We start from the raw sequence: 144,179 nt of genomic DNA on the forward strand, positions 1-144,179 counted from the left end.
TAAGCGTGCCGAAGGTGTCATCCTTCAGTCACGGTGTGTGACGGAACAGCAATTTCTTTTCCTGGAGCTCTAGGGCACATTGTGTGGAAGAAGAAAATTTCACACCAGGCCAAATGTAAAGTGCAGACGAAAGTCGTCTGTATTGGAAATGTGTACCGGCCAGAGCATTTGCCTTTAAGAGCGGATTTCGTGCTGATGGATATAAGTCGTCTAAAGAACGCATTACAATTTTGTACATCGCTAACACATACGCAAAGTAAAAAGTGAATCTACTACTTATTGGGAAAATAAAAAAAATGCCGAGTATTCAAGGATATTGCAACTAAGGATCTCCCTTCCCATTATGACAACCAAAAAGGAGCACAAAAGGATAGCGAAATTTTCAAAAACTGATGCTACACACATTTTGTTCCACAAGTTCGGTCTTTTCTAGAATAGGAAGGATTACCACAGAAGGCTCTTCTTTTGCTCGATAACGTCCCTTCATATCCCGATGAGAGGATTACCGTATCTGATGATGGTCTGATCGCACCGAAATATTTACCTCCTAACGTGACCAACATTACACAGTCAATGGATCGGTGCCTAACTGCATCGGTAAAACAGCGCTACCGAGCTGGTCAACTGAGAATGCTACTTGATGGGGCTGATTTGGTGGCGTTCCGGAAGAAGTTGACGATTCTAGGTGGCAAGTACGGGATTACTGATGCCTCACAAGTCAGGTCATACACACTAGTTCGATCATGGGGGAAAATTCTTCCACATAACAAAAGAAAGTGAGTTTCAAGATTTCAGTGACGAAGAAATAACAACTGCACAAATAATGAATCTAGCAGCGGGTTTTAATTGTACTGATGGCGATGGAGAAAACTTGAATGAGTAGCCGAACTTCGAAGCATACGAACCCGGCTTCCAATATAATAAATGAGTGACGCAGAAATTTTGACTGCTGGTCAGCAACAAAACAAAGACGAGGACAGTGAATGTGAAAGTGCGTAAGAACACAGTGACTGAAATCTGGTTTCGCAGGACAGGGCGGATCAGATTGTGGAAAGAGGCCAACATCAGATACCGTTAGTTGCACAAGAACAAACAACATCTTAATTCCTTGAAAACCAGTGCACAGTTTTCTCTGTAAAACAAGGATCAATTCACGGCTGAGGGCCCAAGTAACTTCTCAATAGTAAGATCTAAATAATTCCTTTTAAAACACAAGGGTTTAGAGAAACGGCTCAAGGCCTTACTTAAGTAAAATTAAAATATCTTCTCTGTTAAAGGCCCAAATAATACTTCAGATCAGCAAAGGGAATTCTTTAAAAGTCAAGCATTTACAAATTTCGGCTAAAAGCCATATTACGAGGTGCATTCAAGTTCTAAGGCCTCCGATTTTTTTTCTCCGGACTGGAAAGAGATAGAAACATGCGCATTGCTTTAAAAGCAGGCCGTGTTCATTGTCTATACGTCCCAGAGATGGCAGCACCGTACGGCAGATGGAATTTTACCGCCAGCGGCGAGAATGAGAACTGTTTTAAATACTTAAAATGGTGACGTTTTCCTTACTTGAACAGTGTGCAATCATTCGTTTTCTGCATTTGCGTGGTATGAAACCAATTGAAATTCATCGACAGTTGAAGGAGACATGTGGTGATGGAGTTACGGATGTGTCGAAAGTGTGTTCACGGGTGCGACAGTTTAATGAAGGCAGAATATCGTGTGTCGACAAACCGAAACAACCTCGGGCTCACACAAGCCGGTCTGACAACACGATCGAGAAAGTGGAGAGAATTGTTTTGGGGGATCGGCGAATGACTGTTGAACAGATCGCGTCCAGAGTTGGCATTTCTGTGGGTTCTGTGCACACAATCCTGCATGACGACCTGAAAAAGCGAAAAGTTTCATCCAGGTGGGTGCCACGAATGCTGACGGATGACCACACGGCTGCCCATGTGGCATGTTGCCAAGCAATGTTGACGCGCAACAACAGCACGAATGGGACTTTCTTTACGTCGGTTGTGACAGTGGATGAGATGTGGATGCCATTTTTCAATCCAGAAACAAAGCGCCAGTCAGCTCAATGGAAGCACACGATTCACCGCCACCAAAAAAATTTCGGGTAACCGCCAGTGCTGAAAAAATGATGGTGTCCATGTTCTGGGACAGCGAGGGCGTAATCCTTACCCATTGAGTTCCAAAGGGCACTACGGTAACAGGTGCATCCTACGACAATGTTTTGCAGAACAAATTGCTTCCTGCACTGCAACAAAAATGTCCGGGAAGGGCTGCGCGTGTGGTGTTTCACCAAGACAACGCACCCGCACATCGAGCTAACGTTACGCAACAGTTTCTTCGTGATAACAACTTTGAAGTGATTCCTCATGCTCCCTACTCACCTGAGCTGGCTCCTAGTGACTTTTGGCTTTTTCTAACAATGAAAGACACTCTCTGTGGCCGCACATTCACCAGTCGTGCTGCTATTGCCTCATCGATTTTGCAGGTCAAAACAGACTCCTAAAGAAGCCTTCGCCGCTGCCATGGAATCATGGCGTCAGCGTTGTGAAAAATGTGTACGTCTGCAGGGCGATTACGTCGAGAAGTAACGCCAGTTTCATCGATTTCGGGTGAGTAGTTAATTAGAAAAAAATCGGAGGCCTTAGAACTTGAATGCACCTCGTAAGGAAAATTTAAATTAATTCCTCGGCTGAAAAAAATTGTTCAAATGGCTCTGAGCACTATGGGACTTAACGTCTGAAGTCATCAGTCCCCTAGAACTAACCTAAGGCCACCACACTCATACATACCCCAGGCAGGATTCGAAACTGCGACCGTAGTGGTTGTTCAAACTGACGCGCCTAGAACCGCTCGGCCACCTCGGTCAGCCCTCGGATGAAAACCCAGTAAGATTTCAACATAATATAAGGCCACCTTTAAAGACAGGCATTTACACAGTGCAGCAGAAAACCATCTTATGAAAACTTGAAATATTTTGATGGCTGAAGGCCCAAACAACTATTCAAAATGATTAAAGACAAACCTTAAGATAAGCATTTACATAGTACGGCTGAAGGCCATTTTAAGAATTCAAGATAATTAAAGAGAAACCTAACAGACAGGAGTTTACAAATTACGGCTGAAACACAATTTTAAAACAAACGCGGCTGAAGGTCTAAATACAGAGCATGTTTAATACAAGGGCCATGGAAACTTGTATAGGCATGCGTATTCAAATAAAGAGAATATGTAAACAGGCAGGAGATGGCAGATTACGGCAACGCCTATATAAGACAACAAGTGTTTGCGCATTTGTTAGATCGGTTACTGCTGCTAGAATGGCAGGTTATCAAGATTTAAGAGAGTTTCAACGAGGTGTTATAGGCGGTGCCCCAGTGATGTGACACAACATTCCCGAGGTAGCGATGAAGTGGGGGCTTTCCAGTACGACCATTTCACGAGTGTACTGTGAATATCAGGAATCCGGTAAAACATCAAATCTCCGACATCACTGCGGCCGGAGAAAGTTCCTGCAAGAACGGGACCATTCACGACAGAAGAGAATCGTTCAACGTGGCAGAAGTACATCCTTCCGCAAATTGCTGCAGATTACAGTACTGGGCCATCAACAAGTGTCAGCGTGCGAGCCATTGAACAAAATATCATCGATACGGGCTTTCGGAGCTGAAGGACCACTCATGTACACTTGATGCCTGCACGATACAAATCTTTACGACTCATCTGGGCCCGTCAACACCGACATCGGACTGTTGATATTGCATGGGGGCTTAATAAAATGAAAAATTAAAATGCCAATAATTTTTGTAGCTGTATGTCCGATTACGCTGTTTCGTAAACGGCTGGCCCTGACAACTAATTGTTACGCTATCTGACTGCATAGAATGACAACAAGGAATGTAAGAAAATTTTCTGTTAACACGATTAATTAATTAAGTCCCCAGCAACTATAAAACCTACGAAACCAAAGCACAAGTATAACTGTTCTGTGTGTGGGAGTGTGACTCAACGTACACATCTGGCATGGTTCTTCTTCAACAAGACAAGAAATGTTAAATACCAATTATACTGACGTGATAAAAGAAAATTAGAAATACTATAATGGCGCAAGAAAATCAGAATTACACTCTAATACAAGAACACAAGCCAGATGCTTTGTTGACTGAACCTGTAATGACACATTATTCAGGACACACAAATAATAAGAAAATAAAGAACAGTAGTTAGTTACCTTAATTTATATTGACGAAAAGCACTCTAATCATTACAATATCTCCATTAGAATAACATCTGCTATCTCTCCCATCACATAGCTGCATAACATGGAACAACACTCACTACTACCGCATATCACTCTGACTTCAGCTACAATCAGTGTCCACCACAACTTCTCGGCAAGAACTCTCGGCAAGAACTGCTTGTCGCTGCGTCTCAATGAGCACTGCCAGTGGAGGCGGCGGAACAATACTCTCTCTGGCGCGATTTTTGGCGCTGTGGCTCAGTGTAGCCACCTTTCATATGCCCTTCCTCCACGGGCTAGAATTTGATGGTATTTTTGCCAGCATTGGTGGTGAAAATAACACCAAATTCGTCAAAAAAAAATACAGACAAAAATAAAAGATCATATTAATACGTAAATATCATATAACTAGATAAAATTTTGGCTTTGCACTGACCTTACAATAGCCTAATATATAAAATACACTAAGCAATACAAATTCTTTCATACATGTGACTTTACATAATAGTTTACAGAAATATCATATGGTTACAATTCAATCGATAACGTCAGCAATGACGAATATGAGCAGGTAAGAGTCTTATAATTTTTCACAAACAGTAATACACAAAAAATCAGTTTATACAAATATTCACAACAAGTAGTTCACAGTTCCAGCAGTAGCACCCAGCACTGTTGAATAGGTGCTGACAGCAACAAGTGACATCATCTCAGTAGAAGCAGTTCATCAGTGGCACCCAGCATTGTGGAACAGGTGCAGAATCCAACATGTGACATCATTTTAGTAGAAGCAGTCCATCAATGGCACCCAGCAATGTTGAACAGGTGCTACAGCAACAAGTGACACCATTTCAGTAGAAGCAGTCCATCAGTGGCACCCAGCATTGTGGAACAGGTGCAGACAGCAAGAAGTAACATCATTTCAGTAGAAGCAGTCCATCAATGGCACCCAGGAATGTTGAGTAGGTGCAGACACCATCAAGTGACATTAAACAACTATCACTGATTACACTGTTCCTAAGCACAAATTAAACATGTCCTAGTGGCACCAATCATGTAGAAACAGTACAAGTAACAGTCCATAATATCATCCCTACTCAGACAGTTCAAGCATGAACAATAGTTTGAATACACTTACAAATGCTTTTACAATGCTTTTACACTAAACATACAAATCATAGCAACACACAAATGATATCAGATAATTGTTATATTACTATTACAAATACACAAACATCAGTTAATAATTATGGGTGTCAGTGCAAGCCACTACAAACAAATAAAATAATATTTAGGAGATAGGTGGGTAGGATTAGGAAAGGAAAACACACAAAACACACTCACTCATCTTTCATCCACATTAAGTACTACTGTGTAATTGTATAGTGTTAACTGTCTGAATCCACTTCTGTCAAATTTCATGTTCATCATGTGTATCAAGTAGTAGTGACAGCAATGTATAACAGTCAATAATAGTTAAGTCAACGTCATAGTCATCATGTCAAGACCAATGTTTGCCAAGCCAAATAAAAATGTACGTTTGCTGAACAACTGTCAGTGTGCCAAGATATGCAACTTCCTCTCTCCAAAAAAAAAAGTACATACTGCTTAGTGATTTAACAAATTGTGTGTAGACAATCTTCCTTCCATTTTAGTGTTCTAGTCTGCTATCTTCATCCTCCTTGTTCCTTATAGACCAACAACAAAAAAAAATATGCACCTCACTTACTTTACTTCTTATTCACTAAAATTCAAATCAACTTCATATAATCTCAATACCTCTATAATACCTCTTCAATACGTCGCTACATATAAACCTTCATATAATCTCAATACCTCTATAATACCTCTTCAATACGTCACTACATATAAACCTTATTGCCAGTTTCATTTCACTTCCATAATAACTCTTTCCTCAAGTCAGTCTCCTCGAATAAGTACAGATAAAATCCTAATGCAAACCTCCTCATCCCATACAATCCGAAGACACACTGTCAACACACAACCTCTGTGTAATCCATCTGACCAAATTCTTCTACTCATTTTGAATTATAAACAAAGAATGCATACATGACCTCTAACAGACTTAGTTCGAATAACTCTCAGTAAGTAAGTACGATTACGGAGTGTGAATGATCCTAATATTCACAGTGTGTACACCACTTCAAGAATTATGGCAAACAGAAGCAAACATGTGGAGTATTTCTTGTATCAAGTGTCACTTCCTATTTCAATTGCTCACGAAAAATGCAGTGTAATAACTGTGTTGGTATGTCATGTCGTTAGCTTCCTTCCTATTGGCATACATTTATACAGCTTTCATAAAACCTCCAGCTCATGTGACTTCTATGATGTTTCTTGTACTAAAGTCGCTCGTCGAATTACTGCAGTTCATTTTCTTATGTTAAAATATAAAGCACTGAGCGTAAGCAAAATAAGCAACAGCGAGTAAATATACCAGTAGTGAACAGAATGTCAACAAGTGGATGCAGCACAATTTCTATAACGAGGCTTCACCAAGCGAACAATCCGTAACTAGTACTATAGTGTAACCTAAACTCTATGTTCGTACACTGTACATCAGCATTGCTATATACCAAATTAAAGTATAGTTATGACAACAAGCAGAAATGTATAAATATGCAATCCATACGCATAGCAGCAAACATATCTTACGTAATAAACAGGTCATCAGCATCGTATAACCGTAAGCAAATAAATGTTCTTATGTAATCTTAATAAATAAACATGAAGGCGCAAGCAAATAAGTAAACATGAAGGCGCAAGCACTTAAATCACAAAGTATAACTTACATACCTAACCACATCAGCACAATTTATCAGGTGACAATTATAATTTAAATAAATAGGCACAGCAGGCACATAATTAAAAATATGACATCAGTGAAAAAGCAGTGCAGCCAAGCGATGCATAATATACACAAGTTACAACTCAATTCATGGATAATCATTGTCAAAATCAGTTAACGTACGCAAGCACGTCGCTTCACCAGCAAATTCATAGAACATGTAATTAGCACAAAGTATGAATCACGTAATCGCGAGCAGCAAATTACGTCTAAAGTACGTACCTAAGTGGAAATATGTTACCTGAAAAATAAACTCAATTAATAATTACCTTTTTAGTTTATTACTTTCTTCTTCGAAATGACATTTTTCCTGAAATTTTCCCGATAGCAAGTCGTCTTAACGTCGGACATGCAACAGAATTTACCTGAAGTTCTTAAATATTTTATAGAACCGTATCCTGAAAAATACTGAATGTTAATAACAGAATTCATCAAGTCACTATAGCTTTGTACTGAATTTAGTCGGAGAAATTAGACTGTGTATTTATTTACGGCTGGCAGTGCATTCGCACTGAGCCCTCGATCAGCTGTAGGCGCGTGACGTAGAAAGCAATTGTTTGCGGTCAACGACTGCCTTGTGAGGCGCGCAGACTTCACTGTTGCTTTGAGTATATGCCGCCGCCAAAACACAGCGCGGTATCCTTGTACTCTCCGTGTGTTTACATACAACTGTTAGTTTCTCACAAGTATGTCATTCTACAAAAATTTTGACGTTTGATATATGATGTATTCCCTTAGAGCGTCGAGATTTAAGAGTTTCTACTTCAACAGTGTTATCATGTATAATTTTGCGAACTCTATATGGACCGTTATAAAGCAGAAAAAATTTCCGACACAAGCCTTTTCCTTTGTGAGACAATCGATGAGACTTAATTAACACCTTCTGACCAACTGACAAGATTTTTAAACGACCAGGACGCTTCGCTGATTTCTCTCTTCTAGCAGCCGCAGACGCAATATTTTGCAGAGCCAGGTTGACAACTTTAGAATGCCGCAGTTTCCGTGTAGGCGGAAAAGGAACGATTTCAGAAATGCGATTTGTCGGTGCTTTGTTTTTTAATATCAGTATAGGCGGTAAAGAAGTTGAGTCATTAGGAAGTTCATTCAGAATGTTTTGAAAAATATGAAGATACTGATCCCAAGTTCTGTGATTCTGATGACAATAAAGACGACACAATTTATTGATTTCCTTCATCCATCTCTCTGAAGCGTTAGATTGAGGGTGAAAAAGTGAAATGAAAATTGGTTTAATTTTACGACGCTGTAGAGTACGAAGCCAAATTTTAGAACGAAACTGTGATCCATTATCTGATATAACCTTATCAACATGACCCACTTCTTTAAGAAAATGTTTGATGAAAGCATTAGATACTGAACGAGCTATTGCTTTGCGTAACGGTGTAAAACACACATATTTTGATGTCAACTCCACTGCTACGAAAATGTACGCAAAACCATTAGTAGATCGAACCACTGGACCGAACAAATCAACTGCTGTCATGTCCTTTAATTTTGCTGGAATGATAGGAAACAACGGTGCTCTGTGAGATACTGTCGGCGGTTTAGCCTTTTGACATAATTTGCATTTGGCAAGAACAAATCGAATACGTTTTTCCATGTTATTGAAGTAGCAATTTTCTCGTAATTTATGAAAGCATTTTCTGGGACCAAAGTGTGCATAACTGAAATGCGTATCCAAATCAGCTTATTAACCCACTCATCAGGAATACAAACTAACCAAACAGAGTTGTCGACCGATTTTCGTTTGAAAAGAATGTCATTGCGAACTAAATAATGCTGTCTAATCGCTACGCTTTCCTTTCTCCTCCACTTATCCTTAATGTCCTTCCAGATTGGATCCTTATTTTGCTCCTTAGCGATGTCCTGGAGCGAAGACGAAATAAAGTTCTCAAACGCAACACCTTGAATATACATCAAACAATGATTGTTTTCCTTGCAGTCCTCTTCAGCACTTTGTTTCAAACCCATAGGTGCACGTGATAAAGCATCAGCAACAATATTTGAAGAACCCTGTATGTAAACAATACTAAAATCAAATTCCTGTAGGTACAACGCCCATCGTGACAATCTGCCGTGAGTTAATTTTGTTGACATAAGAAATTCCAGAGCTCGATGATCGGTGTAAACCTTAGTATGTCTGCCAAACAAGAAAGTCCGAAATTTTGTAAAAGCCCAAACAACAGCCAAAGCTTCAAGTTCCGTAATCGAATAATTTTTTTCTGATTTCGAGAGAACACGACTTCCAAATGCAATCGTCTTTTGTACTACAACGCCGTTTTCTTCTATCTCTTGAAATAAATGTGCACCTAGCCCTTTGTATGATGAGTCCGTCGCCAAACAAAAATCTTTAGATAAATCCGGGTGTGAAAGAAGTGGAGCAGCAACTAAGGCATCACGAAGTTGTTCAAATTCTGACTGAGCTTCCTCATCCCAACACCAATTAGATTTCTTTCCGGATAGTTCACATAAACGAGGTGTGGCCAAATTGTCCAATCTAACAAAACGTCTAAGAAAATTACAGACGCCAAGGAAACTACGAACATCACGTTTTGTGGTAGGAACAGCATAATTACGAATAGCGTCTAATTTTTTTTTGCATCAGGAAGAATACCTTCTGCAGAAATAATGTGACCGAGAAATTTCACCTGAGAACGACCAAATTCAGATTTTTCCAAGTTCACTGTAATGCCAACTCGTGCAAAACTACGTAATAATGAATCCAAAATTTTGTTGTGCTCACTCCAATTATGTTTAGCAATAAGAATGTCGTAAACATATGAAGTAATGATGTCACGAAGATGAACAGGTAAAATTTCATTTAAGCTACGAATGAATGCTGCTGAAATATAGTAAGTCCAAATGGTAATTTACGAAATCACATTTAGGTAAATAGTCATATCTGGTTATTGTTTATCTACTCTCTAGATAGATTGATAGTCGAAGAGTTGTTTCGATAGATGCAAAGAATAGTAAAAGAGTAGGCAGCGGTACAGAAAACTAAAAGAGAAATAGCACCACTACAGCTCGGGGCCCTATGCTCGCTACGGCACATATTCACTTAAGAGTAGTGAATCCCCTGAGGATTTTAATAGCTGCACATTAATTTCAGTTTGTGACTTAGTGGCACATCTGGCGGAAGTGCGTATAGAAATTGAGCTAACCAAGAACATGGACGTATGTCATTCTTAGATTTCCGAAAGATCTTAAATTTCCAAACAGTTAAAAAGTGTTTATTGTCAAAGTTTTCGCCTCGTGGCGACAAAGACCTACCGCGTCTGTCCCAGTACGAATGTCGATTATTGTCAAGCTCGCGCGCCTGGCGCTCTCTTGTTGCGTCCCGTAAATGAAATAAATTACTTTCTTCAAAACCCGCTGCTATCAGTGATTCCAAATTTCCTCTACCGTCCTTTCCTACGATTTTGCTTACAATTTGTTTGACTTGCTTTTCTAATGCCTCAGATTCCTTTTTAACGCGTTCATTAAATTTTCCCTGATTTTCAACATGTTTATTTATGCTCTGGTACTCTTCGGTTTCTAAAAATGGCAATGGAGCTGTGTCATCTGAAACTCTGTCCCCATTTAAACTAAGATTTGTCAATTTATCTGAAATCTCCTCCACTCTTTCCGATAAGTTTACGTCTTCCGTAAGTGTCGCGACTCGGTCCTCGGTATTGTCACATTTAGTAGTTAACTGTTCACACTGTTGCGACAAGTTACCCATTCCGTCATTTGGTACGGATTCCTCGATTCCCTCAAGCATTTCTTCCTTATCGATTGCACGTTTTGAATTTAACTCTGAAAAATTTTGTACTATCACGCGATCTTCCTCTTCCTGTTCTCTGTCCTGTTCCTCTTGTCCGATTTCTGTTGAAATTAAACTATTATTGTGAGAATTCAAAATCGGTTGTACTTCTTCTCTAATTTCTTTCTTTGATTCATCATTCTTGTTTTTGAAACACGTCCCTGTTCGTGAGTCTAACTGTGTTTGCATTGTTTCCATCTCGGTTTTACTTGTTCCTATTTGTGAGCCTAACCGTATTGTCATAGTTTCCATCTTCGAGTTAATTCTTCCTATTTTTGAGCTTAACTGTGTTGTCATTGCTCTTAATTCCGATCCCATTTTTTTAAATTCAGATCTTAACTCTGATCCCACTGTTTTTAATTTAGATTCCAACTGTGATCCGACATTTAATATTGCACTCATTAACTGCTCCGTGTTAAGTTGTTCGAAATTCTTTTCGCCCCTAACATTTCCCACAAAACTAACTTCCTTCTGCCTTGCCATAAAGTTATCTGTGTTCGCTACTATTTCAGAATCTTCTATCGTTAATCTCATATCCTGTGAATTTTCTGATTGAGAAAAATTTTGAAATGGTTCCGGACTATTTTCCCGACTTATTACATTGTTTTCCACTTCATTATCCATCATACTGTTTTCCTCTGTTGGCGAGTTCGCCATGTTAACAATTTCGTCATTCTCACTATCCATCATTTTTGCCTTTTTCATCGATCGCGTAATCATTTACAAAATATACAAAACTCGTCACTATATGAAAATTGCACACAATGACACTTTTTCTCCAACAATACCATTCACACGAAATGTTTCCTTCATACACGATTGACGAACAATTGAAATAATTGCACTAAATTGTCAAACGCGTATACAAGACAACAAACAAAAAAAAAATTTTGAAAAACACCATTAGAACAATACCAATTACCAAATCTACACATGCAAAATGGACTACAATTACCAAACTACAAATTACTACAATACTACTGTCTACTATTTTTACAATCAGAAGATTCCAAGGGACGATCCGAAGCAGCGGTCGCCACGTGCATGGGGGCTTAATAAAATGAAAAATTAAAATGCCAATAATTTTTGTAGCTGTATGTCCGATTACGCTGTTTCGTAAACGGCTGGCCCTGACAACTAATTGTTACGCTATCTGACTGCATAGAATGACAACAAGGAATGTAAGAAAATTTTCTGTTAACACGATTAATTAATTAAGTCCCCAGCAACTATAAAACCTACGAAACCAAAGCACAAGTATAACTGTTCTGTGTGTGGGAGTGTGACTCAACGTACACATCTGGCATGGTTCTTCTTCAACAAGACAAGAAATGTTAAATACCAATTATACTGACGTGATAAAAGAAAATTAGAAATACTATAATGGCGCAAGAAAATCAGAATTACACTCTAATACAAGAACACAAGCCAGATGCTTTGTTGACTGAACCTGTAATGACACATTATTCAGGACACACAAATAATAAGAAAATAAAGAACAGTAGTTAGTTACCTTAATTTATATTGACGAAAAGCACTCTAATCATTACAATATCTCCATTAGAATAACATCTGCTATCTCTCCCATCACATAGCTGCATAACATGGAACAACACTCACTACTACCGCATATCACTCTGACTTCAGCTACAATCAGTGTCCACCACAACTTCTCGGCAAGAACTCTCGGCAAGAACTGCTTGTCGCTGCGTCTCAATGAGCACTGCCAGTGGAGGCGGCGGAACAATACTCTCTCTGGCGCGATTTTTGGCGCTGTGGCTCAGTGTAGCCACCTTTCAATATTTCAGATTGTATCGAGTTGATGGACGTCTACAGGTATGAAGACTATCTCGCGAATCCATGGATCCTGCTTGTCAGAAGAGGACTGTCCAAGCTGGTGGTGGCTCTGTAATCATATGAAGCGTGTGCAGTTGGAATGATACGTCTAGATACGACTCTGATATTTGACACATACGTAAGCATCGTGTCTGATCACCTGCAACCATTCATGTCCACAGTGCATTGCGACGAATTCAGGCAATTCCAGCAGGACAATGCGACACGTCCAGAATTAATACAGTCTGGCTCCAGCAACACTTTTTTCTGAATTTAAATACTCCTGCTGACCACCAAACTCCCCAGACATGAACATCATTGAGCATGAAACTTCCTGGCAGATTAAAACTGTGCGCCGGACCGAGACTCGAACTCGGGACATTTGCCTTTCGCGGGCAACTGCTCTAGCAACTGAGCTACCCAAGCACGACTCACGCTCCGTCCTCACAGCATTACTTCTGCCAGTATCTCGTCTCCTACCTTCCAAACTTTACAGAAGCTCTCCTGCGAACCTTGCAGAACTGGCACTCCTGAAAGAAAGGATACTGCGGAGACATGGCGTAGCCGCAGCCTGGGGGATGTTTCCAAAATGAGATTTTCACTCTGCAGCGGCGTGTGCGCTGATATGAAACTTCCTGGCAGATTAAAACTGTGTCCCCTACCGAGACTCGAACTCGGGACCTTTGCCTTTCGTGGGCAAGTGCTCTACCATCTGAGCTACCGAAGCACGACTCACGCCCGGTCCTCACAGCTTTACTTCTGCCAGTATCTCGTCTCCTACCTTCCAAACTTCACAGAAGTTCTCGATTTTACACAGTTATCGAAGGAACTTGCCCCCCTTCTTGCAGCGGTGTACCGTAGGTCTCTAGACGAGCGTAGCGTTCCGAAAGATTGGAAAAGGGCACAGGTCATCCCCGTTTTCAAGGAGGGACGTCGAACAGATGTGCAGAACTATAGACCTGTATCTCCAACGTCGATCAGTTGTAGAATTTTGGAACACGTATTATGTTCGAGTATAATGACTTTTCTGGAGACTAGAAATCTACTCTGTAGGAATCAGCATGGGTTTCTAAAAAGACGATCGTGTGAAACCAGCTCGCGCTATTCGTCCACGACACTCAGAGGGCCAGAGACACGGGTTCGCAGGTAGATGCCGTGTTTCTTGATTTCCTCAAGGCGTTCGATGCAGTTCCCCACAGTCGTTTAATGAACAAAGTAAGAGCATAAGTTCTATCAGACCAATTGTGTGATTGGATTGAAGAGTTCCTAGATGACAGAATGCAGCTTGTCATTCTCAATGGAGAGAAGTCTTCCGAATTAAGAGTGATTTCAGGTGTGCCGCAGGGAAGTGTCGTAGGACCTTTGCTATTCACAGTATACATAAATGACCTTGTGGATGATATCGGAAGTTCACTGAGGCTTTTTGCGGATGATGCTGTGGTACATCGACAGGTTATAACAATGGAAAATTGTACTGAAATGCAGGAGGATCTGCAACAAATGGTGCAGGAATGGCAATTGAATCTCAATGTAGACAAGTGTAATGTGCTGTGGATACATAGGAAGAAAAAACCTTTATCATTTAGCTACAATATAGCAGGTCAGCAACTGGAAGCAGTTAATTTCATAAATTATCTGGGAGTAGGTATTAGGAGTGATTTAAAATGGAATGATCATATAAACTTGATCGTCGGTAAAGCAGATGCCAGACTGAGATTCATTGGAAGAATCCTAAGGAAGTGCAATCCGGGAACAAAGGAAGTAGGTTACGGTACACTTGTTCGCCCACTGCCTGAATACTGCTCAGCAGTATGGGATCCGTCCAGACAGGGTTGATAGAAGAGATAGAGAAGATCCAACGGAGAGCAGTGCACTTCGTTACGGGATAGTTTGGTAATCGCGAAAGCGTTACGGATGTGATAGATAAACTCCAGTGGAAGACTCTGCAGTAGCTCGGTACGCGCTTTTGTATAAGTGTCGAGAACATACCTTCACCGAGAAGTCAAGCTGTATATTGCTCCCTCCTACGAATATCTCGCGAAGAGACCATGAGGATAAAATCAGAGAGATTAGATCCCACACAGAGGCATACCGACAATGTTTCTTTCCACGAACAATACGAGACTGGAATAGAAGGGAGAACCGATAGAGGTACTCAAGGTACCCTCCGCCACACACCGTCAGGTGGCTTGCGGTGTATGGATGTAGATGTAGACTGCTAGAGAGTTGTGCACTTATCGCAGCTGGGAGATACTGGGTGCAGCGCGATCGGACAACGCGCTTGTCTAGCGCGTGAAACACCCTGCAATGGACTGCGCGAGTTCAGAAGTGCCGGCTGTCGAAAGAGCGACGCGAATTTCTTGAGAAACGAGGCAGTGCGGGAAGTGAAAGGCGAGGAACTGTAGCCAGTGAGGCAGGAGTTGAGGCTGCCTCTCCTTTGGTGGCGCGCCGACACTGACGTACGGCCGGCATTCTGCTCACTTCATTAGCGGCGGGGCGGTGCGCGGCAGGGGGTGCTTTATCCTGCCCTGCCCCCCCGCTAATGAGGCGTCCGTCTCCTCTGGCAACTTTTCGAGCGCCGGCCAGAGGCGAGATACGCATTCAGCGGCCGCGCGCGCCTATACAGGGACGGACTGCGCTTTTCAGTCGCGACAGAAAGCGGGGAAAAAGGACCGGTGGGTGGGGGGGGGGGAGAAGGGGGGAGTTTCTCGCAAACCCTAGGAGACCAAACTCCCGAGCCCGCCCGCGTTCGCTTTCCCCTCGGCTGATTCGCGATTTTCCGATGCTCAGCCGAGTAAGGAATATTGCTGCCGAGTTCGAGATGGAAAAAAAGGGGGGGGGTGAAGGGGGTGGATTGGGTTGACGGAGGGAGGGGGGGGGGTTGAGGGGAGTGAAACGCCACGACTCGCACAGAAACACTGCTACAGTCAAACGGCACGAAAGAAACTTGACGGAGCGACATTGCTCCCTGCTGCAAGAGACATTTAAAACACCTGTCGCTAGTTACCAGCCAAAGCTATCTGAAGTTCGGGCAGAACTGTATGCGACGAGACAGCACATTTCCGTCACACGAAATTAACCTAGCGCAATGTCTAGACCTCTTGCTGTGCTGTCGTAATTTGCGTATGATATTGCGCCTATAATTATGACGTTAGGTCCGTCAAATTTCAACTGAGTAAACTGCACGTTTTCTTTACATACACGTTTCCCCTTTATTTTTTGAAGGGCATGATTATTGGCCTGAAAGACATAGATTCCTTTTTTGAAAGAAATTTCTGAATTATTCATTAATTTTACGCAATAATGATTTCGCATTTGTAGCCATTGTCTAGTGATGGAGAAAAAAGAACCACTTGCATGAATATCAAGAGCTCAGATGGAAACCCAGTACTAAGCTAAGAAGGGAAAGCAGAAAGGTGGAAGGAGTATACAGGGTGCGTCACCTAACGTTACTGCTGGGTATATTTCGTAAACCTCATCAAATACTGACGAACCGATTCCACAGACCGAACGTGAGGAGAGGGGCTAGTGTAATTGGTTAATACAAACCATACAAAAATGCACGGAAGTATGTTTTTTTAACACAAACCTCCGATACACACGATCGAACAGCGGAGGAGTGGTACTCAAGCGTCAACTTTAGGTTACAATATCTTCGGATGTAATTAACATTTTACAATGCAACAAACGGCACTGATTACGTATTTGTCTATATCTTCAGATATGCTAACAAAACTAACGTGATTCCATTTAAATAGAGGTAGGTTTGTGTTAAAAAACATACTTCCGTGCATTTATGTGTGGTTTGTATTAAACAATTACATTAGCCCCTCTCCTCACGTTCGGTCTGTGGAATCGGTTCGTAAGTATTTGACATGGTTTACGAAATATATCCAGCGGTAACGTTAGGTGACTCACCCTGTATAGAGGGTCTATACAAGGGCGACGTACTTCAGGACAATATTCTGGAAATGGAAGAGAATGTAGATGAAGACGAAATGGGAGATACAATACTGCGTGAAGAGTTTGTCAGAACACTGAAAGACCTGAGTCGAAACAAGGCCCTGGGAGTAGACAACATTCCATTACAACTACTGACGGCCTTGGGAGAGCCAGTCCTGACAAAACTCTACCATCTGGTGAGCAAGATGTATGAGACAGGCGAAATACCCTCAGACTCCAAGAAGAATATAATTCCAATCCCAAAGAAAGCAGGCGTTGACAGATCTGAAAATTACCGAACAATCAGTTTAATAATCCACAGCTGCAAAATACTAACGCGAATTCTTTACAGACGAATGGAAAAACTGGTAGAAGCCGACCTCGGGGAAAATCAGTTTGCATTCCGTAGAAATATTGGAAGACGTGATGCAATACTGACCATACAACTTATCTTAGAAAAAAGATTAAGGAAAGGCAAACCTGGGTTTCTAGCATTTGTAGACGTATAGAAAGCTTTTGACAATGTTGATTGAAATAGCCTCTTTCATATTCTGAAGGTGGCAGGGGTAAAATACAGGGAGCGAAAGGCTATTTACAATTTGCACAGAAACCAGATGGCAGTTATAAGAGTTGAGGGATATGAAAGGGAAGCAGTGGTCGGGAAGGGAGTGAGACAGGGTTGTAGCCTATCCCAGATGTTATTCAATCTGTATATTGAGCAAGCAGTAAAAGAAACATTCGGAGTAGGAATTACAAACCATGGAGAACAAATAAAAAATTTGAGGTTTGCCGATGAGACTGTGATTCTGTCAGAGACAGAAAAGGACCTGGAAGAGCAGCTGAACGGAATGGACAGTGTCTTGAAAGGAGGATATAAGATGAACATCAACAAAAGCAAAACGAGGATAATGGAATGTAGTCGAATAAAATCGGGTGATGCTGCGGGAGTTAGATTAGGAAATGAGACGCTTGAAGTAGTAAACGAGTTTTGCTATTTGGGGAGCAAAATAACTCACGATGGTCGAAGTAGAGAGGATATAAAATGTAGACTGGCTATGGCAAGGAAAGCGTATCTGAAGAAGAGGACTTTGTTAACCTCGAGTATAGATTTAAGTGTCAGGAAGTCGTTTCTGAAAGTATTTGTATGGAGCGTAGCCATGTACGGAAGTGAAACGTGGACAATAAATAGTTTGGACAAGAACAGAATAGAAGCTTTCGAAATGTGGTGCTATAGAAGAATGCTGAAGATTAGATGGGTAGATCACATAACTAATGAGGAGGTATTGAATAGAATTGGGGAGAAGAGGAGTTTGTGGCACAACTTGACTAGAAGAAGGGATGGTTTGGTATGACATATTCTGAGGCATCAAGGGGTCACTAATTTAGTACTGGAGGGCAGTGTGGAGGTAAAAATGACAGAGGGAGACCAAGAGATTAATACACTAAAGAGATTCAGAAGGATGTAGTTTGCAGTAGGTACTGAGAGTTGAAGAAGCTTGCACAGGATAGAGTATTATGGAGAGCTGCATCAAACCAGTCTCAGGACGGAAGACCACAACATCAAAAACTCCAGTGATGTCGAACTGAAATTAAAGAACCGTACGTATCATATTGTGCCACGAAACAAGCATCTGTATTTGAAAACATTACTTATGTGTTCGAAAATACATACGTCCCTCCCTTGCCACCCATCACCTCCCTTCCTTATCCTCTACCAAATCGCCGTCTTCCAATGTGGGGCCTTCCGTACTTTAAGATTGTTTAGAGAATGTCACTGAGCAGTTCTGGCTCAGGATCTTTCATTTTCTAAGTTTTGTGCCAGTCCAGCCACTTCACGTGGATGGTGGAAGTTGTTGCACAGCTGTGACGTCTTTTTTGGGAGTCTCTGCGAATCAGTCAATTACGATTCTGTACACTACTGGCCATTAAAAATGCTACACCACGAAGACGACGTCCTACAGACGCGAAATTTAACCGACAGGAAGAACATGCTGTGAAATGCAAATGATTAGCTTTTCAGAGCATTCACACGAGGTTGGCGCCGGTGGCGACACCTTCAACGTGCTGACATGAGGAAAGTTTCCAACCGATTTCTCATACACAAACAGCAGTTGAACGGCGTTGCCTGGTGAAACGTTGTTGTGATGCCTCGTGTAAGGAGGAGAAATGTGTACCATCACGTTTCCGACTTTGATAAGGTCGGATTGTAGCCTATCGCGATTGCGCTTTATCGTATCGCGACATTGCTGTTCACGTTGGTCGAGATCCAATTGTTAGCAGAATATGGAATCGGTGGTTCAGGAGGGTAATACGGAACGCCGTGCTGGATCCCAACTAGCAGTCGAGATGACAGGCATCTTATCCGCATGGCTGTAACGCATCGTGCAGCCACGTCTCGATCCATGAGTCAACATATGGGGACGTTTGCAAGACAACAACCATCTGCACGAACAGTTCGACGACGTTTGCAGCAGCACTGACTATCAGCTCGGTGACCGTGGCTGCGGTTACCCTTGACGCTGTATCACAGACAGGAGCGCCTGCGATGGTGTACTCGACGACGAACCTGGGTGCACGAATAGCAAAACGTCATTTTTTGGGATGAATCCAGTTTCTGTTTACAGCATCATGATGGTCGCATCCGTGTTTGTTCACATCGCGGTGAACGCACATTAGAAGCGTATATTCGTCATCGCCGTACTGGCGTATCACCCGACGGGATGGTATGGGGTACCATTGGTTACACGTCTCGGTCACCTCTTGTTCGCATTGACGGCACTTCGAACAGTGGACGTTACATTTCAGATGTGTTACGACCCGTGGCTCTGCTCTTCATTCGATCCCTGCGAAATCCTACATTTCAGCAGGATAATGCACGACCGCATGTTGCAGGTCCTGCCTTCCTGGATACAGAAAATATTCGACTGCTGCCCTGGCCAGCACATTCTCCATATCTTTCAGCAATTGAAAACGTCTGGTAAATGGTGGCCGAGCAACTGGCTCGTCACAATACGCCAGTCACTACTCTTGATGAACTGTGGTATCGTGTTGAATCTGCATGGGCAGCTGTACCTGTACACGCCATCCCAGCTCGACTTAATGCCAAGGCGTATCAAGGCCGTTATTACGGCCAGAGGTGATTATCCTGGGTGCTGATTTCTCAGGGTCTATGCACCTAAACTGCGTGAAAATGTAACCACATGTCAGTTCTAGTATAATATATTTGTCCAATGAATACCCGTTCATCATCTGCGTTTCTTCTTGGTGGAGCCAGTAGTGTACATGCCACCAGAGCTGTGTCATAAACGTACAGTGTAAGACTAGAAGTTTAAAAGATACTTTTTGCAACCACGCAGATTCTCACAAACTTACCTGGTAAAAACCATATCGCATCGTCCTACATTACAGTAAATCGTCAAAATCGTTGCAGGCAGTACAATATGGCACAAGGTAGAGAACTTTCTCAGTACGTGGAGTTTGAGACAGGCTAAACTGTTATATGACAATGGTTGTTGAAACTTAGATTATTTAACTGGGATGTCCCTTAAATTTTTGTTACTAAAAAAATATTTCTTATTATATACTGAAGATCCAAAGAAACTGGTCGAGTTGACAAATATTGTGTAGGGCTCCCTGGAGCACGCAGAAGTGCAGCAGCATGGCGTGGCATGGGGTCGAATAATGTCTGAAGTACGAAGTGCATTCAAGTTCTAACGCCTCCGATTTTTTTTCACCGGACTGGAAAGAGATAGAAACATGCGCACTGTTTTAAAATGAGGCGAGTTCATTGTCAATACGTCCCAGAGATGGCAGTACCGTACGGCAGATGGAATTTTACCGCCAGTGGCGAGAATGAGAACTGTTTTAAATACTTAAAATGGCGACGTTTTCCTTACTTGAACAGCGTGCAATCATTCGTTTTCTGAATTTGCGTGGTATGAAACCAATTGAAATTCATCGACAGCTGAAGGAGACATGTGGTGATGGAGTTATGGATGTGTCGAAAGTGCGTTCGTGGGTGCGACAGTTTAATGACGGCAGAACATCGTGTGACAACAAACCAAAACAACCTGGGGCTCGCACAAGCCGGTCTGACGACACGATCGAGAAAGTGGAGAGAATTGTTTGGGAGGATCGCCGAATGACTGTTGAACAGATCGCCTCCAGAGTTGGCACTTCTGTGGGTTCTGTGCACACAATCCTGCATGACGACCTGAAAATGCGAAAAGTGTCATCTAGGTGGGTGCCACGAATGCTGACGGACGACCACACGGCTGCCCGTGTGACATGTGCCGAGCAATGTTGACGCGCTACGACAGCACGAATGGGACTTTCTTTTCGTCGGTTGTGACAATGGATGAGACGTGGATGCCATTTTTCAATCCAGAAACAAAGCGCCAGTCAGCTCAATGGAAGCACACAGATTCACCGCCACCAAAAAAATTTCGGGTAACCGCCAGTGCCGAAAAATGGTGGTATCCATGTTCTGGGACAACGAGAGCGTTATCCTTACCCATTGCGTTCCAAAGGGCACTACGGTAACAGGTGCATCCTACGAAAATGTTTTGAAGAACAAATTCCTTCCTGTACTGCAACAAAAACGTCCGGGAAGGGCTGCGCGTGTGCTGTTTCACCAAGACAACGCACCCGCACATCGAGCTAACGTTACGCAACAGTTTCTTCGTGATAACAACTTTGAAGTGATTCCTCATGCTCCCTACTCACCTGACCCGGCTCCTAGTGACTTTTGGCTTTTTCCAACAATGAAAGACACTCTCCGTGGCCGCACATTCACCAGCCGTGCTGCTATTGCCTCAGCGATTTTCCGGTGGTCAAAACAGACTCCTAAAGAAGCCTTCGCCGATGCCGTGGAAGCATGGCGTCAGCGTTATGAAAAATGTGTACGTCTGCAGGGCGATTACGTCGAGAAGTAACGCCAGTTTCATCGATTTCGGGTGAGTAGTTAATTACAAAAAAAAATCGGAGGCCTTAGAACTTGAATGCACCTCGTAGCGCCGCAGAGAACTGAGACCATGGGTCCCGCAGGGCTCTCCATAAATCCCTAAGAGTATGAGGAGATAGGAGATCTCTTTCTGAGCAGTACGCTGAAAGACATTCCAGATATGTTTAATAACGTTCATGTCTGAGTTTGGTGGCCAGCGGAAGCGTTCAAACACAGAAGAATGTTCCTGGAGTCACTCTATAGCAATTCTGGACGTGTGGGTTGCCGCATCGGCCCGCTGGAATTGCCCACGTCCGTCGGAATGCACAATGGACATGAATGGATGCAGGTAATCCGACAGGATGCCTTACGTAGGTGTCACCTGTCAGACTCGTATCTAGCATCATGGGCCTCAAATCAATCCAACACCATTACAGAGCCTCTACCAGCTTGAACAGTCCTCTGCTGACATGCAGGATCCACAGATTCATGAGGTTGTCGCCATACCCGTTCACGTCCATACGCTCGATACAGTTTGAAACGAGAGTCATGAACAGTCAAATTTCGGTGTTGACCGGCCCAGATGATGTGTAAAGTTTAGTGCCCCGCAGTCATCAAGTGTACACGAGTAAGCCTTAGGCTGCAAAAACTCATATCGATGGTGTTTCGTTGAGTGGTTAGCACGCTGACATTTGTTGATGGCCCAGCACTGGAATCTGCAGCAATTTGCGAAACGTTTGGACTTTTCTCACGTTGAACAATTGTCTTCAATCGTCGTTGGTCCCGTTCTTGCACCATTTTTTTCCCACCACAGCGTCGTCGGAGTTTAATGTTTTACCAGATTCCTGATATGCACGGTACACCAAGGAAATGATCGTACGGGAAAATCCGCATCTCATCGCTACCACGGAGATTCTGTGTCCTATCGCCCGTGCACCGACTATAACACGACGTTCAAACTCACTTAAATCCTCACAACCTGCCATTGTCGGTCGCAGGTTCGAATCCTGCCTCTTGCATGGATGTGTGTGATGTCCTTAGGTTAGTTAGGTTTAAGGGGCTCCGGAAAGGCTCAAAATCATGAAAAGTTCAATTTTTACTTTTTTGTGTTTTCTGAATCTGCAGACTATTACCTTTTAATAGATATATAATTTATTCAATTCCGAAGACTACAACTATTTTTAAATTTTTTTGAAATGTGTTCTACATGGGCGTGACCCACTGTGGCGCTGTTAAACTGCTGTCAAATGGTGTTATTATTAACGTCCGTGTTCATCAGGTACATTTTAGTGATGTGAGATAAAGTATGTGTTGTGGCTAACCTGTGATGGTTCAATATATATCGCTGGTGTGATTGTCGATTGTTTCATGTTTATTTACTCTGTCGTTATCTCGAAAATATTCGTAATTAATTCTGTTTCTTGAGTCTCTGTTTTGTTGAAGTATAATAAAGAGTAAAAGTAAAGTTGCTGTTGCGACTTTCAATGATGGCAACATTGTAAGGTGCAAGGTATTTAGAAATATGGGAATGAAGATAGGTTCTAACATGGTACGAGCGATGCTTGCCTTAGACAAGGAACGCCTTCGGGCTGCAGACAGGGCTGTAAAGAGTCTAGAAATACAAGCAAGAGTAAACAGGAGGAGGAACAAGAGGAAGCTGGAGGAGGAGTTTGCAGAGCATGAAGACAATCCATCCTATGGATCTGGAATGCACTAAAACGTTAATCCAATCTATGTCGCTCGATTCCCAAAACTTTTATTTTCTCATACTAATTACATGTTTTCTAAGGATCTTCCAAACATATGTGTTTCAAACTTTACGTGAGAAGGTTAGGGTCGCCACCGACTGTAACTGTTGTGGATTGGCGAGACAGCCAATCCACTATCACAGGAAGCCGAAAGGCACGCGTTTGAGCTCACGCAGGCTGGCGTGAGGTCTGGAACAGGACAAGGTAATGATAACAGCAAATAACGTTCGTAGCTGCTGGAATACTTAACTTTAATCCATTTGGTGAACATCGCTCTTGACGGTACATGTTTTACAGCATCAATAGTAACTGGTAATGGCGCCTTGCTAGGTCGTAGCAAATGACGTAGCTGAAGGCTATTCCAACTATCGTCTCGGCAAATGAGAGCGTAATTTGTCAGTGAACCATCGCTAGCAAAGTCGGCTGTACAACTGGGGCGAGTGCTAGGAAGTGTCTCTAGACCTGGCGTGTGGCGGCGCTCGGTCTGCAATCACTGACAGTGACGACACGCGGGTCCGACGTATACTAACGGACCGCGGCCGATTTAAAGGCAACCACCTAGCAAGTGTGGTGTCTGGCGGTGACACCACACTAACCATACAACTAATCGAAGGTTTGGTCGAGTCGGAAAATAAATTAATTTGATCACAGACCAAAAACACACAAAAATACATACGTTGTGATGTCGCTCATAGCGGATACAATGTAATTAATAGTATTGCCCGTGCACTGTGCACTGTTCACGACAATCAAACATTTAAAATAAAAAAACACTGTGCAGAAGATCAGCTTCCAGCAACACACCTGAAAATAAGACTTAATCTAAAACACTTGTTTTAAAATAAAAGAGGAAACTAATCACTGGACCTGTGCGTAAGGAAACGCGTTGGATGTGCTAACGGGAAAGCTATGAGGTGAGTGGCTTAGGTGCAAAAACGTAACCTCGGAACACAAGAGAAAAATGTGGATAAAATCATATATTCCTAAGACATTAAAGAAAAGCATCGATACATTCACCGTTATAATCTAGACCTAAAATCATTGGTGTGAATCATTCATACCACTGCTGTTACCTGATCGCAATAACTCGTAAAGCGGTACACGTTTCGCAGTACACCCGCGTGCCCACGTGGTTTGTGGAGACGCACTTCGTAGGTATCGTGTCCAAGTTGCAACAATATCACACCACACAATCATGAGCGGTTAAAGTTCTTTAAAACAAACATGAGACCGGACTTAGTGATGACGGTAACCCAACAAAACTTTAATGTTCAACCACGTGGTCGGCTCCCCACGGACGAAAGATACATAAAGCAAGGAAAATTTACGAGAAGGCAAAGCTATTAATATTTAGAAAAATGAAAGCTTATACAGGCACAGCTGAAGGCAAACAGACATTCATACAGAAGCGAATGCTCACTTCTTATCGACACCTTTGTGTGGCGCTCTTCCGGCGGATCCAAGTCTGCTATAGAAATTTACTAAATGAAACATCTGCCAAAGTTTTGCATTCCTTGCTGCGACAAGGCAAAGCAATCTTCCAGATTTGAAAAGCGAGACCAAAAGCTAACAGCTCTCCCCTCGCCAAGTAACAGCGCGCCACGCGGTCAGTCTAACTCGCCCTTCTCCGACTGGAGCACAGCTGTGGACGCTTCCAGTACTGGCGGCAGACTGCCTCCCGCTTCTCCAGCCTCTTCCACGCTCCGCGTGGCCCGGAAAACCCAAAGATGCCATTTCCGCCACCAACCTAACGCAGGTGGATTTCTTACAAGTAGCGAATAACCTCTTTGCCGACTTGACCACTACGAGAGTTGGCTATTCTGTACCACTGCTGCTGAATCTGTACGACTATCGCAGACTTTCTGCAGCAGACTACGCCACCGTCTAGCAACGTGACACACAACCACATTCATTCAATCACACAACTATGATAATTATGGGAAAAGAGAAACAAGGAATTAAAGAGAAATACTAGTGAAAATGGGCTACCGGACTAATGAAAGGTGGCTACAGGACCCTTTCAAAGTACGTTCTGAATAAGGTCTTAATACACTCCTGGAAATGGAAAAAAGAACACATTGACACCGGTGTGTCAGACCCACCATACTTGCTCCGGACACTGCGAGAGGGCTGTACAAGCAATGATCACACGCACGGCACAGCGGACACACCAGGAACCGCGGTGTTGGCCGTCGAATGGCGCTAGCTGCGCAGCATTTGTGCACCGCCGCCGTCAGTGTCAGCCAGTTTGCCGTGGCATACGGAGCTCCATCGCAGTCTTTAACACTGGTAGCATGCCGCGACAGCGTGGACGTGAACCGTATGTGCAGTTGACGGACTTTGAGCGAGGGCGTATAGTGGGCATGCGGGAGGCCGGGTCGACGTACCGCCGAATTGCTCAACACGTGGGGCGTGAGGTCTCCACAGTACATCGATGTTGTCGCCAGTGGTCGGCGGAAGGTGCACGTGCCCGTCGACCTGGGACCGGACCGCAGCGACGCACGGATGCACGCCAAGACCGTAGGATCCTACGCAGTGCCGTAGGGGACCGCACCGCCACTCTTCCCAGCAAATTAGGGACACTGTGAATGCGACAGGCGTGAATGGAGGGACGAATGGAGACGTGTCGTCTTTAGCGATGAGAGTCGCTTCTGCCTTGGTGCCAATGATGGTCGTATGCGTGTTTGGCGCCGTGCAGGTGAGCGCCACAATCAGGACTGCATACGACCGAGGCACACAGGGCCAACACCCGGCATCATGGTGTGGGGAGCGATCTCCTACACTGGCCGTACACCACTGGTGATCGTCGAGGGGACACTGAATAGTGCACGGTACATCCAAACCGTCATCGAACCCATCGTTCTACCATTCCTAGACCGGCAAGGGAACTTGCTGTTCCAACAGGACAATGCACGTCCGCATGTATCCCGTGCCACCCAACGTGCTCTAGAAGGTGTAAGTCAACTACCGTGGCCAGCAAGATCTCCGGATCTGTCCCCCATTGAGCATGTTTGGGACTGGATGAAGCGTCGTCTCACGCGGTCTGCACGTCCAGCACGAACGCTGGTCCAACTGAGGCGCCAGGTGGAAATGGCATGGCAAGCCGTTCCACAGGACTACATCCAGCATCTCTACGATCGTCTCCATGGGAGAATAGCAGCCTGCATTGCTGCGAAAGGTGGATATACACTGTACTAGTGCCGACATTGTGCATGCTCTGTTGCCTGTGTCTATGTGCCTGTGGTTCTGTCAGTGTGATCATGTGATGTATCTGACCCCAGGAATGTGTCAATAAAGTTTCCCCTTCCTGGGACAATGAATTCACGGTGTTCTTATTTCAATTTCCAGGAGTGTAGATGGGAATGACCCACCACGGTTTAATAGCCGTATTAGGAAACTGCTACGTAAACAAAGGCAACTTCATTTCAGATTCAAGAGAAATAAAGTCCTATCTAACAAACAAAAGCTGAACGAAGCGAAAATGAGTGTAGGAAGTGCAGTGACAGAAGCACTCTTAAGCGCCTTGCACCGTCGGAGGTTCTAATGCTCCCTCGGACATGGGTGCGTGTGTGTTGTCCCCAGCGTAAGTTAGTTTAAGATAGATTAAGTAGTGTGTAAGCTTAGGGACCGATGACAGGAGTTTGGTCCCATAAGACCTTACCACAAATTTCCAAGAAGCACTCAGTGACTTTGAATGTAAAACTTTCCCAACCGATCTGAGTAAAAACGCTACAACGATTTGGCCACATGTAAAATCAGTAAGTGAGTCAAAATCACTCAGTCAACATACCGGCACCGAAACGGATGATAACGCAGAGAAGGCCGAAATACTGAATTCGGTCTCCCAAGTTTGTTTTTTCGTGGAAGATCATAACACGGTCCCTCTTTCTAAGAGTCGCATGAACGTCGAAGTGGCTGATATTGAGATAACCGATCGCGAAACAGAACAAAAACTACGAGTGCTTAGTAGAGGAAAAGCATGTAGTGTCCCTTTTGCAATATTCACTATTATCGAGGTGAAACATAAATAAAAATGACTGTATGTGACTCAAAATGAATTGCAAACATCGATTTATCTGCGAAAGGTAATAACACTAACTGTAAAAATATACGATATAGATCGATAGAAGCAGAAAAGACATTATTTCTATTGTATGAGATTATAATGTGTAAGTAATTATAAGAAATATTATCTTCGTAAGAGTATAAAATACAATGCAATGCTCATTCTTCTGTGTAGTCTGTTTTGTTCTGTTCGTTCTGGTGTTAGCTGCAATAAGGTACGCAAGCTATTGTGCTGCGCTAGCATTTGTTTCTGTCGTAACGTAATTGCAAATATTTAATGGTGTAAACTGTGTCCTAGTAAGAATACATTAGTATAAAGTGATTTCCGTATGTTATTTCAAGAACCTACGCCACATTTATCTTATGAAAAGAATATTTAATGAAAATTATTTAGCGTGTTTCCAGCTGCTGCGGAGCGAGTAACAGTGATCTCTGACTGTTAGCAATTAGCCGCCATTACGCGGTACATTTAAAAATATTTTTTCACAGCACAATGTCTGATAGCCGGAGCGGAAGAAATTATGTAAAAATATTCAGTGAGATTAATTGAAGGAATCCCGTGAAATAATTTTATTAAAACTTGTCTATTTTCTGTGATAGTGAACTGGAGCTGAGTAATAGGCCCTACTGCGCTATTGCATTTACAGTAATTTGTAGGGAGCCTGGCGCTCGATAAAACCAGATAAAATGCGTAATTGGCAACCTACTAAATTCATTATTTTGCTTATTATATCTCTTTTGCATTTTTTTGAAAGCTAAACGTAAAAACTAACTTCACTAAAAATCAGTAACATATCACGATAAATCAAAGGACAAACAAATTTACTAGGAGAGTGTTTCCTCTAAATAAATAGTATACATTTTTTAAGAGATATAATAGGTGCCAGGACCAGATGAGATGCCTATGATATTTTACAAAGATTATGCGAAAGAACTTGGTCCCCTTGTAGCAGCAATTTATAGCAGATCGGTTGAGTGCTGGAAGAAAGAGCAGGTCATTCCCATTTTCAAGAAGGGCCACAGCACAGGTGCACACAACTATAGACCTATACCGTTGACGTCAATCTCTTGTAGAATTTGCCGGCCGCGGTGGCCGACCGGTTCTAGGCGCTTCAGTCCGGAACCGCTCGACTGCTACGGTCGCAGCTTCGAATCCTGCCTCGGGCATGGGTGTGTGTGATGTCCTTAGTTTAGTTAGGTTTAAGTAGTTCTAGAGGACTGATGACCTCAGATGTTAATTCCCATAGTGCTCAGACCGAGCGAGGTGGCGCAGTGGTTAGCACACTGGACTCGCATTCGGGAGGACGACGGTTCAATCCCGTCTCCGGCCATCCTCATTTAGGTTTTCCGTGATTTCCCTAAATCTTTGCAGGCAAATGCCGGGATGGTTCCTTTGAAAGGGCACGGCCGACATCCTTCCCAATCCTTCCCTAATCCGAGCTTGCGCTCCGTCTCTAATGACCTCGTTGTCGACGGTACGTTAAACACTAACCACCACCACCACCATAGTGCTCAGAGATTTTTTTCTTGTATAATTATTGAACATGTTTCACGCGCAAGAATTAAACGTTTCTGGACAAGAAAAATCTCCTCTATAAAAATTAATATGGATTACAGAGATCCTGCGAAACTCTGCTTGCTCTGTTCCTCCACGAGATCCACAAAGCAGTGGACAACGGCGCACAGGTTGATGCCGTGTTCCTTGACTTCAGGAAGGTATTTGACACCGTCCTACATTGCCGTTCAGAGAAAAAAAAAAAAAAAACTTATCGAGCATCGGGGCAGATTTGCTGCTGGATTCAAGACTTCCTTGCAGCTATAACTCAACACATCCCTCTTAATGGAAAAAAATCGAAAGATGGAAAGGTACCCCCGGGTTCGATTCCCGGCGGGGTCAGGGATTTTCTCTGCCTCGTGATGACTGGGTGTTGTGTGATGTCCTTAGGTTAGTTAGCTTTAAGTAGTTCTAAGTTCTAGGGGACTGATGACAATAGATGTTAAGTCCCATGGTGCTCAGAGCCATTTGAACCATTTTTGATGGAAAGGTAATTTCCGGAGTACCCCAAGTAACAGTGATAGGACCATTACTGTTCACAATATCGGCTGGTTATAATTAAATTTTCCCTATTTAACACGTTATAACATGGAAACTAATTACTGTACGAGGACTGGACTTGGTAGCATTAATGTCAAGGACATGGCGAAGAGAAATAGTGCAGTATCATTTCAATTGAAATGATGTTAGCATATGGAAATGCTTCAAGGCCACCATAATCTGCATGATTGCCCCGTACAACAGCCAGTGTCAGCCAGGTACAACCTCCAAACACTGCTTGCACATCACAGATGAAGTTCAGATGGAGCCCACGAAAAACATTTGGACCTCCAATCAATTGCTGCTTATTAAACTGGCCAGCCAAGTCAATACCAATCGCCTTCAAACTGCGATATTGCCACAGCAATGCCTCTGCGACGTGCATGGCGTCGCAGAGTTCCTGTGTATCGCAGTTTGAAGGCGATTGATATTGACTTGGCTGGCCAGTTTAATAAGCAGCAATTGATTGGAGGTCCAAATGTTTTTCGTGGACTCCATCTGAACTTCACCTGTGATGTACAAGCAGTGTTTGGAGGTAGTACCTGGCTGACACTGGCTGTAGTATGGGGCAATCACGCAGATTATGGTGGCCTTGAAGCATTTCCAGATGCTAACATTTTGGCTTGGAAGACATGGAGTATAGCTGAGACAACAGGACTCTTGGCTGAACAGCCTTATGGTACTCTTGTTCCAAGTATGCCATTTGTTTTGAGTACGAGAAAGAAGAAGAAGTTAAATGCTGATGAGTACCTATTTCCAATGGGCGAAAGTCGGCGGTACGCCATACCATTACATACCGGTACCATTACTGCTATAAAAGGGGCTCAATATGCCGCCCATCATTGTCATTGTCGACAATGCGCGGGATTACATTCTGCACAGCAGAACGAAGCATGTTCGTAGGTATGCTGGCTACCTCTCTTGATATGCTGCGCTTCAGATCAGCACATATGTGAATGATCCACTGGTAAACCCAGCTACCTGAAGGAAGCCCCACAACCAGAAATCACAAGGAGTGAGATCAGGTGATCGCGCCAGCCAAGTATTTGGAAACTATCGGCTGATAATTCGATGGTTTCCAAATGCGTTTCGCATAAGCAGTTGAACTTCACGAGCAATGTGCGGTGGGGCCACATGTTGCACGACAACTGTTAAGTTTAATGTGTCTCCCTCCTGTAGGGCGGGCATGACATGCTGGGGAAGCATATCGCAGTAACGCTGGCCAATCACACTGTACGTCTTTGGCCCTTGAGCATAAAACTGTCCTAAGGGAATGTGTCATTGGTGAATGTAGCCAGGAAGCCACGCCATACACGTTCACCATATAGAGGAAGTTCATGCACAGTGAATGGAGGTGAAGATCCCCACGCGGTGGCAGTCACTGAAACAAACGCGGTCTCGTTTGCGGCGAGAACTATTTGTTGTTGTTGTTGTGGTCTTCAGTCCTGAGACTGGTTTGATGCAGCTCTCCATGCTCCTCTATCCTGTGCAAGCTTCTTCATCTCCAGTACGTACTGCAGCCTACATCCTTCTGAATATGCTTAGTGTATTCATCTCTTGGTCTCCCTCTACGATACGATTTTTATCCTCCACGCTGCCCTCCAGTGCTAAGTTGGTGATCCCTTGATGCCTCAGAACATGTCCTACCAACCGATCCCTTCTTGTAGTCAAGTTGTGCCACAAACTCCTCCCCAATTCTATTCAATACCTCCTCATTAGTTATGTGATCTACCCATCTAATCTTCAGCATTCTTCTGTAGCACCACATTTCGAATCCTTCTATTCTCTTCTTGTCCAAACTATTTATCGTCCATGTTTCACTTCCGTACATGGCTACACTCCATACAAATACTTTCAGAAACGACTTCCTGACACTTACATCTATACTTGATGTTAACAAATTTCTCTTCTTCAGAAACGCTTTCCTTGCCATTGCCAGTCTACATTTTATATCCTCTCTACTTCGACCATCGTGAGTTATTTTGCTCCCCAAATAGCAAAACTCCTTTACTACTTTAAGTGTCTCATTTCCTAATCTAATTCCCTCAGCATCACCCGACTTAATTCGGCTACATTCCATATCCTCGTTTTGCTTTTGTTGATTTTCATCTTATATCCTCCTCTCAAGACACTGTCCATTCCGTTCAACTGCTCTTCCAAGTCCTTTGCTGTCTCTGACAGAATTACAATGTCATCGGCGAACTTCAAAGTTTTTATTTCTTCTCCATGGATTTTAATACCTACTCCGAATTTATCTTTTGTTTCTTTTACTGCTTGCTCAATATACAGATTGAACAACATTGGGGAGAGGCTACAATCCTGTCTCACTCCATTCCCAACCACTGCTTCCTTTTCATGTCCCTCGACTCTTATAACTGCCATCTGCTTTCTGTACAAATTGTGAATAGCCTTTCGCTCCTTGTATTTTTCACCTGCCACCTTCAGAATTTGAAAGAAAGTATTCCAGTCAACATTGTCAAAAGCTTTCTCCAAGTCTACAAATGCTAGAAACATAGGTTTGCCTTTCCTTAATCTTTCTTCTAAGATTAGTCGTAAGGTCAGTATTGCCTCACGTGTTCCCATATTTCTACGGAATCCAAACTGATCTTCCCCGAGGTCGGCTTCTACCAGATTTTCCATTCGTCTGTAAAGAATTCGCGTTAGTATTTTGCAGCCGTGACTTATTAAACTGATAGTTCGGTAATTTTCACATCTGTCAACGCCTGCTTTCTTTGGAATTGGAATTATTATATTCTTCTTGAAGTCTGAGGGAATTTCGCCCGTCTCATACATCTTGCTCACCAGATGGTAGAGTTTTGTCAGGACTGGCTCTCCTAAGGCTGTCAGTAGTTCTAATGGAATGTTGTCTACTCCCGGGGCCTGGTTTCGACTTAGGTCTTTCAGTGCTGAGAACTATTTACGAAATTTAAATCACCAACTTTCTCTTCCGAATGCGAAAATATTTTGTTGACACCAACCTACGTAGGGAGAAATGATCATCATAATAAAGTAAGGGAAATCAGAGCTCTAACGGAAAGACTTAGGTGTTCTTTTTATCCCACGCGCCATTCGAGAATGGAATGGTAGAGTAGTATGAAAATGGTTCGATGAATCCTGTGCCAGGCACTTACGTGTGAATTGCAGAGTAACCACGTAGATGTAGATGTAGATCACGCACATTACTGAGAAGCAACTACTGCCTTTTCCAACCGTTGCGCTGCTGGGGACTTGTATTTGCATTCTGTACTGAGGTTGCTTTTTTCATTGCTCCACGGCTCGCCAAACACTGGCATCCATACTGAAAGGCAACGTTCCGGCCAATATTGAATACTCGTCAGCTGATTTTTCGAAAACTATGCGGTCAAAAAATTTCATTTTTGCGTATTCTGATATCTTCGCTTGATAAATAACCGAATTTCTTTCAGTTATATTCCATAGTTACTGTCCCGATTCAGATTAAGTAAAACACTGCGCGAATTATTAAGGACTCCGCAGAGGTAAAAATGCACTGGGTGAACTTTCTGTATGGATGGTTTCAGCTGACGTATTGCGACTAATAGAATGTAGATAATATATCGAAATGTCACTTAAAATCAGAACGAAATCTCATTTCATTCTAAAGTTATTGTCTGTTTGTCTATCTGTCTGTCCGACTGTTCAGTCTCAGTAGCTGGTTAAGGTATCAAGCTGAAATTTATGTTGCATACTGAGATCTGCGGTCCCTTGGCGGTGTAACACATTTAACCTTCTAAGTCAGTGGAATCAAGAAATACGTACCTTTGTCACATATTTTGATGCTCACAAACTTGCTCATCGAAACCCATTGGGAATTTATTTGCCGAGAAGAAAGGTTTCACAACACAATGGAAAACAATGCAGTATTGGTAATCAAATTTCAAGTCTCATATCGGAAAACAAATGACAAGTGTACCCGACATCACACGTCAAGTTAACATTTCAAGAATGTTTTAATTTCAAGTCTGATGTCAGATAACAAATGACAATATATATACAGGGTGAGTCACCTAACACTACCGCTGGATATATTTCGTAAACCACATCAAATACTGACGAATCGATTCCACAGACCGAACGTGAGGAGAGGGGCTAGTGTAATTGGTTAATACAAACCATAAAAATATGCACGGAGTATGTTTTTTAACACAAACCTACGTTTTTTTTAAATGGAACCACGTTAGTTTTGTTAGCACATCTTAACATATAAACAAATACGTAATCAGTGCCGTCTGTTGCATTGTAAAATGTTAATTACATCCGGAGATATTGTAACCTAAAGTTGACGCTTGAGTACCATTCCTCCGCTGTTCGATCGTGTGTATCGGAGAGCACCGAATTACGTAGGGATCCAAAGGGAACGGTGATGGACCTTAGGTACAGAAGAGACTGGAACAGCACATTACGTCCACATGCTAACACCTTTTTATTGGTCTTTTTCACTGACGCACATGTACATTACCATGAGAGGTGAGGTACACGTTCGACGGGCGGGTCATAGGACGTGGAGGACGCATAAATTGGCCAGCCCGTTCTCCTGATCTTACACCTCTGGACTTCTTTCTGCGGGGTACGTTAAAGGAGAATGTGTACCGTGATGTGCCTACAACCCCAGAGGATATGAAACAACGTATTGTGACAGCCTGCGGCGACATTACACCAGATGTACTGCGGCGTGTACGACATTCATTACGCCAGAGATGGCAATTGTGTGCAGCAGATGATGGCCACCACATTGAACATCTATTGGCCTGACATGTCGGGACACACTCTATTCCACTCCGTAATTGAAAACGGAAACCACGTGTGTACGTGTACCTCACCCCTCATCGTAATGTATATGTGCGTCAGTGAAAAAGACCAACAAAAAGATGTTAGCATGTGGACGTAATGTGCTGTTCCACTCTCTTCTGTATCTAAGGTCCATCACCGTTCTCTTTGGATCCCTACGTAATTCGGTGCTCTCCGATACACACGATCGAATTGTGTTAACCCCTCTCCTCACGTTCGGTCTGTGGAATCGATTCGTCAGTATTTGATGTGGTTTACGAAATATATCCAGCGGTAACGTTAGGTGACTTACCCTGTATATATATATATATAATTTTCGATTATTCCCTTTTGAGAGAGCAATTGAACTTGAGTATTGATGATTTCTTCTTCTTTCTTCGTTCTTCCCAAATTCTCTTCATACGTTCATTGTGTCCTCTCTTACGTTCTTCCGACCATGTTTTTCCCGTTCTGCTCTCTGTATGTTCTTGTTTGTTTCTTTATGATATTTCTAAACTGTTCTCTATTGTTTATATTGTCTTGTGCGATCCCCTCTTCTTTAATGTCTTCTTCTGCTTCGGTGATCCACTTTGTCTTGATTTTGGCCTTGTTTACTATCGCAAAGATTTGTCTTGTGAGCCTGCTTTTATTCATCCTGCTGATATGTCCATAAAATTTTATCCTTCTCTTTCTAATGTTGTCTCTTATTGATTCCATGTCTTTGTAAATCTTTCTCGTTGGCCTCTTCATCCAAATTCCTTCCCAAACCACTGGTCCATATATTTTCCTCAGAATTTTTCTTTTCCGCAAAAAATCTCTCTGATCTTCGTATGACCATGAATCACTGTAGTTTCTGCAGCATACAGTGCTTCTGGTAGGACTACTGTGTTGTAATGCCTTAGTTTCGCATTGACAGAAATAGATTTCTTATTATGGTGATTCCAAGTGAGTTTATGTGCTTTATGTAATCTGGAGATTCTATCTTTATCTGCTATTGAGTTCAGTCCTGATGGTTGGATTATCTCTCCCAGATAGCTGAAATGGGCACTATGTGCCACTTTCCCGTATTGAGTAGTAATGGGGAGATTATCTGCAGGTTTGTTTTCCACGTACTCTGTTTTCTCGAAGGAGATTTGTAGCCCAGCTATCTGTGAGATTTCGTATAAATATACACTCCTGGAAATGGAAAAAAGACAACATTGACACCGGTGTGTCAGACCCACCATACTTGCTCCGGACACTGCGAGAGGGCTGTACAAGCAATGATCACACGCACGGCACAGCGGACACACCAGGAACCGCGGTGTTGGCCGTCGAGTGGCGCTAGCTGCGCAGCATTTGTGCACCGCCGCCGTCAGTGTCAGCCAGTTTGCCGTGGCGTACGGAGCTCCATCGCAGTCTTTAACACTGGTAGCATGCCGCGACAGCGTGGACGTGAACCGTATGTGCAGTTGACGGACTTTGAGCGAGGGCGTATAGTGAGCATGCGGGAGGCCGGGTGGACGTACCGCCGAATTGCTCAACACGTGGGGCGTGAGGTCTCCACAGTACATCGATGTTGTCGCCAGTGGTCGGCGGAAGGTGCACGTGCCCGTCGACCTGGGACCGGACCGCAGCGACGCACGGATGCACGCCAAGACCGTAGGATCCTACGCAGTGCCGTAGGGGACCGCACCGCCACTTCCCAGCAAATTAGGGACACTGTTGCTCCTGGGGTATCGGCGAGGACGATTCGCAACCGTCTCCATGAAGCTGGGATACGGTCCCGCACACCGTTAGGCCGTCTTCCGCTCACGCCCCAACATCGTGCAGCCCGCCTCCAGTGGTGTCGCGACAGGCGTGAATGGAGGGACGAATGGAGACGTGTCGTCTTCAGCGATGAGAGTCGCTTCTGCCTTGGTGCCAATGATGGTCGTATGCGTGTTTGGCGCCGTGCAGGTGAGCGCCACAATCAGGACTGCATACGACCGAGGCACACAGGGCCAACACCCGGCATCATGGTGTGGGGAGCGATCTCCTACACTGGCCGTACACCACTGGTGATCGTCGAGGGGACACTGAATAGTGCACGGTACATCCAAACCGTCATCGAACCCATCGTTCTGCCATTCCTAGACCGGCAAGGGAACTTGCTGTTCCAACAGGACAATGCACGTCCGCATGTATCCCGTGCCACCCAACGTGCTCTAGAAGGTGTAAGTCAACTACCCTGGCCAGCAAGATCTCCGGATCTGTCCCCCATTGAGCATGTTTGGGACTGGATGAAGCGTCGTCTCACGCGGTCTGCACGTCCAGCACGAACGCTGGTCCAACTGAGGCGCCAGGTGGAAATGGGATGGCAAGCCGTTCCACAGGACTACATCCAGCATCTCTACGATCGTCTCCATGGGAGAATAGCAGCCTGCATTGCTGCGAAAGGTGGATATACACTGTACTAGTGCCGACATTGTGCATGCTCTGTTGCCTGTGTCTATGTGCCTGTGGTTCTGTCAGTGTGATCATGTGATGTATCTGACCCCAGGAATGTGTCAATAAAGTTTCCCCTTCCTGGGACAATGAATTCACGGTGTTCTTATTTCAATTTCCAGGGGTGTATATCAAAAGTAGTTAAGATTCCCAATTCCCGGCACAGATAAACTGTATACATGTATACAGAATAAGGCTTCTATCGAACCTCAGTGCATGAGCGATACTCGCATCTGGCAGATATTTTCATGTCCAGGGGGCCATATTACTTAAATATAATTATTGTGAAGCGAAATTTCAGTTCGTCTCACTGCAAATTTTCCTACAGGTACCTTCTGTACTATACTGCTGCAGTTCTTGCAAGCTTCATCAAGATAAGTTCATCAGAGTGACACATCATGTGAAAGCTACTTTCGTCCTTCAGATCTGCACACAAGTGCAGATGTTCCCAAGTAAACGTACGCAAGTAGACTCACACATAAAAACAAGGCAGATCACAGCAAATGGATATTAGACCTACATTTGTAACAGAAAAAAGTCAAAATCAGCTGATTAGAAGAAACCTCAGACAAGGAAGACAGTAAACTGTCTAGCTTTTGCACCATTAGTGCCACAGATTCAAAGCCAAGCTTGAAACGAAAACAAGGAAAAACAAATCATCGCGGAGATAGAAGGAAAGAAATAGTGAATTGATGAAGAGAGCTTTGTAGGCTAATAAAGCAGAAACTATGGACTGGCAGGAACCTGAAGAAAGTAATGAGTAGCAGAAATGAGATTAACAATAAACTGGAAATGAAAATTGGGGAACAGGCAAAGTGAAGGAATTCTGTTACCGTGGAGGCAAAATAACATTTTGGACGAGGGAAGATCTAAACAGCAGTTTAGGACAGGGAGAGAGTCTAGGAGAATCAAACAGGGACATTAATTTGAGCAACGAATTTCCGAAAACGTAAGCGTGAAGCACAGGATTGCATGGAAATGAGGCATGGACTTAAACTTGGAGAGAAGAGAAGAGGAGAGAAGAGTTTGACATATGGTGCTCATAAACAGAGAACATTCATGAAATTGACCGAAAATGTCAATTTCAGTTTATTTATGTGTTTATTAATGAACAATAAGTTCCTGAAGTTTCAATAACGAAATCGTATCTTAAGCGCATTAAAATGATTAAATCTGTGACACAATCTTTCTAGTACGCCCACTTTTTGAAGTAACACTTCAATACTAGATCGGTGAACAACGATTACTTTCAAGCAAACTTGCACAAGATCATGTACAAGACTGTAATGTATATAATCTTTCGTGTCATAGGTCATCTTTGACTCTGTTTCAAATATCTGTGTGTAAATTCACCCATATGGAAGTGAGGCACTGAAACAACATTTTCATCTGCTACAGTGGAATACGTGAGGCAATACTGACCTTACGACTTATCTTAGAAGAAAGATTAAGGAAAGGCAAACCTACGTTTCTAGCATTTGTAGACTTAGAGAACGCTTTTGACAATGTTGACTGGAATACTCTCTTTCAAATTCTAAAGGTGGCAGGGGTAAAATACAGGGAGCGAAAGGCTAATTACAATTTGTACGGAAACCAGATGGCAATTATAAGAGTCGAGGGGCATGAAGGGGAAGCAGTGGTTGGGAAGGGAGTGAGAGAGGATTGTAGCCTCTCCCCGATGTTATTCAATCTGTATATTGAGCAAGCAGTAAAGGAAACAAAAGAAAAATTCGGAGTAGGTATTAAAATCCATGGAGAAGAAATAAAAACTTTGAGGTTCGCCGATGACATTGTAATTCTATCTGAGGCAGCAAAGGACTTGGAAGAGCAGTTGAACGGAATGGACAGTGTCTTGAAAGGAGGATATAAGATGAACATCAACAAAAGCTAAACGAGGATCATGGAATGTGGTCGAATTAAGTCAGGTGATGCTGAGGGAATTAAATTATGAAGTGAGACACTTAAAGTAGTAAAGGAGTTTTGCTATTTGGGGAGCAAAATAACTGATGATGGTCGAAGTAGAGAAGATATAAAATGTAGACTGGCAATGGCAAGGAAAGCGTTTCTGAAGAAGAGAAATTTGTTAACACCGAGTATTGATTTAAGTGTCAGGAAGTCGTTTCTGAAAGTATTTGTATGGAGTGTAGCCATGTACGGAAGTGAAACATGGACGATAAATAGTTTGGACAAGAAGAGAATAGAAGCTTTTGAAATGTGGTGCTACAGAAGAATGCTGAAGATTAGATGGATAGATCACATAACTAATGATGAAGTATTGGATAGAATTGGGGAGAAGAGGAGTATGTGGCACAACTTGACAAAAAGAAGGGATCGGTTGGTATGACATGTTCTGAGACATCGAGGGATCACCAATTTAGTGTTGGAGGGCAGCGTGGAGGGTAAAAATCGTAGAGGGAGACCAAGAGATGAATACACTAAGCAGATTCAGAAGGATGTAGGTTGCAGTAAGTACTGGGAGATGAAGAAGCTTTCACAGCAGTAGCATGGAGAGCTGCAGCAAACCAGTCTCAGAACTGAAGACCACAACAACAACAACAACAACAGTGGTCAGAACTGCAGCTTATGCTGCCGCTCTTGTATCTGATGATGGAACGTAGGGAGGATGAAGGTATCAGAGATAGGACATCTCACTCTAGACATCATGAGACTAATAAATTTACAGCCCCTCTCAGCAGCTGATAAGTCAGTTGAAGACCTCGTAAAGGAATGAAGGCAAAAAACACGAAATGAGGAGAGATTCCTCGACAGAAAGAGGACCTTGTGTACGAACCTGCAGGGAGGAGGAGATTATTGTTTAACATCCCATCGACAACGAGGTCATTAGAGGTGCAGCATGAGCTCGGATTGCGGAAGGATGGGGCAGGAAAACGGCCGTGTCATTTCGAGGGAACCATCCTGGCATTTACCTGAAACTATTTAGGATGGCCAGACACAGGTTTCAATCACCGTCCTCCCGAATGCGAGTTCAGTGTACTAACCACTGCGGCACCTAGAAATTGAGAGATTACTGATGAGGTGACGTAAGAAAAAAAAAACGTCAGGTTAGACATTTTTAAAAAAGTTTATGTGTTTTTCTCCCAGAATCTATGAAGGCTAGAAGTATGATATTTTGTCCACTAATTCCTATCAACCCAGTATTGCCACAAGAGTTCCGTCTGTAAGCTGACATATGAGGGAAAGTGCTTGGGATTTTTTATGAATATTATATTACATACTTTTTTTTTTGGTCATCGGTCTACTGACTGGTTTGATGCGGCCCGCCACGAATTCCTTTCCTGTGCTAACCTCTTCATCTCAGAGTAGCACTTGCAACCTACGTCCTCAATTATTTGCTTGACGTATTCCAATCTCTGTCTTCCTCTACAGTTTTTGCCCTCTACAGCTCCCTCTAGTACCATGGAAGTCATTCCCTCATGTCTTAGCAGATGTCCTATCATCCTGTCCCTTCTGCTTATCAGTGTTTTCCACATATTCCTTTCCTCTCCGATTCTGCGTAGAGCCTCCTCATTCCCACAGTCCATGTTTCACTACCATACAATGCTGTACTCCAGACGTACATCCTCAGAAATTTCTTCCTCAAATTAAGGCCGGTATTTGATATTGGCAGACTTCTCTTGGCCAGAAATGCCTTTTTTGCCATAGCGAGTCTGCTTTTGATGTCCTCCTTGCTCCGTCCGTCATTGGTTATTTTACTGCCTAGGTAGGAGAATTCCTTAACTTCATTGACTTCGTGACCATCAATCCTGATGTTAAGTTTCTCGCTGTTCTCATTTCTACTACTTCTCATTACCTTCGTCTTTCTCCAATTTACTCTCAAACCATACTGTGTACTCATTAGACTGTTTATTCCGTTCAGCAGATCATTTGATTGTTCTTCACTTTCACTCAGGATAGCAATGTCATCAGCGAATCGTTTCATTGATATCCTTTCACCTTGTATTTCAATTCCACTCCTGAAACTTTCTTTTATTTCCATCATTGCTTCCTCGATGTACAGATTGAAGAGTAGGGGCGAAAGGCTACAGCCTTGTCTTACACCCTTCTTAATACGAGCACTTCGTTCTTGATCGTCCATTCTTATTATTCCCTCTTGGTTGTTGTACATATTGTATATGACCCGTCTGTCCCTATAGCTTACCCCTATTTTTTTCAGAATCTCGAACAGCTTGCACCATTTTATATTGTCGAACGCTTTTTCGAAGTCGACAAATGCTATGAAAGTGTCTTGATTTTTCTTTAGCCTTGCTTCCATTATTAGCCGTAACGTCAGAATTGCCTCTCTCGTCCCTTTACTTTTCCTAAAGCCAAACCGTCACCTAGTGCATTCTCAATTTTCTTTTCCAGTCTTCTGTATATTATTCTTGTAAGCAGCTTCGATGCATGAGCTGTTAAGCTGATTGTGCGATAATTCTCGCACTTGTCGGCTCTTGCCGTCTTCGGAATTGTGTGGATGATGCTTTTCCGAAAGGCAGATGGTGTATCGCCAGACTCATATTCTACACACCAACGTGAATAGTCGTTTTGTTGCCACTTCCCCCAATGATTTTAGAAATTCTGATGGAATGTTATCCATCCCTTCTGCCTTATTTGCCCGTAAGTCCTCCAAAGGTCCTTTAAATTCCGATTCTAATACTGGATTCCCTATCTCTTCTAAATCGACTCCTGTTTCTTCTTCTATCACATCAGACAAATCTTCACCCTCATTGAGGCTTTCAGTGTATTCTTTCCACCTATCTGCTCTCTCCTCTGCATTATATACTTACAGAACTATAATTAAAATATTTAAAATTTTCCCATTCCATATATTCAAAAACCCTCGTAAGTGGCGATTTCTATATGCAAAGATATTACACGGAGAAAATTATGTAGAAATTTCCTAGATAGTACGTATATTATTTTTTGAGAATAACAGATTTAAATTCCATTATATATATATATATATATATATATATATATATATATATATATATATATATATATATATATATATATATATAAAGAGTTTTGAATTACATAATTCCATTATATATATATATATATATAATATTTTGGAATTATGGAATATATATAATGGAATTATGGGATTGAAAACGCTTATTTTCAAAAAATAATATATGTACTGTTTGCTCAGAAACTATCTGGGTATATATGAGGAACTTAAAGTAAATATGTTGATTTTATTCAAAGCATGGTACAAAATTTCATGGCTGTATCTTCAAATTGTGTGTTTTTCATGACTGTTCCCTTCCCCCCACCCTCCTATATTCATTCGGTCAAGAACTGTACACAAAGATTTTACACATCGCAAATAAAAAATTTTAAATGCTAAGTTATAGACTTTAAATTGCTCGAAAATGATGTCTTTCCAGTTTAGGTACCGGAACACTTTGCGTTGGTGAAGATACTCAATGCAGCCGTGCCACTTTGCAACGTGCAGCAGGGCGCCACCTCGCGTGGGTGTCAGAGGGAGGCACCCTGCCAGGGCAGGCCTCGGCACACGCGGTTCATTTATTCTGCTTGTGGCGCCGGGTCGGCGGAGGGCCAGCAGATTGGGCTGCGATGTGACGAGAGAACGCTCTCGGCCCGCGGAGCCGACCGGAATCCTTAAGCCACGTCTGGGGAGTCCGACGCCGGCTTGTTGAGGGAAGACGGAGCGAGACGAGGAAGGCAGCGCCCCAGTGGCCGGGTCGCGACACCGGCTAGGCGGAACCAGAGCTGAGGGGGCGGGGATTCCCCCAGCCCAACCAGGCGGGAGGGCTTCCCCGCGGCGGGGGCTTCCCCCGCGGCGCGGGCTACCCTGCGGCCGGGACTTCCCCGGGCGCCGCGCAGAGCGCACCTAAATTGGTTTCTGCGCGGGGGCGGGCGATTTTTCGGCTGTCGCCCCGTCTGGAAGTCTAGCGTCTTGCCTCCACCTGGACGTGTCTCTCATCCGCCTCCTCCTGTCGTCGCCTTCCACGCTCTCCACTTCTTCCACTTGTCTTCTGCAGCTCTCTCTCTCCTCTCTCTCTCTCTTTCTCCCCCCCCCCCCCCCCCTTCTGGCTTTCTCAAGCTGTCAAATGCAACTTGCGTAATTTCTTACTACTTTTACTGTGTCCAGTCGTCAAAAGCTGCAAACGTTTGATGAAGTGTGACATCGTCACTAAAGACAATAAGTAATCCAGAACCTTGGAATTTAGTTTAAATGGCGTCCTATTTAACTTGACCACTACAACAAGTAAAATGAAGTATGTATCAAACAAAAGTTGCTTAGCTGACGGTGGGATGCTAACTACCATGATTTCCTTCCTTCAGAACTACCTTCATTAAGATACTCTTTAGCACTGTATATTTTATACTCATTAAACTGTTGGCGCTCTACAAGTCATCTTCAAAATTGAGGCACAGTGCACAATTCACATGACATTATTACACTGAACGGCCAAAGAAACTGGTACAACTGCCAAATATCGAGTAGGGGCCCTGCGAGATGCAGAAGTGCTGCAAGACGACGTGGCATGGACTCGACTAATGTCTGAAGTAGTGCTGGAAGAAACTGACACTGTGAATCCTGCAGAGCTGTCCATAAACCCGTAAGAGTACGAGAGGGTGAAGATCTCTTCTGAACAACACGTTGCAGAGCTTCCCAGATATCCTCAATAATGTTCATGTCTCGGGAGTCTGGTGGCCAACGAAAGTGTTTAAACTCATAAGAGTGTCTCTGGAGCCACTCTGTAGCAGTTATGGACGTGTATGGTGTTGCATTGTCCTGCTGGAATTGCCCAAGTCCGTGGGAATGCACAATGGATGTGAATGGATGCAGGTGATCAGACAGGATGCTTACGTGCGTATCACCTGTCAGAGTCGTACCTATACATATCGGCGGCCACATATCACTCACACTGGACAAACCCTGCACCATCCTAGAGCCTACACCAGCTTGAATAGTGCCCTGCTGACATGCAGGGTCCGTGGATTCATGATTCCATACCGGTACACGTCCATCCGCTCTATACACTGTGAAACGAGACTCCTCCAAGCAGGCAACGTGTTTCAAAACATCAACAGTCCAATGTCGGTGTTGACAGCCCCAGGTAAGGAGTATAGCTTAGTGTCGTGAAGTCATCAAGGCCACATGAGAGGGCCCTCGGGTCCGAAAGCCCATATCGATGATGTTTCGTTGAATGTTCTTCAAGCTGACACTTACTGATGATCCCGCATTTAAATCTGGAGCGATTTGTGGAAGGGTTGCGCTTCCGTCACTTTGAACGATTCTCTTCAGCCGACGTTAGTCCCGTTCTTGCAGGATGTTTTTCCAGCCGCAGTGATGTCGGAGATTTGCTGTTTTACCGGATTCATGATATTCACGATACACTCGTGAAATGGTCGTACTGGAAAATCTCCACTTCGTCGCTACCTCATAGATGCTGTGTCCAATCGCTCTTCCGCCGACTATAGCCCCACGTTCAAACTCACTTAAATCTTGATAACCTCCCATTGTAGCAGCAGTAACCGATCTAACAACAGTATGAGAAACTTTTTGTCTTATACAGGGTGAGTCACCTAACATTACCGCTGGATATATTTCGTAAACCACATCAAATACTGACGAATCGATTCCACAGACCGAACGTGAGGAGAGGGGCGAGTGTAATTGGTTAATACAAACCATAAAAAAATGCACGGAAGTATGTTTTTTAACACAAACCTACGTTTTTTTAAAATGTAACCACATTAGTTTTGTTAGCACATCTGAACATATAAACAAATACGTAATCAGTGCCGTTTGTTGCATTGTAAAATGTTAATTACATCTGGAGATATTGTAACCTAAAGTTGACGCTTGAGTACCACTCCTCCGCTGTTCGATCGTGTGTATCGGAGAGCACCGAATTACGTAGGGATCCAAAGGGAACGGTGATGGACCTTAGGTACTGAAGAGACTGGAACAGCACATTACGTCCACATGCTAACACCTTTTTATTGGTCCTTTTCACTGACGCACATGTACATTACCATGAGGGGTGAGGTACACGTGCACACGTGGTTTCCGTTTTCAATTACGGAGTGGAATAGAGTGTGTCCCGACATGTCAGGCCAATAGATGTTCAATGTGGTGGCCATCATTTGCTGCACACAATTGCAATCTCTGGCGTAATGAATGTCGTACACGCCGCAGTACAAATGGTTCAAATGGCTCTGAGCACTATGCGACTTAACATCTGAGGTCATCAGTCGCCTAGAACTTAGAACTAATTAAACCTAACTAACCTACGGACATCACACACATCCATGCCCGAGGCAGGATTCGAACCTGCGACCGTAGCGGTCGCTCGGTTCCAGACTGTAGCGCCTAGAACCGCATGTCCACTCCGGCCGGCCTACCCAGGTTCTTCGTTGAGTACACCATCGCAGGCGCTCATGTCTGTGATGCAGCGTGAAGGGTAACCGCAGCCGTGGTCTCCGAGCTGATAGTCCATGCTGCTACAAACGTCGTCGAACTGTCGTGCAGATGGTCGTTGTCTTGCAAACGTCCCCATCTGTTGACTCAGGGTTCGAGATGTGGCTGCACGATCCGTTACAGCCATGCGGATAAGATGCCTGTCATCTCGACTGCTAGTGATACGAGGCCATTGGGATCCAGCGCTGCGTTCCGTATTACCCTCCTGAACCCACCGATTCCACATTCTGTTAACAGTCATTCGATCTCGACCAACGCGAGGAGCAATGTTGCGATACGATAAACCGCAATCGCGATAGGCTACAATCCAACCTTTATCAAAGTCGGAAACGTGATGGTACGCATTTCGCCTCCTTGCACGAGGCATCACAACTACGTTTCACCAGGCAAAGCCGGTCAACTGCTGTTTATGTATGAGAAATCGGTTGGAAACTTTCCTCATGTCAGCACGTTGTACGTGTCGCCACCGGCGCCAACCTTGTGTGAATGCTCTGAAAAGCTAATCATTTGCATATCACAGCATCTTCTTCCTGTCGGTTAAATTTCGCGTTTTTAGCAATTCATCTTCGTAGTGTAGCAATTTTAATGGCCAGTAGTGTAGAAAGGGAAGTGGTCGTAGATGAAGATGACATGAGAGAATAATTTGACATGAAAGAAGTCTCCGGGGGCAGACGACATTCCGTCATGACAAAACTCTTCCATGTGGTGTGCAGTATTTACGAGAAGAATTTAGTAATTCCAACGCCAAAGAAATAAGTTGCTGTCAGGTGCGAAAATTACTAAGCTATCAGTTTAATATGTCGTGGTTGCAAAATACTAAAACGAATTCTTTACAGAAGAATGGAACTGTTGGACGACAGTCTTGGAGGAGATCAGTTTGGATTCTGGAGAAATGTATTAACACGCGATGCAGTACTGACCCTACGACGTATCTAAGAATATAGGTTAAGGAAAGACAAACCTAAGTTTATGATATTTTTATAGACCTACATAACGCTTTAGATAATGCTGTCTGGAGTACTTTAAGAAAGCCAGGGTAAAATAGAGGGAACAAAAGGCTATTTACAACTTGTACAGCTGCGGTTGTAAGAGTCGAGGGATATGAAAGGGAAGCAGTGGTTGAGAAGTGAGTGAGGCAGGGTTGTAAACTAATACCGATGTTGTTCAATCTGTAAATTGAACAAGCAGTGAAAGAAAGCAAACGAAAATTTGGAGTAATTAAAGTTCAGGGAGAAGAAATAAAACCCCTAATATTTGCCGATGAGATTGTAATTGTGTCAGAGACACCAAAGGGCTTCGAACTGCAGCTGAACAGAATGGGCAGTTTCCTGAAAAGAGGATATAAAATGAACATCAACAAAAGCAAAACAAGGATCATGGAATACAGTCGAACTAAATCAGGGGATGCTAAAGGAATTAGATTAGGAAACGAGAGACGAGTTTTGCAGTTTGGATAGCAAAATAACTGATGATGGCCTCAATAGAGAGGATATAAAATGTAGATTGGCAACGGTAAGAAAAGGTATTCTGAAGAAGAGAAATTTGTTAACATCGAGTATAGATTTAAGTGTTAGAAAGTCTTTTTTGAAGGTATTTGTATGGAATGTTGCCATGTATGGAAATGGAAAATGGACCTTAAACAGTTCAGACAGGAAGAGTAGAAGCTTTCGAAATGTGATGCTACAGAAGAATGCTGAAGATCACATAGGTTGTCCACGTAACTAATGTAGAGGTATTGAAAAGAATTGGCTAGACAACAAATTTGTGGCACAATTTGACGAAAAGAAGGGATCGGTTGATAGGACATATTCTGAGACATCTTACGAACTTTATACTAGAAGGAAGAGTTGGGGAGTAAAAATCGTAGAGGGAGACCAAGAGATGAATACACTAAGCAGATTCAGAAGGATGTAGGTTGCAGTAGGTACTGGGAGATGAAGAAACTTGCACAGGATAGAGTAGCATGGAGAGCTGTATCAAATCAATCAAACTGAAGACCACAACAACAACAATCATATAGCACGAAAAAATATTTTTTGACTTTTTTTGCACGTCTCTCTCTTTGTCCGTCTGTCTGTTAAGACTCTTTTTCTTTGAACGAGTTGATATATCAAGTTAAAATTTATGTCACATATTAAGATGTATGGGCGCTTGGTGGTGTAAGACTTTTATACCTCTAAGTCTATAGAATCAAAAGATTCGATCATGTATGTCATATATTTTAATACTAGCAAACTCACCTATAGGGTACTTCGGGTTGACCTATAATCACGAAATTCGTAAGGAACAAGATTTCAGTGTGTAAGTAAATGAAAAATCTGGAATTTGTTAAACTGTAATTGTATGACATAAAACATATCTTTAGCCATTTGAATATACATTGTACTCATCACCTGCCAAAAGCATAGTAAACAAATATTACCGCACACAAACGTAAAATGTACGTTGCACCTACGTTGTAGTAAGTAAATAAGAAATGTTTTACTAAATCTTCTCTGTGTACTCATATGAAGTTCCATACTCGGTTCTTTCTGTACGGTAAATGTACGAAAGTGTGCAGTCGCAAAGAGAGCGCAAGTTGTGTTCCTGAGAGTTGACTATACTGATCGGCTGGCCACTGACATAATTGTGTTCGGAGTGGTATTAGAAACACCCCGTACAAGTTCTGTGAAGAAATCTTGTTTTTCTGAAGTGAAATAGGTATGAGTCACTTTTCAGCTTTCTTGGTGTAGTTATTGTTCCTGTGATCTTCAGTCCAGAGACTGGCTTGATGCAGCTCTCCATGCCACTCTATCTTGTGCAAACTTCTTCATCTCCCAGTACCTACTGCAACCTACATCCTTTTGAACAGTTCAGTGTATTCATCTCTTGGTCTCCGTCTACGATTTTTACCCTCCCCGCTGCCCTCCAATACCAAATTGGTGATTCCTTGATGTCTCTGAATATGCACTACCAACCGGTCCCTTCTTCTACTAAAGTTGTGCCACAAATTTCTCTTCTCTGCAATTCTATTCAGTTCCTCCTCATTAGTTATGTGATCTACCCATCTAATCTTCAGCATTCTTCTGTAGCACCACATTTCGAAAGCTTCTATTCTCTTCTTGTCTAAACTATTTATCACGCACGTTTCACTTCCATACACGGCTGCACTCCATACAAATACATTCAAAAATGACTACGTGACACTTAAATCTATACTCGATGTTAACAAATTCCTCTTCTTCAGAAACACTTCACCTACCATTGCTAGTCTACATTTTATATCCTCTCTACTTCGACCATCATCAGTTATTTTGCTCCCCAAATAGCAAAACTCATTTACTACTTTAAGTGTCTGATTTCCGAATCTAATTCCAGAAGCATCAACAGATTTAATTCGACTATGTTCCATCATCCTCGTTTTGCTTTTGTTGATGTTCATCTTATATCTTCCTTTCAAGACACTGTCCATTCCGTTCAACTGCTCTTCCATGCCGGCCGGGGTGGCCGATCGGTTCTATGCGCTACAGTGTGGAACCGCGTGACCGCTACGGTCGCAGGTCCGAATCTTGCCTCGGGAATGGATGTGTGTGATTTACTTTGCTTAGTTAGTTTTAAGTAGTTCTAAGTTCTAGGGGACTGATGCCCTCAGAAGTTTAGTCCCGTAGTGCTAAGAGCCATTTGAACCATTTGCTCTTGCAGGTCGTTTGTTGTCTCTTACAGCCCTTAATTCTTGATTACATTTTGAAAGGCTGGCTCGCAGTCTACCATACTACATGCAAATGTGACGAGTGCTGCCATCTGTTGACTTCGATTGGAATAATTGTTTCTGTACGAATGAGCGAGTGTATAACGTTCCAAAAGAGTGCGTGCGTTCTCTTTAGGGCACAACTGCAAATTTGTACCGGTTGGGTGTGTTGTGGAGACCGGAGGGTAGATTTTTTTCTGAATGAGTTAAAATTAAGTACGGAAATCGGACAGGAAACTCATCTAAAGTGAAGAGCAGCTCAATGAGGCCAGACTATGAATTGAAAATAGAGAAAAGCAAACGGAGGTTGACGCTGCTATTGATACATAGGAGTCTCCTTTAAGGAAAAAGACTGAAAGCTGTGAGTATGGATTTTGGCGTTTCCAGAGGACCCAGTGCTCTTCATTTCCATTTGCGACTCCTTGCGCATGTTATGCATACTCAGGTGAATGACATATTGCCTATTTCCCGGTCTTTTTTTGTATTTTTCAATTGGTCAATAAAAATATTTCCTCTCTGCTGCTGTATTTTTCTGGACATATAGATTTTTCGATACTAAATTTAAACCCACCAACGGCCTTGCCGTAGTGGTAACACCGTTTCCCGTCAGATCACCGAAGTTAAGCGCTGTCGGGCTGGGCTAGCACTTGGATGGGTGACCATCCAGTCTGCCGACCGCTGTTGGCAAGTGGGGTGCACTCAGCCCTTGTGAGGCAATCTGAGGAGCTGCGTGACTGGCATACGGCCGAGGGAGCGGTATGCTCCATATCCGCAATCCAGTGGCGCCTGTGGGTGAGGATGACATGGCGACCGGTCGGTGGCGTTGGGCCTTCACGGCTTGTTCGGGTGGAGTTTAAGTATAAATCTAAAATAATTTTGATTTTCTATTGATAATAACCAGTCTACGTTTGGTTCCCCTATGTCAGGGCTAATCTGAGGAACTACAATAGAGATTCCCAGAACATATATCTCTGCAGTATCGATACAGTCTAAAATCGTTTTCTCGATTCTCAGGACAGATGAACTACTGGGTGATCAAAAAGTCAGTATAAATTTGAAAACTGAATAAATCACGGAATAATGTAGATAGAGAGGTACTAATTGACATACATGCATGGAATGACATGGAGTTTTATTAGAACAAAAAAGAAAAATACAAAAGTTCAAAGAATGTCCGACAGATGGAGCTTCATCTGATCAGAATAGCAATAATTAGCATAACAAAGTAAGACAAAGCAAAGATGACGTTCTTTACAGGAAATGCTCAAACTGTCCACCATCATTCCTCAACAATAGCTGTAGTCGAGGAATAATGTTGTGAACAGCACTGTAACGCATGTCCGGAGATATGGTGAGGCATTGGCGTCGGATGTTGTCTTTCAGCATCCCTAGAGATGTCGGTCGATCACGATACACTTGCGACTTCAGGTAACATCAAAGCCAAAAAATGGTTCAAATGGCTCTGACCACTATGCGACTTAACTTCTGAGGTCTTCAGTCGCCTAGAACTTAGAACTAATTAAACCTAACTAACCTAAGGACATCACACACATCCACGCCCGAGGCAGGATTCGAACCTGCGACCGTAGCGGTCACGCGGTTCCAGACTGAAGCGCCTTTAACCGCACGGTCACACCGGCCGGCGTCAAAGCCAATAATCGCACGGTCTGAGGTCTGGGGACCTGGGAGGCCATGCATGACGAAAGTGGCAGCTGAACACACGATCATCACCAAACGACGCGCGCAAGAGATCTTTCACGCGTCTAGCAATATGGGGTGGAGCGCCATCCTGCATAAACATCGTACGTTCCAACAGGTGTTTATCAGCCAGGCTGGGGATGATACGATTCTGTAACATATCTGCGTACCTCTCACCCGTCACGGTAGCAGTTATAAAACCAGAATCACGCATTTCCTCGAAGAAAAAAGGCCCGATTACGGTAGATATGGTAAATCCAACCCATACCGAGACTTTCTCGTCGTGCAATGGAGTTTCCACGACAGTTCTAGGATTTTCGGTAGCCCAAATTCTGCAGTTGTGGGCGTTGACAGACCCTCGGAGCGTGTAATGAGCTTTGTCGGTCCACAACACTTTACTCAACCAATCGTCATCTTCCGCCATCTTTTGAAAAGCCCACACCGCAAATGCCCTCCGCTTCACTAAATCGCCAGGTAAGAGTTCATGATGCCGGTGGATTTTGTACGGATAGCATCGGAGGGTACGCAACAGTGCCAACCAAACAGTAGTGTATGGAATGCCGGTGCGACGTGCGACTGCACGAGCGCTGACTTCCCCGTGCATAGACGGACCCGCTACAGTCTCCATTTCATCCTGAACTGTCTCAGCAGCATTACGCCCTGTGCTCGGTCGGCCACTACGGGGTCTATCGTCTAAACAACCCGTGGCTTCGAACTTCGAAATCATTCTCGCCACAGCTGCATTTGTCAACGGACCTTGACCCGTTCGAATCCCCTTCCTGTGGCGATAGGATCGTAACGCTGAACTAGCACATTCCCCATTCTGATAATACACCTTCACTAAAAGCGCCTTTTCAGGTACCGTCAACATGCTGCGACTGCTGGCACATTTGATTCTCTCTCTCATTACAGCTCCTTTTATACACGACTGTCATGCGCAGTCACTGACGCATTGCTGTCCAGCGCCATCTGTCGGACATTTTGTGAACTTTTTTTTGTTCTAGTAAAACCCCATGTCATTCCAAGCATGTGTGTCAATTTGTACCTCTCTATCTACATTATTCCGTGGTTTATTAAGTTTTCAAATTTATACTTAATTTTTTATCACCCGGTATATATGCACATAATTAAGTTCGTACGTAAGCGACGCTGCGCGAATCCTACGGGCATGTGAACAGTTTAGTGATTTGATTCTTGAGTTTCTCCCGGCGTATTTGATAATCACAGAGGAATGGGGTACTTAAAACTCTAGTACATAGGGCGCGCACTATCTCTGACGCAGAGAGTATACCCCAGGAATTGGAACATCTGAGAACTGTATTTCGAAAAAATGGGTACTCAGAGTGGCAGGTTCAACGTGCTCTCCGCCCAACAACTACAGCACAACCGGTGGAGATGGATGAAATCACGAGGGAGGAGGTAGGCACTGCGTTTATTCCGTAAACAGGCGCACTCTCGGGGAAAATCGCCCGCATTTTGAAGAAACACCGGGTCGGAACTGTGTTTTGTCCTCCGAATAAAACTCGTGCACTGGTGGGGAGCGCCAAAGATGACCTCGGTGTGAGGAAGGCCGGCGTGTACCAGATTCCGTGTCAATGTGGCAAGTCGTATATTGGTCAGACGATGCGTACCGTCGAGGATCGATGCCGTGAACACCAGAGGCACACTCGACCGATGTATCCGAGCAAGTCGGCGGTCGCTGAACATTGTTTGTCGGAAAATCACGCTATGGAGTACGAACGCACGAGGATTCTGGTACAGACGTCGAGATACAGGGACAGCGTTGTTAGAGAGGCCATCGAAATTCGCACCAATGACGACCTCATAAACCGTGACTGTGGCTATAATCTTAGCAAGGCTTGGGAACCAGCGACTGCGTTAATCGAGAGTAAATCGAGCAAACGTATAGTTGTGACGACCAAGGCGGACAGAGCCATCACACCGACGTCATCTCAGGCGCCATCGCAATCTCTTCCACCGCGCGACCGTGGCGCGGGGCGCGGACGGCGGAGGGAGTGCGCCGCGGGCGGAGGGTATTTAAATCGGCCGCCGCCGCGACCGAGCCCAGTTCCCTCTGAGCAGCCATAGCGTACGGATCGCCGTGCCGGCACGTTCACAGGAGCTCAGTCCGTCAGTTCACCTGATGATGGCGACATGTATGATCGCCGAAATACAGGGTGATTCAAAAAGAATACCACAACTTTAAAAATGTGTATTTAATGAAAGAAACATAATATAACCTTCTGTTATACATCATTACAAAGTGTATTTAAAAAGGTTTTTTTTCACTCGAAAACAAGTTCAGAGATGTTCAATATGGCCCCCTCCAGACAATCGAGCAATATCAACCCGATACTCCAACTCGTTCCACACTCTCTATAGCATATCAGGCGTAACAGTTTGGATAGCTGCTATTATTTCTCGTTTCAAATCATCAATGGTGGCTGGGAGAGGTGGCCGAAACACCATATCCTTAACATAGCCCCATAAGAAAAAATCGCAGGGTGTAAGATCAGGGCTTCTTGGAGGCCAGTGATGAAGTGCTCTGTCACGGGCTGCCTGGCGGCCGATCCATCGCCTCGGGTAGTTGACGTTCAGGTAGTTACGGACAGATAAGTGCCAATGTGGTGGCGCTCCATCCTGCTGAAATATGAATTGTTGAGCTTCTTGTTCGAGCTGAGGGAACAGCCAATTCTCTAACATCTCCAGATACTGTAGTCCAGTTACAGTAGCACCTTCGAAGAAAAAGGGACCAAAAACTTTATTGGCTGAAATGGCACAGAAAACGTTCACCTTAGGCGAGTCACGTTCATACTGAGTTGTTTCCCGCGGATTCTCAGTGCCCCATATACAGACATTGTGACGGTTGACTTTCCCGTTAGTGTGGAAAGTTGCTTCATCACTAAACACAATCTTTGAAACGAAAGATTCATCTGTTCCCATTTGAGCAAGGATAAAATCACAGAAATAGATTCTTCTAATCTTATCAGCTGCAGACAGTGCTTGAACCAATTTCAGACGATAAGGTTTCATAACTAACCTTTTTCGTAGGACTCTCCATGCAGTTGATTGTGGAATTTGCAGCTCTCTGCTAGCTCTGCGAGTCGATTTTCCTGGCCTGCGAAGAAATGCTTGCTGGATGCGTGCTACATTTTCATCACTCGTTCTCGGCCGTCCAGAACTTTTCCCTTTGCACAAACACACATTCTCTGTAAACTGTTTATACCAACGTTTAATGCACCACCTATCAGGAGGTTTAACACCATACTTCGTTCGAAATGCACGCTGAACAACTGTCGTCGATTCACTTCTGCCGTACTCAATAACACAAAAAGCTTTCTGTTGAGCGGTCGCCATCTTAGCATCAACTGACGCTGACGCCTAGTCAACAGCGCCTCAAGCGAACAAATGTACAACTAAATGAAACTTTATAGCTCCCTTAATTCGCCGACAGATAGTGCTTAGCTCTGCCTTTTGTCGTTGCAGAGTTTTAAATTCCTAAAGTTGTGGTATTCTTTTTGAATCACCCTGTATTGTGCCCGTTGGACACTGTGGACCGACAGTACACCCGTGGATATTTAGTTTTGTGATTAATCTAGTGACGAAATTTCTTTGGGCTACGGGGTGAGTTGCAGTAAATACGGAGAGATGAGGAAGTGAATGAAAGACGCGGCAGAGGTCAAGTGCTGGTATAACGGAGACACTGCGCTTCTCTCCCGTTCCCTGACGCTGGAGGACGCGCGAAGCCTTTGCAGATGCAGACTGTAAAGGGGGGAGGGGGGGGGGGTGTAGACCGCAGCGCCCCGCCACCGCAGTGGGAAGTGAACACACCGACAGCTGTTTTGCTTAGAGCAGCGTGGGTCAAGTGGCGCAGGAAAAGGCTTTTCCGCGTCGCCGGGCGGCAAGCCGGAGGGGGAAATTAAGGCAGGCGCCGCTCCTGCCCCGCCACCTCCCTCCAGTTTCCAGCCTCCAGTTCCAGCGCCTGACTGCCTGCGATGTTGAGAGGCGTGTGAGGCGCACACCGTCGTCAAGTCAGACTAGGGCCGGTATTACACTATCAAATTTCTTTGTCAAAGATTTGATCAAAGATGTGATCCAATATTCCGTCCAATATATTTGACAAAGATCTTTGACGTAGCGCTAGAGGGGGTATTACACTTTCATCAAATTTTTCGTCAAAGTTCAAGATGGCTGACAACAACTTGTTATTAACCGCAGCAGTTCTACATACCCCAATTGCATTGTGTGCACATGCGAAAAAGAAGTGGGGGAAAAAATGGAACCATACATACGAGGTTGACAGTCTTAAAGTCCTGGGATTACAACTTGATAATAAATTCAGTTGGGAGGAGCACACCACAGAACTGCAGAAAGGCCTTAACAAATCTGTATTTGCAATTCGAGTGTTAGCAGACATAGGCAACATAAAAATGAAAAAGCTTGCATACTTTCATTCCATAATGTCATATGGGATAATATTTTGGGGTAAATCTTGAAGTCAAACAAAAGTTTTCAGAGTCCAAAAGCGTGTAATACGTATTATTTGTGGAGTAAATTCACGGACGTCCTACAGAAACCACTTCAAAGAACTGGATATACCAACTACTGCCTCTCAGTATATTTACTTCTTAATGAAATTTGTCGTAAATTATATATCTCTTTTTCCAACAAACAACTCAGTGCAAACATGATCTGCACAAGGACTTAAAAGCACTTACTTTAGTTCGAAAAGGGGTCCACTACTCAGGAACACTCATCTTCAATAATTTGCCAGGAAACATAAAAAATTTAGTTAGAAATAAAGATTAGTTTAAAAGGAGCCTGAAAGACTTACTACTCGCCAACTCCTTCTACTCCATTGGCGACATTTTTAATAGAAACAAATGATGTATTGTATTTATTCATACTATTAGTATTGTTATTTCAGCTTAAAAAAAATCGACATGTTCTACATCCACGAGGCTCTCCTCAGCACGGATCTATGGAACGGAAAACTAATCTAATCTGGGTGAAGCCGTGGGTTTTACGACGACACGATAAAAGCATTCAACAAAACTTGATCCTCATATCACATAGCACAATATTCACTCAAGAACTGCTACATCTTCAGAAGACAGGCTCACTCCGCTTCCTTGCTACAGGAGAGGGTTAGGTTAGGTTAGGTCAGGTTAGGTCTCCAATCTTCTTAATCTATTTTTGTATTCAGGGTGCCTCACGTTGTAAAGCGCCTCATCAGCTTCAGACATCTCTATTAATTTTGTAGTTGTCGGCACACACCAATTGTATTTACCGGCAATGGTTATAAAAACACTACAGACGACAGTACGCTGCAGCGATGCTAGCGGTCCATGTGGTAACATGTCACATTGCAGTGAACAGAAGACAAGCGGTTTCTTTGATCAAATATACAGCGAGGCCCTAGATTTGATCAAATATTGGACGACATTTGACAAAGTCCCTATTACACTATCAAATATCTTTGACAAAGGTATTGGACAAAGAAATTTGATAGTGTAATACCGGCCTAGGGGCCGTTTCGACGACAGAGCACCTGCTGAGATGTCCGCCAATGGCCGAGGGCGACGGAGGACCGAAAACTTACGCAAGCGGGAACATTAACGTGTAGTATCACGCCGAAAGGCTGTCCATGTGGCGGCAAAACGGTGGGCTGGGTTCAAATGTTCTGGGAATCAGCATGAGAGGTCAGCGCTAGCGCAACGAGTTGTTCACGCGATATTCATTGCACTGTTGCCTGTAAACAAGAGTAACTTCAGGTGTGCCCCAGGGCAGCGTAAAAGGTCCTCTGCTTTTTACGATTTATACAGGGTGATACAAAAAGGTACGGCCAAACTTTCAGGAAACATTCCTCACACACAAATAAAGAAAAGATGTTATGTGGACATGTGTCCGGAAACGCTTAATTTCCATGTTAGAGCTCATTTTAGTTTCGTCAGTATGTACTGTACTTCCTCGATTCACCGCCAGTTGGCCCAATTGAGGGAAGGTAATGTTGACTTCGGTGCTTGTGTCGACATGCGACTCATTGCTCTACAGTACTAGCATCAAGCACATCAGTAAGTAGCATCAACAGGTTAGTGTTCATCACGAACGTGCTTTTGCAGTCAGTGCATTGTTTACAAATGCGGAGTTGGCAGATGCCCATTTGATGTATGGATTAGCACGGGGCAATAGCCGTGGCGCGGTACGTTTGTATCGAGACAGATTTCCAGAACTAAGGTGTCCCGACTGGAAGACGTTCGAAGCAACTGATCGGCGTCTTAGGGAGCACGGAACATTCCAGCCTATGACTCGCGACTGGGGAATACCTAGAACGACGAGGACACCTGCTATCGACGAGGCAATTCTCCGTGCAGTTGACGATAACCCTAATGTCAGCGTCAGAGAAGTTGCTGCTGTACAAGGTAACGTTGACCACGTCACTGTATGGAGAGTGCTACGGGAGAACCAGTTGTTTCCGTACCATGTACAGCGTGTGCAGGCACTATCAGCAGCTGATTGGCCTCCACGGGTACACTTCTGCGAATGGTTCATCCAACAATGTGCCAATCCTCATTTCAGTGCAAACGTTCTCTTTACGGATGAGGCTTCATTCCAACGTGATCAAATCGTAAATTTTCACAATAAGCATGTGTGGGCTGACGAGAATCTGCACGCAATTGTGCAATTACGTAATCAACACAGATTTTCTGAAACGTTTGGGCAGGCATTGTCGGTGATGTCTTGATTGCGCCCCATGTTCTTCCACCTACGCTCAATGGAGCACGTCATCATGATTTCATACGTGATGCTCTACCTGTGCTGCTAGAACATGTGCCTTTACAAGTACGACACAACATGTGGTTCATGCACGATGGAGCTCCTGCACATTTCAGTCGAAGTGTTCGTACGCTTCTCAGCAACAGATTCGGTGGCCGATGGATTGGTAGAGGCGGACCAATTCCGTGGCCTCCACGCCCTCCTGACCTCAACCCTCTTGACTTTCATTTATAGGGCCATTTGAAAGCTCTTGTCTACGCAACCCCGGTACCAAATGTAGAGACTCTTCGTGCTCGTTTTGTGGACGGCTGTGATACAATACGCCATTCTCCAGGGCTGCATCAGCGCATCAGGAATTCTATGCGACGGAGGGTGGATGCATGTATCCTCGCTAACGGAGGGCATTTTGAACATTTCCTGTAACAAAGTGTTTGAAGTCACTCTGGTACGTTCTGTTGCTGTTTGTTTCCATTCCATGATTAATGCGATTTGAAGAGAAGTAATAAAATGAGCTCTAACATGGAAAGTAAGCGCTTCCGGACACATGTCCACATAACATATTTTCTTTCTTTGTGTGTGAGGAATGTTTCCTGAAAGTTTGGCCGTACCTGTTTGTAACATCCTGTATAAACGATCTGGTTGATGGTACTGACAACGGCCTTAGACTGTTTGCCGATGATGCTGTGGTCTACAGAAAAGTAGTATCACACGAAAGTTGTGAACAAATCAGTGAGGATTTGCAGAAAATAAATGTGTGGTGTAATGACTGGCAGTTATCTCTCAATATTAGTAAGTGTAACCTACTGCGTATAACAAGGCGTAAATTCCCATTAATCTACGAGTACAAAATAAATGATCAGTCTTTGGAAGCGGTAACATCAGTCAAGTATCTGGGTGTTACTATTCGAAATGATCTTAAATTGTATGATCGGAATACACAAGTAACGGGTAAGGCGAACTCTAGATTGCAGTTTATTGGTAGAATCCTGAGCGATGCAGTCCTTCAACAAAGGAAATAGCTTACCATACGTCAGTTCGTCCAGTCTTAGACTATTGTTCGTGTGTATGGGACCCTTACCAGTTGGGTCTGATTCAAGAGATTGAGAAGGCCCAAAGAAGAGCGGCAAGATTCGTGACTGGTACATTTAGCCATCGCGAGAGCGTTACAAATCTCATAGAAAGTTTGAAGTGGGACACACTTGCAGATAGACGGCGCACTAAACGGAAGGGGCTGCTCACTAAATTCCGAAATCCAATTTTCACCGAGGATGTAGAGCATATATTATTACCACCAACTTTCAAATCGCGGAATGATCACCATTCAAAGATAAGGGAAACAAAAGCTCGTACTGAGGCATTCAGACAGTCGTCTTTCCCTCGCGCGATCCGCGAGTGGAACAGAGGCGGGGAAATGTGACTTTGGCGTGAATTGTGCCCTCCGCCACACACCGCTTGGTGGCTAGCGGAGAATATATATAGATGTAGATGTAAACACATGCAACGTCAGTGCTCTTGGAAGAGAGCTGCGGTGTTGACGTAGCTCTGTTATTGTTCCCGCGTAATGATTTGCGAAGAGGGAAAATAATCCAGATTCGAGCGGTGATTAAGTACTTCGTAAAGAAAGGTATGAAAGCAAAGGACATTCGTGTCGATTTCCAGAATTCTCTGGGGGACTCTGCTCCTTCATATTCAACTGTTGCCAAGTGGACAAATGAAGTCAAATTTGGTCGGCAGAGATTAGACGATGATACGCGCAGTGGTCGGCCAAGATGTGTCACGACTCCAGAAATCATTGCAAAAGTGTACAAAATGGTCACGAAGGATCGCCGATTGAAAGTGCGTGAAATTGCACACACCTGCCAGATGTCATCTGAAAGGGTATATCACGTTTTAACTGATGAATTACACTATTGGCCAGTAAATTGCTACACCAAGAAGAAATGCAGATGATAAACAGGTATTCATTGGACAAATATATTATACTAGAACTGACATGTGATTACTTTTTCACGCAATTTGGGTGCATAGATCCTGAGAAGTACCCAGAACAACCACCTCTGGCCGTAATAACGGCCTTGATACGCCTGGGCATTCAGTCAGACAGAGCTTGGATGGCGTATACAGATACAGCTGCCCATGCAGATTCAACACGATACCACAGTTCATCAAGAGTAGTGACTGGCGTATTGTGACGAGCCAGTTGCTCGACCACCATTGACCAGACGTTTTCAATTGGTGAGAGATCTGGAGAATGTGCTGGCCAGGGCAGCAGTCGAACATTATCTGTAACCAGAAAGGTCCGTATAGGACCTGCAACATGCGTACGTGCATTATCCTGCTGAAATGTAGGATTTCACAGGGATCAAATGAAGGGTAGAGCCACGGGTCGTAACACATCTGAAATGTAACGTCCACTGTTCAAAGCGCCGTCAATGCGAACAAGAGGTGACCGAGACGTGTAACCGATGGTATCCCATACCATCACGCCGGGTGATACGCCAGTATGGCGATGACGAATACACGCTTCCAATGTGCGTTCACCGCGATGTCGCCAAACACGGATGCGACCATCACGATGCTGTAGACAGTACCTGGATTCATCCGAAAAAATGACGTTTTACCATTCGTGCACCCAGGTTCGTCGCTGAGCACACCATCGCAGGCGCTCCTGTCTGTGATGCAGCGTCAAGGGTAACCGCAGCCATGCTCTCCGAGCTGATAGTCCGTGCTGCTGCAAACCTCATCGAACTGTTCGTGCAGATGGTTGTTGTCTTGCAAACGTCTCCATCTGTTGACTCAGGGATCGAGACGTGGCTGCACGATCCGTTACAGCCATGCGGATAAGATGCCTGTCATCTCGACTGCTAGTGATACGAGGCCGTTGGGATCCAGCACGGCTTTCCGTATTACCCTCCTAAACTCACGGATTCCATATTCTGCTAACAGTCATTGGATTTAGACTAACGCGAGCAGCAATGTCGCGATACGATAAACCGCCATCGCGATAGGCTACGATCCGACCTTTATTAAAGTCGGAAACGTGATGGTACGCATTTCTCCTCCTTACACGAGGCATCAAAACGTTTCACCATGCAACGCCGGTCAATTGCTGTTTGTGTATGAGGAATCGGTTGGAAACTTTCCTCTTGTCAGCACGTTGTAGGTGTCGCCACACCGGCGCCAATCTTGTGTGAATGCTCTGAAAAGCTAATCATTTGCATATCACAGCATCTTCTTCCTGTCGGTTAAATTTCGCGCCTGTAGCACGTCATCTTCGTGGTGTAGCAATTTTAATGGCCAGTAGTGTACAAATGAAAACATTATCTCCAAGATATCTCGACGCCGAATCAAAAACGCATGAGAAAGGAGATATCGGAACAATGTTTGGCCCGTTTTAGGAGAAACGAACAAGATTTTTTAGCGCCGATTTGTGACCACAGATGAAACTTGGGTGCACTACTGTACCTCAGAGACAAAACAACAGTCAAAGCAGTGGAAACATGCTGATTCTCTGCCACCAAAGAAAGGAAAGACAGTTCCTTCGGCGGGAAAGGTCATGGCATCAGCGTTCTGAGATGCGAAGGCGATTGTGTTTGTAGTTTATCTCCCCAGTGGGTAAACGATTACTGGAGATACTATGTTAACGTCCTAGACAAGATAAGATACGTGAACAAAGGCCAGGTTTAGCAAGGAATAAAGTCATCTTCCATCAAGACAATGCGCCGTCGCCATGGCAGAAATACACGAACTAACGTATGAATTGTTACCACACCCGTCTCATTCACCTGATATGGCTCCGTCAGACTTCCATTTCTTACCAAAACTGAAAATATTTCTTGGTGGACGAAGATTCACTTCAAACGAAGAATAGATAGCCGGAGTTGACAACTATTTTGCAGGCCTGGAAGAGACTCATTTTCCAGATGGGATCAAGGCACTGGAACATCGCTGGACCAAGTGCATTAATCTACAACGACACTACATTGAAAACTAAAAAAGTTTCAGTTGTGTAAGTATTTTTTTCCTATTCCGTTTCGCGAACTTTTCAAATCACCCACACTTTCGTCTGTAGCGCAGTCGTACATGGAAGTGAAAAGCAGGCTACAGGAGAAAGGAACGGACACAATAGCTTCACATGTGGTGCTACACAGAAGTTCTGACGATAAAGGGACACGCTCAATACTTATTGAGTAATAATGTTGTTGTGGTCTTCAGTCCTGAGACTGTTTTGATGCAGGTCTCCATGCTACTCTATCCTGTGCAAGCATCATCGTCTCCCAGTACCTACTGCACCCAACATCCTTCTGAATCTGCTTGGTGTATTCATCTCTTGGTCTCCCTCTACGATTTTACCCTCCAGGCTGCCCTCCAATACTAAAGTGGTGATCCCTTGTTGCCTCAGAATATGCCCTACCAACCAGTCCCTTCTTCTAGTCAAGCTGTGCCACAAATTTTTCTTCTCTCCAATTCTGTTCAGTACCTCCTCATTAGTTATGTGATCTACCCATCTAATCTTCAGCATTCTTCTGTAGCACCACAATTCGAAAGCTTATATTCTCTTCTTGTCTAAACTATTTATCGTCCATGTTTCACTTCCATACATGGCTACACTCCATACGAATACTTTTAGAAACGACGTCCTGACACTTAAATCTATTACTCGATGTTAACAAATTTCTCTTCTTCAGATACGCTTTCCTTGCCATTGCCATTCTACATTTTATATCCTCCCTACTGCGACCATCACCAGTTATTTTACTCCCCAAATAGCAAAATTCCTTTACTACTTTAAGTGTCTCATTTCCTAAGCTAATTCCCTCAGCATCACCCGACTTAATTCGACTACATTCCATTATCCGCATTTTGCTTCTCTTGATGTTCATCTTATACCCTCCTTTCAAGACACTGTCCATTCCGTTCAGCTGCTCTTCCAAGTCCTTTGCTGTCTCTGACAGAATTACAATGTCCTCGGCGAACCTGAAAGTTTTTATTTCTTCTCCATGGATTTTAATACCTACTCCGAACTTTTCTTTTGTTTCCTTTATTGCTTGCTCAATATACAGATTGAATAACATCTGGGATACGCTACAACCCTGTCTCACTTCCTTCCCAACCACTGTTTCCCTTTCATGCCCCTTGACTCTTATGCCATCTTGTTTCTGTACAAATTGTAAATAGCCTTTCGCTCCCTGTATTTCACCCCTGCCACCTTTAGAATTTGAAAGAGAGTATTCCAGTCAATATTGTCAAAAACTTTCTCTAAGTCTACAAATGCTAGAAACGTAGGTTTGCCTTTCCTTAATCTTTCTTCTAAGATAAGTCGTAGGGTCAGTATTGCCTCACGTGTTCCAACATTTCTACGGAATCCAAACTGATATTCCCCGAGGTCGGCTTCTACCAATTCTTCCATTCCTCTGCAAGGAATTCGCGTTAGTATTTTGCAGCTGCCACTTATTAAACTGATAGTTTGGTAATTTTTACGTCTGTCAACACCTGCTTCCTTTGGGATTGGAATTATTATATTCTTCTTGACGTCTGAGGGTATTTCGCCAGTCTCATACATCTTGCTCACTAGGTGGTAGAGTTTTGTCAGGACTGGCCCTCCCAAGGCTGTCAGTAGTTCTAATGGAATGTTGTCTACTCTGGGGGCCTTGTACCGACTCAGGTATTCAGTGCTCTGTCAAACTCTTCACGCAGTATCATATCTCCCATTTCATCTTCATCTACATTCTCTTCCATTTCCATAATATTGCCCTCAAGTACTTCGCCCTTGTATAGACCCTCTATATACTCCTTCCACCTTTCTGATTTCCCTTCGTTGCTTAGAACATCTGAGCTCTTGATGTTCATACAAATGGTTCTCTTTTCTCCAAAGATCTCTTTAATATTCGTGTAGGCAGTATCTATCTTACCCCTAGTGAGATAAGCCTCTACATCCTTAAATTTGTCCTCTAGCCATCCCTGCTTTGCCATTTTGCATTTACTGTCGATCTCATTTTTGAGACGTTTGTATTCCTTATTGCCTGCTTCATTTACTGCATTTTTATATTTTCTCCTTTGATCAATTAAATTCAATATTTCTTCTGTTACCTAAGGCTTTCTATTATCCTCGTCTTTTTACCTACTTGATCCTCTGCTGCCTTCACTATTTCATCCCTCAAAGCTACCCATTCTTCTTCTACTGTATTTCTTTCCCCCATTCCCAACAATTGTTCCCTTATTCTCTCCCTGAAACTGTGTACAACCTCTGGTTCTTTCACTTTATCCAGGTCCCATCTCCTTAAATTCCCACCTTTTTGCAGTTTCTTCAGTTTAATCTACAGTTCATAACCAATAGATAGTGGTCAGAGTTCACATCTGCCCCTGAAAATGTCCTAGAATTTAAAACCTGGTTAATAAATCTCTGTCTGACCATTATATAATCTATCTGAAACCTGTCAGTATCTCCAGGCTTCTTCCATGTGTACAACCTTCTTTTATGATTCTTGAACCAAGTGTTAGCTATGATTAAGTTGTGCTTTGTGAAGAACTCTACCAGGCGGCTTCCTCTTTCATTTCTTACCCCCAATCGATATTCACGTACCACGTTTCCTTCTCTCCCTTTTCCTACTACCGAATTCCAGTCACCCATGACTATTAAATTTTTGTCTCCCTTCAGTATCTGAATATATTCTCTTTTTTCATCATCATGCATTTCTTCAATTTCTTCGTCGTCTGCAGAGCTAGTTGGCGTATAAACTTATACTACTGTAGTAGGCGTGTGCTTCGTGTCTATTTTGGCCACAGTAATGCATTCACTATGTTGTTTGTAGTAGCAAACCCGCACTACTATTTTTTTATTCATTAGCAAACCTACTCCTGCGTTACCCCTATTTGATTTTGTATTTATAACCCTGTATTCGCCTCACCAAAAGTCTTGTTCCTCCTGCCACCGAACTTCACTAATTCCCACTATATCTAACTTTAACCTATCCATTTCCCTTTTTAAATTTTCTAACCTACCTGCCCGATTAAGGGATCTGACATTACACGCTCTGATCCGTAGAACGCCAATTTTCTTTGTCCTGATAACGAAGTCCTCTTGAGTAGTCCCCGCCCGGAGGTCCGAATGGGAACTATTTTACCTCCGGAATATTTTACCCAAGAGGACGCCATCATCACTTAACCATAGAGTAAAGCTGCATGCCTTCGGGAAAAATTACGGCTGTAGTTTCCCCTTGCTTTCAGCCGTTCGCAGTACCAGCACAGCAAGGCCGTTTTGGTTAGTGTTACAAGGCCAGATCAGTCAATTATCCAGACTGTTGCCCCTGCAACTACTGAAAAAGCTGCTGCCCCTCTTCAGGGACCACACGTTTGTCTGGCCTCTCAACAGATACCCCTCCGTTGTGGTTGCACCTAATGTACGGCTGTCTGTATCGCTGAGGCACGCAAGCCTCCGCACCAACGGCAAGGTCCATGGTTCATGTGTGATAATATTGTGTCAATATATAGCGCGGAAGTGCGAGGGCAAGGACGGCACAACATTATTGCGCGGTATTGGTGTCCGGGACGCGTCAGCTAGAAATCTGGCTTCGCAGCGAAAATGCGGGACATTGCGATTGCAGTCGCTGCGAGCTGTCAAGAGAAAAGCGAGAGGAATTGGCTATGGGCGAAACTGTGTTCTGCACACGGCCTTACTAACATGCTAAAAGAAGGTGCACCAGAACCACGTGGCAATGGGAATGTTTTTATGATCACCGGCGTATCTTTCAACGCATTGGTGAACTTCGTTGCACGTCACGAACACAGGAAAGATACTGATCATACACTCGTTGGATTTCATGGAGGTATGTTCTGTCTTTTTCTTTTCTTGATGAAGCACCTTCAGTGGCCTGTAATACACGTTTGTTCCCATACACGTAGTAAATGCATTATGCAGGAGTTAGAAGTGTGTTTCTATGTTACGTTTTCTCTTGTTTTTCAGGTTAGAAACAATTCTTGCAGCACAAGTTTCGTATGGTTAAATTATAGTTTGACGTTGACTACGACTTGCTACGTTGTTAACCCGTATGTGTCGTCCTCGACATGTAGTTACTTGGTGTCCGTACTCCAAATGGCCGATTTCGGCGTATTTTCACCGACATTTATTTGAACTCTTCACTTGCACTTCTCACAGTTTATTTAATGTGTGTGTGCTGTGTGTTTTCGTCTTTTCTTCTTGTTCTCTCTGTGTGGTTTAATATGTGTATGTCTGTGTGTGTGTGTGTGTGTGTGTGTGTGTGAGAGAGAGAGAGAGAGAGAGAGAGAGAGAGAGAGAGAGAGAGAGAGAGACGGAAACGAGTTATTACTTATTTAGTCTGTTAATGTTTTACGTTTCAGATTTCTTGTTGTGTCTAGACAAGACAGCCTAGACACAATGAGAGGAAGCCGAAAGGCACGCGCTTAAACTCACGCAGGCTGGCGTGAGGTCTGAAACAGGATACGTAATGAATGCTATAAAGAAAAGTACGTAGCTTCTGGAATACTTAACTTTAATCCACATTTGTAGAACATCGCTCTTGATGATACATTAATAGAATCTCAATATCAATTGAATACGGCGCCTTGCTAGGTCGTAGCAAATGTAGCTGAAGGCTATGCTAACTATCGTCTCGGCAAATGAGAGCGTAGTTGTCAGTGAACCATGGCTAGCAACGTCGGCTGTACAACTGGGGCGAGTGCTAGTACGTCTCTCTAGACCTGCCGTGTGGCGGCGCTCGGTCTGCAATCACGGACAGTGGCGACACGCGGGTCCGTCGTATACTAGCGGACCGCGGCCGATTTAAAAGCTACCACCTAGCAAGTGTGGTGTCTGGCGGTGACACCACATTTCTCATTTCACAATGATGGAACCGATCTATAAACTGGATAGCAAATGGTTCAAATGGCTCTGAGCACTATGGGAGTCAACTACTGTGGTCATAAGTCCCCTAGAACTTAGAACTACTTAAACCTAACTAACCTAAGGACATCACCCATCCATGCCCGAGGCAGGATTCGAACCTCCGACCGTAGCGGTCACGCGGTTCCAGACTGAAGCGCCTTTAACCGCACGGCCACACCGGCCGGCTGGATAGCAGTTAAGATAATTCGGTAGATGGTGCTGCTAAAACGAACAGGTAAGCAGTTGAAGTGTTGTTTCCCTGCACTTAAACACTTTTATCGAAAGTTTCTAATGCTAATTAATGGATAAGTTGTAAAGATGTAATTCGAACTAATCCCATGAATGCACTTGAACAGGTGATTGCATTCATCTGTCTTCCACGAAAAAATAGTAGCAGTATATTGGGATGGGGAAAGGAATGATAGAGGGAGCTGCGTGGCAAATTTGAGCACAGAGATAAATTTATTATGCTGATACGGTGTTTCAGAATCATGTAATAATGTTGTAAAGGTGGAATAAATCTGGAGAAACTGTAAGCATTTAGACTGACTATACGGAGTGTCGCAGGAGGAATGTGGAATGTTCAGTGGTATGATAGAAACCATCATTCGAACAGAAGAGTAAAACATGGGCTCTACAATGCATACCGCGTTCATTTTGACCGGACTCAAGCACTGAGAGGCACAAACTGATACCACGAAAGCCTACAGAGAGAGGCCATAGAGATTGTGAAACATACCGGGAATTTTAATAGGAATGAAGATGGCATGAAATTGAATGAAATTTGGATTCCGGTGCCGAAGAACATGTGTAACAGTCTTCCATCATGGGGTGCTAGTAACAGCGGCTAGTTGCACTCGCGTATTCGTAACATATGACGTCACGCCACTGCGCGGAAGCTCGCGGAAGCGGAATTTTGCTGTATCACAAATTGAACAAAGCTACGATCCCCCTTGAAAATGTCCTCCGCAGATGGTGACGAAACGTCGGGTTTTGAAGTGAAATCTCTTCGACCACGGCATAATAGCCCGGAATATTTTATTAATTGTGACAATTGCGGCAGCGAAAGTTTACATTTTACGACGAGAAGAATATTGGTCCACAGTGCGACCGTCCAGGTGCCACGTTGATGATTCCACTCTTAGACGTTCCCGTCTGTGAAGACGCGTCAGAGCTACACATATAGCAGGTTTCCGACTGTGGTGTGCGTACTGTAAGACCTTCAGTACACACACCATCAGATTATTTGACTTGTCGCTCTAACGAAGCAGGCGAGTGTCAGCAATATGTCTCGTGGTCTTATCGTGGCGTGTTTATCTTCTGCCATTAGGTCAGACGATAGAAATGCCACTTGCACGCTTAGAGTAGCAGGTCCACGGTAACCTACTTTAAACAGAACTTGATTAATTGTCACACACATTTATTAAAATAATAACAAGCATAAATATAACTTAACTTGGTTCTGGATGCTATTTACAATGGACAATCTTAAATTCCTTTAGTATTGGTATGTTAATCTTATTCTCACATATATCTCATACTTGACAAAAGTGTCTCTACATTTATCTTCACGGCTACGTACAGGTAATCTTATTAGGTGCAGACTGAAACTTGATTATAGACTAATGCAGACTAATGCAGACTGGTATGGATTGGTGTAGACAAATGCAGACTGACTAATCGCAGGTCTGTACACTCGTTATAATACCTCGCGTGTTCAGGTATCACTGAGCGAGTGTGATCCGCGAGGAGAAAAGGTTCTACGTTAGCAACAATCTTGTTGCCTGCATTAAATATCAATAGGCGGATCGGCGGAAGCACAATTTGGTCCGTCTCTAAGGCAGCGCCATCTCGTAGTGTGGAGATGGACGGGCGCTGCACCTGTGCTGTTGTGCTTAGGCCGGTATTACACTATCAAATTTCTTTGTCCAATATCTTTGTCCAATATCTTTGTCAAAGATATTTGATAGTGTAATAGGGACTTTGTCAAATGTCGTCCAATATTTGATCAAATCTAGGGCCTCGCTGTATATTTGATCAAAGAAACCGCTTGTCTTCTGTTCACTGTAATGTGACATGTTACCATATGGAGCGCTAGCCTCGCTGCAGCGTTCGTCTGTAGTGTTTTTATAACCATTGCCGGTAAATACAATTGGTGTGTGCCGACAACTACAAAATTAATAAATATGTCTGAAGCTGATGAGGCGCTTTACAACGTGAGGCACCCTGAATACAAAAATAGATTAAGAAGATTGGAGACCTGACCAGAACTGACCTGACCTGACCTGACCTAACCTAACCTAACATAACATAACCCTCTCCTATAGCAAGGAATCGGAGTGTTACAGCGACCCTGTCTTCTGAAGATGTAGCATTTCTTAAGTGAATATTGTGCTTTGTGATATGAGGATACACTTCATTGAGAACATACAGAAATGTATGCTCATCCATTCTTAAGTAATTGATGTACGACTTGACGTCTTCCACTGTAAACTCACGTAACAAGTTTTGTTGAATGCTTTTATCGTGTCGTCGTAAAACCCACGGCTTCCCCCAGATTAGATTAGTTTTTCGTTCCATAGATCCATGCTGAGGAGATCCTCGTGGATGTGGAACATGTCAATTTTTTTAAGCTGAAATAACAATACTAATAGTATGAATAAATACAATACAGCATTTGTTTCTATTAAAAATTTCGCCAATGGAGTAGAAGGAGTTGGCTAGTAGTAAGTTTTTCAGGCTCTTTTTAAACTGATCTTTATTTCTAACTAAATTTTTTTATGTTTCCTGGCAAATTGTTGAAGATGAGTGTTCCTGAGTAGTGGATCCCTTTTTGAACTATAGTAAGTGCTTTTAAGTCCTTGTGCAGATCATGTTTGAACTGAGTTGTTTGTTGGAAAAGAGATATATTATTTACGACAAATTTCATTAAGGAGTAAATATACTGAGAGGCAGTAGTTAGTATATCCAGTTCTTTGAAGAGGTTTCTGTAGGACGTCCGTGAATTTACTCCACAAATAATACGTATTACACGCTTTTGGACTCTGAAAACTTTTGTTTGACTTCAAGATTTACCCCAAAATAATATCCCATATGACATTATGGAATGAAAGTAGGCAAAGTATGCAAGCTTTTTCATTTTTGTGTTGCCTATGTCTGCTATTAACACTCGAATTGCAAATACAGATTTGTTAAGGCGTTTCTGAAGTTCTGTGGTGTGCTCCTCCCAACTGATTTATTATCAAGTTGTAATCCCAGGAATTTAAGTCTGTCAACCTCGTACGTATGGTTCCATTTTTCCCCCACTTCTTTTTCGCATGTGCACACAATGCAATTGGGGTACGTACAACTGCTGCGGTTAATAACAAGTTGTTGTCAGCCATCTTGAACTTTGACGAAAAATTTGATGACAGTGTAATACCCCTTCTAGCGCTACGTCAAAGATCTTTGTCAAATATATTGGACGGAATATTGGATCACATCTTTGATCAAATCTTTGACAAAGAAATTTGATAGTGTAATACCGGCGTTAGCGGGGCGCGCCCTAGTGGGAAAGTTGTGTACGCACTGACTACGCGGAACTATGGACACAAAACCGACAATAAAGGCCTGTCTGCCGAAGCCTTCCGTACGGCGTTTGCCTCCATACAACACGTCCAGGGGATGCTGCGAGGCCAGATGCAGTGCTAAGGAAGTACTATAGTCGCCTACCCTGGTCTTCGGGATGCAGTTTGGGTCTCTAAAACCTGTTGCCACATTCGAGAAACAACAGAAAGATTCACATTAAGTTGTCGGGTCACATCGGTTTGCGACTATCCTGCTTCCATTCTTCCTATGCCCCCCCCCCCCTCCCTTACCGCAAAGAGTCTGATATTCGTCTTTTCTGTACCATACCGCACACCGTCTGTGACTGTGCACACAGCCTACACAGCGACTGTGGATGTGGGACTATCTTGCAAACACCACCCCGCTCCAGGTGCCCCGATGCCATTGCTGGCGTGTTTGTCCGTTAATCGGAATGCCACCTTCCGTGCAAAACACGATCGTAACGACATCTGTAGACAGTTTGTATGATTTACACTCCTGGAAATGGAAAAAAGAACACATTGACACCGGTGTGTCAGACCCACCATACTTGCTCCGGACACTGCGAGAGGGCTGTACAAGCAATGATCACACGCACGGCACAGCGGACACACCAGGAACCGCGGTGTGGGCCGTCGAATGGCGCTAGCTGCGCAGCATTTGTGCACCGCCGCCGTCAGTGTCAGCCAGTTTGCCGTGGCATACGGAGCTCCATCGCAGTCTTTAACACTGGTAGCATGCCGCGACAGCGTGGACGTGAACCGTATGTGCAGTTGACGGACTTTGAGCGAGGGCGTATAGTGGGCATGCGGGAGGCCGGGTGGACGTGCCGCCGAATTGCTCAACACGTGGGGCGTGAGGTCTCCACAGTACATCGACGTTGTCGCCAGTGGTCGGCGGAAGGTGCACGTGCCCGTCGACCTGGGACCGGACCGCAGCTACGCACGGATGCACGCCAAGACCGTAGGATCCTACGCAGTGCCGTAGGGGACCGCACCGCCACTTCCCAGCAAATTAGGGACACTGTTGCTCCTGGGGAATCGGCGAGGACCATTCGCAACCGTCTCCATGAAGCTGGGCTACGGTCCCGCACACCGTTAGGCCGTCTTCCGCTCACGCCCCAACATCGTGCAGCCCGCCTCCAGTGGTGTCGCGACAGGCGTGAATGGAGGGACGAATGGAGACGTGTCGTCTTCAGCGATGAGAGTCGCTTCTGCCTTGGTGCCAATGATGGTCGTATGCGTGTTTGGCGCCGTGCAGGTGAGCGCCACAATCAGGACTGCATACGACCGAGGCACACAGGGCCAACACCCGGCATCATGGTGTGGGGAGCGATCTCCTACACTGGCCGTACACCCCTGGTGATCGTCGAGGGGACAGTGAATAGTGCACGGTACATCCAAACCGTCATCGAACTCATCGTTCTACCATTCCTAGACCGGCAAGGGAGCTTGCTGTTCCAACAGGACAATGCACGTCCGCATGTATCCCGTGCCACCCAACGTGCTCTAGAAGGTGTAAGTCAACTACCCTGGCCAGCACGATCTCCGGATCTGTCCCCCATTGAGCATGTTTGGGACTGGATGAAGCGTCGTCTCACGCGGTCTGCACGTCCAGCACGAACGCTGGTCCAACTGAGGCGCCAGGTGGAAATGGCATGGCAAGCCGTTCCACAGGACTACATCCAGCATCTGTACGATCGTCTCCATGGGAGAATAGCAGCCTGCATTGCTGCGAAAGGTGGATATACACTGTACTAGTGCCGACATTGTGCATGCTCTGTTGCCTGTGTCTATGTGCCTGTGGTTCTGTCAGTGTGATCATGTGATGTATCTGACCCCAGGAATGTGTCAATAAAGTTTCCCCTTCCTGGGACAATGAATTCACGGTGTTCTTATTTCAATTTCCAGGAGTGTATATCGTGAATTAGGCAATGGACGGGGAAAGAGCGATTTGTTGCTTTAATTTTGGACACCAGTGTATGTTACTGAGCTTCTCAAACAATTAAGTTCACCTACTTTTGTTCTTTGCGTAATTACTAAACTTGAAAACAGACGTATCTACCTCCTTACGTATTTTACGTATTTCCACTCAGTGTCTTACGGAGTAATTTCTTGGGGTTACTCATCATTGGAGAGAAAGTATTGACTGTACAATAGCGCGCAGCAGTAGTAATATGCGGCGTTCACCAGAGGACGTACCGTACTTACCTCTTGGAAGAGCTGGGAATTTTAACTGCACCTTCACAATGCGTGTATTCGCTAGTAGTCACTAAATAATCCATGACAGTTTGAGAAGAGCAATGACGTACGTACCTACAACGCTAGAGGGGAAAATGAGCTTTATCGCTCACTGTTAAGCTTATTAGTGGCTCAGAAATGAGTTCACTACGCAGCAACCAAATTTTTTGATCATTTGTGCTATAACATACAATGTCTGAGAGGTAGCGAAGCAATTTTTAAGTATAATTTGAAAATAATTTCTCCTGGACAACTGCTTCTACTTAATTGATGAATTTATACTTGAAAATTTTCTTCTTCCCAGTGGGCCCACAGCTTGCATGAGGTCGAAGAACGGCATATTTTATTTTTGCTGCACTATTTTATTATTATTAAGCTGATTCTTGTATTCTTGATTGCGTTTACTTAAACTTATGGCGTGCCCTTTTTCAGGTTCATAAACATTTTATTTTTGTCTCTTATTACTTTCATGTTGTAATTTCATGTACTGACATGTTCCATCACCTTGGAGATTTGCTCCTCAATTTGGTGCTACGGAACTTGACGTGTAAATAAATAAAAAAATAAATGTTTATTTATTTACTCGTAGTGACACAAGTTGCAAGTTGAGCTCGTTACGGTGATTTGTCATCATGAAGTGTAACTGAGATGATGTAATAATAGTTGTAATTTGTCTGTGTTAGTCTCTGTCTACGTATGACACCTTATGCTTACGTCTTAGCTGGTCCTTGTAGCATCTTGGAGGGCAAATGTCGGTTGTCTTTCTGTTCTGATATGATCACGTTACTTGTAACTTTACTTTTTATTTATATTATCCTCTTAAGTTATATTTTAACAGCTTTTCCGGCAGTTTCGGCTACAGCGGTAGCTGTTTACAATAGAATTTCTGTTTCGCGGGAAGTCAGTAATAACGTTTAATTTCTCAGAGATAGTATTTTTGTGGTTTTTACGTAAATAAGAAGTGTTTCATTGGTTTGTGTTTATCGCGATAATTTACACTTTTCTTTAACAATGTCGGTAAATTTTTCGAGGTATTTTTTTATGTTTATTATTAAAGGAAAATTGTAAATTATAACGATAAACACAAAACAGTAAATTTGCGTAAAAAGACATAGAGGTAAGAAAAAGAGAGACGGCGCTATAGATTTACGCTGAACGTTGTTTTGAAGCCACTGTAGGCGGAGCCTGCCGACATCTTAAATACCACAAAACATTAGCAAATTATTGTTTACGACTGCTTCTTGTTCGTTAGTTCTGTTGCGTGCGCAAACAACTGTTTTCCATATCATTTCTGTCGCGTGCGCACAACAACTGATTTACATAGTGAAGATTACAGTGCTTACCTGCTTAACATGATGTCAGCTAGGCAATTTCGAACGTTTTTCTATTCTTGAAAACGCATTTGCTCTAGTAATACGACACATTTGGCCTGCCTTAGGTAACTTCTCTTTTTCTGATATATTTCGAATAACCGAGAAAAGTAGGATACATGAAAAGGATGCTTTCGCAATCCATTTAATTCTATTTCTACTGTATTTGTATGGATGACAAATGAAGCTGGACCTCCAAAACCACTGCTCGTTTGATTACTGTTGCTGCTTCTTGTTCGTTACATCTTCAGGTTTCAACTAGTATGCACAACATTTTTAATGTTGACGTATGAAAAAAAAAAATTACCTGCGTGTTCTTGGTAGCTGTTAAACGTGCGCAATGAGAAAAGAAGCAAGGCATGCTGTCTTATCCTGTGCATGCCAACAAAGTGAGTGATTACTGAAACGTCAAAATGATAGAACTGCATGAGGTGTACCTGCATGCTCATATAGGATAGATAGAGCTCTTGTTTTATTAGATTGTCAGTGCACTAGTCTTTAAGTATATTCCATAATTCACGTGTACAAAAGAAAATAATGCTTGAACGGCTCTACTTACGAATGAAATGTGATTCGTTTAAACTTTAGATTGCGATTGCATCCATTAGTACACCTGTAGCTGGCGTTTTTGATGAAACAAATGCATCTCCACACAATCAAAGTAACCGATGCTATGTGTCATACGACCATAGGATACGACCACGAAGGTCGATAAATATCCCCAGCAGCCGAAACTGGGCACAGGAACGTCATAGTAACGTCACGGGGAAGTATTATCGCTGTGAACCATGGAGGTATAGGCGACCGAAGTGGCCGTGCGGTTAAAGGCGCTGCAGTCTGGAACCGCAAGACCGCTACGGTCGCAGGTTCGAATCCTGCCTCGGGCATGGATGTTTGTGATGTCCTTAGGTTAGTTAGGTTTCACTAGTTCTAAGTTCTAGGGGACTAATGACCTCAGCAGTTGAGTCCCATAATGCTCAGAGCCATTTGAGCCATGGAGGTATAGCCTAGATGCGGTGAACCTAATGTTTTGGGCTATGCCGGACGTCAGTTTCAAATTTGTTACGTAACGAAAACTCTCTTCTTTTTTTACCTCTATGTAAAAAAAACACAAAAATACTATCTCTAAAAAATTAAGCAAAGCAGAAATTCCGTTGTAAACATATAGCATCGCTGGTGCCGAAGCTACCAGAAAATCTGTCAAAAAATAAGTTTACAAGGTCACACAAGTGAAAAGTAAACCTATCGTATCATAACAAGAAGACAGCCAACATTTACACTCACATGGACCACGGCCGGCCGCGGTCGTCCAGCGGTTCTGGCGCTGCAGTCCGGAACCGCGGGACTGCTACGGTCGCAGGTTCGAATCCTGCCTCGGGCATGGGTGTGTGTGACGTCCTTAGGTTAGTTAGGTTTAAGTAGTTCTAAGTTCTAGGGGACTTATGACCTAAGATGTTGAGTCCCATAGTGCTCAGAGCCATTTGAGCCATTTGAACATGGACCACGTCATACCAAGCTAAGACGCTTAAGGATCAATATTATACATATTATACCATCTCCGCAGGTAGAGATGATGATAGCAAATCGCCAAAACGAGCTCGTTGCGTAACTCGTATCATCACGAGTAAATAAAAAGCAGTGCAGCAACAGTACGCGAAATAAAATGCTTTAAACCTGGTTCCCGGTAAAAAAAGTATCGTTGCCTAAGTAGGACTAAAAATAATAATGTGTTCATCAGTGTCAACACTAATGATGTATACATGTCCTGTAAAGAGATTCGTTCCACGTCATTTAGGTAAGCCGGCCGGTGTGGCCGTGCCGTTCTAGGCACTTCAGTTTGGAACCGCGTGACCGCTACGGTCGCAGGTTCTGCCTCGGGCATGGATGTGTGTGATGTACTTAGGTTAGTTATGTTTAAGTAGCTCTAAGTTCTAGGGGACTGATGACCTCAGATGTTGTCCCATAGTGCTCAGAGCCATTTGAACCAATCATTTAGGTAAAAGAATCGTTCAAATGCTCTAAGGAACAAGTAACTAAGTAACGTTAACTAAGTATATTTTTTTTAAAAAAGTCGAATCAAACAGCCTTGAGCCGTCTAAATTTCAAGTTGTTATTTTATTTGAGCATCCAGTTTCGGTGCTACTTGTGGCCATCTTCAGATTCCCTAACCGAGGTGAAGGAAGAATGCCGCCTCTGGTCCGGTGAAAATATGGCCCCGCTTTCAGTGACTGGTTCTCGTAGATTTCTACTTGACACACCTATCCCTTCGATTATCACTTGCTGCCTGGAATTAATGATCGAAATCTATGGATACCATTCACTGAAAGGTGGGCAATTATTCTGACCGGACCAGAGGCGCGATTCTTCCTTCACCTCGGTCAGGGGGCTCAAGATGGCAACTGGCAGTGCAGAAACTGGTTGCTCAAATACACTGAAACGCCAAAGAAACTGGTATCTGGATGTGTATTCAAATACAGAGATATGTAAACAGCCAAAATACTGCGCTGCGGTCGGCAACACCTATACAGGGTGAGTCACCTAACGTTACGGCTGGATATATTTCGTAAACCACATCAAATACTGACGAATCGATTCCACAGACCGAACGTGAGGAGAGTGGCTAGTGTAATTGTTTAATACAAACCATAAAAAAAATGCACGGAAGTATGTTTTTAACACAAACCTAAGTTTTTTTAAAATGGAATCACGTTAGTTTTGTTACCACATCTGAACATATAAACAAAGACGTAATCAGTACCGTTTGTTGCATTGTAAAATGTTAATTACATCCGTTACAATTAACTTAAAGCTGACGCTTGAAGCCACCGACGTTCAGTTGCGTGTTGTAACATACGCGGGCCACGGGCGTTTCATAGGATGTGGAGGACGCATAAATTGGCCAGCCCGTTCTCCTGATCTTACACCTCTGGACTTCTTTCTGTGGGGTACGTTAAAGGAGAATGTGTACCGTGATGTGCCTACAACCCCAGAGAATATGAAACAACGTATTGTGGCAGCCTGCAGCGACATTACACCAGATGTACTGCGGCGTGTACGACATTCATTACGCCAGAGATTGCAATTGTGTGCAGCAAATGATGGCCACCACATTGAACATCTATTGGCCTGACATGTCGGGACACACTCTATTCCGCTCCGTAATTGAAAACGGAAACCACGTGTGTACGTGTACCTCACCCCTCATGGTAATGTACATGTGCGTCAGTGAAAAAGACCAATAAAAAGGTGTTAGCATGTGGACGTAATGTGCTGTTCCAGTCTCTTCTGTACCTAAGGTCCATCACCGTTCCCTTTGGATCCCTACGTAATTCGGTGCTCTCCGATACACACGATCGAACAGCGGAGGAGTGGTACTCAAGCGTCAACTTTAGGTTACAATATCTCCGGATGTAATTAACATTTTACAATGCAACAAACGGCACTGATTACGTATTTGTTTATATGTTCAGATGTGCTAACAAAACTAACGGGGTTCCATTTAAAAAAACGTAGGTTTGTGTTAAAAAACATACTTCCGTGCATTTTTTTATGGTTTGTATTAACGAATTACACTAGCCCCTCTCATCACGTTCGGTCTGTGGAATCGGTTCGTCAGTATTTGATATGGTTTACGAAATATATATCCAGCGGTAATGTTAGGTGACTCACCCTGTATAAGACAAGTGTCTGGCGGAGCTGTTGGATCGGTTACTGCTGCTAAAATGGCAGGTTATCAAGATTTATGTGATTTGAACGTGGGGTTACAGTCAGCACACGAGCGATGGAACACAGCACCTCAGAGGTAGCGATAAAGTGGCGATTTTCCCGTACGATCATTTCACGACTGTACCGTGATCATCAGGAATCAGGTAAAATAAGTCTCCGACATCGCTGCGGCTGGAAAAAGATCGTGCAAGAAAAGGACTGAAGAGAATCGGACTGAAGAGAATCGTTCGACGTGAAAGAAGTGCAACCCGTCCGCAAATTGCTGCAGATTTCAATGCTAGACCAGCAACAATTGTCAGCGTGCGAACCATTCTATGAAACATCATCGATATGGGCTTTCGGAGCCAAAGGACCACTCACGTACCTTTGATGACTGCGCGATGCAAAGCATCACGCCTCGCCTTGGCCCGTGAACACCGATATTGGGCTGTGGATGACAGGAAAGATGTTGCCTGGTGGGACGAGTTTCGTTTTGAATTGTATTGAGCGGATGGACGTGTGCAGGTATGGAGACAGCATCATGAACCCATGGACCCTGCATGTGAGCAGGGGACTGCTGAAGCTGGAGGAGATTCGTTAATTGTGTGGGACGTGTGCAGTTGGAGTGATATGGGACCCCTGATACTTGTAGATACGACTCTGACAAGTGACATGTACGTTAGCATACTGTGTCATCACCTGCATCAATTCGTGCCCTTGTGCATTCCGACTGACTTGGGGAATTCCAGCAGAACAGCGCGACACCCCGCACGTCCAAAACTGCTTCGAGTGGCTCCAGGAACACTCTTCATCTACATCTACATGGATACTCTGCACATCACATTTAAGTGCCTGGCAGAGGGTTCATCGAACCACCTTCACAATTCTCTATTATCCCAATCTCGTATAGCGCGCGGAAAGAATGAACACATTTATCTTTCCGTACGAGCTCTGATTTCCCTTATTTTATTGTGGTAATCGTTCCGCCCTATGTAGGTCGGTGTCAAGAAAATATTTTCGCATTCGGAGGAGAAAGTTGGTGATTGGAATTTCATGAGAAGATTCCGTCGCAACGAAAAACGCCTTTCTTTTAATGATGTCCATCCCAAATGCTGTATCATTTCTGTGACACTCTCTCCCATATTTCGCGATAATACAAAACGTGCTGCATTTTTTTGAACTTTTTAGGTGTACTCCATCAGTCCTACACGGTAAGGATCCCACACCGCGCAGCAGTATTCTAAAAGAGGACGGACAAGCGTAGTGTAGGCAGTCTCCTTAGTAGATCTGTTACATTTTCTAAGTGTCCTGCCAATAAAAAAAGTAGCCTTTGTTTAGCTTTCTCCACAACATTTTCTTTGTGTTCTTGCCAATTTAAGTTGTTCGTAATTGTAATTCCTAGGTAATTAGTTGCATTTACGGCTTTTTGATTAGACTGATTTATCGTGTAACCGAAGTTTAACGAGTTCCTTTTAGCACTCATGTGGGTGACCTCACACTTTTCGTTACTTAGGGTCAACTGCCACTTTTCGCACCATTTAGATATTTTTTGTATATCGTTTTGCAGTTTGTTTTGATCTTCTGATGACATTATAAGTCGATAAACTACAGCGTAATATGCAAACAACCGAAGACGGCTGCTCAGATTGTCTCCCAAATCGTTTATACAGATAAGGAACAGCAAAGGGCCTATAACACTACCTTGGGGAACGCTAGAAATCACTTCTATTTTAGTCGATGACTTTCCGTCAGTTACTACGAACTGTGACCTCTCTGACAGGAAATCACAAATCCATTCACATAACTGAGACGATATTCCATAAGCACACAATTTTACTACGAGCCGCTTGTGTGGTACAGTGTCAAAAGCCTTCCGGAAATCCAGGAATAGAAATCGATCTGAAATCCCTTGTCAATAGCACTCAGCACTTCATGTGAATAAAGAGCTAGTTGTGTTTCACAGGAACGGTGTTTCCTAAACCAATATTGACTGTGTGTCAATAACCCCGTTTTCTTCGAGATAATTGATAACTTGCACCCAAGTTATCAATTATCTCGAAGAAAACGGTCTATTGACACACAGTCAATATGGGTTTAGGAAACACCGTTCCTGTGAAACACAACTAGCTCTTTATTCACATGAAGTGCTGAGTGCTATTGACAAGGGATTGGAGAAGACTTCTGAAAGCCTACCTGAATCCACGACTCGAAGAGGCCACATCATCTAATGATTGAATTGGCTGATGATGATGATGATGGTGATGAATTGATAACTTATGAGTTAAACACTTCCGCTGGCCACCAAACTCTCCATACATGGACATACTGAGCATATCTGGGATGCCTTGCAACGTGCTGTTCAGAAGAGATCTCCTACCCCTCGTACTGTTACGGATTTATGGACAGTCCTGCAGGGTTCGTGGTATCATTTCTCTCCAGAACTACATTAGACATTAGTCGAGTCCATGACACGTCGTGTCGCTGTACTTCTGGGTGCTCGTGGAGGCCTTACACGATGTTAGGCAGGTGTACCAGTTTCTTTGGTTCTTCAGTGTAAAATATCAGTAAATTTACTGCTGAAGGTGGTTTGATTGTTTCAAAATGGTTCAAATGGCTATGAGCACTATGGGACTTAACAGCTACGGTCATCAGTCCCCTAGAACTTAGAACTACTTAAACCTAACTAACCTAAGGACATCACACAACACTCAGGCATCACGAGGCAGAGAAAATCCCTGACCCCGTCGGGAATCGAACGCGGGAACTCGGGCGTGGGAAGCGAGAACGCTACCGCGCGAAGGTGGTTTGATTCGACTGTTTATAGAGCACAGCCGAGGTCTGGCAACCATCCACAGGGTGTTTCAAAAATGACTGGTATATTTGAAACGGCAATAAAAACTAAACGAGCAGCGATAGAAATACACCGTTTGTTGCAATATGGTTGGGACAACAGTACATTTTCAGGCGGACAAACTTTCGAAATTACAGTAGTTACAATTTTCAACAACAGATGGCGCTGCAAGTGATGTGAAAGATATAGAAGACAACGCAGTCTGTGGGTGCGCCATTCCGTACGTCATCTTTCTGCTGTAAGCGTGTGCTGTTCACAACGTGCAAGTGTGCTGCAGACAACATGGTTTATTCCTTAGAACAGAGGATTTTTCTGGTGTTGGAATTCCACCGCCTAGAACACAGTGTTGTTGCAACAAGACGAAGTTTTCAACGGAGGTTCAATGTAACCAAAGGACCGAAAAGCGATACAATAAAGGATCTGTTTGAAAAATTTAAACGGACTGGGAACATGACGGATGAACGTGCTGGAAAGGTAGGGCGACCGCGTACAGCAACCACAGAGGGCAACGCGCAGCTAGTGCAGCAGGTGATCCGACAGCGGCCTCGGGTTTCCGTTCGCCGTGTTGCAGCTGCGGTCCAAATGACGCCAACGTCCACGTATCGTCTTATGCACCAGAGTTTACACCTCTATCCATACAAAATTCAAATGCGGCAACCCCTCAACGCCGCTGCCATTGCTGCACGAGAGACATTCGCTAACGATATAGTGCACAGGATTGATGACGGCGATATGCGTGTGGGCAGCATTTGGTTTACTGACGAAGCTTATTTTTACTTGGACGGCTTCGTCAATAAACAGAACTGGCGCATATGGGGAACCGAAAAGCCCCGTGTTGCAGTCCCATCGTCCCTGCATCCTCAAAAAGTACTGGTCTGGGCCGCCATTTCTTCCAAAGGAATCATTGGCCCATTTTTCAGATCCGAAACGATTACTGCATCACGCTATCTGGACATTCTTCGTGAATTTGTGGCGGTACAAACTGCCTTAGATGACACTGCGAACACCTCGTGGTTTATGCAAGATGGTGCCCGGCCACATCGCACGGCCGACGTCTTTAATTTCCAGAATGAATATTGCGATGATCGTGTGATTGCTTTGGGCTATCCGAAACATACAGGAGGCGGCGTGGATTGGCCTCCCTATTCGCCAGACATGAACCCCTGTGACTTCTTTCTGTGGGGACACGTGAAAGACCAGGTGTACCGCCAGAATCCAGAAACAATTGGACAGCTGAAGCAGTACATCTCATCTGCATGTGAAGCCATTCCGCCAGACACGTTGTCAAAGGTTTCGGGTAATTTCATTCAGAGACTACGCCATATTATTGCTACGCAAGGTGGATATGTGGAAAATATCGTACTATAGAGTTTCCCTGACCGCAGCGCCATCTGTTGTTGAAAATTGTAACTACTGTAATTTCGAAAGTTTGTCCGCCTGAAACTGTACTGTTGTCCCAAGCATATTGCAGCAAACGGTGTATTTCTATCGCTGCTCGTTTAGTTTCTATTGCCGTTTCAAATATACCGGTCATTTTTGAAACACCCTGTATATAAATTGGAGTGATGGAGACTTAAGCGTATTTTGGTCCAAGAAAGGACAGTCTCCCAACGCCAGACTGCCCTGCGCGCGTACTCACCAGCGGCGGCGGACTCCAGCCTGCGGTAGGCGGTGTGCAGCAGGCGGGATGGTCGCACCAGCTGAATGAGGCCCAGCACCAGGCAGCGCATCCGCACCGCCACCTCCCACAGCGCCTCCCCAGACACCCGCCACACTGGAACACCACCACAAGACGGGTCTCAGCGGGGACTCCTCATGTCTACACGGCACTGGAATAAACAGACTAGTGAACATGGACAATGCACACCCCAAAACAGGTGACTTAGAAACTCCAAGCACTTCAACCCCCTTGGGCGAGTTGCTGGACAGGTAGCCATTTTGTTGAGGTATTTTACCATAACCTTCATTTTCTTGCTGGGATGTCCAAGCTTTAGATAAAATCCAGAATGAAATTTTCACTCTGCAGCGGAGTGTGCGCTGATATGAAACTCCCTGGCAGATTAAAACTGTGTGCCAGACCCAGACTCGAACTCGGGACTGGATAAAATATATACCAGTATTGATATGAAACTCCCTGGCAGATTAAAACTGTGTGCCAGACTCAGACTCGAACTCGGGACTGGATAAATATGTACCAGTCTTGATATGAAACTTCCTGGCAGATTAAAACTGTGTGCCAGACCAAGACTCGAACTCGCGACTGGATAAAATATGTACCAGTATTGGTATTGAAAGGGTACAGCACTGCCCGACATAGAAAAGATGTACAACAACATACTTTGTTTATTCTTGTCAGAACATCGTTTTTCGTAGAATAACACCATTTTATTTAATACACCGAAGCCGGATACCAACGTAGTAAAGAAGAGCAATTTGAATGTTTAATTACTCAGATGTGCACTTCCTTAAAATAGATCCCTGAATCCAGTTTGGTAATGTTTGTGAACTGAATTAATGGCTGGTCCTCTGCTGACCACAGATAGTGAAGGTAGATTATATAGGGTGTTACGAAAAGGTACGGCCAAACATTCAGGAAACATTCCTCACACACAAATCAAGAAAATATGTTATGTGGATATGTGTCCGGAAACGCTTAATTTCCATGTTAGAGCTCATTTTGGTTTCGTCAGTATGGACTGTACTTCCTCGATTCACCGCCAGTTGGCCCAATTGAAGGAAGGTAATGTTGACTTCGGTGCTTGTGTTGACATGCGACTCATTGCTCTACAGTACTAGCATCAAGCACATCAGTACGTAGCATCAACAGGTTAGTGTTCATCACGAACGTGGTTTTACAGTCAGTGCAATGTTTACAAATGCGGAGTTGGCAGATGCCCATTTGATGTATGGATTAGCACGGGGCAATAGCCGTGGTGCGGTACGTTCGTATCGAGACAGATTTCCAGAACGAAGGTGTCCCGACAGGAAGACGTTCGAACCAATTGATCGGCGTCTTAGGGAGCACGGAACATTCCAGCCTATGACTCGCGACTGGGGAAGACCTAGAACGACGAGGACACCTGCAATGGACGAGGCAATTCTTCGTGCAGTTGACGATAACCCTAACGTCAGCGTCAGAGAAGTTGCTGCTGTACAAGGTAACGTTGACCACGTCACTGTATGGAGAGTGCTACGGGGGAACCAGTTGTTTCCGTACGATGTACAGTGTGTGCAGGCACTATCAGCAGCTGATTGGCCTCCACGGGTACACTTCTGCGAATGGTTCATCCAACAATGTGTCAATCCTCATGTCAGTGCAAATGTTCTCTTTACGGATGAGGCATAATTTCCACGTGATCAAATTGTAAATTTTCACAGGCAACATGTGTGGGCCGACGAGAATCCGCACGCAATTGTGCAATCACGTCATCAACACAGATTTTCTGTGAACGTTTGGGAAGGCATTGTAGGTGATGAATCGATTGGGCCCCATGTTCTTCCACCTACGCTCAATGGAGCACGTTATCATGATTTCATACAGGATACTCTACCTGTGCTGCTAGAACATGTGCCTTTACAAGTACGACACAACATGTGGTTTATGCACGATGGAGCTCCTGCACATTTCAGTCGAAGTGTTCGTACGCTTCTCAGCAATAGATTCGGTGACCGATGGATTGGTAGAGGCGGACCAATTCCATGGCCTCCACGCTCTCCTGACCTCAACCCTCTTGACTTTCATTTATAGGGGCATTTGAAAGCTCTTGTCTACGCAACCCCGGTACCAAATGTAGAGACTCTTCGTGCTCGTATTGTGGAGGGCTGTGATACAATACGCCATTCTCCAGGGCTGCATCAGCGCATCAGGAATTCCATACGACGGAGGGTGGATGCATGTATCCTCGCTAACGGAGGACATTTTGAACATTTCCTGTAACAAAGTGTTTGAAGACACGCTGGTACGTTCTGTTGCTGTGTGTTTCCATTCCATGATTAATGTGATTTGAAGAGAAGTAATAAAATGAGCTCTAACATGGAAAGTAAGCGTTTCCGGACACATGTCCACATAACATATTTTCTTTCTTTGCGTGTGAGGAATGTTTCCTGAAAGTTTGGCCGTACCTTTTTGTAACACTCTGTATAATCATCTTTGAGACAGTTCTCTGGTCACCTTTTGCTGAACCAAAGACAGGAAGTGCACTAGAGCACCAGAGGGCCTGGAATGTGGCTGACCAATACGGTGCCAAGGTGTCCCCTCTCCCCCCCCCCCCCCCGCTTCTGCGGAAGCGCGGGATGACTGGATGAACGGCCATGTTTCAGCACTCTGTCGCTGGTTCCTGAGGTGTGAAGACATGCTCTCTGTGTGCTCCGGAAAAACAAATTTAAATGAAAATCGTATGCATGTAGAATATTTAAGAGTAGATAAACTACCAATTTCTCTTTTCAGAAACCTTTGGTGGAAGGCTCATGTAAATTGTTTGGAGAGAGGTAGGCAGGTGAAAAGTCATGAAGAACGTAGGATTCTTCGGAAGCGACAAAGAAATCGAGTGATGTAATTATAAGACGAAATACTAGCGTGTGGTAGTATTAAGATGAAATACTTGCGTGTGTAAATCTAAGTTGACAATAATTAAGATTTCCCTGTGCAGAACTTGAATTAGAGACACGCACTTCCACGTGGTGAGTACAGTGTGAGTCTCAACCTGACTATGAGACAATGAAAAGAATGAGAAGTGCTTGTCAAGCATTCAGTTGAGGATCCGTGTGTGAGAGATATATAAGATTCCAAAACTTCCATTATGAGATACATTAGTCTGACGCCAACTACATATGCAGATACTCTGAGAGTGAATTCAGGTGAGTCAGCCACCTACCCGGCAACATCATGTGGGTTGCACAGATAGATGTGCATAAATCCTTCAGAGTTTGTGGCAGGTAAATTTATTGCGTGGGTCAGTGATGTGTGAATCTGGGATGACTATTGTTTGATTAGGGAAAGCAGAACGAGTAGAAAACCAAACATTTTGTTTTTAAAGATGTGTTTTATACTGTCAGTGCGATTTATTATGTGTATTTAATCTGTGTGATTTGCATGAGACAGTAGCGAATTTAGTGGGTCAAGCATGAGTTTTTCTAGTACTGCACGATAGTCAGTAAATTCGTTATGTTGCTAATGAATGAGGTTATGGGAGTGTGGGAGAGAATGAAATAGCGAAAGATTCCTTAACAATCCAGAAAGTGCACTGTAGCAATAGACAGAAACATTAAGACACCATAGAATAGTAAAATGCTTATGTTATATCATGCCCACTGGGTGGAGAATCCCTTGTTTAACAATTGTGTTTAAGTGTAATGCAAGAAATTTTGCAACGTTACCGTGAGAGAATTTATTGTAATAAAAGAGGAGATACATGTGAGACAAATGGTGGTATTGATTATTGAGTTGTGGGTTGCCATTTTGTTGAGGTATTTTACCATAACCTTCATTTTCTTGCTGGGATATACAAGCTTTAGATAAAATCCAGAATAAAATTTTCACTCTGCAGCGGAGTGTGCGCTGATATGAAACTTCCTGGCAGATTAAAACTGTGTGCCAGACCCAGACTCGAACTCGGGACTGGATAAAATATGTACCACAGGAAGGAAATGTGCCTTTGCCAGGGAGGAGTGAGTCCATCAGAAATGTGCAATAGCTATTAGTCAGATGCACTGTCCATTCCGTTGCATTAAGAAGTAAGGACGAGAATAAATCACAGCTTAACTGATAGGCACTAGGGCTCTTATTTCAAGCGTGGTTGCAGTGGGTATGATAATCATGAAAATATTTCTGATGTACGAATAATAATTGCACTCACTTGGCAGGCCACTAATCTAGTAGGCCTGACTATTAGATGCCACAAAATAAGGTAGGAACCTCCCAGTATGAAGCCTTAAGTGTCACAGAAACGAAGCTTCAGTACTGACTGCATGACGAAATATATATCCTTTAATCAGCAGTTTCTCATACCAACAGAATAACTCTCCTATCACAGCTCGAAAAGGTAAATGTGCTCCTCTTTAAGGGGGATAGGACGTCAAGAATGAAAAAAAAAACTGTTTTTCAAAAATATGTCTATTTTGTAGTGGACATCTTCCTGAATAGTTTGACGTATAAAACATATATATTTGAGAGATTATAAGGCACGTTATTTGGTCTTAAATGTACCAAGATGCAGCGCCACACCCCTTTGCACAGCATTCTTCTGTCATACGTAAGTGTATTTCGCTCTGTCGAATTCCAGTGTTTATATCTGCGCCAGAGATTGTCATACGTGAAACAAAGGAGTGTTGATATCGATACTTTCTCTGCTGCTATCGACGTGCATTGTTTTGATCGCTGATTTCGTTTGTCCTCTGTTTTGAAACGCTTATAGAGTGATGTTGTGACTTCAAAAACTTTTTCATTTGCCTGTGCTGTTTTGTGGAACAAGCGGACTTGAAATATATGGATCAAGCAGTTTTGGCCTTATACTTGTACAAAATGACCACAGACAATAATCCTATCCACAACTTGTGCCCAGAAGGAAGTTAATCATGGTGTGGCTACCAAAGGCCAATTGCTGGTGGCGAACAATATCATCACAGGAATTCTCTACCAAATGCTGTAATGCAGGTCATCAAACCTATATTCAGGGACCCTGCAAACGAAAACGTATTGACGAAATGTGTTCATGGCGGTACCGAAAACCCAAATGAAAGTTTTAACCAACGTGTATGGGAAAGGTTGCCAAAACCCATTTTTGTGGGAAGAAATGCACTTGCTATGGGGGTTTATGAGGCAGTTTCATGTTTTAATGTTAGTGCGCAAAGCAGGAAATATGTTATAGAGAAAATGGGAATTAAGCCCGGAATGAACTGCATCAAAGCTTTGTATGCGATAGACAGCGTGCAGTGAAAACAGATAAATCATTTTTGGAGGTGATAAAATCAAGAAGAGTGCATCACAGGAATGTGAAAAGGGATGAAACTGATTTAGAAAATTAAAAAAAAGAACCTGTTTATGTTGCTCAACGTTTCTAAAAGAATTCCATATCAAGCAGAAACTTTAACGGCCATTTTCCGCAAAACACATATTTCTGTACATATGTACATGTAACATCCATCATAAATATCCTATTACTTTCAAACTTAGTATGCTTATTAAACACAAACTCCTTGATGTAAAACTCTAGATTTTTCTAAATATATTAAAAACAGTGGTAAAAATTGAGATCATTAACTATAAAATTTGAGTTTTTTCTAAACATGAAGTTTAAAATGTAACAGCTCATTCATTTTTTCATAAATTAAAGAAATTCTAGAGTGCAATACACCTGTAAGTATGATTTGTATGCTGTGTAAAATTAATCGAAAAATCTCTCTTACTTATGAAGAAATGTGTACCTATAGCAACAAATGCAGCAAACAGTGAGTGAAAAAATTATGAAACTTCACACGTAAAAAAAAATTATTTTGTTATATTTTTGAACTCCCACTGCTATGAGTGTGAATCCTAATCCTTCCTGCTCATGCTAACAAATTTTTATGAATTTATTGTTGAAAGTATAGACAGTGGAAATTAAAATGTCCTGTGGTGCCTCTCCTGCTCCAAGTCTGCCCTTTCGATGGCCTACCCCATTAACTGCGTCCCACAGAAAAGTGGAACACCAGCTGCTTTAACCTCATTCTGCCCTCATCACCAAAAATTTTGGCATGCGTGTGAACATATCCACCCACTTTTAACAAAGAACACTCTCAATGATTTTACCCAGTGCCTTGGCACGGCTTCTCCCTCTCACTGCCACTGTCTATACATGTCTCTCTCCCACTGTCTAATTTTTCTCCCACTGGTTTACAATATATGCATCTATCATTGTCTCCTCAGTAACTTACACTGTCTGCTTTTGCCTTTCCTTCCTGCTGCCAAACTCTTCACCATACCTCTGGAGAGATCAAAAATTCTCAGGGGTTCCAACTTAATTTCTCTTCTATATTCCCTTATTTTCCCTAAATATCGCCACAAAATACGCCCTCCACTTAACCTAAGTGTTACAGTTCGCTGGTGTGGAAGGATTCAGACTTCCCAAGCCTCATATGTATGTCTCATTTGCTCTGGCTCCTCTACCTATTCCTCCCACTAATTGTATCTCCATCCATTTCTATTTCTCTTTTGCCGGCCAGTGTGGCTGAGTGGTTGTAGGTGCTTCAGTCTGGAACCGTGCGACCGCTACGGTGGCAGGTTCAAATCCTGCCTCGGGCATGGATGTGTGTGATGTCCTTAGGTTAGTTAGGTTTCAGTAGTTTATATAATAATTAGAATCCCAAAGAAAGCAGGTGTTGACATATGAAAATTACTGAACTATCAGTTTAATAAGTCACAGCTGCAAAATACTAACACGAATTCTTTACAGACGAATGGAAAAACTGGTAGAAGCCGACATCGGGGAAGATCAGTTTGGACTCCGTAGAAATATTGGAAGACGTGACGCAATACCGACCTTACGACTTATCTTAGAAGAAAGATTAAGGAAAGGCAAACCTACGTTTCTAGCATTTGTAGACTTAGAGAAAGCTTTTGACAATGTTGATTGGAATACTCTCTTCCAAATTCTAAAGGTGGCAGGGGTAAAATACAGGGAGCGAAAGGCTATTTACAATTTGTACAGAAAGCGGATGGCAGTTATAAGAGTCGAGGGGCATGAAAGGGAAGCAGTGGTTGGGAAGGGAGTGAGACAGGGTTGTAGCCTCTCCCCCAACGTTATTCAATCTGTATATTGGGCAAGCAGTAAAGGAAACAAAAGAAAAATTAGGAGTGGGTATTAAAATTCATGGAGAAGAAATAAAAACTTTGAGGTTTGCCGATGACATTATAATTCTGTCAGAGACAGCAAAGGACTTGGAAGGGCAGTTGAATGGAATGGACAGTGTCTTGAAAGGAGGATATAAGATGAACATCAACAAAAGCAAAACGAGGATAATGGAATGTAGTCGAATTAAGTCGGGTGATGCTAAGGGAATTAGATTAGGAAATGAGACACTTAAAGTAGTAAAGGAGTTTTGCTATTTGGGGAGCAAAATAACTCACGATGGTCGAAGTAGAGAAGATGTAAAATGTCGACTGGCAATGGCCTAGAAATCGTTTCTGAAGAAGAGAAATTTGTTAACATCGATTGACGTTTCTGAAAGTATTTGTATGGAGTGTAGCCATGTATGGAAGTGAAATATGGACGATGAATAGTTTGGACAAGAAGAGAATAGAAGCTTTCGAAATGTGGTGCTACAGAAGAATGCTGAAGATTAGATGGGTAGATCACATAACTAACGAGGAGGTATTGAATAGAATTGGTGAGAAGAGGAATTTGTGGCACAACTTGACTAGAAGAAGGGACCGTTTGGTAGGACATGTTCTGAGGCATCAAGGGATCACAAATTTAGTATTGGAGGGCAGCGTGGAGGGTAAAAATCGTAGAGGGAGACCAAGAGATGAATACACCAAGCAGATTCAGAAGGATGTAGGTTGGAGTGGGTACTGGGAGATGAAGAAGTTTGCACAGGATAGAGTAGCATGGAGAGCCGCATCAAACCAGTCTCAGGACTGAAGACCACAACAACAACAACAAGTTCTAGGGGACTGATGAGCTCAGATGTTAAGCCCCATAGTGCTCAGAGCCATTTGAACCATACGCTAAGGACAACACTCACCCATATCCGAGGGAGGACTAGAACCTCCGACGTGGGAAGCCGCGCGAACCGTGACAAGACGCCTCAGACCGACGCACGGCTAACCTGCGCGGCATTATTTTGCAGTTATTGATTTGTCCTTCTCCATTGTGGATATTTATCCGTGCAAAACAGGAGCCTGTGAGTTGTTAACAATTCGGTTTGGCCATTTACAATTTTAATCACATAAGAGCGACAAACAATGGAAAATAAACACGTCCGTCCCGTTTTACTATTCGAGTTTATTTGAGGTCCTAGCGTTGCAGGAGCTACGAAAGGAACTTGTGGTCTGTACCGGAGGAAATCATTTGCCGAAAGGACGCCAGCGAAATGGTTTCCTCGTTTCCGTAAGGGAAAATTCGACTCGCATGATGAACCAGGTTCTGCGAGACCTTTGCCTTTTTCTATGAAAACAACCTAAACCAGTTGATTCTGAATAATCCTCGCCATACAACGTCAGAATTGGCACGAATTGGGGAAATCTACCACACAACGAGACTGTGCCATTTGCTTGCATTCGGTAAGGAGCAGGAATTGGGTATCTGCGTACCATCTGCGTTACAAATCAGCGAGTAAGCGTCTTTGCCTGTCCATTGCCGTTTGGCTTGGCACAAGGCATTTATTGGGGACATGGGAACTGTTGTGACAAAAATTCTCACTGCTGCACAGGCAACTGCATGGAACGCCGCCAACATGCCCTACAGGAGGTATCGCTGTACCCGCACAACAGTCTACAAAATGTAAGGGGTCCGTAGGCCCTTACTATAAATTTGCACTCGGCACAGGTCGATAGGGCGAATAATCGATTGTGTCGTGTTGCGAGAGCGAGTGTGGAGTTGAGTCCCATGTTGCGGGTAGAGGTGTGTGGAGGCCAGTTGTTGTAATGCAAGGCCTTAACGACAAAGGGAGTGGCCATCGCGGTTTAACCTCTTTGTGCTAGAATAATACTGGGAAAGTGAAGAAGTATAATTACGAGAGTGATCAGTGCCGATATTTTGGTTTCGCGCCTACCGCGCCGGCATCATTTTGGATTGCAGTGTTGGATTGCAGTGTTGGATTAGCCTGTGCTGAGATTAGCCGTAATTAGTTATGTATGGCGAAAGCAGTGGCTGTCTCCTCCTTTTTGTGTTTTTGAAACGAATATAGGTTCGTGATTAGTGAAACTGTGTTGGTGTTTTTCTTGTTACCAGACATTTCATTATTACAGCATTTGAGAAGGACGAACTGGAACGTAACAACTTCCGTAGCAGTCAATTCCGATTGCCAGCCCCATTAGGTACACCGTCACATTAATAATAATTATTGGGCTGCTATTCGATCAGATCAGGTCGGGATAAATAAACGGAGGTGTTACAAAAACCATAGAAAACATTGAACTTACAACAACATCAGCCGATAAGAAGAATCGCATTCCAGTGAAGTGTTGCAGGCAATGTCCTCGTCGATGGACCCTGTGGTTTTTTTTTTTTTTTTTTTTTTTTTTGGAAGTTCACTTAATTTTAGCTTGGACATAAACGGCACATTCTCACATGGAAATGGATGGTTCACTGTTGCCATAGTGAGAGGTGGTAGTGGAGTTCCTAGTGTACCTGGTCTTGAAAGTTTTAACGATAGAGATAGAGTGGACAAAGTTCAAAACCATCGTACAATATGCGTTAGATGAGTATGTGCCAAGCAAGATCGTAAGAGATGGAAAAGAGCCACCGTGGTACAACAACCGAGTTAGAAAACTACTGCGGAAGCAAAGGGAACTTCACAGCAAACGTAAACATAGCCAAAGCCTTGCAGACAAACAAAAGTTACGCGAAGCGAAATGTAGTGTGAGGAGGGCTATCCGAGAGGCGTTCAATGAATTCGAAGGTAAAGTTCTATGTACTGACTTGGCAGGAAATCCTAAGAAATTTTGGTCTTATGTCAAAGCGGTAGGTGGATCAAAACAAAATATCCAGACACTCTGTGACCAAAATGGTACTGAAACAGAGGATGACAGACTAAAGGCCGAAATACTAAATGTCTTTTTCCAAAGCTGTTTCACAGAGGAAGACTGCACTGTAGTTCCTTCTCTAGATTGTCGCACAGATGACAAAATGGTGTTGTTGTTGTTGTGGTCTTCAGTCCTGAGACTGGTTTGATGCAGCTCTCCATGCTACTCTATCCTGTGCAAGCTTCTTCATCTCCCAGTACCTACTGCAACCTACATCCTTCTGAATCTGCTTAGTGTATTCATCTCTTGGTCTCCCTCTACGATTTTTACCCTCCACACTGCCCTCCAATGCTAAATTTGTGATCCCTTGATGCCTCAAAACATGTCCTACCAACCGATCCCTTCTTCTAGTCAAGTTGTGCCACAAACTTCTCTTCTCCCCAATCCTGTTCAATACCTCCTCATTAGTTACGTGATCTACCCACCTTATCTTCAGCATTCTTCTGTAGCACCACATTTCGAAAGCTTCTATTCTCTTCTTGTCCAAACTAGTTATCGTCCATGTTTCACTTCCATACATGGCTACACTCCATACAAATACTTTCAGAAACGACTTCCTGACACTTAAATCTATACTCGATGTTAACAAATTCCTCTTCTTGAGAAACGCTTTCCTTGCCATTGCCAGTCTACATTTTATATCCTCTCTACTTCGACCATCATCAGTTATTTTACTCCCTAAATAGCAAAACTCCTTTACTACTTTAAGTGTCTCATTTCCTAATCTAATTCCCTCAGCATCACCCGACTTAATTTGACTACATTCCATTATCCTCGTTTTGCTTTTGTTGATGTTCATCTTATATCCTCCTTTCAAGACACTGTCCATTCCGTTCAACTGCTCTTCCAAGTCCTTTCCTGTCTCTGACAGAATTACAATGTCATCGGCGAACCTCAAAGTTTTTACTTCTTCTCCATGAATTTTAATACCTACTCCGAATTTTTCTTTTGTTTCCTTTACTGCTTGCTCAATATACAGATTGAATAACATCGGGGAGAGGCTACAACCCTGTCTTACTCCTTTCCCAACCACTGCTTCCCTTTCATGCCCCTCGACTCTTATAACTGCCATCTGGTTTCTGTACAAACTGTAAATAGCCTTTCGCTCCCTGTATTTTACCCCTGCCACCTTCAGAATTTGAAAGAGAGTATTCCAGTTAACATTGTCAAAAGCTTTCTCTAAGTCTACAAATGCTAGAAACGTAGGTTTGCCTTTTCTTAATCTTTCTTCTAAGATAAGTCGTAAGGTCAGTATTGCCTCACGTGTTCCAACATTTCTACGGAATCCAAACTGATCTTCCCCGAGGTCGGCTTCTACCAGTTTTTCCATTCGTCTGTAAAGAATTCGCGTTAGTATTTTGCAGCTGTGACTTATTAAACTGATAGTTCGGTAATTTTCACATCTGTCAACACCTGCTTTCTTTGGGATTGGAATTATTATATTCTTCTTGAAGTCTGAGGGTATTTCGCCTGTCTCATACATCGTGCTCACCAGATGGTAGAGTTTTGTCATGACTGGCTCTCCCGAGGCCATCAGTAGTTCAAATGGAATGTTGTCTACTCCCGGGGCCTTGTTTCGACTCAGGTCTTTCAGTGCTCTGTCAAATTCTTCACGCAGTATCTTATCTCCCATTTCGTCTTCATCTACATCCTCTTCCATTTCCATAATATTGTCCTCAAGTACATCGCCCTTGTATAAACCCTCTATATACTCCTTCCACCTTTCTGCCTTCCCTTCTTTGCTTAGCACTGGGTTGCCATCTGAGCTCTTGATATTCATACAAGTGGTTCTCTTCTCTCCAAAGGTCTCTTTAATTTTCCTGTAGGCAGTATCTATCTTACCCCTAGTGAGACAAGCCTCTACATCATTACATTTGTCCTCTAGCCATCCCTGCTTAGCCATTTTGCACTTCCTGTCGATATCATTTTTGAGACGTCTGTATTCCTTTTTGCCTGCTTCATTTACTGCGTTTTTATATTTTCTCCTTTCATCAATTAAATTCAATATTTCTTCTGTTACCCAAGGATTTCTATTAGCCCTCGTCTTTTTACCTACTTGATCCTCTGCTGCCTTCACTACTTCATCCCTCAGAGCTACCCATTCTTCTTCTACTGTATTTCTTTCCCCCATTCCTGTCAATTGTTGCCTTATGCTCTCCCTGAAACTCTCTACAACCTCTGGTTCTTTCAGTTTATCCAGGTCCCATCTCCTTAAATTCGCACCTTTTTGCAGTTTCTTCAGTTTCAATCTGCAGTTCATAACCAATAGATTGTGGTCAGAATCCACATCTGCCCCAGGAAATGTCTTACAATTTAAAACCTGGTTCCTAAATCTCTGTCTAACCATTATATAATCTATCTGATACCTACTAGTATCTCCAGGATTCTTCCAGGTATACAACCTTCTTTTATGATTCTTGAACCAAGTGGTAGGTATCGAAATAGACGACAGAGGGATAGAGAAACAATTAAAATCGCTCAAAAGAGAAAAGGCCGCTGGACCTGGTGGGATACCAGTTCGATTTTACACAGAGTACGCGAAGGAACTTGCCCCCCTTCTTGCAGCGGTGTACCGTAGGTCTCTAGAGAGCGTAGGGTTTCAAAGGATTGGAAAAGGGCATAGGTTATCCCCGTTTTCAAGAAGGGACGTCGAACAGATGTCCAGAGCTATAGACCTATATCTCTAACGTCGATCAGTTGTAGAATTTTGGAACACGTATTATGTTCGAATATAATGCCTTTTCTGGAGATAGAAATCTACTCTGTAGGAATCAGCATGGGTTTCGAAAAAGACGGTCGTGTGAAACCCAGCTCGCGCTATTCGTCCACGAGACTCAGAAGGCCATAGACACGGGTTCACAGATAGATGCCGTGTTTCTTGACTTCCGCAAGGCGTTCGATACAGTTCCCCACAGTCGTTTAATGAACAAAGTAAGAGCATATGGACTATCAAACCAGTTGTGTGATTGGATTGAAGAGTTCCTAGATAACAGAACGCAGCATGTCATTCTCAATAGAGAGAAGTCTTCCGAAGTAAGAGTGATATCAGGTGTGCCGCAGGGGAGTGTCATAGGACCGTTGCTATTCACAATATACATAAATGACCTGGTGGATGACATCGGAAGTTCACTGAGGCTTTTTGCGGATGATGCTGTGGTGTATCGAGAGGTTGTAACAATGGAAAATTGTACTGAAATGCAGGAGGATCTGCAGCGAATTGACGCATGGTGCAGGGAATGGCAATTGAATATCAATGTAGACAAGTGTAATGTGCTGCGTATACATAGAAAGAGAGATCCTTTATCATTTAGCTACGAAATAGCAGGTCAGCAACTGTAAGCAGTTAATTCCATAAATTATCTGGGAGTACGCATTTGGAGTGATTTAAAATGGAATAATCATATAAAGTTGATCGTCGTAAAGCAGATGCCAGACTGAGATTCATTGGAAGAATCCCAAGGAAATGCAATCCGAAAACAAAGGAAGTAGGTTACAGTACGCTTGTTCGCCCACTGCTTGAATACTGCTCAGCAGTGTGGGATACGTACCAGATAGGGTTGATAGAAGAGATAGAGAAGATCCATCGGAGAGCAGCGCGCTTCGTTACTGAATCATTTAGTAATCGCGAAAGCGTTTCGGAGATGATAGATAAACTCCAGTGGAAGGCTCTGCTAGAGAGACGCTCAGTAGCTCGGTACGGGCTTTTGTTGATGTTTCGAGAACATACCTTCACCGAGGAGTCAAGCAGTATATTGCTCCCTCCTACGTATATCTCGCGAAGAGACCATGAGGCTAAAATCAGAGAGATTAGAGCCCACACAGAAGCATACCGACAATCCTTCTTTCCACAAACAATACGAGACTGGAATAGAAGGGAGAACCGATGGAGGTACTGAAGGTACCCTCCGCCACACACCGTCAGGTGGCTTGCGGAGTATGGATGTAGATGTAGAAAAAAAATGATGTATGGATATGAACTTGAGGAGAGGACGGCTCAGCCGTCGAAAAAAGCAACCCTGTTGCGGGGGATGGTGCACACCCTCAAAAAATCATGTTGCATATTCGGTGGAACGAAACTGACCGTCTTCATCATGAATTTTTAACAATCGATGAAACGATAATAGCTGATGCATGTACTGAACAGCTAATACTACACGCTCTTGCCAAAAGACCTTGGAAGTTGTCTGCTCTATTGGCCAACACGTGCTTCGTTTCTTGAATTGGAAAGGATAAGAGTTCTACAGGAGAAACGTTGAACTCCTGCCTCTTGAAAGGTGGCTACACTGAGCCACAGCGCCAGAAATCGCGCCAGAGAGTATTGTTCCGCCGCCTCCACTGGCAGTGATTATTGAGACCTAGCGGCAGGCAGTGCTTACCGAGAAGTTGTGGTGGACACTGCTTGTCGTGAAGTCAGAGTGAGATGTGGTAGTGGAGAGTGTTGTTCCATGTTTTATGCAGTGGTTTGATGGGAGAGATAGCAGATGTTGTTCTAATGGAGATATTGTAACGGTCAGAGTGCATTTCGTCAATATATATGGAGGTATTTTCTTTTATTCTTTTATTCTTTCTGTGACCTGAATAATGTGTCATTACAGGTTCAGTCAACAAAGCATCTGGCGTGTGTTCTTGTATTAGAGTGTAATTTTGGTTTTCTTGCACAATTATAGTATTTCTAATTTTCTTTTATCATGTCAGTATAATTGGTATTTAAAAATTCTTGTCTTGTTGAAGAAGAACCGTGCCAGATGTGCGTTGAGTCATACTACCACATACAGGACAGCTACACTTGTTACTTTTTAATTTTCTGTCGCTGTATGTCCGATTACGCTGTGTCGTAAACGGCTGGCCCTGACTAGTTTTAGTACGCAATCTGACTGCTTAGAATGACAACAAAGAATGTAAGAAAATTTTCGTTAACACAGTTAATTAATTAAGTCCCCAGCAACTATAAAACCTACGAAACCAACAAAGCGCAAGTGTAGCTGTTCTGTGTGTGGAAGTATGACTCAACGCACATCTGGCACGGTTCTTTTTCAACAAGACACGAATTTTTAAATACCAATTATACTGACATGATAAAAGAAAATTAGAAATACTATAATTGTGCAAGAAAACTAAAATTACACTCTAATACAAGAACACACGCCAGATGCTTTGTTGACTGAACCTGTAATGACACATTATTCAGGACACAGAAAGAATAAAAGAATAAAAGAAAATACCTCCATATATATTGACGAAATGCACTCTGACCATTACAATATCTCCATTAGAACAACATCTGCTATCTCTCCCATCAAACCACTGCATAAAACATGGAACAACACTCTCCACTACCACATCTCACTCTGACTTCACGACAAGCAGTGTCCACCACAACTTCTCGGTAATCACTGCCTGCCGCTACGTCTCAATAAGCACTGCCAGTGGAGGCGGCGGAACAATACTCTCTGGCGCGATTTCTGGCGCTGTGGCTCAGTGTAGCCACCTTTCACTCTACGCATTCCGGCAGTCATTGACAAAGGAAATGATTGCACGGCTTGATTCTCTGTGTTGTGCTGTAATGTAACGTAGTGTACCAGGTGTAAACCATGAAACCGGAATTTACCTAGCCCGCATCTCGTGGTCGTGAGGTAGCATTCTCGCTTCCCCCGCGGGGGTTCCCGGGTTCGATTCCCGGCGGGGTCAGGGATTTTCTCTGCCTCGTGATGGCTGGGTGTTGTGTGCTGTCCTTATGTTAGTTAGGTTTAAGTAGTTCTAAGTTCTAGGGGACTGATGACCTCAGATGTTAAGTCCCATAGTGCTCAGAGCCATTTGAACCATTTTTGGAATTTACCTACAGATGGTGTTATCCGTCAGCGTACGGCCCGTGAGAGCGAGTCTGCGGCGCCATCTGCTTCCTGTAACGGCTGATGACGAATGTCAACACACGGTAACACAAGTTACATACATCGGTATCTTTTCCAAACCAGTAAACATGTGGAGTTTTGTGTCTACGAACTATAATTTGCGGACAGCATCGGTTTTCTGTTATCAGTTGAAGAAAACTGCTACAGAATTGCATCGAATGCGAATGTTGAAGCTTTCGGCGAACATGCTCTTGGGAAAACACAGTGTTTGGAATGGTTCAAAAAATTCAAAAGCGGTGATTTTGACGCGAGAAACGGCGAGCGTGGGAAACCACCGAAAATGTTCGAAGACAACGAATTGCATGCGTCACCGGCTGAAGGTGACACTCAAACTCAACGGGAACTCGCGGAACAATTGAATGTGACGCAGAAAGCCGTTTGTCGTCGGTTGAAACCTACGGGAAAAGTGCAGAAAGTGGGAAAATGAGTACCGCATGAACTGAGCGAAAGATAGCAAGCAAGCAGACCGAAAGACCATTTGTGAAACCTTGCTCGCCAGATACAAAAGAAAGTCATTTCTTCATCGAATAGTGCCAGGTGATGAAAAATTCATATATTTTGACAATCCTAAGCGCCGTAAATCATGGGTGAATCCAGGCAAAACATCGACATCCACTGCAAGACAAAATCGCTTTGGAAAGAAGACAATGCTCTGTGTTTGGTTGGATCAGAAGGGTGTTGTCATCTATAATGAGCTGCTAAAACCTTGGGAAACCGTTAATACTGACCACTAAGAACAGCAAACGATCGATTTATTCGAGCATTACGTGAAAAACGACTGGAATATGGCAAAAGGCAACACAAAGTCATATTGCTCCATGATAACGCCCCATCACACGCAGCAAAACGGGCAGAGAAACGATCGAGGCGTTCAGCTGGGAAATACTGCGGCATGCGGCTTATTCACCAGGCTTCGCTCTATGCCGGCCGGTGTGGCCGAGTGGTTCTAGGCGCTTCAGTCCGGAACCGCGTGACTGCTGCGGTCGCAGGTTCGAATCCTGCCTCGGGCATCGATGTGTGTGATGTCCGTAGGTTAATTAGGTTTAAGTAGTTCTCAGTTCTAGGGGACTGATGGCCTCAGAGGTAAAATCCCGTAGTACTCATAGTCATTTGAACAATTTGAAATTGGCTCCGTCCGATTATCATCTACACTACTGGCCATTAAAATTGCTACACCAAGAAGAATTGCACATGATAAACGGGTATTCATTGGACAAATATTTTATACTAGAACTGATATGTGATTACATTTTCACGCAGTTTGGGTGCATACATCCTGAGAAATCAGTACCCAGAACAACCAACTCTGGCCGTAATAACGGCCTTGATACGCCTGGGCATTGAGTCAAACAGAGCTTGGATGGCTTGTACAGGTACAGCTGCCCATGCAGCTTCAATACGATACCACAGTTCATCAAGAGTAGTGACTGGCGTATTGTGACGAGCCAGTTGCTCGGCCACCATTGACGAGACGTTTTCCAATGGTGAGAGATCTGGAGAATGTGCTGCCCAGGACAGCAGTCGAACATTTTCTGTATCCAGAAAGGCCCGTACAGGACCTGCAACATGCGGTCGTGCGTTATCCTGCTGAAATGTAGGGTTTCGCAGGGATCGAATAAAGGGCAGAGCCACGGGTCCTAACACATCTGAAATGTAACGTCCACTGTTTAATGTGCCGTCAATGCGAACAACAGCTGACCGAGACGTGTAAACAATGGCACCCCATACCATCACGCCGGGTGATACGCCAGTATGGCGATGTCGAATACACGCTTCCAATGTGCGCTCACTGCGATGTCGCCAAACATGGATGCGACCATCATGCTGCTGCAAACGTCTTCCAACTGTTCGTGCAGATTGTTGTTGTCTTGCAAACGTCCCCATCTGTTGACTCAGGGATCGAGACGTGGCTGCACGATCCGTTACAGCCGTGCGGATAAGGTGCCCGTCATCTCGACTGCTAGTGATACGAGGCCGTTGGGATCCAGCACGGCGTTCCGTATTACCCTCCTGAACCCACCGATTCCATATTCTTCTAACAGTCATTGGATTTAGACCAGCGCGAGCAGCAATGTCGCAATACGATAAACCACAATCGCGATAGGCTACAATCCGACCTTTATCAAAGTCGGAAACTTGATGGTACGCATGTCTCGTCCTTACACGAGGCATCACAACAACGATTCACCAGGCAACGCAGGTCAACTGTTGTTTGTGTATGAGAAGTCGGTTGGAAACTTTCCTCATGTCAGCACGTTGTAGGTGTCGCCACCGGCGCCAACCTTGTGTGAATGTTCTGTAAAGCTAATCATTTGCATATCACAGCATCTTGTTCCTGTCAGTTAAATTTCGCGTCTGTTGCACGTCATCGTCGTGATGTAGCAATTTTAATGGGCAGTAGTGTATTTACATCACTGGGACACGCTCTCGCTGAACAATTAATATGAAAATGTACGCAAATCGTTCGCTGATTGGTTCGCTTGAAAAGAAGAACTATTTTTTTTTTTTTTTTTTGGCGTGGCATTCATAGCCTGCCGCAGAGGTGGGAGAAATGTACTGTATAAACAGCTTTGGAGATTATTTTGAATAAAATATTGCTTACCAGTTTCAAACAACGAAGTTCTTTTTTCATTCTTTTACACCCGGTATTTTATACTAACGAAATAAAATCGTGGCATTGCAGAAACGGCAGGAACTTATGCGGTGAACCAACAGATGCTATTACTGGGTCGTGGTTTCTGCCGCTGTGCTAGGATGGTAATCCTTTGCATGCCACCTTCTTCACTTTCAACGCCCACAATAGAGTAACACTCTCTACTAGTACAATAAAGATTACTTTCATTCATAAAAGCGTTATCCGTGTCGACGGCTTAGAACTTTTTCTTCTCGATTTCTAGCAGCATCACGGTTGTATCACAGACTGATTGCAGTATTTAGCAACGCCAAATAAAAATAGACTTTAAAATTGCTACACGACGAAGATGACGTGCTACAGACGCGAAATTTAACCTACAGGAAGAACATGCTGTGATATGCAAATTACTGTATTAGCTTTTCAGGGCATTCACACAAGGATGGTGCCGGTGGCGACACCTACAACGTGCTGACATGAGGAAAGTTTCCAACCGATTTCTCATACACAAACAGCAGTTGAGCGGTGTTGCCGGGTGAAACGTTGTTGTGATGCCTCGTGCAAGGAGGAGAAATGCGAACCATCACGTTTCCGACTTTGATAAAGGTCGGATTGTAGCCTATCGCGATGGCGGTTTATCGTATCGCGACATTGCTGCTCGCGTTGGTCGAGATCCAATGACTGTTAGCAGAATATGCGATCAGTGGGTTCAGGAGGGTAATACGGAGCGCCGTGCTGTATCCCAACGGCTTCGTATCACCAGCAGTCGAGATGACAGGCACCTTATCCGCATGGCTGTAACGGATCGTGCAGCCACGTCTCGATCCCTGAGTCATCAGATGCGGACGTTTGCAAGACAACAACCGTCTGCACGAACAGTTCGACAGCACGACAGTATGGACTATCAGCTCGGAGACCATGGCTGCGGTTACCCTTGATGCTGCATCACAGACAGGAGCGCCTGCGATGGTGTACTCAACGACGAACCTGGGTGCACAAATGGCAAAACGTCGTTTTTTCGGATGAATCCTGGCTCTGTTTACAGCATCATGACGGTCGCATCCGTGTCTGGCGACATTACGGTGAACGCATACTGGAAGCGTTTATTCGTCATCGCCATACTGGCGTATCACCGGCGTGATGGTATGGGGTGCTATTGGTTACACGTCTCGGTCACCTCTTGTTCGAACTGACGGCATTTTGAACAGTGGACGTTACATTTCAGATGTGTTACGACCCGTGACTCTACCCTCCATTCGATCCCGGCGAAACCCAACATTTCAGCAGGACAATGCACGACGGCATGTTCCGGGGCTGCACGGTCCTTTCTAGAAAATATTCGAATACTGCCCTGGCCAGCACATTCTCTAGATCTCTCACCAATCGAAAACGTCTGGTCAACGGTGGCCGAGCAATTAGCTCGACACAATACCCAAGTCACTACTCTTGATGAACTGTGGCATCGTGTTGAAGCTGCTTGGCCAGCTGTACCTGTACACACCATCCAAGCTCTGTTTTACTGAATGCGCAGGCGCAGCAAGGCCGTTATTACGGCCAGAGGTGGTTATTATGGGTACTTTCTCAGGATCTATGCACCCAAATTGCGTGAAAATGTAATCACATGTCATTTCTGCTATAATATATTTGTCCAATGAATACCCGTTTATCATTTGCATTTCTTCTTGATGTAGCAACTTTAATGTCCAGTAGTGTAAATAACGTGCAGCAGTGAACGGTACTGCACAGTACTCGCACATTTACGTGGAATTCGTAGCGAAATTTTTCGGCGGCGAAACATTTCTGGTAGAGGCAGCTGGCGCGCGAAGGCAAATATTGGCGGAACAAATAGCCGCGTGCTCAGGTGGACGGGGGCGGTGCGTATGTGCGTGAGTGCGGATACGCACGGGCACCATTGGATTGTCGGGACAGCCGCGGGCCTAAACAAGTTTGCTCTGTTGCTCACGTTTTTTCTGTATTTCGTGGGGGTAAATTTAATTCTCCCATGTACATTCATATTAAACAAACAACGTTTCTGCGAGGGTCATTTCGAATTTAATGCCTCCCATTTGTTTCGCTGGGTACTGTTTCAGGTAAAGACCTACAATAATGCGTAGCTGAAGAGAACAAGATTTCAGATATGGAACGTAGTCGGATTAAATCAGGCGTTGCTGAGGGTTTAGAGTAGAAAATGAGACATTAAAAGCAGCTCTTGCACATCGAGCGAGCTCCGATATTTTGTAATACGATGACAATAACAATGAGAGTCGTTCATTTATACACTGAAGAGCCAAAGAAACTGGGGCACCTACCTAATATCTTGTAGGGCCCCCACTAGCACGCGGAAGTGCCGCAACACGACGTGGCATAGACTCGACTAATGTTTCAAGTACTGCTGGAGGGAATTCAGATCTATCCATGAGCACGAGAGTGTGAACATCTCTTCTGAACAGCACATTGAAGGCACCCCGGATATGCTCAATAATGTTCGTGTCTGGGGAGTTTGTTGGCCAGCGGAAGAGTTTAAACTCAGAAGAGTGTTACTGGAGCCACTCTGTAGCAATTCTGGACGTGGGGGGTGTCGCATTGTCCTGCTGGAATTTCCCAAGTCTGTTGAATTGCACAATGGACATGAGTGGATGCAGGTGATCAGACAGGATATGCTTACGTACGTGATACCTTTCAGAGTCGTAAGTAGACGTATCAAGCGTCCCAAATCACTCCAACTGCACACGCCCGCACCATTACAGAGCCCCCACCAGCTTCAACAGTCCCTAGCTGACAAGTGGGGCCCATGGAATCATGAGAGTGTCCCCATACCCGTGCACGTCCATCCGCTCGATACAATTTGAAACGATACTCGTCTGACCGTGCAACATGTTTCCAATCATCAACAGTCCAAAGTCGATGTTGACGGTCCCAGGCGAGGCGTAAAGCTTTGTGTCGTGCTGTCTTCAAGGGTACACGAGTGGTCCTTCGGCTCCGCAAGCCCATATCGATGATGTTTCGTTGAATGTTTTGCACGCTGGCACTTGTTGATGGCCCAGTATTGAAATCTGGAGCAATTTGCAGAAGGGTTACACTTCTGTTACGTTGAACGATTCGCTTCAGTCGTCGTTAGTCCCGTTCTTGCAGGATTTCTTTCCGGTCGCAGCGTCGTCGGAGATTTGATGTTTTACCGGATTCTTGATATTCACAGTACTGTCGTGAAATGGTCGTACAGGAAAATACCCACTTCATCGCTACCTCGGAAATGCTGTTTGCAATAGAAGAGATGGGACACAGCATCTCCGAGGTAGCGATGAAGTGGGTATTTTCCTGTACGACCATTTCACGACAGTACTGTTGTAACGCCGGAAATGCATATCCTCCTATTTCCATCTACAGTACTATAAATTATTTTCTTTATTTTGTTACCTGAAGATATGACATTGCTGTGTCTTTATATATTGTAATTGTTTTACTATTTGTATATATATATATATATATATATATATATATATATATATATATATATATATATATATATGCATTTATGTCGATGTATAATTGTTTTGTTTTGTAAATATTATTTGTATTTTTACGTTGGGTCTGGCCTGGGGAAAACTATGCTATCGATCGACTATATCGATAGGTCGTGTGGAGAAGCAAAGTGTTTAGGATCTTTGGTAGCGTAACTCTGCCGCGTGGAGCGCGGGCTGAGCAGAGGGGGTCTGGCGGGAGTAGTGCAGTGGAGCAGGTCTGTCGTGTGACGCTCCCGCGAGTTGCCGCGCTTTCGGGGTTGGGCAGCATGTAATTGCGCTCGACTTGCGATGATAGTTTCTGACACGGTGTTGCGGACGGGAAGCATTAGCTGGCGCACATCAAGAGCCCGTTTCGCCTGGTGACCGTGTCGAGAAGAAGGCGCCCCAACATCCAGCTTCTGCAACAGCGACGGCCGACAATGAGTGACTGTCGCCACCTTCTCGACCGACGACTGCAAACCTTCAATCACCCAACAAGGAAGACTGGAAGCACGTAAAGTTTTAGAACTGTATGGCAGACCTCAGCTTTTAAAATTGTTGCATCACAAAATTACAGCAACGTAGCATGAACCTTTGTTGCTCATTGTCCCAATTACATTACCAAGCAGGGTCCCTTCCTTTTCTGGAATGAACCCGAGTGTCGTTGAAATTCAAACGCCAGCATTAAAGTAATATCATTCGATTTCACTGCTTTAATTTCAAAGTTCAGTTAAGGTATTCATAGCTGGCTACAATATTTAGATTACACAAGCACAAATTAAGAGTGCGAGTTTTGTTACCGTATTTTAGCTTACCTGTGACTGCAGCTAAGCTTGGTACGTACTAAATTTTACTATTGTTAATTGTTCAGAATCATTTAATTCAAGTTGAAAGTTAAATCTCTTATTTCTAAATTGCGTAGATTCATGTAGCTTTTGAAATGATTGTTGAGGTAGCCCAAGACTAACCGTATTTTACTGAATTTCGATGTGCTTCAGAAACAAAGCTCACTATTAATTTCAGTCACTAAATTAACTTTCAATTTTCCGGTTTTATTAATTCTTTTGCTAAATTAAGTCAGAATGTAGCGAAATTTATTACTTCTGACAAACTTTCAGTTTTCACACTACACGTGTCAACCTTCAGTTGCCATGCTTCTAGTGCTAATTATATGTGTTCTTTTTCAGTTACTATAGTAATTGTCCATAGGACTGGCGACCGTAATTTCCCCCAAATCTCAAATACCTAATTACCGCTAGTTAATTGTTAACGTAACGACCGCACATTTACTTTCTTTATTAACTTTACCCTTTTTCAAAATTAATTTCCACCAGTTTCATTTGCATTTTTCCTTTCATTTAGATGTAACCCTTTCCTCCCTCTTTACCGACAGATTAACTTCGGTGACGATCGCTTTTCCCAAATTTCCATTAGGTACACGCGGTTTAATTTTTCACTGTCATTCAGGTCGATAAGTAAGGGGGAGGGTACAATTTGAATATCAGGAATCCGGTAAAACATCAAATTTCCGACATCGCTGCGGCAGGAAAAAGATCCTGCAAGAAAGGCAGCAACGCCGACTGAAAGAATCGTTGAACGTGACAGTACTGCAACCCTTCCAGAAATTGGCGCAGATTTAAATGCTGGGCTATCAGCAAGTGTCAGTGTGAGAACCATTCAACAGAACATCATCAATATGGGCTTTTGCAGTCGAAGGCCCATTCGTGTACACTTGATGACCGCATGACACAAAGCTTTACGACTGAGCTGCGTCCGTCAACACCGACATTGAACTGTTGATGACTGGAAACAATTGCCTGATCGGACGAGTCTCGTTTCAAATTGTATTGTGTGTATATACGTGTACAGGTATGGAGGCAGCCTTCTGAATCCATGTATACTGTATGTCAGAGGGGGACCGTTGGTGGAGGCTATTCAACGGTGCGGGGCGTGTTTAGTTGAAGTGGTACGTCTAGATACGACTCTTACAGGTGACACGTACGTAAGCATCCTGTCTGACCACCTGCATCCATTCATGTCCATTGTACATTCCGACGGACTTGGGCAATTGCAGCACGACATTGCGGTACCCCATACGTTCAAAATTGCTGCAGTGTGGCTCCAGTAATACTCTTCTGAGTTTATACGAGGTGCATTCAAGTTCTAAGGCCTCCGATTTTTTATCTCCGGACTAGAAACAGATAGAAACATGCGCATTGTTTTAAAATGAGGCCGCGTTCATTGTCAATACGTCCCAGACCTGGCAGCACCGTATGGCAGATGGAATTTTACCTCCAGCGGCGAGAATGAGAACTGTTTTAAATACTTAAAATGGCGACGTTTTCCTTACTTGAACAGCGTGCAATCATTCGTTTTCTGAATTTGCGTGGTGTGAAACCAATTGAAATTCATCGACAGTTGAAGGAGACATGTGGTGATGGAGTTACGGATGTGTCGAAAGTGAGTTCGTGGGTGCGACAGTTTAATGAAGGCAGAACATCGTGTGACAACAAACCGAAACAACCTCGGGCTCGCACAAGCCGGTCTGAAGACACGATCGAGAAAATGGAGAGAATTGTTTTGGTGGATCGCCGAATGACTGTTGAACAGATCGCCTCCAGAGTTGACATTTCTGTGGGTTCTGTGCACACAATCCTGCATGACGACCTGAAAATGCGAAAAGTGTCATCCAGGTGGGTGCCACGAATGCTGACGGGTGACCACACGGCTGCCCGTGTGGCAAGTTGCCGAACAATGTTGACGCGTAACGACAGCATGAATGAGACTTTTTTTTCGTCGGTTGTGACAATGGATGAAACGTGGATGCCATTTTTCAGTCCAGAAACAAAGCGACATTAAGCTCAATGGAAGCACACAGATTCACCGCCACCAAAAAAATTTCGGGTAACCGCCAGTGCTGAAAAAATGGTGTCCATGTTCTGGGACAACGAGGGCGTAATCCTTACCCGTTGCGTTCCAAAGGGCACTACGGTAACAGGTGCATCCTACGAAAATGTTTTGAAGAAGAAATTCCTTCCTGCACTGCAACAAAAACGTCCGGGAAGGGCTGCGCGTGTGCTGTTTCACCAAGACAACGCACCCGCACATCGAGCTAACGTTACGCAACAGTTTCTTCGTGATAACAACTTTGAATTGATTCCTCATGCTCCCTACTCACCTGACCTGGCTCCTAGTGACTTTTGGCTTTTTCCAACAATGAAAGACACTCTTCGTGGCCGCACAGCCGTGCTGCTATTGCCTCAGCGATTTTCCAGTGATCAAAACAGACTCCTAAAGAAGCCTTCGCCGCTGCCAGGGAATCATGGCGTCAGCGTTGTGAAAAATGTGTACGTCTGCAGGGCGATTACGTCGAGAAGTAACGCCAGTTTCAACGATTTTGGGTGAGTAAATTAGAAAAAAAAATCGGAGGCCTTAGAACTTGAATGCACCACGTACAGTCCCGCTGGCCACCAAACTCCGCAGACATGAACATTATTGAGCATATCTGGGATGCCTTGCAACGAGCTGTTCAGAACAGATCTCCACAGGTCGTACTCTTACGGATTTATGGACAGTCCTGCACGGTCCATGGTGTCAGTTCCCTCCAGCACTATTTCAGACGTAAGTCGAATGCATGCGACATCGTATTGCGGAATTTTTGCGTGCCCGCGAGAGCCCCACATGATATTAGGCAAGTGTATCAGTTTCTTTTGCTCTTCAGTGTATATTGTCCTTCTGAAATTAACTGATAAGGAGTTGCACTGTTATTTCCCTGCACTTTTGTCAGTTGTTTCTACAGCTCGCGAAAATCAGAGGATCCACATAAAAGTCCAGTTGAAGGCAGCGAGTTTTGGTTGTCACAAAATACATTATATGTGGTACCTTAATATGAACGCACATCAGTATGTAGGTTATTTTTTTTTTTTTTTGTGGATCGAACAGTCTTCCTGAAAATACATCACATAATTTACAGCCTTGCATGGCCATAACTGCACCACTAAGTACACTACGCCTGTATTTATAGACTAACCATTTTGCATGCACGTGCCCACACTTTGAAGCCTAACCTGCTGCCCAGGGGAAAATAAGCAGTAATGGCTTGCTCTTACCACATGGCTTGGGGGTACTACCCAACCTAAAAACATATGACTTGTAATAGCTAAATGCAAAAGTCGTGTGACGAGGGCCTCCCGTCGGGTAGACCATTCGCTCGATGCAAGTCTTTCGATCTGACGCCACACTCAGTCAGTAATAGAATTATCTGCACCTATACCCGTTACACCCTGTATTTATACACTACTGGCCATTAAAATTCCTACGCCACGAAGATGACGTGCTACAGGCGTGAAATTTAACCGGCAGGAAGAAGAAGCTGTGAGATGCAAATGATTAGCTTTTCAGAGCATTCACACAAGTTTGGCGCCCGGTGGCGACACCTACAACGTGTTGACATAAGGAAATTTTCCAACCGATCCCTCACACACAAAAAGCAGTTGACCGGCGTTTCCTGGTGAAACTTTGTTGTCATGCCTCGTGTAAGGAGGAGAAACGCGTACTATCACGACTTTGATAAAGGTCGGATTGTAGCCTATCGCGATTGCGGTTTATCGCTGCTCGCGTTGGTCGAGATCCAATGACTGTTAGCAGAATATGGAATCGGCCGGTTAAGGAGGGTTATACGGAACGCCGTGCTGGATCCCAACGGCCTCGTATCACTAGCAGTCGAGATGACATGCATCTTATGCGCATGGCTGTAACGGATCGTGCAGCTACGTCACGATCCCTGAGTCAACAGATGGGACGTTTGCAAGACAACAACCATCTGCACAAACAAAGGTCCCGAGTTCGAGTCTCAGTCGGGCACACAGTTTTAATCTGCTAGGAAGTTTCATATCAGCGCACACTCCGCTGCAGAGTGAAAATCTCAATCTGCACAATCCGTTCGACGACGTTTGCAGCAGCATGCACGATCAGCTCGGAGACCATGGCTGCGGTTACCCTTGACGCTGCATCACAGGCAGGAGCGCCTGCGATGGTGTACTCAACGACGGATCTGGGTGCACGAATGACAGAACATCATTTTTTCGGGTGAATCGAGGTTCGGTTTACAGCATCACGATGGTCGCATCCGTGTTTGGAGACATCGCGGTGAACGCACATTTGAAGGGTGTATTCGTCATCGCCATACTGGCGTATCACCCGGCGTGATCGTATGGGTTGCCATTGGTTTCACGTCTCGGTCACCTCTTGTTCGCATTGACGGCACTTTGAACAGTGGACGCTACATTTCATATGTGTTACGACCCGTGACTCCACACTTCGCTCGATCCCTATATTTCAGCAGGATAATGCACGACCGCATGTTGCAGGTCCTGTACGGGCCTTTCTGAATACGGAAAACGTTCGACTGCTGACCTGGCCAGCTCATTCTCCAGATCTCTCAACAATTGCAAACGTCTGGACAATGGTGGCCGAACAACTGGCTCGTCACAATACGCCAATCACTACTCTTGAAAAATTGTGGTATCGTGTTGAAGCTACATGGCCAGATGTACCTGTACACGCCATCCAAGCTCTGTTTGACTCAATGCCCAGGCGTATCGAGGCCGTTATTACGGCCAGAGGTGGTTGTTCTATGTAGTGATTTCTCAGGATGTATGCACCGTAATTGCGTGAAAATGTAATCACATGTCAGTTCTAGTATAATATATTTGTCCAATTAATACCCGTATCATTAGCATTTCTTCTTGGTGTAGCAATTTCAATGGCCAGTAGTGTAATACCACGGTCGAGCTGTGAGAACAATTTTAGCTAATATTATTTCATTCAATTGATTGGTTCGCACTAACTTCGAAACTTCGTATCGCTTTTGCGGTTTATGGGACTGTTTAGGGGACGTTATAGGCTGTATTGCCCCTTGTTCTGCAGAGCCAGTTCAGCCCAGGCCTGCAGCGCCGAGTACATTAAATGTGGTCGCGGTCCTGATAGAACTAACTGACCATTCGCGACAGCTATACAGGGGGGCGTTATTGCTGCGAACTCGCTGTGGCGAACCGCACACAGCTGTTGTCGAAACCAACGTGACGCGGTTACAACTGGCTCCGTTTTCAAACGCTCTTGCACCGGCTGAAGCGCTTCGTGCCTGTAAGGCTAAAATGGGTCCAGCAGTCACGGTGCCAACGGCTACTTCCACCCACACCTGGCCACCATAAGCAGCGAACTGTCAACCTAGTATCTACAGATCTGTTAGCCATGCATGCTAGGGAGGGAAAAACCCGAGACGTTAAAAGCGATAGAGGTATTTTAGTTCTGGATTACTTGTATTTTTCATTACTTGTTCAGCCTCGTTTATAACAGGTTATGACAATACCTCCACTAACAGTTAACTAGTTCAAATATTATTACGTCGCGCACTCAAAATATGATGTTTTTATTGCGCAATTAAAAGATCTTTAATGTGGCAGGTATTGTTACATCAACTGATTAGAGTCACTGAAGAAAATTGACAATAATATCACTTATCTTGTACGAGGTGCATTCAAGTTCTAAGGCCTCCGTTTTTTTTCTAATTAACTACTCACCCAAAATCGATGAAACTGGCGTTACTTCTCGACGTAATCGCCCCGCAGATGTACACATTTTTCACAACGCTGACGCCATGATTCCATGGCAGCGGCGAAGGCTTCTTTAGGAGTCTGTTTTGACCGCTGGAAAATCGCTGAGGCAATAGCAGCACGGCTGGGGAATGTGCGGCCACGGATAGTGTCTTTCATTGTTGGAAAAAGCCAAAAGTCACTAGGAGCCAGATCAGGTGAGTAGGGAGCATGAGGAATCACTTCAAAGTTGTTATCACGAAGAAACTGTTGCGTAACGTTAGCCCGATGAGCGGGTGCGATCTCTCGGTGAAACAGCACACGCGCAGCCCTTCCCGGACGTTTTTGTTGCAGTGCAGGAAGAAATTTGTTCTTCAAAACATTTTCGTAGGACGCACCTGTTACCGTAGTGCCCTTTGAAACGCAATGGGTGAGGATTACGCTCTCTCTGTCCCAGAACATGGAGACCATCATTTTTTCAGCACTGGCGGTTACCTGAAATTTTTTTGGTGGCGGTGAATCTGTGTGCTTCCATTGAGCTGACTGACGCTTTGTTTCTGGATTGAAAAATGGCATCCACGCCTCATCCATTGTCACAACCGACGAAAAGAAAGTCTCATTCGTGCTGTCGTTGCGCGTCAACATTGCTCGGCAACATGCCACACGGGCAGCCGTGTGGTCGTCCGTCAGCATTCGTGGCACCCACCTGGATCACACTTTTCGCATTTGCAGGTCGTCATGCAGGGTTGTGTGCACAGAACCCACAGAAATGCCAACTCTGGAGGCGATCTGTTCAACAGTCCTTCGGCGATCCCCCAAAACAATTCTCTCCACTTTCTCGATCGTGTCGTCAGACAGGCTTGTGCGAGCCTGAGGTTGTTTCGGTTTGTTGTCACACGATGTTCTGCCTTCATTAAACTGTCGCACCCACGAACGCACTTTCGACACATCCATAACTCCATCACCACATGTCTCCTTCAACTGTCGACGAATTTAAATTGGTTTCACACCACGTAAATTCAGAAAACGAATGATTGCACGCTATTCAAGTAAGGAAAGTTCTAGGGCCTCCGATTTTTTTTCTCCGGACTGGAAAGAGATAGAAACATGCGCATTATTTTAAAATGAGGCCGTGTTCGTTCTCAATACGTCCCAGAGATGGCAGCACCGTACGGCAGATGGAATTTTACCGCCAGCGGCGAGAATGAGAACTGTTTTAATTACTTAAAATGACGGACGACCACACGGCTGCCCATGTGGCATGTTGCCGAGCAATGTTGACGCGCAACGACAGCATGAATGGGACTTTCTTTTCGTCGGTTGTGACAATGGAGCGGGTTTAGGGGAGCCACACAACATTAAGCAAAAGAACTTGCCCCCCTTCTAACAGCTGTGTACCGCAAGTCTCTAGAGGAACGGAGGTTTCCAAATGATTGGAAAGGAGTACAGGTAGTCCCAGTCTTCAAGAAGAGTCGTCACACAGATGCGAAAACTATAGGCCTATACCTCTGACATAGATCTGTTGTAGAATTTTAGAACATATTTTCTGCTCACATACCATGTCATTTCTGGAAACGCATAATCTACTCTGTAGGAATCATCATGGATTCCGGAAACAGCGATCGTGTGAGAACCAACTCGCTTTATTTGTTCATGGGACCCAGAAAATATTAGATACACGCTTCCAGGTAGATGCCATTTTCCTTAACTTCCGGAAGGCGTTAGATACAGTTCCGCACTGTCACCTGATAAACGAAATAAGAGCCTACGGAATATCAGACCAGCTATGTGGCTGGAATGAAGACTTTGCAGCAAACAGAACGCAGCATGTTGTTCTCAATGGAGAGACGTATACAGACGTTAAAGTAACCTCTGGCGTGCCACAGGGGAGTGTTATGGGACCATTGCTTTTCACAATATATATAAATGACCTTGTAGATAGTGTCGGAAGCTCGATGCGGCTTTTCGCGGATGATGCTGTAGTATACAGAGAAGTTGCAGCATTAGAAAATTGCACCTAAATGCAGGAAGATCTGCAGCGGATAGGCACTTGGTGCAGGGAGTGGCAACTGACCCTTAACATAGACAAATGTAATGCGAATACACAGAAAGAGGGATCCTTTATTGTATTATTATATGATAGCGGAACAAACACTGGTAGCAGTTACTTCTGTAAAATATCTGGGAGTATGCGTACGGAACGATTTGAAGTGGAATGATCATATAAAATTAATTGTTGGTAAGGCGGGTGCTAGGTTGAGATTCATTGGGAGAGTCCTTCGAAAATGTAATCCATCAACAAAGGAAGTGGCTTACAAAACACTCGTTCGACCTATACTTGAGTATTGCTCATCAGTGTGGGATCCGCACCAGGTCAGGTTGACAGAGAAGGTAGAGAAGATCAAAAGAAGAGCGGCGCGTTTCGTCACAGGGTTATTTGGTAACCGTGATAGCGTTACGGAGATGTTTAGCAAACTCAAGTGGCAGACTCTGCAAGAGAGGCGCTGTGCATCGCGGTGTAGCTTGCTGTCCAGGTTTCGAGAGGGTGCGTTTTTGGATGAGGTATCGAATATATTGCTTCCCCCTACTTATACCTCCCGAGGAGATCACGAATGTAAAATTAGAGAGATTAGAGCGCGCACGGAAGCTTTCCGGCAGTCGTTCTTCCCGCGAACCATACGCGACTGGAACAGAAAGGGAGGTAATGACATTGGCACGTAATGTGCCCTCCGCCACACACCGTTGGGTGGCTTGCGGAGTATAAATGTAGATGTAGATGTATATGTAAGCACGACACTGTCCTACATCTGGTATGACGAACTATATTCTGTGACGATAAGAAAATCGCAGGTTGCACTGTTTACATACACTGCTGGCCATTAAAATAGACACACCAAGAAGAAATGCAAATAATAAACGGGTAATTCATTGACAAATATATTATACTAGAACTGAAATGTGATTACATTTTCACGCAATTTGGATGCATAGATCCTGAGAAATCAGTACCCAGAACCACCACCTCTGGCCATAATAACGGCCTTGATACGCCTGAGCATTGTCAGAGCTTGGATGGCATGTACAGGTACAGCTGCCCATGCAGCTTCAACACGATACCACAGTTCATCAAGAGTAGTGCCTGGCGTATTGTGACGAGCCAGATGCTCGGCCACCATTGACCAGACGTTTTCAATTGGTAAGAGACCTGGAGAATGTACTGGCCAGGGCAGCAGTCGAACATTTTCTGTATCCAGAAAGGCCCTAAAGGACCTGCAACATTCGGTCGTGCGTTATCCTGCTGAAATGTTGGGTTCCGTAGGGATCGAATGAAAGGTACAGCCACGGGTGGTAACAAATCTGGAATGTAACGTTCACTGTTCAAAGTGCCGTCATTGCGAACAAGATGTGACCGAGACGTGTAACCAATGGCACCCCATACCATCACACCGGGTGATACGCCAGAATGGCGATGACGGATACCCGCTTCCAATGTGCGTTGATCGCGATGTCGCCAAACACGGATGCTACCATCATGATGCTGCAAATAGAACCTGGATTCATTAAAAAAAAACGACGTTTTAGCATTCGTGCACCCAGGTTCGTCGTTGTGTACACCATCTCAGGCGCTCCTGTCTGTGACGCAGCGTCAAGGGTAACCGCAGGCATGGTCTCCGAGCTGATAGTCCATGCTGCTGCAAACGTCGTCGAACTGTTCGTGCAGATGGTTGTTGTCTTGCAAACGTCCCCATCTGTTGACTCAGGGATCGAGGCGTGGCTGCACGATCCGTTACAGCCATGCGGATAAGATGCCTGTCATCTCGACTGCTAGTGATACGAGGCCGTTGGGATCCAGCACGGCGTTCCGTATTATCCTCCTGGACCCACCGATTCCATAGTCTGCCAACAGTGATTGCATCTCGACCAACTCGAGCAGCAATGTCGCGATACGATAAACCGCAATCGCGATAGGCTACAATCCGACATTTATCAAAGTCGGAAACGTGATGGTACGCATTTCTCCTCCTTACACGAGGAATCACAACGTTTCACCAGGCAACGCCGGTCAACTGCTATTTGTGGATGAGAAATCGGTTGTAAACGTTCGTCATGTCAGCATGTTGTAGGTATCGCCACCGGCGCGAACCTTGTGTGAATGCTCTGAAAAGCTAATCATTAGCATATCATAGTACCTTCTTCCTGTCGGTTAAATGTCGCGTCTGTAGCACGTCATCTTCGTGGTGTAGCAATTTTAATGGCCAGTAGTGTATTAAGACATAAGTATGTATGCCAATTAATATTTTTGATGATTATCTGACCACAATGTCACTTGGGAGAGCGTACGCGTAACCGACATGACGCGGGAGGTTGTTGATGAAAAAGGGGTCTTATCAGGTGGGCAGACAAGCAGACAGGCGGATGAAAAATAGCGAAAAAATACTTTCCCGTGTTTGTAGTAAGAAATTAATTTTTGGATTTTTTCCTTTACTTTTATTGTGGAACCTTGATTCTTGTCAAATTTCACGGATTTAGGTCAACGGGAAGTGCCCTGTAGCTTTTGATGAGTGAGTTTGCACGTATGAAGATAGTTTACATAAGTGGTCGGATCGTTAGAGATTGCATTGACTTAGAATGAAGGAGATAAATATTATCGAGGGAACGACTTTATTATATACACGTCTCTCGCTCCCTCTCTAACACTGTCTTTTTCAACTTGCCGTAATCGACAGCATCGATGTTGCGACACTTCACCGCGTTATTCAGAATTTCGCCTTTCGTCTGCGCCACACCATCGCCAAGGATGGCAGGCATATCGAACACGTCGTAACCTAAATCCGAATATCTGTAGTGAGGCTGGACCTGATAGGATACCAGTTCGATTTTACACAGAGTACGTGAAGGAGCTTGCCCCCGCCCCCCCCCCTTCTTGCAGTGGCGTACTCTACAAGAGCGTAGCGTTCCAAAAGATTGGAAAAGGACACAGGTCATCCCCGTTTTCAAGAAGGGACGTCGAACAGATGTGCAGAACTATAGACCTATATCTCTAACGTCGATCAGTTGTAGAATTTTGGAACACGTATTGTGTTCGAGTATAATGACTTTTCTGGAGAATAGAAATCTACTCTGTAAGAAGCAGCATGGGTTCCGGAAAAGACGATCGTGTGAAACCCAGCTCGCGCTATTCGTCCACGAGGCTTAGAGGGCCATAGACACGGGTTCCCAGGTAGATGCCGTGTTTCTTGACTTCCGCAAGGTGTTCGATACACTTCTCCACAGTCGTTTAATGAACAAAGTAAGAGCATATGGACTATCAGACCAATTGTGTGATTGGATTGAAGAGTTCCTAGATAACAGAACGCAGCATGTCATCCTCAGTGGAGAGAAGTCTTCCGTAGTAAGAGTGATTTCAGGTGTGCCGCAGGGGAATGTCGTAGGACCGTTGCTATTCACAATATATGTATAAATGACCTTGTGGATGACATCGGATGTTCACTGAGGTTTTTTGCGGATGATGCTGTAGTATATCGAGATGTTGTAACAATGGAAAATTGTACTGAAATGCAGGAGGATCTGCAACGAATTGACGCATGGTGCAGGGAATGGCAATTGAATCTCAATGTAGACAAGTGTAATGTGCTGCGAATACATAGAAAGAAAGATCCTTTATCATTTAGCTACAATATAGCAGGTCAGCAACTGGAAGCAGTTAATTCCATAAGTTATCTGGGAGTACGCATTAGGAGTGATTTAAAATGGAATGATCATATAAAGTTGATCGTCGGTAAAGCAGATGCCAGACTGAGATTCATTGGGAGAATCCTAAGGTTTTGCAGTCTGAAAACAAAGGAAGTAGGTTACAGTACACTTGTTCGCCCACTGCTTGAATACTGCTCAGCAGTGTGGGATCCGTACCAGATAGGGTTGATAGAAGATATAGAGAAGATCCAACGGAGAGCAGCGCGCTTCGTTACAGGATCATTTAGTAATCGCGAAAGCGTTACGGAGATGATAGATAAACTCCAGTGGAAGACTCTGCAGGAGAGACGCTCAGTAGCTCGGTACGGGCTTTTGTTAAAGTTTCGAGAACATACCTTCACCGAGGAGTCAAGCAGTATATTGCTCCCTCCTACGTATATCTCGCGAAGAGACCATGAGGATAAAATCAGAGAGATTAGAGCCCACACAGAGGCATACCGACAATCTTTCTTTCCACGAAGGGAGAACCGATAGAGGTACTCAAGGTACCCTCCGCCACACACCGTCATGTAGCTTGCGGAGAATGGATGTAGATGTAGATGTAGACTTTTACATGTCGAATAAAGTGCATGGACGCCGTAGTGTGTAACAAATTTACGTTTCTGTTTTCATATAGTTCAATAATTGTCACCATTTAACAGTCGAACAGACTTAAAGACGTACAACAAAACGATCCTACCAGTTGTCAGTTGAAGATATGAAGTCTGAAAATGAGTCGGTGATCATATTTTGGCACTTTATTTTACTGGTCCGTCTTGATCACACAAACTTTTATACTTCACTATTACCGGTTTCGGCTACTGTCATCTTCAGATCTGTTACAAACAAAAACAGCGTGTAACCAACTATCCACTAAATCTATAAAAGTCCTGCTGCTATATAAGAAAGACAAAATGAACTGTGGATGATGCCCGACCAACACACATTACATGCATTGATAAAAAATGATAGTGCATTAAGAATGGCTAGTTTCTAGCTGAAATCTAGATATGCCAATAAAATTTAAAAAGGACGACTGATAGCTCAAATCTATTATTCACAAGTCGAGATAAAAAGTGTTTACATGATTAACAGCCATGTATACCAGCCATACATACCATAAAGTATTCTGATGTTGTATCAATGTCAAACTAAACATGCTGGTGACGATCAGAATGTATATGGTAATTTATACAAGGAAACTGATGCCAGCAGAGGGCACTATGGCTAGGCTACGTGAGTAACCAGTATCACAAATGTAACGGTTAAAATGCGGTAAGAGCTGACATTAATTAAAATTTCTTCTCATGGCGAAACGAGCATCTGATAATGAAACAATTGGATCTATACCATTATCGACTACCGATTTTTTTAACTTTTAATTAATAATCACTACTCCGTTAATTGCCTTACAGTCACGTTTACGGTAGTTGACCCGTCGGGTTGGAAGAATTTATTTTATAGATGTTTTTAATCTTATACTTTTTAGACTAACTTTTATACAATTTTAAGTTTTGCTTTGCCAGGCTAGGAGCTTCAATATTATTATTATTTGCACTTTTTATGTGAAATTCAAGTTTGGATCCAATTCCACTTATAGTATGCCAGTACATGTTTTACTGTCAGACGCTAGTTTTGCAATGTGAAGTAATTTTAATTAATGGCTACACATACCGCATTTGTCCATTAAATTTGCGATACTGGTTAACCATGTACCCTAGCTGTAGCGCCCCATGCTGGTCTCAGTGTTTATTTATTTATTTATTTATTGTCACTTACTATGTATCTACATGTTAAGTTTGACGTTGATGGTACATCAGAACATTTTATGGTATGTATGGCTGGTATATATGGCTGTTAATCATGTAAACAGTTTTTACCTTTCGTATTTAGCACCAGGACTTTTATAGACACACACACAAAAAAGAGCCCGCCAGTGTGGCCGAGCGGTTCTGGGCGCTTCAGTCTGGAACCGCGCGACCGCTACGGTCGCAGGTTCGAATCCTGCGTCGGGCATCGATGTGTGGGATGTCCTTACGTTAGATAGGTTTAAGTAGTTCTAAGTTCTAGGAGACAGATGACCTCAAATGTTAAGTCCCATAGTGCTCAGAGCCATTTGAGCCAACAAAAGAAGTTTTGCATCATCTCGGTTCCGATAATTTCGGAACCTGTACAGAAAACTGGAATATAGATCAACATAAACTTTATTTCCGCTCTTTTTATTGCTCATGAAAACCACACATTGCATGTTGTACCACCATACAGCGAAACATTAAGAGGTGGTGCTTCAGACTGCTGTACACACCGGTACCTCTAATACCCAGTAGCACGTCCTCTTGCATTGATGCATGTCTGTTTTCGTCGTGGCATACTATCCAGAAGTTCATCAAGGCACTGTTGGTCCATATTGTCCCACTCCTCAACGGCGATTCGGCGTAGATAGAATGGTTGGTGGGTCACGTCGTCCAAAAACAGCCCTTTTCAATCTATCCCAAGCATGTTCGATAGGGTTCATGCCTGGAGAATATGCTGGCCTCTCTAGTTGAGCGATGACGTTATCCTGAACGAAGACATTCACAAGATGTGCACGATGGGGGCGCGAATTATCGTCCACGAAGACGAATGCCTCGCCAATACACCACCGATATGGTTGCACTACCGGTCGGAGGATGGCATTCACGTCTCGTACAGCCGTTATGGCGCCTTCGTGACCACCTGCGTCGTACGTCGGCCCCACATAATGCCACCCCAAAACAGCAGGGAACCTCCACCTTGCTGCACTCGCTAGACAGTGTGTCTAAGGCGTTCAACCTGACCGGGTTGCCTCCAAACACGCCTCCGACGATTCTCTGGTTGAAGGCATATGTGACACTCAATGGCGAAGGAAACGTGATGCCAATCCTGAGCATGTTGCTGGGACCATATGCACAGCACCTCATGGTATCGTGGTTGCAAAGATAGACCTCGTCATGGACGCTGGGGCTGAAGTTGTGCATCATGCAGCCTATTGTGCACAGTCTGAGTCGTAACACGATTTCTGGTGGCTGCACGAAAGGCGTTGTTTAACATGGTGGCGTTGCTGTCAGGGTTTCTTAGAGCCATAACCGGTAGATAGCGGTCATCCACTGCAGTATCAGTCCTTGGGCGGCCTGAGCGAGGCATGTCATCGACAGTTCGTGTTCTCTGTGTCTACTACATGTCCGAAAAACATTGCATTGGTTCACTCTGAGACGCCTGGACACCTCCCTTGTTGAGAGTCCTTCCTGGCACAGACTGACAATGCGGATGCGATCGAACCGCGGTATTGACCGTCTAGGCATGGTTGAACTACAGACAACACGAGCCGTGTACCTCCTTCCTGGTGGGATGAGTGGAACTGATCGGCTGTCGGATCCCCTCCGTGTAATAGGCGCTGTTTACATCTTTGGTCGGGTTTAGTGACATCTCTGAGCAGTCAAAGGGACTGTGTCTGGGATACAATATCGACAGTTAACGTTTATGTTCAGGAGTTCTGGGAACTGGAATGATTCAAAACTTTTTCCAAAGTGTGTAGATTCATTGTCAGCAAACTGAACTTTGTTACACACTGTTTTTGTTTGTAACTGTTACATCTGCCACAGACGGCCCCTGCCAGGCAGACTACACTCAAGACACCCCTGTGCACCATATAACATACACAAGCACTTGCAGGCGCGACCAAGAGGGAAACAATTCTTCAAAACAAACAGAACTTGCTAGAGACCTTTTTCTGCAGAGGTCGCCTCACAGACACAGGGAAAGTTGGAGTACTCCGCCGACCACGGCCAGCTTTATAAGGCCAGCGCAGCAGCAGTACAGCCAGTTTCCTCACCGAGCTAGGACCAGCTCTGACAGACCACACCGACGCTCTTGATGAATAGTCGTCTACATGTTATTTTGTTACTTAAAATCCGTCTTGATTGCAAATTTGTTTTATTATTCATATGACCGGTTTCGGTTCATTCAGAACCATCTTCAGATCTGATATTTCAGTTACAGGAGTAACCCGTCCAAATCCAGCAACTTTCACATGCTACGTCACAGCATGTGAAAGTTGCTGGATTTGGACGGGTTACTCCTGTAACTGAAATATCAGATCTGAAGATGGTTCTGAATGAACCGAAACCGGTCATATGAATAATAAAACAAATTTGCAATCAAGACGGATTTTAAGTAACATTATAAAATCACTGATTGCGGTTATCCCGTAAGACTTTATGTCTGTTTTTGCAAAATACATGTTATTTGTTTTCTTTGTGTGTATATAGCGATTCTTCGAGAAGTGTAGTTCAGTTTCAATAAACGTCATTATACTGAGTGTTCTACAATACTGAGTATTCTTCAGTAACAGATCTGAAGATGGCAGTGGCCGAAGCCGGGAATAGTGAAGTGTGAAAGTTTGTGTGATCAAGACGGACCTGTAAAATAAGGATCCTAAAGCCAGTATTTTATACATAGCTGCGCAACAGCAACGGTTCCACATAATAAGACTAAAGCCATCGGCACACGGACCGTGCATCCGAACGATGAGCATTGAGCGTGCGGAGTTTCTGAGGTCATAGCGTGGAACAGCACTTTCGGGAGTCTTTCCGATCGTGCAGAGAAATATCTGGCATGTCAGATATTCGGAGCGTGCGTCTGAGCGTTGATCAATCAGATGGCACAACGCCACCTACGTCACACGCACGCCGTCTCCCATCAGTACAGAGTTGTGCGGCGCCATATTGGCATTCATTTCAAGTCTATATGTATATATATGCCGTTTCTGGGCACCAGCAAATTGAGAATCACTGGAAAACCCGTTGTTAGTTGTGATTCGTTCCAATAAAATAATGAGAAACATCACATTCGTGGCAAAAGAATTATTGTAACTTGCGGATTATGAGAGTGCGCTATTTCAAGGCAGTGACACACTGAAGATCCACCCAAAACGTATTGTTCTTGGTACAATTTGTTATAATTAAATTTCAATTAGTAACATAATTATATACGATTAACGTTTTCAGCAGGTGGTAACACTATATGATTAAGCATAAGGAACGTGTTGTTGGCTTAGCGTAGCCAGCACGGCAACTCAGCGTGTTCAGTCAGAGGGTTAGCTGCCCTCTGTAATAAAAAACTGAGTTAATGGAGCAACGACGAACTGATACGGGTGTCTTGCGACGTCCGCCCCGAGCAGTTACAACGATAAAAACGAACAAAATGAGATTAAAAAATAAAGCATAATGAGTAGCGTCTCTGTCCCGTGATGAGTTTTTTTGTTGAGGCGATGGTTCGCGTCTTAACACTTCCAAAATGTTTTTCCTAACATTCGCGTTTTTATTAGGTTCCGATACTTTATTATTAGCTTAATATAAGTATATGCTATAATATTTGATGTTGTGTAAACATGGTCGATTGGCTTAATCTACAGGACAGCTTGCGCTATTTGTATAAAGATATTTTGCTCCTTTTTCTTTTACGATTCGTAATTCACATGTTGCAAAGATTCTGCTACTGGGTAGGAACAGTGATCAAGTAAGACTGACCTTGGACTTTTACTAAAATGTGGGAATAATGAAGTAATGTGTATCTTATGCAGAGAAGTATTTCAAATCTGTACCGCACTGTTTGTAATGGAACTTTTATAAGCCTGTGTCCTTACTGATTGGACATGGTACTTTCCTTCTCGTGGATGATGGAGGAAATGTGCGTTTTTGTTGCGTACGTAGTTCCGCGTAGTCAGTGTGTACACAACTTTCCCACTAGAGCGCGCCCCGCTAACCACAACAGCGCAGGCGCAGCGCTCGTCCATCTCCGCACTACGAGATGGCGCTGCCTTAGAGACAGCCCAAATTCTGCTTCCGCCGATCCGCGTATTAATATGTAACGCAGCCAATGCGATTGCTGCTAACGTAGAACCTTTTCTCCTCGTGGATGACACTCGCGCAGTGATACCTGAGCGCGCGAGGTATTATAACAAGTGTGCAGACCTCCGATTAGTCAGTCTGCATTTTTCTGCATTAGTCTGTAGTCAAGTTTCAGTCTGCGCCTAATAAGATTATCACATTCCTGTACATAGCCATGAAGAGAAATGTATAGACACTTTGTCAAGTATCAGAGATATGTGAGAATAAGATTAACGTACCAAGACCAAAGGAACTTCAGATTGTCAATTGTACACAGCTTTTTATTATTTTAATAAATGTGTGTGAAAATTAATCAAGTTCTGTTTAAAGTTGGTCACCGTCAATCTGCTACTCTAAGCGTGCAAGTGGCATTTCTATCGTCTGTCCTAACGGCAGAAGATAAACACGCCGCGATAAGGCCACGAGACATATTGTTGACACTCGCCTACTTCGTTAGAGCGACAAGTCAAATAATCTGGTGGTGTGTGTACCGAAGGTCTTACAGTACGCACACCACAGTTTTAATAGAGCTAACGTGGGAATTTTACACGCACCCGTTGAGTAAACAGTGTGATTTTCGAACTAGAAACATCCCGCAACTGCCACCGGAGTGCGTTGCGATCGCGTGTACCACGTTGGGGCCCACGTACCATATGCACAAGTCGCATCATTGATGAGCGTTCTGCAGCACGTTGAACTTGGCACGCTCAACAACGTTCGACAGCATGGTCCGTGTGCCGACGGCTGAACAGTGTACGAATTTTAGAGACAGAGTCATGGAGCCATAATTAACCGGTGCGACAAAGGGCCGGTTACCAGCGAGCTACGTACTGCGCAGAGATGAAGGAGTTTGTCCGTGTCTAGCGCGGCGTGCGTGGGCGGCAAGCTGTCCGCGCTGTGCCCAGCAAGCGCCCCGCTGCCGACACGAGGAGAGGGGGAAGCACTCTGTTATTATTAGGGTGGTGAACGGCTGAACTAGCCTGGCAACGGGCTGTGTGGAGAGGTGCGTGGCGAGCGTGAGTAGCCTGTGGGTGGTGGGGGTACAGAAGGGGGAGGGGGAGGCGATGTTGCGGTGGCCAGGTCGACCGTGCCGAACTCGATTAGTTTATTGGCACCGCTCCAGGGTCCAGGGGGCAGATTAGGTGGCAGCGGGGCCGGAGCCCCGGGCGTGATTAAACTGGCGCTATTAGGCGCTCATTAGCCGACCGCCTCTGACAACCCTGTCTGTCGCCGGGCGGGGGTGTAGGGTTGTGCGTGGGCGGTGGAGGGGTGAGGAGGCTGCAGGGTGGTTCTAGGGGGCGGTCTGGGCCCAGCTGTGCGCCTCTCCGCAGCTCAAGTGCGGAGTTGGGATACGTTACCGGTACGGAACAGAAATGCTGTCTGTATACTCGCTCTGAACTAGCTAGCGTGTTCCCTGAAGGTAGTAGGAGCACTCCACTAAATTACAGGCCCATATCGTTAACGTCGACATGAAGCAGGATTCTGGAACATACCGGAAAATACGAAAACTGAATAAATCACGGAGTAATGTACGAGGTGCATTCAAGTTCTAAGGCCTCCAAGTTTTTTTCTCCCGACTGGAAAGAAACAGAAACATGCGCATTGTTTTAAAATGAGGCCGCGTTCATTGGCAATACGTCCCAGAGATGGCAGCACCGTATGGCAGATGGAATTTTACCGCCAGCGGCGAGAATGAGAACTGTTTTAAATACTTAAAATGGAGACGTTTTCCTTACTCGAACAGCGTGCAATCATTCGTTTTCTGAATTTGCGTGGTGCGAAACCAATTGAAATTCATCGACAGTTGAAGGAGACATGTGGTGATGGAGTTATAGATGCGTCGAAAGTGCGTTCGTCGGTGCGACAGTTTAATGAAGGCAGAACATCGTGTGACAACAAACCGAAACAACCTCGGGCTCGGACAAGCCGGTCTGACGACACGATCGAGAAAGTGGAGAGAATTGTTTTGGGGGATCGCCGAATGACTGTTGAACAGATCGCCTCCAGAGTTGGCATTTCTGTGGGTTCTGTGCACACAATCCTGCATGACGACCTGAAAATGCGAAAAGTGTCATCCACGTGGGTGCCACGAATGCTGACGGACGACCACACGGCTGCCCATGTGGCATGTTGCCACGCAATGTTGACGCGCAATGATTGGGACTTTCTTTTCGTCGGTTGTGACAATGGATGAGACGTGGATGCCATTTTTCAATCCAGAAACAAAGCGCCAGTCAGCTCAATGGAAGCACACAGATTCACCAAAAAAGTTTCGGGTAACTGCCAGTGCAGTTCATGTTCTGGGACAGCGAGGGCGTAATCCTTACCCATTGCGTTCCAAAGGGCACTACGGTAACAGATGCATCCTACGAAAATGTTTTGAAGAACAAATTCCTTCCTGCACTGCAACAAAAACGTCCGGGAAGGGCTGCGCGTGTGCTGTTTCACCGAGACAACGCACCCGCTCATCGAGCTAACGTTACGCAACAGTTTCTTCGTGATAACAACTTTGAAGTGATTCCTCATCCTCGCTACTCACCTGACCTGGCTCCTAGTGACTTTCGGTTTTTTCCAACAATGAAAGACACTCTCCGTGGCCGCACATTCACCAGCCGTGCTGCTATTGCCTCAGCGATTTTCCTGTGGTCAAAACAGACTCCTAAAGAAGCCTTCGCCGCTGCCATGGAATCATGGCGTCAGCGTTGTGAAAAATGTGTACGTCTGCAAGGCGATTACGTCGAGAAGTAACGCCAGTTTCATCGATTTCGGGTGAGTAGTTAATTAGAAAAAAAATCGGAGGCCTTAGAACTTGAATGCACCTCGTAGGTAGAGAGGTACAAATTGATACACATGCTTGGAATGACATGAGGTTTTATTAGGCGCTTCATCTGATCAGGATAGCAATAATTAGCATAACAAAGTAAGACAAAGCAAAGATGATGTTCTTTACAGGAAATGCTCAATATGTCCACCATCATTCCTCAACAATAGCCGTAGTCGAAGAATAATGTTGTGAACAGCACTGTAAACCATGTCCGGAGTTATGATGAGGCATTGGCGTCGGATGTTGTTTTCCAGCATCCCTAGAGTTGTCGGTCGATCACGATACACTTGCGACTTCAGGTAACCCCAAAGCCAATAATCGCACGGATTGAGGTCTGGGGATCTGGGGGCCAAGTATGACGAAAGTGGCGGCTGAGCACACGATCATCACCAAACGATGCGCGCAAGAGATCTTTCACGCGTCTAGCAAATTTTTTTTTTGGTTCTAATAAAACCCCATGTCATTCCAAGCATGTGTGTCAATTTGTACGTCTCTATCTACACTATTCCGTGGTTTATTAAGTTTTCAAATTTAAACTGACTTTTTGATCACTCAGTATATTGTCTTCGAAGATTATGAATTACCTCGAAGAAAACGGTGTATTGACACGCCGTCATCGCCGACTTAGAAAACATCGTTCTTGTGAAACATGATTAGCAGTGCCGGCCGGTGTGGCCGAGCGGTTCTAGGCGCTTCAGTCTGGAACCGCGCGGCCGCTACGGTCGCAGGTTCGAATCCTTCCTCGGGCATGGATGTGTGTGATGTCCTTAGGTTAGTTCGGTGTAAGTACTAATTTCTAGGGGACTGATGACCTCAGATGAATAGTCCCATAGTGCTCAGAGCCATTTGAACCATTTGACTAGCAGTGATGAGTGCTATTAACAAGGGATTTCAGATCGACTCCGTATTTCTGGATTTCTGGAAGGCTTTTGACACTGTACCACACAAGCGGCTTGTTGTGAAATTGCGTGCTTACGGAATACCCTTTCAGTTATGTGACTGCATCCATGATTTTCTGTCAGAGCGGACACAGTTCGTAGTAACTGAGGGGAACTCATCGAGGAAAACAGAAGTGATTTCTGGCGTTCCCCAAGGTATTGTTATAGGCCCTTTGCTGTTACTTATCTATATAAACGATTTGGTAGACAATCTGAGCAGATGAGGCTGTCGTTTATCGACTAATAAAGTCATCAGAAGATCAAAACAAACTGCAATACGATTTAGAAGAAATATCGGAATGGTGCGAAAAGTGGCAGTTGACCTTAAATAACGAAAAATGTGAGGTCATTCACATGAGTGCTAAAAGGAACTCAGACTTCGTTTACACGATAAATCAGTCTAACCTAAAAGCCGTAAATTCTACTAAGTACCTGAGTATTACAATTACGAACAACTTAAATTGGAAGGAACACACAGAAAATGTTGTGGGGACGGATGACCATAGACTGCGTTATATTGGCAGGACATTAGAAAATGTAACAGACCTGTTAAGGAGACTGCCTACACTACGCTTGTCCGTCCTCTTTTAGAATACTGCTGCGCGGTGTGGGATCCTTACCAGATGGGACTCACGGAGTACATCGAAAAAGTTCAAAGAAGGGCACCATGTTTTGTATTATCGCGAAGTATGGGAGAGAGTGTCACAGGATTTGGGCTGGACATCATTGAAGGAAAGGCATTTTTCGTTGCGACAAAATCTTCTGACGAAATTCCAATGACCCACTTTCTCCTCCGATTGGGAAAATATTTTGTTGACACCGACCTACCAGGGTTGTTTTTTTAAGTAGGGGCCGTTCGCGCGTATAGTCCCGTAGTTCGTGCGGACGCCGCAACGAGCCACCGCGCCACTTGCCGACATCCTTCCCGTTCACACTGATGCAAGTTGCAGCTCTGTAGCTGACGTGTACACATCACTGTGCTGCTTTATAATGTTTACGATTATTGAATCGCCCGCCGCGTGTGAGATACGGTCAGTGATACGTTTTTTGACCGCGAGAAGCCTATCAGCTGCAGAAATTCATCGTCAGTTAACAGAAGTTTATGGCTTGAATGCAGTGAGTGAAGGTAAAGTGCGTCAATGAGTTAGAGAGTTTAAAATGGCCGTCAAAACGTCCGTGACGAAGAACGCTCAGGACGGCCCTCTGTGATCACTGATGATTTGGTGACTGCAGTCGAAACAAAGATTCGTGAGGACAGAAAACTCACAATTTCCACTCTTTTTTTGGAGTTTCCACAAGTTTCAAGATCGGTTTTGTACAAAATTGTGTCTGAAAACCTAAACTTTAAAGAACTGTGTTCTCGGTGGGTACCCAGACTCCTCACAGAGGACCACAAAGGGAAGAGATTTACCACTTCATTGGACTTTTTGATTCGTTACAAGGAGATGACATGTCGAGTCAAATTGTCACTGGAGATGAAACATGGGTATCCCATATCACTCCCGAAAGCAAGCGACAATCGATGGAATGGCGACACACAACCTCACCCGTCAAGGTCGAAGCCAAACAGACGCTGTCAAAGCGCAAGATTATGGCAACTGTGTTCTGGGACCGGCGCGGTGTTTTGCTAGTGGGTGTAATGCCACGAGGAACGACAATCAACTCAGATGCCTACTGTGCAACTCTAAAGAAGCTCTGCAGAGCAATTCAAAACAAAAGGCGCGGCATGCTGACAAAAGGAGTTTTGCTCCTGCACGATAACGCTAGGCCTCACATTCTCAAAAGACTCGGGATTTGATTGATTCTTTTGGCTGGGACGTTTTGGACCGTGCACCATACAGCCCCGACCTTGCCCCTAGCGATTTTCACCTTTTCCGGTACCTGAAACACCATCTTGGCGGGCAGCGTTTCAATGACGACGATGAAGTGAAAGCGGCCGTGAACTCTTGGCTGTCGGAGCAGGCGGCCGAATTCTTTGAAGAGGGAATTAAAAACTTAGTTGTACGGTATGAGAAGTGCTTAAATGAACAAGGCAACTATGTAGAAAAATAGGTAAAAGTGTGTTGAATCAGAAAATAAAAATTTTTTTACAAAATTATTTGTATCTTTTTAAAAAATAAAAACGGCTCTTACTTAAAAAACAACCCTCGTATATGACGACCTTGAACTGTTACAGGGATGCAGTAGCTGCAGCAAACCCTAGAACGACAAAGGTAACGATGCACGATACCTCGCACTAACCTAACCACACCTTGCATGCACTGTCGCAACTAGCAAACCGCTACAGCCCTTACTACCTGTCCTACTGTCGCAGAGGTGTTTTTCCCTTGGCGCTTGCCTTGGCACTTTTTTCCCTCTGCCCTTACAAACCGCCACCCTTCGATCGCTTTGGGTTGTTTTTGGCGAAGGAGACCAGACAGCGAGGTCATCGGTCTCATCGGATTAGGGAAGGATGGGGAAGGAAGTCGGCCGTGCCCTTTAAAAGGAACCATCCCGGCATTTGCCTGGAGTGATTTACGGAAATCGCGGAAAAACTAAATCAGGATGGCCGGACGCGGGATTTAATCGTCGTCCTCCCGAATGCGAGTCCAGTGTCTAACCACTGCGCCACCTTGCCCGCTCGATCGCTTTCGTCCACTTTCCTGACGGACCATGTCAATGAGTAATCCTACCCAGACGCATGGACAACATCACAGCCCGCATCTTGTGACTCACGATTTGAAAACTAGCATGTTATACGGAAGTGGCAGTAGAACATTTGGTTTCGTCACCACGTTGGTGTGGGCGTGGAGGATCCTTGCCTTGCCCGGAGGCGGAGATCAGTTCAGAAAGCTTTTAAGGAGAGGCCTCTGTGCAGGTCAGACCCAGGGGTCGAATTGCGTAGTTTCGATCTGGCTCTGTTTGCGTCTGTGAAATAGCTGCGTACCTGCCTCCATGGGTGTAGGATAATTAGGAATAGCGTACATTCGTAGGGGTCACTTATTCAGTTTTGCTCCAAAGAGCTATTAAAGACTAGTGTTCCAAGTATTGCCTATTTATTCGTATATTTCTGACCGAGTTCTTCAGAACATCCTGTTAGCCTTCTACACGTAGCTAACTGGACGGAAAGTTCTCCCCTTCCTTATGTCACTGGGCGTCTAAACCGCTCTGTGGACGCGACAAGGGCATTTTTGGTATTTGTATTTTGTCCGCAGATCGTGGTCTCGCAGTAGCGTTCTCGCTTCCCGAGCACGGGGTACCGGGTTCGATTCCCGGCGGGGTCAGGGATTTTCACCTGCCTCGAGATGACTGGGTGTTATTGTGTTATCTTCATAATTTATCCCCATTACGGTCGGAGGAAGGCAATGGCAAACCACCTTCACTAGGACCTGGCCTAGTGCGGCGGTGCGGGTCTCCCGCATCGTCCCCTATGCTCTGTTACGGAGTGTGGGACTTCATCATCATTTATATTTCATACGTTTCTCGTAGTTTGTATTATTGTAAACCGGACAAAAATGCTTCAAATGGCTCTGAGCACTATGGAAGAACAGCGGAGGTCATCAGTCCCCTAGAACTTAGAACTACTTAAACCTAACTAACCTAAGGACATCACACACATCCATGCCCGAGGCAGGATTCGAACCTGCGATCATAGGCGTCGCGCTGTTCCAGACTCAAGCGCTTACTAGAACCGCTCGGCCACTCCGGCCGGCGCAAACAGGACAGTTTTCTGTTAAACAGACTGAAATCTCGTCACGTCACCAGAGGAAACAAATCTTCCAACATGAGGAGCAACTGGCGAGAGTAACTATGACTCTCTTAAGGAAGCCAAATCGTCGCGTATTGCTTCCAGCGGACTGGCCAAAATAACCACGAATATGTTATAGTGGGAAAAGGGGCGAGCAACTGGCAGTAGTAACTATGACAATGCTCACACGATGCCTCATATACGGATCCTCTCAATCCACTCCTCAGCATCCTAGCGATGTCGAGTGGATGATGGTTCGCTTAGCATCTCGGTGGGAAATCCTAGCTCTGGCCTTCTCGTGGCAGGGGTCGTAAGAGGTTCTTAGGAAGGTTATGCCTGAGCATAGCTCTTCCAAAGTTCCTCGACCGACAGAGCGGGGTTAACCTTTCGGGGCTTGGGGGTTGCGCCCCCCTGCCCCTGTTTCAGCTGGCCCCAACAAAGAGAAGAAAGCAGGAGGCGCCGCGCCAGTTGTTGGGTCAGCATCCGACGCCGCCAGCCCGGGTCAAGCCGCAGTGTCTGCCGTCACATGTCCTGAGTGCCACCGGACTTTCACCACCAAGACGGGTCTTGGTGTACATCGTCGCCGTGCCCATCCTGCCGCATCCAATGCAGTGGTGACCACCGAGAGGGTCAAGGCCAGGTGGTCCAGTGAAGAACTGCTGCGCCTGGCCCACTCTGAGGCAGCACTCACACTCAAGGGCACCCGGTTCCTAAACTGAGAGCTGGCAAAGGTTTTCCCGAACCGCACTCTCGAGTCCATAAAAGGACAGCGTCGTGGAACAGCCTATAGGAACCAGGTCGCCGAGTTTGTTGCCGCCCTCTCTGCTGCTGGGGTGGGGCCACCTCCATCAGTTGCAGCCGTGGAGCCTGCAGGTTCCTGTGCAGCACCCCCCCTCCCCATCTACAGCTGTCGATACAGTCGACCTGGCAGTCTGGTCGGCTCTGGCAGCCCTCCCGTCGTCTGGGCTCATATCGATGATGTTTCTTTGAATGGTTCGCACGCAGACACTTAGTGATGGCCAATCACTGAAATCTGCCGTAATTTTTGGAAGGCTTGCACTTCTGTCACGTTGAACGATTCTCTTCAGTCGTCGTTGGTCTCGTTGCTGCAATATCTTTTACCCGCCACAGCGACGTTGGAGATTTGATGTTTTTCCAGATTCCTGGTATTAATGGTACACTAGTCAAATGGTCATGTGGGAAATTCTCCACTTGATTGCTACCTCGGAGATGCTGTGTCCCATCGCTCGTGCGTCGACTGTAACACCAGGTTCACACTCACTTAAGTTTGATAACTTGCCATTATAGCAGACATAACCAACCTAACAAGTGCCCAGACGCTTGTTGTCTTATGTAGGCGTTGCCAGACGAAGCGCCGTATACTAGCTGTTTCCAAATCTATTTATTTGAATATGTGGGGGATTGCAACTATTTTATTTCTAGGACAATGTTGTCCTTTATCGCAGGGAGTAACTGAAATTTCCTGGATATGTATGTATGTAGGAGCATTACGGTCTGATCTACAGTTAAAATTTCGTTGGTTCAAATGGCTCTGAGCACTACGGGACTTAACATCGGAGGTCATCAGTCCCCAAGAACTTTGAACTACTTAAACCTAATCAACCTAAGGACATCACACACATCCGAGGCAGGCTTCGAACCTGCAACCGTAGCAGTCGCGCGGTTCCGGACTGAATCGCCTAGAACCACTCGGTCACCGCGGCCGGCTAAAATTTCGTGCTTTTTGCTTATGTAAGAGTTAACCATATTGCTGCCATCTGCATACGCCTCACGAAGAGGCCGTGACTGTGAAATTAGAGACACTCGAGTTCATGCAGAGGCTTAAAGCAAGTCCTTTTTCAGCATCTCATTCGCTTCCAGGTGTAGGAAAGGAGTACCCTCCGCCATACACCGTTACGTGACTCTTGGAGTGTAGAAGCTGATGTCGTGGACGCAGTCGTGGTCGGATAGATTCCAAAGCTGGGGGTTCCAAGCTTCAGGCGAAACAGATCAATGGAGTGATTCGAATCAAACTTTTTCGCACGCCGACTTTCTGACTCGATGTGGTGCAGAGCTATGTGTGTGTGTGTGTGTGTGTGTGTGTGAGTGTGTGTGTGTGTCTGCTGACAAGACTTAATTCGTAATTAACTGCCACTGTCAGAGAGAAGCGCGAGGGATGCAGTTCGCTGGTTTGGCAAATTCAGTAGCAGAGGTATGCAGTAGCACGACAGAATACTCGTTTTTCAGGAGTTAAAGGGAGAAAAATAAGGGCGGAAGAACGGAGGGAGCGCCTAGGAATCGGCACGTGACAGCAATGTGGAGCAGGGAAGGGGCTGGCAGGGGGGAAAAAAAAGTTCTTCGTCTGCTACAATTCCGGGAAGAATTAAAATAATCCAATTTTCCGCTCAGGAAGGCCGCGACAAAAGGGAGCAAGCGGACCGCGAGATGTGTGGTCTGGCCGTGATTACAGAGTCCTCTGGCAGCTCGAGGGTAAGTTAGACGGAAGCAGGGGGGAGGTGGTGGGGGGTAGGTGTGCGAGGGAGTCGGTTTGAGGGCGGAGGGGGGAAGCGCGTGACAAAGGAGATTCTTAATTGCTGCGCTGTGCGACGTGGGCAACCCAGAATGCGGGAGCAACGCAGTATAAGCTCAGCTGTTCTGACGATTGCAGCGCATTCTTGCAGCCTGACCGCTTCACTGTGTGAAGAAGCTATGCACTATGTGTGAAAAACAGGTTGGCTTCTGATACACAGCACAACACTAATAGCCATTAAAATTGCTACACCAAGAAGAAATGCAGATGATAAACGGGTATTCATTGGACAAATATATTATACTACAACTGACATGTGTTTACATTTTCACGCAATTTGGATGCATAGATACCGATAAATCAGTACCCAGAACAACCACCTCTGGCTATAATAACTGCCTTGATATGCCTGGGCATTGAGTCAAACAGAGCTTGGATGGCGTGTACAGGTACAGCTGCCTGTGCAGCTTCAACACGATACCACAGTTCATCAAGAGTAGTGACTGGCGTATTGTGACGAGCCAGTTGCTCGGCCACCATTGACCAGACGTTTTCAATTGGTGATAGATCTGGAGAATGTGCTGGCCAGGGCAGCAGTCGACATTTTCTGTATCCAGAAAGTCCCATACAGGACCTGCAACATGCGGTCGTGCGTTATCCTGCTGAAATGTATTGTTCTGCAGGGATCGAATGAAGGGTTTACTCAGGTTGATTTCCCGAGCCTCTTACATCAATACGGTGCATCTTGCTCACTACGGTACTGAAGTAAGACAGTTTCTGGGTGAAGAGTCTGGAGAAAAGGTAGGAGGAGTCCTATCGAATGGCCACCTGATGTTTTATTTGTGTGGACATTTGAAATCAGTGTAACCATTGTTCAAATGCCTCTGAGCACTATGGGACTTAACATCTGAGGTCATGAGTCCCCTAGTACTTAGAACTATTTAAACCTATCTAACCTAAGGACATCATACACATTCATGCCCGAGGCACGATTCGAACCTGCGACCGTAGCGGTCGCGCGGTTCCAGACTCAAGCGCCTAGAACCACTCAGTCACACCGGCCGGCAATGTAGCCATCTTCGCCAGCATATTGAGAAGGCGTGTGCATCTGTTGATCCACAGACGCTGCGACCTGTGCAGCAGGACTGGCAAAAGAGATTCTGTGTGACCAGCACAGTGGTCATGAAAGTCTCTTCGGGTTTGCTGCCGGATCCTAAAATCAATTGATATTTCGGCGATCCAGCTGGTCTCCATCTTCAGGGAAATGCTGATTCTGCTGATGAGTCCCGCTGAGAACTGACGCGAGGCTGCAAATCAACGTTGCTGCCCTCAAGACAGGAATGTGGCGCCGCCCTTAGTGGAAAACTGCTGGTAACGATATATCTCACTCAGGGACGCACCGAAGAACGTTCAGTTTTGATGCGAGACAATAAAGGATTCCAAAGAGGCGATTGAAATTAGGTTGGCGGATAACTGACTCGATATCTCGGCGATCAAGCTGGTCGCCATCTTCAGGCGATTGAAATTAGGTTGAGGAATAATTTAATCAACAGAGAAAATGGGTTTCCTCTTAGCAAGACGTGGAATCCTGTATTATCTGGCATCAAAACTGAACGTTCTTCGGTGCGGCCATGATTGCGATATATCGTTGCCAGCAGTGTTTCACTACGGGCGGCGCCACCTCCCTGTCTAGGAGTGCAGCATCCGTGACGGGCGGCGCATGCGCCGTGTACTGAACGGTGGCCTATATAGGACGTCGATTTGCAACCTGGCGTCAGTTTTCAGCGGGACTCATTAGCAGAAGCAGCATTTTCCTGAAGATGGCGACAAGCTGGATCGCTGAAATATCAATTGATTTTACGATCCGGCAGCAAACCTGAAGAGACTTTCAAGACTTATTACGCCGGGAAAGCCTACGTAATCACAGCAGTGGTCATGTTGATAATGCCTAGTCTGACAGGTGGCCTAAATTTTAACATGTCATAACTGCTACACCCTCCCCCATGAACCATGGACCTTGCCGTTGGTGGGGAGGCTTGCGTGCCTCAGCGATACAGATGGCCGTACCGTAGGTGCAACCACAATGGAGGGGTATCTGTTGAGAGGCCAGACAAACATGTGGTGCCTAAAGAGGGGCAGCAGCCTTTTCAGTAGTTGCAGGGGCAACAGTCTGGATGATTGACTGATCTGGCCTTGTAACATTAACCAAAACGGCCTTGCTGTGCTGGTACTGCGAACGGCTGAAAGCAAGGGGAAACTACAGTCGTAATTTTTCCCGAGGACATGCAGCTCTACTGTTTGATTAAATGATGATGGCGTCCTCTTGGGTAAAATATTCCGGAGGTAAAATAGTCCCCCATTCGGATCTCCGGGCGGGGACTACTCAGGAGGACGTCGTTATCAGGAGGAAGAAAACTGGCGTTCTACGGATCGGAGCGTGGAATGTCAGATCCCTTAATCGGGCAGGTAGGTTAGAAAATTTAAAAAGGGAAATGGATAGGTTAAAGTTAGATATAGTGGGAATTAGTGAAGTTCGGTGGCAGGAGGAACAAGACTTTTGGTCAGGTGATTACAGGGTTATAAATACAAAATCAAATAGGGGTAATGCAGGAGTAGGTTTAATAATGAATAAAAAAATAGGAGTGCGGGTTAGCTACTACAAACAGCATAGTGAACGCATTATTGTGGCCAAGATAGACACAAAGCCCATGCCTACTACAGTAGTACAAGTTTATATGCCAACTACCTCTGCAGATGATGAAGAAATAGATACAATGTATGACGAGATAAAAGAAATTATTCAGGTAGTGAAGGGAGACGAAAATTTAATAGTCATGGGTGACTGGAATTCGTCAGTAGGAAAAGGGAGAGAAGGAAACATAGTAGGTGAATATGGACTGGGGGGAAGAAATGAAAGAGGAAGCCGCCTTGTAGAATTTTGCACAGAGCATAACTTAATCATAGCCAACACTTGGTTCAAGAATCATAAAAGAAGGTTGTATACCTGGAAGAATCCTGGAGATACTAAAAGGTATCAGATAGATTATATAATGGTAAGACAGAGATTTAGGAACCAGGTTTTAAATTGTAAGACATTTCCTGGGGCAGATGTGGATTCTGACCACAATCTATTGGTTATGAACTGCAGATTGAAACTGAAGAAACTGCAAAAAGGTGGGAATTTAAGGAGATGGGACCTGGATAAACTGAAAGAACCAGAGGTTGTAGAGAGTTTCAGGGAGAGCATAAGGGAACAATTGACAGGAATGGGGGAAAGAAATACAGTAGAAGAAGAATGGGTAGCTCTGAGGGATGAAGTAGTGAAGGCAGCAGAGGATCAAGTAGGTAAAAAGACGAGGGCTAATAGAAATCCTTGGGTAACAGAAGAAATATTGAATTTAATTGATGAAAGGAGAAAATATAAAAATGCAGTAAATGAAGCAGGCAAAAAGGAATACAAACGTCTCAAAAATGATATCGACAGGAAGTGCAAAATGGCTAAGCAGGGATGGCTAGAGGACAAATGTAAGGATGTAGAGGCTTGTCTCACTAGGGGTAAGATAGATACTGCCTACAGGAAAATTAAAGAGACCTTTGGAGAGAAGAGAACCACTTGTATGAATGTCAAGAGCTCAGATGGCAATCCAGTTCTAAGCAAAGAAGGGAAGGCAGAAAGGTGGAAGGAGTATATAGAGGGTCTATACAAGGGCGATGTACTTGAGGACAATATTATGGAAATGGAAGAGGATGTAGATGAAGACGAAATGGGAGATAAGATACTGCGTGAAGAGTTTGACAGAACACTGAAAGGCCTGAGTCGAAACAAGGCCCCGGGAGTAGACAACATTCCATTAGAACTACTGATGGCCTCGGGAGAGCCAGTCATGACAAAACTCTACCATCTGGTGAGCACGATGTATGAGACAGGCGAAATACCCTCAGACTTCAAGAAGAATATAATAATTCCAATCCCAAAGAAAGCAGGTGTTGACAGATGTGAAAATTACCGAACTATCAGTTTAATAAGTCACAGCTGAAAAATACTAACGCGAATTCTTTACAGACGAATGGAAAAACTGGTAGAAGCCGACCTCGGGGAAGATCAGTTTGGATTCCGTAGAAATGTTGGAACACGTGAGGCAATACTGACCTTACGACTTATCTAAGAAGAAAGATTAAGGAAAGGCAAACCTACGTTTCTAGCATTTGTAGACTTAGAGAAAGCTTTTGACAATGTTAACTGGTATACTCTCTTTCAAATTCTGAAGGTGGCAGGGGTAAAATACAGGGAGCGAAAGGCTATTTACAGTTTGTACAGAAACCAGATGGCAGTTATAAGAATCGAGGGGCATGAAAGGGAAGCAGTGGTTGGGAAGGGAGTAAGACAGGGTTGTAGCCTCTCCCCGATGTTATTCAATCTGTATATTGAGCAAGCAGTAAAGGAAACAAAAGAAAAATTCGGAGTAGGTATTAAAATTCATGGAGAAGAAGTAAAAACTTTGAGGTTTGCCGATGACATTGTAATTCTGTCAGAGACAGCAAAGGACTTGGAAGAGCAGTTGAACGGAATGGACAGTGTCTTGAAAGGAGGATATAAGATGAACATCAACAAAAGCAAAACAAAGATAATGGAATGTAGTCAAATTAAGTCGGGTGATGCTGAGGGAATTAGATTAGGAAATGAGAAACTTAAAGTAGTAAAGGAGTTTTGCTATTTAGGGAGTAAAATAACCGATGATGGTCGAAGTAGAGAGGATATAAAATGTAGACTGGCAATGGCAAGGAAAGCGTTTCTCAAGAAGAGGAATTTGTTAACATCGAGTATAGATTTAAGTGTCAGGAAGTCGTTTCTGAAAGTATTTGTATGGAGTGTAGCCATGTATGGAAGTGAAACATGGACGATAACTAGTTTGGAGAAGAAGAGAATAGAAGCTTTCGAAATGTGGTGCTACAGAAGAATGCTGAAGATAAGGTGGGTAGATCATGTAACTAATGAGGAGGTATTGAATAGGATTGGGGAGAAGAGAAGTTTGTGGCACAACTTGACTAGAAGAAGGGATCGGTTGGTAGGACATGTTTTGAGGCATCAAGGGATCACAAATTTAGCATTGGAGGGCAGTGTGGAGGGTAAAAATCGTAGGGGGAGACCAAGAGATGAATACACTAAGCAGATTCAGAAGGATGTAGGTTGCAGTAGGTACTGGAGATGAAGAAGTTTGCACAGGATAGAGTAGCATGGGGAGCTGCATCAAACCAGTCTCAGGACTGAAGACCACAACAACAACAACAACTGCTACACCAGTAAAGATATCTTAAAACAGATTTCTGATGTGTATTCCTGAGAAAAAAAGCAGTTTAAAATGATGTGTCACATGACCCCCTTCCCATTTGAAACACATTACCCAAATCCAAGATGGCGGATTTCAAGATGGCCTCCGCTGTCGTCATAGCACCTATAAGTTACGCCCACCCCCACCCCCACCCCCTTAATGACACTCTATACCACACACCATTAATATTCCTCACACTGTTCGGCTTTCATGGGGTTTATCAAGATTTTTGCCTGACCCAACTCTGACAGGTGTCCTAAACTTTAACATGTCGTAACCCCCACACAAATAAAGCTATCTTAACCGATTTCAAATGTGTATTCTTTGAGAAAAATGCAGTTCAAAATGATGTGCCATGTGACCCCCTTCCCATTTGAAATACGTAACCCAAATGAAAGATGGCGGATTTCAAGACGGCCACCGCTGTCGTCATAGCAACTATAAGTTACGCCCCCCCCCTTAATGACACCCTATACCATACACCATTAATATTCCTGACATTGTTCGACTTTTATAGGGTGTATCAACACTTTTGCCTGACCCTACTATGACAAGTGTCCTAAACTTTAACGTATCGTAACTCCTACACAAATAAAGATATCTTGAAACAGATTTCAAATGTGTATTCCTGAGAAAAAAAGCAGTTCAAAGTGATGTGACACGTGACCCTCTTCCCATTTGAAACATGTAACCCAAATTCAAGATGGCGGATTTCAAGATGGCCACTGCTATCGTCATAGCTGCTCTGTTGCCCTCCCCCCCCCCCCCACCTACAGACACCCTACTATCATACACCATTATCCATTATGATTCCTCACATCGGCTTTTATGCGAGTTTATTCAGAATTTTGCCTGACCCTGTACAATGGTCGATACGGAAATCCAAGCCCGCATCAATCAGTTGCGTGAGGGAGTACGCCGAGAAGAAGGCTATCTCGCAAAAACTCGGGCGACAGGCATTGCGGCAGTCACACGACAAAGATATACTCACACTAAATAACACTGTCACGATAAGGCAATTTAAAGCCAAAATTATCATCTTGATAAAGACGCATGCGACAGGCGTATTACTCGCAGTTCTCGGACAGCTGATGGAGACGTTTGTAACACACAAACAGTGCGGCATATTTCTCCTCTTTGTGTTTGAAACGTCCCCTTAGAAAAATTATACATGACTGTGTTTAAACTGACACACAATATTTTAGCGCAACGCAATCTGACTTTCAAAAATCCCTACAAAGAATGGCCCTGACTAACATTAACCTATACCTTTCACAAATCACTTACCTCACAAAAATCTTCGTTACTCGAACTACTACAATACAGCGGGCGCCACTACTGCCAGCTAAATAAAAGATTCAAACTACTGAAGGCACTAACTACTGATAGGAATAGTTAGCAAATGAAATATTTTGATAGAGAACAAACAATGTATTTACCTTAATAGTGTTGAAAAATCATAATATACATAGCAGCTCATGACATCCAGTCTTACAAATTTCAAAATTGCGCCATTTCTCTCCCCACATCCACCACTGCTGGCGGCTCACCTCCAACTGCGCAACGCTACGCGCTGTTAACATCCAGCTGCCCAACACAACAATGGCAGACAACAATGCAAACTAGCCACAGACTGCACACAGCACAGCCAGTGGTTTTCATACAGAGCGCTACGTGGCGTTGCCAATAAGAAAACATAAACAGCCTACTTACATGTTCTACAGCAAACGTGGCACCCAGTCTAACTGCAGGCTGCCCACACAACGTGGCAGCATTATCTCAGATTAACGAACAGCGAAATACCACTCTACTGGAGCCAGTTACTGTGGATGAGTTTTGTAACAGAGTAGAAATCGGACGGTCTCGATAATTTCGCAGTACAATTTTATATCACCTTCTAGCATTTACTCTGGGGGCGCAGTAGAAAAAATCTGCAAGGAAATCCCGAGAGGCGCCAGAATACGCGCACGCCGTAACTGTGCTCATATTGCAAGGTGTACAGCTTTGATTCCGCCGTTTGCCGATAGCTGGCGACAACGGTAAGTAGCGGTCGAAAGAAACAGATCGCAGACGTCAGGCAGTTAGCTTGAACCTCGGTCAACATAGCCTCATTCAGACATTAGTCGATTTGTGTCTGCATCATAAAGTTGTTCTTGATTGAAAATGTCAGCTTACGAGCCTAATTCTCTTCGTTTGTGGGAGGTGTCACTGTTTTGTTTCAATATGAAGAAAACAGCAACTGAGTGTCATCGAATGCTCTCGAGTACGTATGGTAAGGAAAGAACGTGTCGTGAGTGGTTTCAACGCCTCAAGAACGGCGATTTTTAACGTCGTAGACCCGTGGTCTAGGGGTAGCGTCTTTGATTCATAGTCAAAACGTCGACAAAGAAGGTAGCTGCGAAGAAACCATGGGTAACAGAAGAAATACTTCAGTTGATTGATGAAAGGAGGAAGTACAAACGTGTTCCGGGAAAATCAGGAATACAGAAATACAAGCCGCTGAGGAATGAAATAAATAGGAAGTGCAGGGAACCTAAGACGAAATGGCTGCAGGAAAAGACATCGAAAAAGATATGATTGTCGGAAGGACAGACTCAGCATACAGGAAAGTCAAAACAACCTTTGGTGACATTAAAAGCAACGGTGGTAACATTAAGAGTGCAACGGGAATTCCACTGTTAAATGCAGAGGAGAGAGCGGATAGGTGGAAAGAATACATTGAAAGCCTCTATGAGGGTGAAGATGTGTCTGATGTGATAGAAGAAGAAACAGCAGTCGATTTAGAAGAGATAGGTGATCCAGTATTAGAATCGGAATTTAAAAGAGCTTTGGAGGACTTACGGTCAAATAAGGCAGAAGGGATAGATAACATTCCATCAGAATTTCTAAAATCATTGGGGGAAGTGTCAACAAAACGACTATTCACGTTGGTGTGTAGAATACATGAGTCTGGAGATATACCATCTGACTTTCGGAAAAGCATCATCCACACAATTCCGAAGACGGCTAGAGCTGACAAGTGCGAGAATTATCGCACAATCAGCTTAACAGCACATGCATCGAAGCTGCTTACAAGAATAATATGCAGAAGAATGGAAAAGAAAATGTAGAAAACGCTAGGTGACGATCAGTTTGGCTTTAGGAAAAGTAAAGGGACGAGAGAGGCAATTCTGACGTTACGGCTAATAATGGAAGGAAGGCTAAAGAAAAGTCAAGACACTTTCATAGGATTTGTCGACCTGGAAAAAGCGTTCGACAGTATAAAATGGTGCAAGCTGTTCGAGATTCTGAAAAAAGTAGAGGTAAGCTATAGGGAGAGACGGGTCATATACAATATGTACAACAACCGAGAGGGAATAATAAGAATGGACGATCAAGAACGAAGTGCTCGTATTAAGAAGGGTGTAAGACAAGACTGTAGCCTTTCGCCCCTACTCTTCAATCTGTACATCGAGGAAGCAATGATGGAAATAAAAGAAAGGTTCAGGAGTGGAATTCAAATACAAGGTGAAAGGATATCAATGATACGATTCGCTAATGGCATTGCTATCCTGAGTGAAAGTGAAGAAGAATTAAATGATCTGCTGGACAGAATGAACAGTCTAATGAGTACACAGTATGGTTTGAGAGTAAATCAGAGAAAGACGAAGGTAATGAGAAGTAGTAGAAATGAGAACAGCGAGAAACTTAACATCAGGATTGATGGTCACGAAGTCAATGAAGTTAAGGAATTCTGCTACCTAGGCAGTAAAATAACCAATGACAGACGGAGCAAGGAGGACATCAAAAGCAGACTCGCTATGGATAAAAAGGCATTTCTGGCCGAGAGAAGTCTACTAATATCAAATACCGGCCTTAATTTGAGGAAGAAATTTCTGAGGATGTACGTCTGGAGTACAGCATTGTATGGTAGTGAAACATGGACTGTGGGAAAACCGGAACAGAAGAGAATCGAAGCATTTGAGATGTGGTGCTATAGACGAATGCTGAAAATTAGGTGGACTGATAAGGTAAGGAATGAGGAGGTTCTACGCAGAATCGGAGAGGAAAGGAGTATGTGGAAAACACTGATAAGGAGAAGGGACAGGATGATAGGTCATCTGCTAAGACATGAGGGAATGACTTCCATGTTACTAGAGGGAGCTGTACAGGGCAAAAACTGTAGCGGAAGAGAGAGATTGGAATACGTCAAGCAAATAATTGAGGACGTAGGTTGCAAGTGCTACTCTGAGATGAAGAGGTTAGCACAGGAAAGGAATTCGTGGCGGGCCGCATCAAACCAGTCAGTAGACTGATGACCAAAAAAAAAAAAAGACCGGCATAGTGGTGGAAGAAAGAATGTTTTCGAAGGTGCAGAATTGGAGACATTGCTGAGTGAAGACTGACGTCAAGCTCGAGAAGAACTGGCGTGATTAGTGGGCGTGGCACAGCAAGTCATTTCCAGACGTCTCAAGGCTATGGGCGTGATTCAGAAAGACGGAACTTGGGTCCCGTGTGAGCTGAAACCGAGAGACGTTGAACCGCGCTTGTGTGTTTGTGAACAGTTGCTTCAGAGGCAAAAACAGAAGGGATTTCTGCATCGCATTGTGACCGGGGACGAAACATGGGTTCATTGCGAGACCCCTAAACGCAAAAAATCATGGCGAATCCTGGTCATGCTTCCAAGTCCACGGGCAAACCTCACATTCACGGCTCCAAGATCGTGTTCTGCATTTGGTGGGACCAGCCTGGCGTCGTGTACTATGACGTGTTAAAACCAAGTGAAACAATCAGAGGTGCACGTTATCGAACGCAGTCAATGCGTTTGAGCAGAGCATTAATAGACAAACAGCCGCAATGCAGCGAGAGGCACGATAAAGTGAAGCACGACAACGCTCGACCCCAAGTTGCAAAAGAGATCAAAACGTACTCTGAAACGTTAAAATGGGAAGTCCTACACCACACGCCGTATTCTCCAGACGCTGCTTCCTCTATCACCTGTTTAGATCAATGGCACATGGCCTGACTGACCAACACTTCCGATCTCATGAAGAAGTCACAAACTGGATCGATTCATGGATCGCTTCAAAAGATGAACAATTTTTTCGACGCGGGATTCGCACACTGCCCGAAAGATGGGAGACAGTAGTGGCCAACGATGGAAAATACTTTGAATGATACATGTGTAACCAACTTGTTTCATTATTGCCTCAAACGCTGGGGAAAAAACGGCGGAAGCAAAGTTGTACACTTTGTAAGAAAAAACCGAAATTACTGCAGCCGATAATACGCGACACGAGCCGAGAGATTTTCCAGTCGCAGTTTTGTGGATGAAAAGTACGAGGATGCGTGGACGTGAACCGTATGTGCAGTTGACGGACTTTGAGCGAGGGCGTATAGTGGGCATGCGGGAGGCCGGGTGGACGTACCGCCGAATTGCTCAACACGTGGGGCGTGAGGTCTCCACAGTACATCGATGTTGTCGCCAGTGGTCGGCGGAAGGTGCACGTGCCCGTCGACCTGGGACCGGACCGCAGGGACGCACGGATGCACGCCAAGACCGTAGGATCCTACGCAGTGCCGTAGGGGACCGCACCGCCACTTCCCAGCAAATTAGGGACACTGTTGCTCCTGGGGTATCGGCGAGGACCATTCGCAACCGTCTCCATGAAGCTGGGCTACGGTCCCGCACACCGTTAGGCCGTCTTCCGCTCACGCCCCAACATCGTGCAGCCCGCTTCCAGTGATGTCGCGACAGGCGTGAATGGAGGGACGAATGGAGACGTGTCGTCTTCAGCGATGAGAGTCGCTTCTGCCTTGGTGCCAATGATGGTCGTATGCGTGTTTGGCGCCGTGCAGGTGAGCGCCACAATCAGGACTGCATACGACCGAGGCACACAGGGCCAACACCCGGCATCATGGTGTGGGGAGCGATCTCCTACAATGGCCGTACACCACTGGTGATCGTCGAGGGGACACTGAATAGTGCACGGTACATCCAAACCGTCATCGAACCCATCGTTCTACCATTCCTAGACCGGCAAGGGAACTTGCTGTTCCAACAGGACAATGCACGTCCGCATGTATCCCGTGCCACCCAACGTGCTCTAGAAGGTGTAAGTCAACTACCCTGGCCAGCAAGATCTCCGGATCTGTCCCCCATTGAGCATGTTTGGGACTGGATGAAGCGTCGTCTCACACGGTCTGCACGTCCAGCACGAACGCTGGTCCAACTGAGGCGCCAGGTGGAAATGGCATGGCAAGCCGTTCCACAGGACTACATCCAGCATCTCTACGATCGTCTCCATGGGAGAATAGCAGCCTGCATTGCTTCGAAAGGTGGATATACACTGTACTAGTGCCGACATTGTGCATGCTCTGTTGCCTGTGTCTATGTGCCTGTGGTTCTGTCAGTGTGATCATGTGATGTATCTGACCCCAGGAATGTGTCAATAAAGTTTCCCCTTCCTGGGACAATGAATTCACGGTGTTCTTATTTCAATTTCCAGGAGTGTATTTTCAGTGGCAACGGGGAAACGTATGAAATGCCGTGTTCGTGTTGGATAAGAGAGTGTATTAGGTGGCGGTATGATTTTGGAGCGAGCAAGAATCTCGCTGTAGACCTTGTGATGGAAAATTCACAACAATGCCGCAATTTCATGGTTCAAATGGCTCTGAGCACTATGGGGCTTAACATCCATGGTCATCAGTCCCCTAGAACGTAGA

This window comes from Schistocerca cancellata, chromosome 12 (genome assembly GCF_023864275.1).
Source record: "Schistocerca cancellata isolate TAMUIC-IGC-003103 chromosome 12, iqSchCanc2.1, whole genome shotgun sequence".
NCBI classification, from domain to species: domain Eukaryota; kingdom Metazoa; phylum Arthropoda; class Insecta; order Orthoptera; family Acrididae; genus Schistocerca; species Schistocerca cancellata.